Below are 117,150 nucleotides of genomic sequence, written 5' to 3'. Positions count from 1 at the left end.
TACTTATAAAAGCCCAGAACAGTGAAGATGTTCTCTCCCCTCCATCTCCTCCCACTCTCTGGGTAGACCCAGCTGCTGAGATCGTGGCTGTCCAGGAGGTGAGCATGCTACCATGAAATGTGTCTGACTCCTTCATTTTACTCTCTCTCCTCTTCTCTGTGACTTTACTATGATCTTTATATATTATAACTGTACAATTGCACCTTCGGACCCATGATATTGTCAGAGGCTGGTTACTCTTTAAAGTTCCCTGCTCTTCTCATAAATCTGTCTGTAACTGGAATGACTACTTTTAACATTGCGGTCTCATTGTCCCCCCCCCCCCCACATGTTACTTCTATACTCATGTCAACTGATAGACAACTCTGAATATAAGAATCATCCCCAAACTGATTCCTATGAGACTAAGGTTCAAATATAGCACACCTTCCCACTTGTGCATTAGTCCTGAGACCAGTTATTCTTCAGTACTCTCTCGTTGGTTTGGGAATCCATTGCAATGATCACATAGATCTCTCAGAAACACCATATGTCTGTTGTTTGTTTTTAGGATATTAAATGTAGGTGTTTGGAAAAGTTCAAGGAAAAATGAAAGATAAAGATAGGGAGGGGACATTGGTGAGTGGTTTGAACTGTCGAATGTAGATTGTGTGATCTGAAATGTAAATCCTCCTGCTTAATTCACAATAAAATTTCATTAAAGAACAATTGCATTATTCTACAAACCTTTTGAAGCCCCCTCGTATATATGTAAACAAAGATATATATGAAGAAATGTATAGATGAGGACCTAAATTGTTCTCTTCCTAAATATTAATACCTCAAGGGCATCTGCTTACTGTTCCCTGTGGAAAACAGTACCGGGAAGAGAGTGTATGTGGAAAAGTTTTCTACGTTGTTAACATTAAGGAGTCTGGGGGGCCAGGGCTCCCAGGAAGGACACCTTCAAATTTGTAGGTTGGAGATGCATTCCAGTGACCTGACCATCTCCTATGTAAAAGTTATTCCCCATGATGTCCCCCCCCCCCAATAATAATGCCAATCTTAAGGCGCTTGCAAGCACATGGTTGCTACTAAGTAGTCTTGAAGGTCAACTGAATAAAGGCTACTTGCCTGAATGTTGTCTGCCATCAAATGCAATCAGACCCTATTTTCTGCCCCACCCTAAGTAGGACCCACTTCTTTCTGCTAAGGATCATAGATTATTCCCCTGGAGAAGAGCTCGGATACAAGGTCAAGCCAGATCAGACACTTCCAAGTGTAAGCCTCCATCTTAACTGTAGAACCCACCCATCTGGTTATGTATGTACCTACCTGTCACATATATGCCCCTCCCTCCTTTTCCTATTGCATGTACACCCTCAGCTAGTCCCCCTTGTTATTCCTGTTACATCTGTGTATACATACCGTGGTTTGCCTGTCTGAGACGATAAGGTGATGTGAGAATACATTCTTTCCCTGCGTGGACCTGGTTCCTGTTGCCATGGCAGAGTGTGTTTTATGCTGCGTTTGTAGTCTCTGCTGAAGGTTGGAATCAGTGGTCTCCATCAGCGTGTGCCTCAAGCCCTCTCCGCCTTCGGATACATGGCCGTGCCATTTTCACTTCACAGGTTAAGGAGTCTCCCTCTAGTCCTGGAGTGAACGTCTTCAAACAGCCCAGCGTTCAGGTTATGTGCTCAGTACACCGAGTCAATGCAAGCCCCGTGAGAGCATGCCGGGGAAGGGGGGTAGGGGAGGATGGTGGCTGGATTAGGTCATTTCGCTGTGACTGTTGCTAGGGAACAGGGTTACTTTGGATTCTAAAAATTGTAATCAGGGGAGGAGTGATAGCTACGCAGTGGGTCAAAGTGCAATGTAAAATTGGCATGTGGATGCCTTCTCACCTCCTGACTTCACACAGGGGAAGGAGCCCAAAAGTCAACCTCAGCCCCAGGCCAGGTCCATTGAAGCAGCAATCAGACATCCCTCCACCCTCCCATAGCGTTCTCCATTCCTGTGCCAGATGGCTCCTTCATTGCATGACCACAAGAATTCACAGACAGTCCTCAACAATGATGGGGGTTTGATTAGGGTAGTTTCAAGGTTACAATTTAGGACATGGCTTCCTGGCTGTGCCCTATGAGGCATTGTTGATAAAGGATCCTGGGGGAATCCACCTGTCACGTCAGCCCCAAAGCACTCAGCTCTAGTTCTGAGAGTTTACCAACCTGCCTCCCCAGGGAATGCCCACAGGCTTCCCTCATAGTAAGCAAGTCTCTTGATGGAAGGCACACAGCTGGTTCCTTTTCCCTTGCATGGCCCAGGAATCCTGCCCCTCTGCCGTATGAGCTTGATGGTTCTGCTTTTCTGCTCGTTTTTGCCATCACAGCTCTCTGTCTTTTGCGTCAGGGTGGTCCAGCAGGCATCGATTTATATGCATTTAGTAGGGGTTATCTAACTTAGTTTCCATATTAAGTACTTTTACCGTTTGATTTGTTTACATTGTTTTTCACCAGTCCACAATTAATATTAAACAGGGTATATTATTTACATCCCTCGATATCACTAAAAATCTAACTTACGTGGATGCGTTTTTAAAAATGGCTCTGTTGGGAATCAACATGAAGGAAAGACTCATTCTCTTCTCTTCTAGAAAGCTGGAAACCCGATAATCGTTTGCTTGGATGCACACAAACAGAAAGAAGAGTGGACAGAATGGAACAGTGCTCTGACGACGATGCCTTGGAAAAGGTTCATCAACACCAAAATAATTTCCCTTTTATGGAAAATCATGGGATTTTTGACTTACATGGAAAAGCTGTGAAATCAATTTTAACTTTACCGGCAGTCAACCAGCGTAGAGGGAATGAAATAGAAGAGTCTATTGTGCTTAATGGAGGTTAGAAGACCTTTCTCTATACTGACCATGAGCGAGTTTTTACCGAAAAGAAATTCCCAGAGTATAAAAAAATCTAATGGCCTTAAATCACAATGCATTCAGCATAAGAAAAAGAAAAGCAATCCCATTGCTCATCAGCGAATTCATAGTAGAGAGAATCGCCATGTGTGCAGTTACTGTGGAAAAGGCTATCCACAGCAGAGACATCTCGTTATCCATGAGTGAATCCATACAGGTGAGAAACCATATACATGTGGTCAGTGTGATAAAGGCTTCACTAGTAGAAATAGTCTCACTGCTCATCAGCGAATTCATAGTGGAGACAAACCCCATATGTGCACTGATTGCGGAAAAGGCTTCTTCTGGAAGAGAATGCTCATTCTCCATCAGCGAACTCATACTGCTGAGAAACCCTATGTGTGCAGTGAATGTGGAAAAGCCTATACCAGAAAGAGTACTCTCCGAACTCATATGCGAATTCACAGCGGAGAGAAGCCCCATACACGTACTGATGGTGGAATAGGCTTTAGAGTGAAGAAGGAACTCACTGTACATCAGCGAACTCACATTGGCGAGAAACCAATACTATAATGAATAATGTCATTGGCCTTTTTTCCAGGCACTGAGAACGAAGTAATGCATGAGAAAAGAAGCTTGCCATGCCTTCGTACAGAGAACATGGAGTTTAAGTGGAGTCTATTTTTGTGGAACCTTGATAACCAGCTAATCTAGTGAAAGCATGATTCAGTATTTATGCCAGGTACAATAGACAAGGGGTCATTGCGCAATGCCTTTGGGATTCGGATACCAAAATATAATCACCATTGAGTTGGTTCCTAGTGCTGATGACCCGACCTGTGTGATTAGAACGCTGCACCTCGGCATTTCCAAAGGCTGAGTTTCTGGTAAGTCCTTTCCTTTCAGCCACCTCTCAGTGGACCGAAACCTCGAGCCTTTCAGGTTAGCAGCCAAACACATTCATTATTTGCTCTAACCGTGGTCACTGAGTAAGGAAGACCAAAGAGGAATCCATTCATTTGAATTGTGGTCCTGGAGGAGGTTGGAAGTACGTGGACTGCTAAAAGGACATATTGATCTATCTTGGAAGAAATAAGACCACAGGAAAGGGTGGGAAGATGTGGTTTTAAAATTTGGGCTATATTGTCAGAAGAGACCAGTCCCCTGGGGAAGGACATCGTGCTGGGTCAGGTGTAGAGGTAGTGAAAAGGAGGAAGGCCTTTCAAAGAGGTGGATTGTCGTGGTTTCTCCATTAATGGGCTGAAGCATATGAACAGTTGTAACAACGGCACAGCACTGTACAGTGCTTTGTTCTGTTGTGCAGAGTTGCCATGGGTCGTAATGAACTTGACAGGTAACAACAAATGGGAGATGGTTGTGGTTGAGATCACTGGGATGGCAGCAGACAAGCTGGCTTGAAAGTATAATGATGACACACCAGAGCCACGTGCAAGCAGAATGGTCACTAATGTGATACAGGGTCTGTAACTTTAATTGTTTAGGATCAGATCCCGCAATGGCAGAAAGTCATCAGTTGAGAGGCAGTCCAGTGGGGAGGTCTGACTAGAACAGCAGGTTTTTGTGGGATTATAAATAGACTTTTCCCCCATCTTTGTCTGCCCCCAAAACAAGCCAAACATTAGAGGCTATTTGCCAGGGTATGGTGGAAGGTCAGATGCTTAGAGACATCCTCTCTGAAGTCAGTCAGTTGCCAGACTACTGTCTGGTCCCACTACAAGAGGGGCTCACTCCCGGCTGTTATGGACAATGGGCTACTTCTCCCTACAGGCTTTCCTCCATCAGTTTGGTCCCTGTAGGTGGGGTTCATACCCTACTGATAATGGTTTCCATGGACAGCCGAGAACAGGTCAAACTTGTTCAGTGACATCCAAAGTTAGGCTGCCATCCTGAATCTAGGATCCACTATTGTCACATGCATACTCCCAATTCCTCCACTTCCTATTGCGTGTATATCCCTAGATTGTCCCCCTCTCATTGCTGTATAACCTATAGTGCAATCCCTTCCTGTGACGTATTTCTTTACATGTAATTAGGGGCTTGCAAGCCCCCCAGAGATATATAAGCTTGGGTTAGCAATAAAGAGCTCTCTCCTCTGGTCCCTTCCTCTCTCCCCTCTTCCCTGGCTCTCTACCTCACCTCCCTCTCACTCTGGTGCTTTCCAACCCCCAATCCTCTCTCCCCTATTCCTTCTCCCACTGACCCTCCTCCCTCCTGCCCTCACGGACCACACTGAGTAGACTTAGCTGTTGAGATCATGGCCATCCAGGAGGTGAGCATGCTACCATAAAATGTGTCTGACTCCATTATTTCAATCTCTCTTCCATCTCATGCTCTCTATGACTTTACTATAATCTTTGTATATATCTTAACCATATAATTGCACCTATCAAACCCGTGATGAGTTGTGGGGGGCTGGCTTTCCCCAAAAGATTCTCAGCCTGTGGGTCATGACTCCTTTGGGGATTGAAAGATCCTTTCACAGTGGTCACCTAATACCACTGGAAAATATATTTCCAAATGTTTGGGGTCACCACAACATGATGAGCTGTATTAAAGGGTTGCGGCATTAGGAAGGTTGAGATCCCCTGGACTAGAGCGTCATTTAGGCCACTTAGTAGCAGAGAAACTGATGGAAGGAATTCTGACAGCTGAGATACGCAATGTAGACAGCATCTAAGGCAGTGGTTCTCAACCTTCCTAATGACGAGACTCTTCAATACAGTTCCTCATGTTGTGACCCCAACCATAAAATTATTTTTGTTGCTGCTTTATAACTGTAATTTTGCTACTGTTAGAAATTGTAAATATCTGATATTCAGGATATATTTTCATTCTTACAAATAGAACATAATTAAAGCATAGTGATTAATCGCAAAAACAATATAGTGTGAAATATCTATTTCTAATGACAAGTGACATTTTGTCTTAAATATGGGTAACAGTCTTCACATAGGGGACTCGTATGTGGGTCTATCTGCATGTGGTCAGACTGACCCACCTGGAGACGGATAAAGGAGTGGTGTCACATTTCCTAAGACCATATTGGAAATAATGTGTTTTCCGATGGCTTTAGGCAATCCCTGTGAAAGGGTCGTTTGAACGCCTAAGGAGTCGCAACCCACAGGTTGAGAACCACTGATCTAAAGGATGAGAAATCCGCTACCCACTGCCAGTGAGGTAGGTCACATAGCAGCAGAAAGATTGATGGTGGAGAGGCCAAATGGCAGAACTTCTATACTGACCTTGAGTTAGACCAGGTAGCAGAGAGACCTCTTTGGCAGAGAGCTGTCCAAGGCACTGATCAAGAATTTTATTGTGGTAATCTGAGGGACTGGATGAGAATGAAATGCAGCTAAATTATTCATGCTCATAATTAGGGGTCTGGAAAGCCGACTGGTGAAGGAAGACTCATGGTTATATAAATAAATCTTCATGTACATTCTCATGACTGGACACAGTCTCTCCAATAATCCCCCACAAAGAAACTGTCCTATGCTGATGGTGCCCGGTTATCAAAAGATATAGCATCTGGAGTTTTAAAGGCTTGAAGGTAAACAAGCAGCCATCTAGCTCAGAAGCAACAAAGCCCACATAGAAGAAGGGCACCAGCCTGTGCGATCATGAGGTGTTGAAGCGATCAGGTATCAGGCATTATCAGAACAAAAAAAATCTTAAAATAGTGAATGTGTGGGGGAGTGTGGGGTGGAGACCCAAATCCCATTTATAGGCCACTGGACATCCCCTTGCAGTAGGGTCTCAGGGAGAAGACCAGCCAGTCAGAGTGAGATGAAGCAACGATGAAAAATCCAACTTTCCTCTAGTTCCTAAGTGCTTCTCCGCCTCCCCCCCACTATCATGATCCAAATTCTACTTTGCAAGTCTGGATAGACCAGAGGATGTACACTGGTAACAGGTAGGAGCTGGAAACACAGGGAATCCAGGGCAGATGATCCCTTCAGGGCCAGTGGTGTGAGTGGTGATACTGGGAGGGTAGAGGGAGGGTGGGTTGGAAAAGGGGAACTGAGTACAAAGATCTACATGTGACCTCCCTGGGGACGGACAACATAAAAGTGAGTGAGGGGAGACGTTGAGCAGGGCAAGATAGGACAAAACAATTTATAAATTATCAAGGGTTCATGAGGGAGGAGGGAGGGGAAAAATTAGGACCTGATGCCAGGGGCTTAGGTGGAGAGCAAATGTTTTGAGAATGATGAGGGCAATGAAAAGTAGCTACATGTGACCATAGGTATCAAAGCAAAGACAAAGTAAGACTTGTAGTTTTTGCCATGACTTGAAAGTATAATGAGAAATCTCCATCATTTCAGTTGTCCCAGGAAATGATTATTTTAAGCCACTGGCTTACCATATATATATATAAATATATATATAATATTATATATATAAATCATTTTATTGGGGGCTCCTATAGTTCTAATCACAATCCATACACCCATCCATTGTGTCAAGACCATATACAATTCTTATCACAATCCATACATCCATTGTGTCAAGAATATATATACATTTGTTGCCATCATCATTCTCTTTTTTTAAGCCATCATCATTCTCAAAACATTTGCCTTCTACTTGAGCCCTTAATATCTGCTGCTCATTTTCCCCCTCCCTCCCCACTCCCCCCTACTTCATGATTTTATATTTTTCCAGCACACATAAACATAATTTTATATGTTTTTGTAAAGTTAATGATTGCTTGAACCAATGTGATGTGATGGATTGTTTTCATTTTTTATTTTTTTATATTTTGGTGGATTCTTTTTATACGGCCTGTCTAGCCATGGTCTTGTAAATTGACACCCTAATGAATGTGCAAATAAGGTATTATCACTCCTGCCTCTCCCGCCCCTCACTTTAACACACGCATCCACAATCCCTGTGGTTCGTTTTGTACAGAAATAATTGCTCACCTACTGACACACCGATACAACACTCACACGCGCGACACCATCTTTTTCATTTATTTCGTGTAGAAACACACACACACACACACACACACACACATCCACCCACCCCCCTTTTACCTCCTTCTCCACTTTGTACGGAACTATGGCCTCCTCCAGCCAAGACAGAAAGCGCGAGAGCGGAAGTCCGTGCTTTGCGGCCCTCGTCGGCCCCCGTCGTCGCCCCAGCCCGCCCGCCGCCCGACAGGTGGCGCTCTTCAGGCTCTCCCCGGAAGTAAGTGTGAGTTTGGGGAACTTCGGGTGATTCGGGAGGAAAACAAGTGTATTTTTATCTGCGAAAGAAAGCAAGGGATGCATGGACCTGGGGTCGTGAGGATCGACGGCGTTCCCGAGGGCAGCGCCGGGCGGAGGTGCTTGAGGGGAAGCCGGGGGGAGTCGATGTTTTCGGGGTCACGCTCGGGGTGAGCGCTTTGGAGGTCGACCCCGTCCGTCCCGCCGGTTCAGGAGCCCGGTCTTTCTTGGCGCCTCACCCTGCAGGTCAGGGGCGGCGGTGGCGGTGGGGTTTTCGGCGACCGCAGGGTCTGAAGGGGCTGCGGGATTTATTGTGGGCTGGAGTGGCGATGGCGCCCCGGGACTGACCTCGTAGGGAGGGAGCGGTGTGGTCCAGGCTTCGCATCAAACGAGGGGCAGAGGGTGGCCTGGGCCTGTGGGACTGTAGATTGTGGAGGACGCAACTCCGCAACCCAGATGCCTTAGGATGCTAGAAATAAAAGCAGAAAACCCAAACGCGATGCCATCGAGTTGATTCTGAATCCTAGTGAATCTGTGAGACAGAACAGAACTGTCTTTGTGGGTTTCTGAGGCTGCCAGACTCTACGGGTGTAGAAAGCCTCCTCTCTACCTGGTGGGTCGTTGCTGTGAGTTTCAAACCACTGATCTTGCTTGCAGTCAGCAGTGCGAGCAGGAAGCGATCCTTGGAAATATGTGGTGCGGAAATAGCCTTGGGGCGTCTCTGACTTCCTCCAAATCACCAGTGGGGAGGAGAACTCAAATTAGCAGTATCCCCTGCCAACGGTGATTTCTATGAGGCGAGACCTGGCACAGTGCCAAGCTTTTTGCCAGTTCTGACACCTGCAGCTTGCCCGTGGCAATTTTGGTGGTGGAGTGTTTTTGTTTGTTTTTGGTGTTGGATTTTATAATCCGTTGCTTTGGCTGTGAACTCACAGATTTTGGGGTTTATTTGGGAAACATCAATTATTGTTGCTGAGTCTTCAACCAGGCAGCCACTTCTCAGCGGTGCCCAAAGGTATATCCAGGCCCCTGACCTTCCACTCTGCAAGGGCTAGTGTTACAAAAATCCCTTTTAGCTCCCCAGGATAAAAATGTGGAGGCAGCTATCTCCCTACAAGCCTTCTGCCTGAAGGCCCTCCGCTTTCCTGCTCCGTGGGTTGGAAAGCTTGCTAAAGCCCAAGCTCAGCCTCTCCCTGCCGCCTTAGTGCAAACAAGATACTCTTGAGACAGCCATTATTTGTGCAGGCCACCTAACAAGGGTACCAATGCGTGGTTAGCAAGCTATTCAGTGTCCCGTCCCGCCCCCCCCCCCACATGGGCTACAATCCCATCCAGTCATTTGGAGGGAGTTAAGAGGCTGTGTACTTGTTGTGGTAAACCATCCCAACCCTATTGGCTGTACTACAAACAATGCCCCTTGGAAAACATTGTATTTTTGTGGGGTTCAAATATGCACTCGTGATGGGGGATATGTACTTCTTTTTTGGGGGGAGGGGGATATGTACTTCTTCAGTTACTATTGAAAAATGTATTTGCAGTTTTCAAACTGATAGATGATACCTAAGTGTTTCCCCAGGATCTCTGGTGTTGCAAAGTGGTAGGCCTTGGGCTGTTGACTGCATTTGTACTCTGTCCTCTGTTGTTGTTCTACATCCGGTCAGTCCCGAGCCACAGCGACCCCGGGCACAACAGAACGAAACACTGCCCACCCCGCCCTATGCCATCCTGACAGTTGTTCCTCTGGCTGAGCCCGTGGGTGCAGACACTGTGTCCACCCATCTTGTAGAGGGCCTTCTGCTTTTCCACTGCCCCTCCACTTTCCCAAGCATGGTGTCCTTCTCCAGGGACTGGCCTCTCCCGATAACACGTCCTAAATATGTAAGATCATGCCTTGCCATCCTTGCCTCTGAGGAGCACCCTGGCCGTACTTCTTCCAAGAGAGATGGGTTTGCCCTTTTCTCAGTCCATGGTGCTTTTGTTATGCTTTGCCAGCACGCTATCCTATGAGGTCTCTCTATGGCAAACTGTGCTCGGTGGTGAGTTATTTTTTTCTTTTCAATCATTTTATTGGGGGCTCTTACAGCATTCCAAACACCAGTTGTATGGAGCATATTTGTACATAGGTCACCATCATCATTTCCAAAACATTTTCTGCTTGAGCCCTTGGTATCAGCTCCTCTTTTTTCCCCACCCTCCCACCCTCGTGAATCCTTGATCAATTATATATTGTTATTATTATTTTGTGTCTTATACTGTCTGTTGTCTCCTTTCACCCACATTTCTGTTATTTGTCCCTTCGGGGGTGGGGTGCTATATATATCCAATGATGGTGAGTTTTTAAGTGTTTGCTAAAGTGATTGTACCACTTTACAGATCCTCCAGTAAGATCATCTTGTTTTTCATAGTGAGTACTTTATTTAGCCCATTAAAAATGTTTCTAGACCCTTTAGTCAACATAGCATCTTCAAGGTTCTTAGATTTGTCCTTCTCCGTAGGAGTCACACCTTCCCGGGAGTGCATAGTTCTTTATGTTGTGAACTAGGAATCTTTCTTCCCCCGATCTTTCTTTTCTTTATATATATATACTTTTATTGGGACACAGTGCAGATACCATACAATCTAATAGTTCAATCAAATCAGAAAGTGTTGTACAATCACTACCACGATCAGTTTAGAACATTTTCTTCCTTCTTGTACTCCTTGTTATTAGTCCTCCATCTCTCCCAGCCTCCTTTGCTGTTTTAAAATTTTTTTTTTATTAAGGGGCTCATACAACTATTATCACAATCCATGCATATACATACATTAATTGTATAAAGCACATCTGTACATTCTTTGCCCTAATCATTTTCTTTTTTTACATTTTATTAGGGGCTCATACAACTCTTATCACAATCCACACATAGACATACATCAATTGTATAAAGCACATCCGTACATTCTTTGCCCTAATCACTCTCAAAGCGTTTGGTCTCCACTTAAGCCCTTTGCATCAGGTCCTCTTTTTTTTCCCCCTCCCTCCCTGCTCCCCCCCTCCCTCCCGACCATCTTTCTTTTCTTGCACACGGGTCTGATTGTCCAATTTCCCTTTATTGACAAAATCATCTTTTACCCATAGCACCATAAACTCTAAATCTTGGGTTTTATTGCTCATGGTATAAGTATGTTCTGAGTCACCAAAGAAAGGGACAGTCCACCCTGTTGGGGACTTTGTCTTAAGAAGAGGGACAGGCACAGTGGCAGCCTGCGGACTTACAGGTGATAACATCACTGACATCATATGCTCCCATCAGCCTACAGGTTTGCATCCCCAGCAGTAAGACAATCACCTGGAGGAGTCAAGAAGAGGTGTTTAGTCTGGGCATTTTCATTTCTGGCGTGTGCCCTGCATGAGGGACTGAACTTTTGCAACAGAAATTAGAACGTACCAAGAAAACCCAAAGACAGAACATCCCGTTGCCGGCTCTTTCCTGAAAACCAAAGAGGATGATCAACACTCAGGTGACTTTTGACCTTTTTATGCTCGTCTGTGTTTCCTAATGGGTTTAAAGAAGGCTGTATAAAGCCAGTTCATGTCTCTGGAAAGGTAGGAACTGGAGAGAAATAAAGTCTGACCCTTACTTCAGTAACAGGCTATGGAAGATCAGGAATACATCGAGCATGGGATTAACACCAAGTTATTGACATGGACCCATAATATGTCACCAGGGATTCTTTGGGGCTGCATTAGCTTTCAACTCATAATTAATGATCCCACGACCAACCGAAGAGATCCATTCTAGTGAAAAGCTGTGACTCGTTTTTAAGGAGAAAGAAAAGCAGTTCTTTGGAGGACTTCGGTGTTTGTCAGAATACATTTCTTTAGTGTTTCTTTCTGTGAGGTGTTACAGAAGATCCTGAACACCAGTTGTCTCTCGGTGCAGGTAACGGGAGACTAGTCTAGAATAGTGGTTTGAAAATGGCTGGCAGCTTCCAACCGTCTCGAACGACAGGGTTGCAGAGTGAATCACCGTTAATATCAAGCTGGGTTCCTGTGAGGTAGCGGTGACACTGACCTGCACCTTTCAATAGTTTTCTAACACCCCCCCCCCACCTGTCCCTCCCACCGCCCTCTTATTTCTCTGCGCTGTTCAGTGATTTGTTGTTGTGGCCACACAGAACTCATAGCCCAGAGTCCCCATGAGGCAGTTTCTTAGGGAAGTAACAGAGGACACAAGTTAGGATGGGGAAACACGTAGGCTAAGTCATTCTTCTTCAGCGCAGGCCAGCTCTCTGGCCCTTTTTGGATGTTTTTCTCCCTGAAGACAGGCTTCTCTCGCAGTTCCCTCAGGCTAGGCTTCCCTCAGCTCCTTGAGGACCGCCTCCTCTTGGGTCTGCCTGTCTGCCACGGCCAACTTGGCTGAAGGGCCCTTTGTGGACCTGTCACCATTGCCTCTGCCACTGGGTCTCTTGTGCACCTGTCACTATGTTCAGTGGTGGTACAGCACTTGATCCATATTACCACTTGTGTTCATCCGGGTAGACTAGAGATACAAATTCAGAGAGACACTCATATGTATATAAGAAAGAGCTTTATATACAAGAGCAATTGAATAGTGAGAAAACTGCCCAGTCCAGTCCAGATCAGCTCCCTAAGTCTGGTATTAGCCCATATGTCTTGTCCCGATCTATAAAGCCCTCTTCAGATGCACAAAACACATGCAATGATGCCGAATGCAGGAAGCTCAGAGGCCAGTGGGTGGAAAGTCTCGTGGATCCAGTGGTGTAAGCATCTCAGCGCTGGCAGGGGTGTCTCCACAGGGCTCCTCCAGCTCAGAGCGCTAGTGTAGTTCCATGTGTCTTGTCAGCAGCAATGTCTCCCAGGGAGTGAGCAGAGAGAGAGAGAATGTTTCCTGCCTCTAAGGAGGAATTCAGAGTTCCCAGAATCCTCAGAAGGCCATGCCCACACAGAGACCTTATTGGCCATGGCCTGCTTGACAGGCTAGACTCCACCCCTTCACTCTTAATTCTCTCAAATTGACAAATGATTACATAACGATCAGACGGCTCATTTAGGAAATGCCTTTTCTCCCTGCTTCTTTTCTTTCTCCTTGCTTCTTTGTGACTGGCAGATCTCTGCAGTTCATTGCTTCTATGTACAACCTGGAGCAGTTTCAGTGGATGGCCATGCCAGCGGACCTGTAAATTGACCGATCTCCTGTCTGTGGGCCACAGACATTTTTTTCTGCATTGTGGCTTGAATTAAGTTCGTTTTGAAAGACCAGCAGTTGGCTGGTTCTTTTGAGGTAGTGGTTGAAGAGAGTCCATTATTCGCTGCAATGTCTCACAAAACGGAAGAGCCACCAAGGCAGTAACTAACTCTTCAGGATGTGGAAGCTGGTGAGTCCCAAATCGATGGGTCAGGTATCCGTGTGGAGGGTTCTCCTTACACGTTGGCAATGGCTTATGGAGCCATATCATGAGGTATAGACAGCTGTCCATTGCCTCACAAGGCGAAGTTGGTGAGGCAGGTCAGATGATCGGCTGTTAAGAGGGCCTGAGGATCCCAGAATAACCAGGTTAGACAGCAGGCTGCTGGCTCACAGAGTGACAGAAACTCTCAAATCAAGTCGTCCAAGAGGCTGCTGTTTGTAGGGATATCGGGGAAATGGTTCATTGCATTTCCAGAAGCTGACAAGTCCCAAACCCATGGGTTAAGTGACATTCTGACCCAAGTAGCTGCAGCTGACAAGCCAAACCAACAGGTCAGATGACAGGCCAGTGTCTCACCGTCCTCTCAACCATACCTGTAGGCCGTTTTCTCTCTGACTTTCAATGCAATGGCTTCTTGGGCCAACCTGGCCACTTCCCTGCCCACACAAGTTGAGGAGGGTCCCAGAGGCCAAGCTAGTAGAAACAGAACCAGAAGGGGCCCAGTGGCAGAGCTGCAGGTGACAGATGGTAAGGCCAAGCGGACCTTGTAATTGGAGCTGAGCAAAGACTGTCCTAAGATGGCCAATAGGCGCTGAGTGATCTGTCTTGTACTGAAGCAGGGATCCTCGGCCTCCATGCTTTCTGATGCTGGTATTGAGTTGTAGCCTCTTGTTCTTGCCCCCCAGAGGTTACCCTGTGCCTTGATCACTTGTATGTGGCTCCAGGTTTTACCCAGTGTCTTAATCAGTTAAACCTCAAGCTGTACCCTGTTCCTTTGATCAATGACTTTTGAGGCAAAGAGTGTTGTGGGAGGGACGACTGGTATAAAAACTGAGCCAAAAAGTTGGAGAGCTGAGCTCCGTCTGACAGGGAACTCATAGGGGCCAGCCTCGCATTGATCCTGAGAGTTACCTTCATTGACGGAAGACAGGCTCTGATAATGCTGATACTGCTAGGGTTCCTAATTCCATTCCATAATGACCGCCCACTTCCCCATTCATGTAGTCACACGCTTTTGTTGTACATGTGTCCGTATATTTGATGTGAGCTATTTCTACCTCATTAGGGCAGTGTCACTGGTACACATTATAGAGAGCGTTCCAATGTCGTGTGGAGTACCCTAATGCAAAACAGTTTATTGTATTTTAAAACAAACAAGCCTTGGTGTATCGATGCAGCCTACATAGAGGAGCTGAGCAGAACACCTTCCTATGTATATCTTTAGTATCATCAAATGGGAAATCCTTCATGGAATAGCCTCTTCTTATTACAGGAGTCAGTGACGTTCAGCGACGTGGCCATAGAGTTCACCTGGGAAGAGTGGCAGCTCCTGGACCCTGCTCAGAAGACCCTCTATCAGGACGTGATGTTGGAGACCTACCGCCACCTGGTGGCCATCGGTGAGGCGCGCTCTCCCGTCATGACTTTTCCTCTCTCAGGTGCACTAATCTTCGGAGTGGCCTTGCCGCTCTCCAAGTAGCCGACTCTCATTCCACTCTCAGGCCCGAGATGAGTGGGGATCGTCTTTCCACTCCTGATAGAAAACCCTTTACTGTGTGCTTTTTGAAGGAAGCGTCTTCTCAAACCCAAGGCCAATCGGTGTGTCCAACTGTGTTAGTCTGGGGACTTTAGAGAAACAAATCCACAGAAACTCATGTAGAAGAGAGAGTTTTATATAAAGGTTAAGTGCGCATCAAGAAAACATCCCAACCCAGTGCTGCCCAAGCCCACAAGTCCAACATTAACCCATATGTCCGACACCAGTCCACAAAGTCCTCCTCCAGCTCACAAAACACACACTATGATGCCAACTGCAGGAGGAAAGCCAAATCAGTGAGCATGTAAGCATCTCAGCGCTGACAGGGGTCTCCACACGGCTGCTCCAGCACCCAGAGCTGCATTGGGGTAGGTCCATGTGGCTTCTCCTTGGGGCTGCCTTGCAGGCAGTGAGCCTTGCCTGCTAAAGCAGGGAACTGGCTTAGGCAACTTGGACCCTGGTCTGACTATCAGACAGCAAGAGACCCAAAAACTAGAAAAGCGAGGCTCAGGGAGCCATTTATCTCTCCGCCCTTCAATTAACCCCACATGTGTTTATCGGTCAGGTTGGCTCACTAAACTAACTAACTCACCAACATCCTGTGATTCTGTAATTCTCACACACAAGTCATCATGTAAGCAACCAGGATGCATCCCCTGGGTTGGCTCCAGGAGAGCGGCCTTGGTCTATATTAGAAAAAAAGCCACTGGAATTTTTTTCAGGCATGAGCAAAAATGGTAAGAAGGCATGGCTCTGGGAGTCACATTAGCCTGGGAGAGGGCCTCACATAGTTTCGAAGAGGTCCGATGCTTCTGCTTTGACTTTTTTTTACAAGATCTACCTGACACACGCCTTTCTTGATTTTAAAGTGTGCTGTTTCCCTGTATCCTGTGTAAATGACCGTCGCTTAGTCCATGTACAGGTACCTCATGCGTGTAATGAAATGTTCTAGAATTCAATGAGGTCCATACATTGCCATGAACTACATCGGCGGTTCTCAGCCTGTGGGTCTTGACCCCATTTGGGGTTGAACAACCCTTTCACAGGGGTAGCCTGATTCATAGCAGTAGCAAAATGACAGTTATGGAGTACCAACAAAAATATTTTTATGTTTGGGGTTCACCACCACACGAGGAACTGTATGAGAGGATCGCGGCATGAGGAAGGGTGAGAATCACGGATCTGCATAATCGTTGGAACACAGGTAGACATATGCCTGTATTCTTTGCTTTCAGCCAAAATCCATGTGATGTCATTAATGACAGTTTGTAGTCGACATCTTGTTCTGCATCTGGCTTGAATTTAGGCAGTACCTGTTGAGACACTGCAGCTATCGCTTTTAAGTTCTCATTGGCACAATCTTACCAGCATGCGATATCGAGGATACTGCTGGGTAAGTGCTGCGTTTTTGTTGGATTGCCTTTCTGTGGAATGTAGACAAATGGATCTCTTCCCAGTCAGTTGGCCAGGTAGTGTTCTTGCAACGCGCTTGGCTTAGAGATGAGTTGAGATGTTTTGTTGAAGCATCTCAGTTCCTGGCGCCTTATTTTTCTCCAGTGTATTCAGTGTCCTCTGAAGGTCGCCTTTCAGCGCCACAACTTGTAGATCTTTGCCAGCTCTTAAAACGCCCGAGGATAAGCCAGTTCCGTTTGCAGTGACTTTGTGGAGTCCATCCATTTTCATTTGATGCTTCCTGTGTTCACTGTTTCGCCCGTGGACTCCTTCAATATGGAAACTCAGGAGTTGCATTTCTTCACCTTGAAATACGGGGAGCCAGCTGGAAACCCGTTCTTCCCTTTGGCTTTTGTAACACCAGGTCTGCGCATTTCGTTATGACGCCTGCTTTGTCTTCTCACACTGCCCTTTGAAATGACAACTTCGGATCAGCTCTTTTCCCCTTCACTGCTCCTCTCACCGCAGGTATTCCGTGTTCAAGAGCAAGTTTCGTTTGAACGTCTCTTACCTCCATTTTCCGCTCTCTTTCTGATTTTCTGACTTTTTAATGCCCTTTAGTTTTCTTCAAGTGCGATGCCCTTGATGTCATCATACAACTCACCTAGTCTTCAGTCATTCGTGTGCAATGTCTTAAGTTTATTGTTGAGATCATCTCTAAGCTCACGCGGGCTACCCCCAAGGTCGTATTTCAGCTGTCGTGGGCTTTCCATTTTCTTCAGCTTTATTGAAGCAATGGATGGTCTGTTCCACAGTTAGCCACTGAACTTGTGTTGTTTAATGATATTGCCCTTTTCCATGATGTCTTTCCACAGTTGTGGTTGATTTGATTTCTGCTTATTCCATTCAGAAGGGCCCTATGTGTAGTTGCCGTTTGTGTTGTGTTTTTTAAAAAGGGCATTTGCTATGAATTTGTTAATGGTGTTGCCATGAGGTCTTATCTGTCATGTAGGCCATGTTTTTGAACGACTGATTCTGTTGACAACTTTTGCTTTCCAAATGTCAGCAATTATCAAGACATCCTAAACAAACAAACAACAAACTAAAAAAAGACATCCTGATTGTATTGTTGATTAATTTCAGACTGAAAAGGAGAACATTTTAATTTCTTCATGTTTGTCTTTAACAAATGGTGCAAAATTTTAAATGATACTTGAAATAACTAATAATGTGTGTGGGTATATAGATATTATCCTACATTGGTGGTATTGTACTTTAGAATAGATTTTGCAGTGTCCTTTTTGATGATGAATACGACACCATTCCTCTTGATTTTGTGAATCTCAGCCTTGTAGACCGTATGATTATTCAATTCCAAATGGCCAATCCCAATCCCATTACACCTGAAGTGCTCCTCCTCCAGTCCTGCGTCAGACAGTGGGTTCCATTGGCCAGGTTTTTCTGAAGCACATCCCCACTCCTCTCTAGTCAGCCTGAGAGTGCTACAGACACCTGCCCCGAACGGGGGACCCTGCTAGGGTTTGAAATACTGGTGCCTGAGCTACTTGCAAACCACCGCAGGATGCCACACAGACAAGGGGTGAAGACTAGCATGTAGGCTCCACAAAAATAAAGGATGTGCTTGCGTGTACCCAGCACCGTTACCACACACCTGTCAAAGTTGTTTCCCCCCAGGTGGAACAGTCGACATTTTTCACGTTCCCATCTTGGCTGTTTGTGTAGTTGTCTTCCGGTGAGGATGGACAGAATGAGTACATCTGCCCGTAACCGTCGGGATTAAGCAGCCTTACAACCTCTGTGGTCTATGGGTCGCCGTGACTTGCGTGTATTTACATTCCTTGCATATGTTTATAGGCCTTCTTTAAACATTTGCCAAAGCTGTGTCCCTTCATTATGTATTATCTAAGTGTGTCGCTACACTAACTGGTTTTACCATTCGGATTGTTTGCGTGACTGCGTTCTTCCCAGTGTGCGAGGAACACCGAGCATGGTGCTTTATTCCCCCTCATTTTAGAGGGCTGCTGCGGCAGCCCAGCCACGCCAGTGCATTCTGAGTGGCTCTGCTGTAAATCAAGGTGGTTGTTCTCTTCTTTTCTAGAAATCCTGAAAGTGGACGGTCACTTGCTTGGATACTCACACAATGAAACAATAGAACCGTGCTATGCCTGTCATGCCGTGGGAACTGTTGTTCATCAGCACAAACATCACTTTCCTTTTACGGGAAATCCTGAGGTATTTGACATACACGAGAAAGCTGTTAAATCTAATTTACCTGTCCTGGCATTAAGCCAGAGCAGGAGCGACAAAATAAAGAACTCTGTTGCACTTAATGGAAATGAGAAAACCTTTCGCCACGCTGACCATGATCGATTTTGTGCTGACACTCAATCCCCCGATTGTCAGAATTCTAATAGCATTACGCATCAGAATACTAACAAAACAGAGAAAGCACGTGTTTATAGTGAATGTGGGAAAACCTTCACCAAGGAGTCTTTTCGAATTAATCATCCGATCTTTCATAAACCAGATAAGACCTATAGTTGCAGTCTGTGTGGGAACCTTTTCCCTAAGAAATTCAAGCTCACGGAACATTACCAGACAGTGCATAAAGGACAAAAGCCACACCAATGCTCGGCCTGCGGTAAAGCGTATCTTCATAAACATCACCTCAGGGAACATCAGAAGAAAACTCACATGCCCGAGAAGCCCTTTCTATGCAGTGTGTGCGGAGAAGGCTTCATCAGGAATAGTGACCTTACTGTCCATCAGCAAATTCACAGCGGAGAGAAACCTCACGTATGCGCTTACTGTGGAAAGGGCTTCGTACGGAAGAGGCCACTCGTTAGACATCAGCAAATTCACAGCGGAGAGAAACCCTATGTATGCAGTGAATGTGGAAAAGCCTTCGCCAGGAAGAACGAGCTCACTATTCATCAGCGAATCCATACTGGAGAGAAGCCCTATGTATGCAGTGAATGTGGCAAAGGCTTCATCCAGAAAGGAAATCTCAAAATTCACCTACGAACGCACACTGGAGAGAAACCCTATGTCTGTGCGGAGTGCGGCAAAGCGTTCAGCCAGAAGTCGTGCCTCATAGCACATCAGAGATTTCACACAGGGAAGATTCCCTTCTCTTGCAGTGAATGCGGAAAATCTTATACCCAGAAGTCGAGTCTCATTCAACATCAGAAAATTCACAAGGAGAAGTATTCTCAATGCAGCGAGTGTGAGAAAGTCTTCAAAACCAAGGAAGAGCTCGTTTTCCATCAGGGATTTCACGTGGGACAGGTACCCTTCTGCTGCAGTGAGTGCGGAAAGGTTTTTGCCTGTGCGTCTAATTTTGAATCACATAAAGAGAAACACAGCAGGGAAAACCAGGTAGCTCCAGTCCAAGTGGGAGCTCGCGTCCCAGGGAGTCATGTGCTATCACAAACCGCTCGTGTCGTGCAGGAGAAAGCCCTCGATGCTATACTGACTTTGCAGATGCCTTCCGGGGCCTCTCGCACATCGGTTGACACCAGTGAGGTCCTAACCGAGAGGAATGTAGTCCTTGTGGGAAAGCCTGTTTCCAGAAGCGAGTCATCAGAAGATAATCGAGAATCTGTACAGCAGAAAAACCCCATGAATATAGTGACCGTGGCAGTGCCTCCAGTGTCCAACTACTTTTTATTTTATGTCCCGCAAAACCTATCGGACAAATTGTGAAGCATTAATTGGGCGGGAGGCTGAACAAAAGGGCTACCTCATTGTATGGCTACAGAGTGTATCCTGTAGGAAATCTTATGAATACAGAGCCTGGAAAGCCTGGTAAACTCATCCTGTGTACATTTGGACACCCTAGCCTGATTTTTTTGTTTCTCTCATTTTTTCATTTTGTTTTGCCTTTTGATTTTAACAGACTGCATACAAATTGATTGCTTTGCTATATCAAATGATTGAAAGTCTGAGTTCATGTCATGGGCAAAACAAAATTAAAAAAATTTTTTTTTTTGGTTGGGAGTTTTTGGGGTTGTTTTTATTTGATCATTTTATTGGGGGCTCATACAACTCTTATCACAATCCATACATAAATTGTGTAAAGCGCATTTGTACATTTGTTAACCTCATCATTCTCAAAACATTTGCTCTGCACTTAAGCCCCTGGCATCAGCTCCTCATTTTCCCCCTCTCTCCTTGCTCCCCCCTCCTACATGAACTCTTCATAATTTATAAATTATTATTTTGTCATATCTTACATTGTCCGACGTCTCCCTTCACCCACTTTTCTGTTGTCTGTCCCCCCAGGGAGGAGGTTATATGTAGATCCTTTTAATCGGTTCCCTCTTTCTACCCCACCCTCCCTTGATCCTCCCAGTATTGCCACTCACACCACTGGTCCTGAAGGGATCATCAGTCCTGGATTCCCTGCGTTTCCAGTTCTAATCCGTACCAGTGTACATCCTCTGGTCTAGCCATATTTGTAAGGTAGAATTGGGATCATGATTGTGGAGTGTGTGTGTATGTGTGTGTGAGCATTTAGGAACTAGAGGACAGTTGTATGTTTCATTGCTGCTACACTATACCCTGACTGTCTTGTCTCCTCTCCGCAACCCTTCCATAATGTGATGTCCAGTTGCCTACAGATGGGCTTTGGGTCCCACTCTGCACTCCCCTTCATTCGCAATGATAGGATTTTTTTGTTCTTTGATGCCTGATACCTCAACCCTTCGACACCTCGTGATCACACAGACTGGTGTGCTTCTTCCATGTGGGCTTTGTTGCTTCTGAGATAGATGGCCACTTATTTACCTTCAGACCTTTAAGACCTCAGATGCTATATCAGATGCAACATCAGCTTTCTGCACCATATTTACTTATGCACCCATTTGTCTTCAGTGATCTTATCGGGGATAAAATAAAAATGTTAAATGACCCTGAGTATCTGGAACGTTACTTCTTTTATTTTGATCTCTTTTTGGTGGGGGGAATATTCTTATTAGTCACTATCAGGTCAATTTTAAGTCATTGTGACTCCACCTGGTATAAATGACAATTAATTATGGGAGAAACCCTAAGGGGCAATATTGAATTGATGCAATTTGAGCACATATTCTTTAGTTCCTGTTTTCCAGATGACTATAAACGAACAATCAAGACCCAGAATTTCTACAAGGAATTTTAAAACTTTGGAGCAGAGGGCTCTGTGAAGCAATAGCCTTTCATTACCTGCTTAGGAATGTGAGGGATATTTGTCACGTACTGCCTTTGGACCTGGCCCTATTCCCAGGAGTTGAGGGAGAAGGCATGAATGAGAAAGCAGCGCTCCATAAAAAAAGAAAGAGAAAGAAAGAAAGGAATAGCAGTGCTCCATGCCCTCTTGGAGACACCATGATGTTTACTGGATTACATTTCAGTGGAAACTTGATGTCCCGGCTAATCTAGTCAAAGGACGGTGCAGTGTTTACGTCAGTGCGGTGTGAAGACGTGGGATCCTTGGTACAGAGGGTTTTAGAAGTTTGGAGGGTTGGAGAAACGAAATGGAGTTGCCATGGAGTTGGTTGTCAATCCTGATGATCCCAAAGGTGTGATTAGAACTCTTCTCCCCAAGGTTTTTCTTGGCTGATTGTACTTTTTTTTTTTTTTTTAAGTGCATCACCCAGTCTCCCTTTTGAGACACACTCAGGTGGATTCCATCCTTTTAGGTTAGCAGTTCGATGTGTTAGCTGTTTGTACTACCCATGATTCTTCGGGCAAGGGCTTCTTTTAATTGTACGTAACTTCTAGTGAACAAGTTTTTATTTCAATCACCTTATCGTATCACACTTAGGAGATTATGCATCCCTTGAGAGTTTGGTAGTGATATGAGTTTTTTACGGATACACCCGAGTATAAGCTGACCCGAATATCAGCCGAGGCACCTAATTTTACCACAAAAAAAAACTGCATTAAACATGTGCTGAAAAAAAACTCGGCTTATACTCGAGTATATAAGGTAGTTATGTTTTTGTCTTTAAAATTTATTTTTTTTAGAGATTTAGATTATTTTTATATTTAGATTTTTTTTTTTTTTTAGAGATTTTTCTTCCTAATCTTAGGGGAGTTACTACTTTTGCCTGGAGCTTGCTGGCAAGGCTTGTGGTGGGGTCATGCTCTCCAGTTGGTTTTCCACACCAGGAGGTTTAGAGCTTTGTCTCAGAGGATGCCTCCGGTTGATTGCTGTTTCCTGGGTAAGCTGCAAACAACTTGGTGGTTAGGTATACTTCTGCCCCTTCCCCTGGTTGGTACAAAATTGAGGCGTTTGACATCACTTGTGTAATAAGATTGCCTCCCCAGGTATTGTAAAGGAGACTCCAACTTCCTACTGATCAGAACCAGGAGATGGGAAGAATGAAATGGGAGATTTTTCTTGTTGTTGAGGCCATTTGGATGGCAGAAATGTGGCCTTGCCTTTAGTGGCCTTTCTCCTGTGCCCCATTCCAAATATATCCTAGACTTAGCCCATCAACTCTCTGGGCCTGTCTGTGATAGACGCTTTCATAGAATACCAGTTCCTCCAACCTTTTTTTCTGTGCTTAAACGTGCTTCCTGCTATCCTTTTTTCAGGTAAAAACTACTCATGGTGAAACGCCTACTGCCTTTTTCCTTTCCACTTTATCCATCCAGGAACCCACCTATACTGTACTGACTACATTTTTTCTTATTTATTTTTGTTGCGCTAAAGAATTTGGTTTTATCTTGCCAACCAGGTAGGTAAGTAAGCATAGATTTAGTTTGGTGTGAGTCTAGACTCTTCACGGTGCCTGATTTGGGGATCATCACTTAAAATAGAAATTGTAACCATATTTGTAGGTTAGTTTTCAATGCTCTTAAGTACCCAGATGTAAGCTCTTAGCATAGTGCAGGCACACAGGGATTATTAACTATTATCTATCATCTAATATTTCCTTGCGTTTTTAATGGATTCAATCTCTTCCTAAATACAATATTTTATAATGTAATGGGGTCAAAGATTCTATGAAACGATTCCATGTGAAGTACATTAAGGTATTGTTTGTCACTGGAACTTTTTTGTGTGTTGTATTAATTTCACAATATGTTGGATTAATTTTTTTAACCTTTTAAAGGAGCTTCAATAATTAATGTGAAAATGAAATAAAAGATTTGGATATTTTTCACATATCTCTTAAAGTCTTTTTTTTTAAAATGTTGCTTTTCTGACTTACTCAAAAAAAAAAAAAAAATCGAGGCTAGAGCGACCCACCAAGCGGCCCGCTTTCTGCGGGCGCCGCCGCCAAAGGCGAAATCCGCCGTGGATGCTTCCGCTAGTTTCCGGCCCTCGGCAGCCGCCGTAGTGGGGCGGGGCTTCTACCCGAGAGGCGGGGCCCCGGACGCTCCCGGAAGTAAGTGTAAGTTTTCGCAACTTCAGGTGATTCGGGAGGAGGACAAGAAGTAAGTGGGTTTCGGTCTTGGAAAGAGCGGCCCGCGTGTAGACGTGGGGTCCCGAGGGGCGCGCGCCGCGGTCCAAGGACGCGCTGTCCGGACCCGCAGGCTCGGGTCGTCACGGGCCGGGGCGGCGTTTGCCAACCAGGCGGTGTCCGGAGGGCGCGCAGGCTTTCGCGGGGGGCTGAGGGAGGGTGGGACTGGGAGGGGGGTGGACCTGGTAAGAGGGGGCTTTGGTCCCCGAGAGAAAAAAACAACGATCCTTTAGATATGAATAGACCCCCTCTACCAAGCCGGGAGAAGACAGATGCTTGTTTACCACCGCTGTCCATGCCTGGCTTTCGCGCTCTAGCACCAAGGTGAGATAACTTGGTACCAAGACGCGGCGGTGCTGATCCAACAAATGCTTACAGTGGGGAAATGGTTTTGCAGCTGACAGGCTGGAAGAGGTTTAAAGTGTCTGGTTAGTAGAAGCGTCGGGAAGGGCGGGGGGGGGGGGGAAATGAGCTGATACCAGGGGCTCAAGCGGAGAGCAAATGTTTTGAAATGATGAAGGCAACATATGTACAAATGTGCTTGACACATGGATGGATTGTGATGAGTTGTACGAGCCCCCCAATAAAATGATTAAGAAAAAAAAAAGAGGCATCGGTTTCCTTTCCAAATCAAGACTGTAGGACCTCACGGTTGAACTCTGGCCTGCGATTTATTTATGGACTGTCCTGTGATTTATTTTCGGCATGGCCAGTGCTATTTATGTGCGGATCTTCTGTTAACGAGGAAGCTATAAACAACGTGTTTATCCCAACCTAAAAATGCCTTTGCTGCTAAGTCAGATGGAGAAAATACATCAAACAGCTGTTTAAGAAGATTCTTAATGATTGGACATAATCTTGATACCACCTATACATACCTATCCAACTGTTTTTCAACCACAAACATGTGAGAATAACCTTGTTCAATAAACCATGATGATTTATTAAATTTTTTAAAAAGGCGAGCATTATGGATGCAAAAGGCATTCTAGTGAGGGCTGGGGGTCAGGTACGGAGAAAGGCCCTGTTGTCTTAGAGAATAGCAAGAAAACACTACTAGAAACAAATAAACGCACCGTCATGAGGTGATGCTGACTTAGCCACAGGGTGGAACTGTCTCTTGGAGTTTCCGACACTGGCTGTTTGTGGGGGTAGAAAGCCCCGTCCTTTCCTTGGAGCCGCTGGTGGATTTGAACAGCCTACCTTGCACATCACTGCTAGAAATGTGCACAGGAAATGTGCTTCTGGCCAGACTTTACAAGAAAATGATGACCGCGATTGGACAGTGGGGGGTGGGGGGTGCTTTTTATGCAGTGGCATCAAAGATGCCTGAACTTCTGTGGTGGAAGGTAGAGCTTGTAAGTGACGACCATGGTGGCTATCTCTAGCTGATGAGGTTCCTAAGCAAGATCGTAAGGGACTGTGTAGTTTCGCTTTGTCCCTTAGAGTGAAACAGGAGAAAAGAGGTAGACTTAAAAAAATGAAATTTGCAAAATAGACCAAAAGATGTGGTAAACTCCTTTGTACAAACCTAACATAAATGCCCCAGAATAGAATGTTGACCGTGGACAATGTGAAGAGTAGTAAGGGGATGGTATCATAGCTCCTGTACCCGTCCAATGGAGAGAGTGTAGACTTACCGTCAGCCCAATAACTTGTCCTGGGAGGTGAAGGCCAGGCACGCCCCCACCCTCCAACCTTTTTTTACCAATTCTGACACCCATCGTCCCTCCCACAGCACCCTCCACTTCTCTGCTGGGTTTGATAACTTGCTGCAGTGGCCACCCAGAGCTCACGTGCAGCACTCAGAATTATGGAATTTACTGGGTAAGTAACAGGATATAATTCAGGATCAGAAATTATTCAGAATACAGTTCTAAATACCCATTCTTGTGAACACATCCAGGGCCTGCAACCCTTTAGCTTCTGCCCGAATTGGGCAAATGTTGCAAAGTTCTTTTGGCTCTGCAGATAAATGCCTGCCCTGCCAGTAAGCCTGGACCAGAGGCGCTGAGCTCCACTGCTGTGGGTTGGCAAACCTGGTTCCCCAGATAAAAATACTCATACCACTTCACCTACTGACCTCCTGCTCAAAGACTGTCGGTTTTCATACCCCGTGGGCTGTTAGCCCCACTGCTCTGTCTCCTGCTCTTGGTTCTGCTGCCAGCATTCCTCTGCTGCTGCTTCTCCACAGCCCTTTCTCTCTAATGTGTGTCGCGATTCTCTGTGTTCTGGACTGAGGAGTTTCAATGCAAGGATCTCAGGTGCAAAGGACAGACTCAACTCCTGGCTCTTCTTTTTTGATGGTCGTGAGGTTCTATTCCCCTTTTGTTTCTGGAATGGCTCGATTAAATGTAGTAGGACAGGAAATGTGACATCTCAGGTTAGGGTTTCAAACACCTTATTTGCATGGTCCCAACCCCTAAGGGTGTCAATCCATCATTAGCAAGCTGCCCAACCCCCTTCGTGGTCTACAATTCCGCCCAATCCTTAACATCCTTCGATGGAGTTAAGAAAGGCTGTATACTTGTATAGGCAAACCACCGCACTGCACTGGGCTTCTATAAACAATGCTGCTTTGAAAATATCCCCGCGTACCTTGGGGTTGAAACAAGCACTTATGGGGTTGTATAAACTTCTTTCTGACACTGCTATGCCAATGTATATGTCATTTTCAAACTGAAAGGTAATACTTAAGAGTTTTCTAAAGAGGTAAGCAGTTGCAGGTAAGCAGTTCAAACCCACCAACTGCTCTATGGGAGAAAGATGAGGCTGTTCAACTTTTGTAAAGATTAACAGTCTCGGAAACCTCAGAGAATTTTTTAAAGTTGTATGCAGTTCCTCCAGCAGAACACTCTTCAATTTGTAATAGTGATTTATGGGACCCACTTAAAGTATGTCCCCAGACCCTTTTGTTAATAGTGTATCTTCAAGGTTCATTGATTTATCATTCTCACTGAGTCACATTTGACCATGAATGGATAGTTTTGTATGCTGTGAGGTAGGGATTGAGTTTGTTGTTATTTTTTTCTTTCACGTGTGTATATGATCGGCTGCCTTTTCCTTTTTAAAAATCTTTTATTCTTGTCTCTGCAAATTCTGAATCTTAGGTTTTATTGCCTGTGGTGTAAAAATGTTTGTGAGTCACCTAATAAAGGGACAGTCAACAGTACTGGGGACTTTGTGTTAAGAGGAGGGACATGAGCAGCAACAGCATCCGGACTTAACAGGTGATGTACCACTTACATTGAATTTTCCCTTCAGTCTAGAGGTTTTGAGTCTCCAGCAGCTAGAGAATCACTTGGATGAAGGAGAAGGAGGTACCTGACTCCAGCATTATTGTTTTTGGGATGTCCTTCATGAGAGACAGAAATTTCGGAACAGAAATTAAAGCTGACCCAGAACACACAAAGACAGAGCATCCCCGTTGCTGGCAGTGTCCTAAGAACCAAAGAAAATGATGAAGTCTCAGGTGATGTGTTTTTTTTTTAATGCTTTTCTGTAATGCATTTGTAGAAGCTCTTAAATTACCAATTCATTGAAAAGTGTACAAACCTGGGAAATCTGAAGCTGGAGAGCAATACACTTTGATGTCAGCTTCATGAGAATAACACTAAATGGTTGACATTGAACATAATGTGTCACTCCGGATTCTTGGGGTTACATTAGCTTTCCACTTATAATAATTAATATTTCTCTGACCAACCTAAGAGCATTATTACAATTAAATATTATTTCTGGTTTTTAAGGACCAGAAACATCACAACTCTGGGAAGCTTCAGTATTCCCCGAGACTGTTGTCTGAGTCAGTGTCTCCAGTGACTCTTTGTGGATGTGATGGGTTGGACAATATCCTGAGATGCGTGGGAAACGGCACTAGAATGCACCTGGCTGCACCCCTGGTCCTAGGACTGCAGCATCTTGCTGGGGGAAAAGCAATTGCAAATGATGTGGAGAAGAACCGGACAGTGGCACCAGCATCCTCCCTCCCTGTTTCTTCCCTGTCAGAAAGGCAGGACACTATCCAGTGGGGTGGTAGTGAGTGTGAGCCACCACTCTTGAAAATGTCGGAGCCGGCCCTTCATGTCTCTTCCCCCCAGGTTCAGACAGCAGATATTTCAATTGCCCATTCCAATTCTCTATCAGACCATTACACTGAGGGTGGTGTGCAATATGGTTTGTCCATTTAAGCAGACATTTCTTGTTCCACCGCGGCATCCTGTACGCTGTAAAGTATGTTCTTTGGCCTGAGGAAATCTACCTCGGTGGGCCCAAATTGAAATAATAGCTTCTGGTCTAGTCTCTTAAATGTGTGTTTGGCATCTGTATCTGTCTTGGGATAAGCAATCCCAGTCAGAGTAACTATCTGTTTCTGGGAGTACTCATCTGTACTCACCTAGTGCTACTGAGCGCTGGTGGCATAATGGTTACCCATTGGGCTGTGACTCTCAAGGTCGGTAGTTTGAAACCACCAGCTGCTCCATGGGAGAAAAACGGAGCTTCTACTCCTGTAAACAGTTAACAGTCTTGGAAACTCAGAAGGGAGAGCTACTCCTTCCTATAGGGTCACTGTGAGTCAGCATCGACTCAACGACGGTGGGTTTGGTTTGGTGTTTGGTAGTGCTAGTCTTGCCATTGGTCCATTGTAATTAACTTGCCAGCTGTGGATGTACAGGATCCAAGTCCCACGTCCACCCCCAGCCTGCCTGGATCTGCCCCATAGCCATCTGCAACCTCTCTCGTTGTTTTTCCCTCTGTACTTCTCAATCAGAAGAGAAATAGAGAGGGCTTTGGGAGGGACATCTGGTGTCAGAATTGGTAAAAAGGATGGAAAAGATTATAGTAAAGTCATAGAGGATAAGACAGATACGAGAGAATAAAATAAAGGAGTCACACCCATTTTGTGGGAGCATGCTCACCTCAGTTCCTCTTGATGGACCACGCCGAACTGGGGAAAGTGAGAGAGAACCTTTACTGTCTGCTGAACTGGGAGAAGTGAGAGAGTACCTTTACTATCTAGGGATATTTATAAGGAGCCTTAAGACATGCATATTCAGTAGCTACATGCTTCACAAGGTGGGTGGCATCTACATAAAGTTCCTGAGCTCACAGGTGAGGAAACCTAATGCCTGCATTGGGGGAGGGTACAGGGGGGGTGGATGTCAAGGCAGGAAGAGAGAGCAAAAGGATCCTGTCTGCTTCTGTAGGGAGATCGACGCAACCATATGCTCACTTAAAGGCAGCATAGCTGTTCGGGGAAGAATCTGTGGGAATGAGATATATATATATATAATATATAAGTATATATCATATAAAAATTTATATATATAACTAAATACTTTTATTGGGGACTCTTACATCTCATCACAATCTATACATTCACCCAGCATGTCAAGCACATTTGCACATATGCTGCCATCATCATTTTCAAAGCATTCTCTTCCCACTTGAGCCCCTGATATCATCTCTCCATTTCTTTTTTATTATTATTATTATTATTTTTTTTAACAAAATCATTTTATTGGGGCCTCATACAATTTTTATCACAATCCACACATACATCCATTGTGTCAAGCACATATGTACATTTGTTGCCATCATCAGTCTCAAAAATTTTCTTTCTGCTTGAGCCCTTTATATCGGCTGCTCATTTCCCCGCTTCCTCCTGAACCAAATACGTAAAAAAAAAAAAGATAAATTGGGAAATTAGAAAAGTTTCAGGAATACGTCTTTACTCCGATTACTCAGCTTTTTTTTTTTTCAAATTTATTAACCTTTTTATTTATTTATTTTTTTAAAAAATTTTTTTATTTTAACAATTTATTGGGGCTGATACAATTCTTTTCACAGTTCATACATATACATACATCAATTGTATAAAGCACATCTGTACAGTCTTTGCCCTAATCATTTTTTTCTCTTTTCTTCTTTTACATTTTATTAGGGACTCAAACAACTCTTACCACAATCCATACATATACATACATCAATTGTATAAAGCACATCCATACATTCCCTGCCCCAATCATTCTCAAGGCATTTGCTCTCCACTTAAGCCCCTTGCATCAGGTCCTCTTTTTTTTTCCCCCCCTCCCTCCCCTTTCCCCCCCTCCCTCCCCTTTCCCCCCTCCCTCATATGCCCTTGGTAATTTATACATCATTATTTTGTCATATCTTGCCCTATCCGGAGTCTCCCTTCCCCCCTTCTCTGCTGTCCCTCTCCCAGGGAAGAGGTCACATGTGGATCCTTGTAATCAGTTCCCCCTTTCCAACCCACTCACCCTCCACTCTCCCAGCATCGTCCCTCACACCCTTGGTCCTGAAGGTATCATCCACCCTGGATTCCCTGTACCTCCAACCCTCATATGTACCAGTGTACAGCCTCTGTCCTATCCAGCCCTGCAAGGTAGAATTCGGATCATGGTAGTTGCGGGAAGGAAGCATCCAGGATCCGGGGGAAAGCTGTGTTCTTCATCGATACTACCTCACACCCTAATTAACCCATCTCCTCTCCTAAACCCCTCTATGAGGGGATCTCCATTGGCCGACATTGGGCCTTGGGTCTCCACTCTGCACTTCCCCCTTCATTTAATATGATATATATATACACATACATATATACATATACACATATATACACATACATACACACACTTGTATCTTTTTTTTTTTTGCATGATGCCTTATATCTGGTCCCTTGGGCACCTCGTGATCGCACTGGCCGGTGTGCTTCTTCCATGTGGGCTTTTTTGCTTCTGAGCTAGATGGCCGCTTGTTCACCTTCAAGCCTTTAAGACCCCAGACACTATCTCTTTTGATAGCCGGGCACCATCAGCTTTCTTCACCACATTTGCTTGTGCACCCATTTGTCTTCAGCGATCCTATCATGGAGGTGTGTAGTCATTGATATGATTTTTTGTTCTTTGATGCCTGGTAACTGATCCCTTTGGGACCACTCGATCACACAGGCTGGTGTGTTCTTCCATGTGGACTTTGTTGCTTATTATTATTTTTAATCATTTTATTAGGGGCTCATATAACTCTTATCACAATCCATACACACATCAATTGTGTAAAGCACATTTGAACATTTGTTGCCCTCATCATTCTCAACATTTACTCTCCACTTAAGCACCTGGCATCAACTGCTCATTTTTCCCCCTCCCTACCCACTCCTTCCTCCCTCATGAACCCTTGTAATTTATAAATTATTATTTTTGTCATATCTTACACTGTCCAACGTCTTCCTTCACCCACTTTTCTGTTGTCCATCACCCAGGAAGGAGGTTATATGTAGATCGCTGTAATCAGTTCCCCCTTTCCACCTCACTCTCCCTCCACCCTCCCAGTATCGCCACTCTCACCACTGGTCCTGAAGGGATCATCTGCCCTGGATTCCTTGTGTTTCCAGTTGCTATCTGTACCAGTGTACATCCTCTGGGCTAGCCAGATTTGTAAGGTAGAATTGGGAGCATGATAGTGGGGAGGGGTGGGAGGAAGCATTTAGGAACTAGAGGACAGTTGTATGTTTCATCGTTGCTACACTACACCCTGGCTGGCTCGTCTCCTCCCCGCGACCCTTCCGGAAGGGGATGTCCAGTTGCCTACAGATGGGCTTTGGGTCTCCACTCTGCACTCACCCTCATTCACAGTGATATGTTTTTTTTGTTCCTTGATGCCTGATACCTGATCCCTCTGATACCTTGTGATCACACAGGCTAGTGTACTTCTTCCATGTGGGCTTTGTTGCTTCTGAGCTAGATGGTCACTTGTTTACTTCAAGCCTTTAATACCCCAGATGCTATATCTATTTATAGCCGGGCACCATCAGCTTTCTTCACCACATTTGCTTAGTCACCCGCTTTGTCTTCAGCTATTGTGTTGGGAAGGTGCAGCTCCCCCATTTCTTCCCCTCCCTCTCCCACCTGCCCTCCCTTATGAACCCTTGATAAATTATAGATTATTATTTTCATATCTTACATCGTCCTCCATCGCCCTTCCCCCACTTTCCCATTGCTCGTCCCCAGAGAGGGGGTTATATGTTGATCCTTGTGACCGATTCCTGGGAATGATCTTTAAAGCATGATAATGTTCTTGGCCTTTACCTCTAACTGACCAAAGTGGAGGCTTTCCTTCCGTGGAATACCAGCTTTCCAGAGTCCCTCTGTGATAAATTAAGGAATATAGTCCTCATCATATTTCCTTCAGTGTTAGTTTCCCATGTTTATATACACATGAATTTGTACAGTGTGCGTGTGTGGGAATGTGAGCTGTTTTAACTTAGGAAGATGAGAAAATTCTAATTTTATTGGTGGTTTTTGGGTGCAAATTCAGATGTTTATTGCAATTTTGGCTTTTTTATCAGCTTAAAGAAACTCTAGGGATATGAGTGTGTGGCAGCCTAGATGCAGGAAACGAACAAAAGAACACCCCTCGGGCCTCTCGCATGTCATCCTCTGAGAAACACGTCGTCATTGAATAAAATCCTTTCACGACAGGAATTGCTGACATTCGGTGACGTGGTTGTAGAGTTCACCTGGGAGGAGTGGCAGCTGCTGGACCCGGCTCAGAGGGACCTGTACCAGGATGTGATGTTGGAGAACTATCGCAACCTGCTGTCCGTGGGTGAGGCCAGCCCTCCTGTCCCTGGTCCTGTCCTGGCCCTGTCCTTTCTTGGCTGTTGAATTCTTTGGAGTGTCTGCGATGCTCCAAAGTGGCAGAGGCTCAGTCCACTCTCGGGCTCGAAATAAATGGGCGTATCCTCCCTACTCCTGTCAGAATGACCTTGAGTCTGTATGTTTCAGCACTACCCCTCCCACCCCCGCACCACCCCGAAACACAACATGCATTCTTTGCAAACCCAAGGCCACTTTGCTGTCTCTTATCCCCTGTGTTTTCCCACCAACAGGGTATCAAGGTCACAAACAAGATACACTCTCTAGGTGGGCCCCAGGGGAACCACCGTGGACTGTGTCAGGTGAAAGCCGTCACCGGGGCATGTCTTCAGGCGAGAGCATGAGAAGAGGTGAGTGCAAACAGCTGCGGAACTCAGTTGAGGGAAGGAAGGTGCCATATCTGTGAGGGTTTCACATTTGAGAGTCTGTAAAGCAGGGGTCCTCAAACTTTTTAAATGGGGCCCAGTTCACTGTCCCTCAGATCCGTTGGGGGGCCGGACTATAGTTTAAAAAAAAAATACTACGAACAAATTCCTATGCACACTGCACATATCTTATTTTGAAGTAAAAAACCAAAACGGGCCAAAAACAGCCAGCGGGCCAGATAAACATCCTCAGCGGGCCGCATGTAGCCCGCGGGCGGTAGTTTGAGGACCCCCTGCAAAGTGTCTCTAATTGAGATGTCTTTTTCCTTCTAGTTTGTTCTTATAACAAGTTAGTGCTTCCTTCATTCTAAGGAGCTGATATTCTTTTGTCCTGGAGAACACTGTCAAAATTGATGTCTCCCTTGAAATGGAGATTTCAATGTAAGATAGGTTTTCTTGTATATGTTTTATTCACATTGACGGAGCTTCCCTATGACTTCTTGTTGAGTAACCAGCCTCTGACAACATTGGGGCGGGTTCTGTAGGAGCAATTGTATGGCGATAATTTGTAAAGATCATAGTAAAGTCATAGAAGATAGGAGAGGTAGGAGAGACGATCAGGAGTCAGACACGTTTTACGGTAGCATGCTTACCATTTTGAGGCCTTTTGGCTGAGATGCGGTGATGTAAAGCTGTCTCAGCTCTGCCTAGGTGTACTCAGAGGCCCCTCACTCTACCTGTAAGATGCCTTTTTGAAGCCAGTCCACCGTCTTGCTCTGTAGGTCAACGCTCCCAGTGAAGCCTCCTTGCTTACTCAGCGGCCTGGCTCGGCTGCGGCCACTTGTCTCCTGCTGGTGCCTGCCAGGCTTCTGCAGCTTCTCTGTCTCTGGTGTGAGAGACGCTCTTTCTGTCTCCTGGGTAGGGAAGTTCTCGGCACAGGGACCCATGTCTAAAAGACATGCCCCACTCCTGGCTCTTCTTGGTGGCAGTGGAGGCTTCTCACTGTCCTGCGATTAGCTGTTTTCAAGCCCAGGGGGATGACGGAACAGACCAGTCCTCCACAAGTGTTCCATCCACCCTACCTACGTGACCGCCACACCGCATGGGGTCCATGCACCTTAGCCGCAAGTGCTCCACTCTCCTTGCTGTGCCTCTGGTACCTTGTTTGCCTCGTCCCACCCAGTCCGTGTATAGCACTCACAGAGAGGACCATATTAAGTAATTCACTGCACCCGCAAGTGTATGATTTATTAGGCAATACCATGGGATCGGGGTCAACTTGGAAGTCGCAGGATACAACACCGAAGACGCAGTACAGTTCTACGACCAGTTAGACCTCGACAGCCTCTCTCGGAAAGCTCTTGGGCAGGTGGCCTTTTCCTTAGTTGTGCCCACTGCTCAGTTCCACCGGGCTCCTGCCTGACTGGGAAAGTGCTACAGCAGTTATCACCCCCTTACGGAGAGCCTGGCGTCTCCCCACTCCACCAGCCAGCCCCCTGGGCTCGGGCACTCAACTCTGTCGCACGTGCACTGCGGCGGTCTTGAGCCTTCAGCACCACCGTTGGTGTTAACAGCGTTTGACTTCGTGACACCTGTTTGGGGAGGTTCCCTTCTTCCCCGCTCTTTCCTTCTCTCTTGCTGTGGTGCTTTTATTGGCAAGCCCTGCAGGCCTGGTGGGTGGCTCTACCTGCCTGTTTGCGTAGTAGCCCCTGCGATTGTGACCCAGCCAGTCATCATCAAGGATGAACTCGGGGCCATGTGCAACAGCAAACTACTGGGTGGCAGCCGTGTAAAGGGACCTGTGGCGCCTCTCTACTTGAGTCCTTTGTGTATTCACTAACTGTGCAGGCCGCGCTGGAAGGAGGGAAGTGACCATTTCTTGCCTTCTTTGGGAACTATGTGGTACGGATCTGCACGAAACCGGATTCTCACTCGCCGTATCTCCTGGTTACTGGCCACTCATGTGGCACTTTCTTCTCCCTGGCAACCTGAAACCAAATCCTTTCCCCGGTGACTGCCAGGACACAGGTACTCTCCTCCCAGAATTCTCTGTGCTGATCATCCCGAGCCAGGTCAAAACGTACAAGTCAGAAAGACGGAGCTGCCTGGTCAACCCCTCTCTGAGTTAACCGCCCGAGCTGTGTCAGAGTCTCCCAGTTAGAATGACTCTCTCCTGACGTCCACAAGGGCAGGCCACAGCCCTGCAAGCCCTTCAACCTGCTCTGGGATCATTCATTCTTTAGAAAGCCCAAGAGAATTCACAGAATTCACTCCCTATACTTAGTTGCCAACCAAACCAACCCCGTTGCTCCCAGTGCCTCTAACTCCTAGTAATCTCGTGGGACAGAGTAGCATGGCCCCCTAGGGCTTCCAAGGGTGTGTAAGTCTTTTTGAAAGCAGTCTGCCCATGGTTGCCTAGCACAGCGATGGTGATTTCAAGGCTCTATCCTTTTCTGCTAAGTCGCCAAGTCACCCCTGCTCCTATAAAGGGTCCTCCGATTGAGACTGACCTATTATTACCAGAGAGCAGGTAGACGAAGAGACTCCTCAGGCGTGGTCTTCCATTGTTTCCAGGCGCATGCCCCTTCTCTATGCATGGGTGTCCTCAGTAGTCCAGGAAGCTCAGACTTCCTTTTTCAGTGTCTTTGACGGTCTGTGTTTTACACTCATGATTGTGGCCTCACGTGTAGGCATCATTAACTGAAAAAAAAAGAAAAATTAATCCACACAATTGATTGCATCAGACCCTCCTTGCGTTGCCACCCCCATTCCCACCCACCCCACCCCCAATCCTGGGCACACATTTAAAGTACTGTTTCAAAAACCAAGAGTACTTTGGTTGTTGGGAAATTCAAAGGACTTTTCCCGGGGAGGAGCCCTGGTGGGGTATGGTAGTTCGGCACTCAGCTATGGCCCAAAAGGTCTGTGGCTTGAAACCAGCAGTTGCTGAGTGACCGAGGATCTGGCAGTCCACCTTAGTAAATGGTGCAGCCTCTGGAACCCTGCGGGGCCATCCCACCTAGTCCTGTAGGTCCAGATGCGTCAGTCAGAATAGATTCAAGGACAGTGGGTTTGGTTTTTCAGAAGTCTTTCACGGGATCGAATAAAAGTCAAACTGAGCTCTTAGGGCAACACCAATTCTAATTTTCCCCCTTAGTTCTTTGTCTATAGGAGCACTGTGTGCATTTCTGCCCCGCAGTAGACTTTTCCCATTCCACGGCTCTGAACGTTAGCACAATTAAGTTTGATGTTCATTTCCTTGCAGTGTTTGATATTTTATTTGCCTGGTGTCTGTTCTCTATTCTCAAATCACACTTAAAAAAATCATTAGGGGCTTGCAAAACTCTTATCACAACCCATCCATCCATCCATTGTGTCAAGCACATTTGTACATTGGTTGCCCTCATCATTCTCAAAACATTTGCTTTCTACTTGAGCCCTTGGTATCAACTCCTCATTTTTCCCTCCCTCCCCACCTGCCCCTATCATGAACCCTTGATAAGTTATGAATGATTATTTTGTCATGTCTTACACTGTCTCCCTTTACCCACTTTTCTGTTGTCCATCATCCATGGAGGGGGTTATATCTAGATCCTTGTATGAGGTTCCCCCTTTCTACCTCACCTTCCCTCCACCCTCAGGGTGTCGCCACTCCCACCATTGGCCCTGAAGGGTTCATCTGTTGTGGATTCCATGCTTTTCGAGTTCCTATTTGTACCAGTGTACATCCTCTGGTCTAGCCAGATGTATAAGGTAGAATTGGAATAATGATAGTGGGGGAGAGGAAGCATTTAAGAACTAGAGGAAAGTTGTATGTTTCATGGTTGCTACACTGCACCCTGACTGCCTCGTCTCCTCCCAGAGACATTTCTGTAATGGGATGGCCAGTTGCCTATAGATGGGCTTTGGGTCTCCACTCCGCACTCGTCATTCACAATGACATGATTTTTTTGTACTTTGATGCCTGATACCCGATCCCTTCGACACCTGTGATCACACAGGCTGATGTGCTTCTTCCATGTAGGCTTTGTTGCTTATGAGTTAGATGGATGCTTGTTTACCTTCAAACCTTTAAGACCCCAGATGCCTCTAAATAGACTTCTATAAATGCCCTATGCCTCCTAGTTCTTTCCTCTATTTCCTTTTACTTTACTCTTGTTCCACTATCATGCTCAGCCTTCATTTGGGTTTCAGTAATTCCTCTTGGTTACATTGCCCTTGATCAAGTCCCACCAGGCCACCTACACTCTCCTCGCCACTAATTTTGGATCACTTGTTGTTCCCTTGTCCCTGGGTTGTTTACCACCACCCACTTCCTTTCCCCCACCTCCTTCTCTCCCATGTCCCATGGAACCATTGGTCCAATTGTGGTTTCTCCTCCAGACTGTTAATGCAGCCTGTCTTACCTATATAGACCTGCAGAGATAATAATATGCACAAAAACAAGACCGAGCAAAACAAAAAGAAAAAACAACAGCAACAAAAACCAATGACAAAGAAAAGAAAAGCCTGTAAATAGTTCAAGGTCTGTTTGTTGACCGTTAGGAGTGTTTTCTAGTCGAGTCTGATGGGGTGCCAAGTCCTGGCCCCAAAGTCTATTTTTGGTATTCCCTTGGGACTTCCTTGCTCTGCTCCCCTTTCTGTTCTGTTGCACGCCCCCAGTGTTTTGCCTGGGTATGGTGGGATCAGATCAGGCACAATTCCCACACTGTGTCTCCAGTGTTGTCTCTCGTAAGGCTATGGGTCAGTGAGGGATGTCGTGTTGTGTAGTGGGGCCAGCTATTTGGTCCTCTATTCATTGCCTGCTCTGAGCAGGTATATCGTCCTCAAGGCTTGGTGGGCCAGGTGTGTTCCACTCTCTGTATGCTAAGATTTTCCAAATTATTATCTCCAGTGGAGGTTCATCCATCCAGATCTATTCACTTCTGTTCTTGGATATGTAATATCCATTTTGGAATTGATAAGGTTCATAGTGTTCTCATGAACTTTCAATACATGAATGATAATGCTCATCTGCATCTCATTAAAACACACGATTATACCAGGGCTGTAGTGAAATCCTTTGCGGCCGTCCTTTACTCCCTACTTTCTCCACCACACCCCAGCAACAGTGAATTTATTGGGGAGCTTCCCTCAAAATGTATCCTCATTGTCTCCCTCCCTTCCTAACTCACTTATGAAAACCAATTTTCACATTCTATAGCTACTTCCTGCAATAAACAACCATGGAAGCCATGTCTGACCTCCTCTGGCTTTTTGGTTGCCAGGAGGCAGGGCTCAGACAGCCTCCATGCTTCCTCCTGCTTTACCTATTTTGACACCAACTGTACCTCCCACGCCACGACACATCACATCCGTGCTGGGTTCGATAATTTGTTTCAATGGCCACATAGAATTCACAGACGATACTTAAGATTAAGGGGGTTGATTAGGGAAGTCAATGGGTTACCACAAATCAGGGTCAACAAACAGTAAGGATAAAGTCATTGGTTTCCTTACCAGCAACCAAGTCTCTCTCATCAATTCTCAGCCTCTCAGCTACATAGGAGCCATTCACCTGTTCTCTGTCGTTCACCTACGCGGTCTCTTGGCCTTGCCTCCATGGGCCAGGAGGTAAAGTGACAGCCCACTTGTCACTTAGCTCCACAGTTCCATAGTCTGGGACCAGACGAGGAGAAGATGCCTCATAGTGTCAGTGCTGCTGCTCGGCGTCTCGGTGGCTGCCCCCGCTTCAGACAGATCTTGAACATGCTTTTCCAAAATGGTTCTAGGGTTTCTCTACTTCTGCTTCAAAGATGGCTCATCCTGATCACTGAGGAAGGTAGTGGTAATCCAGTGTGGAGGGAACGCAGCCCCTCACACTATCATCATGGGCCTCGTAGGTGCAACTGCACAGCTATAACGTATAAAGATTATAGTAAAGTCATAGAGAATAAGAGAGGAGAGAATACAGTGAAGGAGTCAGACACATTTCATGGTAGCAGCCCTGCTTGGTGGTCCATGTGGGAATGCGGAATAGGGGAAGGGCAGGAGAGGGAGTGGAGAAGGAGGACCGGAGGGAAGGGGACAGGGCTGGAGAGAGGACCAGTGGAGAGAGCAATTTATTTCTAACCAAGGCTGATATATTTTTGGGCATGCAAGCCCCCTGATTACAGGTAAAGACATATGTCACAGGAAGGAGTTGTATTATAGGTAATACATTAATGGAAGGGGGACCATATAGGGGCATACACGAAATAGGAAGGGGAGGGATTGGGGATACACATGTGATAAGGTGAACGGATCCCAGATTCAGGACAGCAGCCTAATTTGACCTGTTGTAACCTCTCCAGCAGAAAAAAAATCACTATCCCATCAATAGGGGGTGAGCCCCACCTACAGTGGACCAGACAGTTTTCTGCTCTGGATGGCTGGATACCTTGAGGGAGATAACTTGACAATCATTTCCCATTAGTTGCAAGCAGTGTCTTAGTTCTGACATATATTTGGGGGAGATGAGCTGGGGACCAGCCTTTTAAAATCCCACAATACAAACTGGCCAATCGCTTCCACTAGTATTACCCACCCCCTGATTGATAGTCCTACCCAGTCATTTGGAAGCAGTTACAGAGACTTAGGTGGAACAGCCATATTAAGATATTTCATTTCCACCACTCTTCCTTTCTGTCTTCCCTTGTTTTATGTGTTTGTTTAGACTTTTCCCCCCATAATACTGTATCCAACTAGATTACAGGCTCCATAAACATAAGGTGCATGTTGGCATATCACCAGCAACAGTGCTAGGCACATATAGGAAATGTTTTCTCTTAAAAGTAACATTCTGGGGTGGTGGAGCCCCTCTCCTCAACCAGTGCAAAAGAAAATTATTAAAATTTAAAAAAAGAAAAAAAAGTAACATTCTGCATTCTTCACATACCCAACCTTTCCTGGTGTATAGTTACCTTTCCTTCAGGATTTGTTTTGGGGTATGAGCCCCCATAACCGTCCAAGGGGCGGTTGTGTCACTGAGGGGTAAAATAAAGAAAGACAAGATAAGGCTTGCAAGTGCTCACCTACGGGACCACCATGACTTCTAGAGCCAGGTCCACGCAGAGAGAGACTATATTTCCAACCAAGGCTTATATATAGTCTAGGGGTATGCAAGCCCTCCTAATTACAGGTAACTACATACTTAACAGTGGGCTGTACCCTAACCTTAAAGGTCCCTTAAAGGTTGTAGATTGGAATAACCTAACACCAGTGCTGGGACAGGTAAGGGGGCGTGGCTGTCTTCAGAGCCTAGAGAGCAATAACACAGGTCTGCTCCTGTAGTTAAAGCTGCCGGCTAGATAGCAATCAGCCACGTGCTTCTACGAGGTAACACTATTATGGGAAGCTAAAGTGAGGAACAATATTAATTATGTAAATGTGATTGGGACTCATCTCCAGCTAACAAGGTTGAAGGCCTTCCTCCACCCCAGAAACCCAGCCTGCCAGGCTTCTTAACATAGGAGAATAAAAGATTCATCTGTATACCCTCTCTTCCCGTTTTCTGCTCCTCACAATTTGTGTGCTGAATGATCTCTGTGAGGAGGAGTCCTCTGAACTTCTGGTCAGGGAACGATAGAGACTTGCTTGTATTTTACATCCTCAGCATATTTTCCATGGCCTTACTTAAGAAACACCTGTGTCTTTCGCTGCTCAACATGTGTTATCTAACCTTGTTTCTACACTAAGTGCTTTGGTCATTTGCGTTGTTGATAATACTGTGTTTTTATCTGTGTGCAAGGAACAGTAAGGTGTCTTATTGATCCTCCTATCAGAAGGTTTACAATAAAGAGCAACCTGCCAACAGGGCATTTTACAAATTCGCTTCATTCCAAATCAAGCTGACGGAAGGCTTCATTGTTCTCCTTTTTCCTAGAAAACCAGAAGATTGATAATCATCTGCTTGGGCACTCCCAAAACGCAAGGCGTCTGGACAAACAGGAACAATGCCGCGACACTAACGCATTGGAAAATATTCTTCAGTGGCACAAAACTCATTTTCCTTTAAGGGAAACTTGTGATATATTTGACCTGTATGAAAAAGCTGTGAAATCAAGTTTAACTTTACCAGCAGTCAACCAGTACAGAAATGAAATAGAAAACTCTGGTGAACCTCATGGGGATGAGAACACCTTTCTCCATGTGGACCGTGAGCAACGTACACGAATGACACTGCCTGATAGTCAGAAATCCAATGGCACTCATTCCTCTCACAGTAGCCATCAGGCAACTCACAAAGTTGACACGGTGCATGTAGGTGACGTAGCTGGGAAAGCCTTCATCAGTACGTCTTTCCCCACTGGTGGTCAGAACATTCATGCTGGGGAGAAACGCTATAAATGCAGCCTGTGTGGTGAAATCTTCTTTAAAAAGTTCAAGCTCATGGAGCATCATCACACCACTCACGAAGGACAAAAACCATTTAAATGCTCCGAATGTGGCAAAGCCTATCTCCATAAATCACACCTCAGTACACATCAGAAAACTCATAAGGCGGAGAAACCCTATAAATGCAGTGAATGTGGGAAAGGCTTCATCCAGAAGACAGATCTCACTATTCATCAGCGAACTCATACTGGAGAGAAGCCCTATATTTGCGGTGAATGTGGGAAAGGCTTCATCCAGAACACACATCTCACCCTTCATCAGCGAATTCATACTGGTGAGAAACCTTACATGTGTAGTGAATGCGGGAAAAGCTTCAAGCGTAAAGGAAGTCTCATTATTCACCAGCGAACTCACACTGGAGAGAAACCCTATGTTTGCAATGTGTGTGGGAAAGGCTGTAATCATAAGGGAAATCTCATTATTCATCAGCGAACACATACTGGAGAAAAGCCCTATGTGTGCGGTGAATGTGGTAAAGCTTTCAGCCAGAAGTCATGCCTCATAGCACATCAGAGATTTCACACTGGAAAGAATCCCTTTTCCTGCAATGAATGTGGAAAATCTTATACCCAGCAGGCAACTCTCATTAGCCATAGGAAAATTCACACGGGAGAGAAACCCTTTCAGTGCAGTGAGTGCTGGAAAGCCTTCAATACAAAGCCAAAGCTTGTCGTACATCAGCGGTCTCATACAGGAGAGACACCGTTTAGCTGCAATGTGTGCGGACAGACTTTTGGCTATGCTTCCAGCTGTAATGCGCATAAAAGAAAACACAAGAGAGAGAGACAAGGAGATTCAATAAAGGTAGAACCTTCCCCGACACATCCCAGCTCATCACATCCAAGTACTAGGATGCAGGAGAAAAGCCCTGTTAACACTCTGATGATGCAAGTGTCCTCTAGGACAGCTCAGACAGAGAACGTCAGTGGCCTCTTGACAAATGGAAACGTCGTCCTTGTGGGACAGCCTGTTGCTACATACAACCCCTCAAGTGATAACACGGAATTTTTACAGCGGAGAAACCCTGTGAACACTGTGAATGTGGTATTGCCGATGAATACAGTGAATTCAACAGGGCCTTCAGTGACCAATTACGTCTTATTTTATGTTCCACAAAACCTATAGGATAAACTCAGATACATGCACTGCAGATGAGGGCTGACGAGGGCTCATTTTATAGCTACCAAGAGTCTCCTGAGGGAACTCATTTGCAGAGACTGGAGAAGCCCAGTAAACTCATTCTGTGCAAATACATGCTCTGATATTGAGATAGTCTGTGTTGACATGGAAATATACACCGTCATTCTGTTGTGTTAGAAGTACTGTGAATTTTTCAAACAAGATCATCAATATCTGGAATGTTGCTTTCAATGAAAATCCACTAAGGAAATGAGGTGGAAGGGGCAGTGCTGGGTTGACGGGATGTGAGGTGCATATATATATATGTATACTTATATATATAATTTGAGTATTCCTAGATTTGTGTGAATGACCGAGAACTAGATTGTATAAAGCCATTTTGGGAATTCCACAATAGGATTGCATGGACTCTGCATCTGGCCCACAAGGGAATTGGCCACAGTGCTAAGAGTGCAAAGAAGAGTGGAACCTCTGCGAGTAATTTTGTCATGTCATTGAGTTGCTCCCAGGTCATAGCAGCCCGTGTGCAGCAGACAGAACACTCAGCCGTGCACGGTTCTGTTTGAGCCCATTGTAGCCACTGTGTCAGTTGGTCCTTGCTGGTGATCTTACTCTTTTTCTCATCTTTCCTACCAAGCATGTTCTCCTTCTTGAGAGCGATCCCCTCAGGAGAATGTGTCCAAAGTATGAGATGAAGTGTTACCACCACTTCTAAACTGTGTTCTGGCGGTACTTCTTCCCTGAGAGTTTTGTGTATTCTTTAAGTGGTCCGTGTTATATTCAGTGTTCCTCACGCACACCACAATTTAATGCATCAGTAATCTGCCTTATTCATAGTCCAGATTTCATGTATACATGAGCTGAATGAAAATACCATGCCTTGGGTCAGGCACGCTAAAATTGGTGTGGAAGTGTCAGGGAACTCGGCATCCCAACAACTGAAGGGCCGGTAGGTGCAGTTGTATGGTGATAATATAGAAAGATGATAGTAAAGTCATAGGATCGGAAAGGGGAGAGACTACAATAAGAGTCAGGCATTTTATGGTAGCATACTTACCTCAGCCCCTCTTGATGGGCCATGTGGAACTGGGAGAAGAGAGAGCCCCTTTACTATGTTGGGACATTTATAGGTGGCCATCAGACATGCATATCCAGTAGTTACAAGCGTCACAAGGTGGATGGTGACTAAGGTCCCTGAGCTCCCAGGTGAGGAAACCTAATGCCTGCATTGGAGGAAGGTGTGAGGGGGGCTGGGTGGCGTGGCAGGAGGTGATAAAAGGATGTCTCCTTTTAGAGGAAGATAGATTCAACCTTGTGCTCACTTTAAGGGAGCATAGCTGTTAGGGGGAGAATCTGTGAGAATGATATTTTAAAACAGGATAAATACTTGGACTTTAACTTACTGAAGTGGAGGTTTTCCCACCGTGGAATACTAGCTTTCCAGATTCCCTTTGTTATAAGTTAGGGAATGTAGTCCTCACTATATTTCCCTCAGTGTTAGTTTCCCGCATGGAAGCATTGCCCTCATTTTAAAGCGACAAAGGGTGTAACTTCAAGGGAGAGAGAGAATCAACAACAATCTGCTTGATTTCTGTGCGGAAGAGGTTAAACCCCAACTTGACACCAGCCATCCCTCCCCCCAACACCCTACTTCTCTGTGGGAATCAGTATGTTGTAATGGCTGCACAAAATGTAAGAGATTGTACTATTGTTGCGTAAATTAACCAGAATAAACAGGCTACAACTGGAGAGCAGGCTCTAGCAGTTTAAAGACAAAGTGTGTGTTCTTTAGCGCTGGACAGCTCTCTGACTTCTGCCAGCCATTCAAGGCTCTTGGGAAAAGTTGGAGGGTGGAGGTTTTGTAGCCGAGCTCCACCTCATAGAGATCAGCCTTGCGCTGGTCATCGGCTCCCTGGCACCCTCAGGCTTGACATTGTTGCTTCTGCTGCTGCAACTCTTAGTCCTGACATTACCTTGGCCTCCATGAGCTGCGGGGGCCTCATACATTGTGCTCACCTCCTCTCCAGTTGAATTGTGATGAACTAATTCGCCTCTTCTGTTTTCCCTTAAAAGGAATTAATGCAAAAAAAGAGGAATTAATGCTATTAGTTGGAATGACCGAAGGACAAAACATGAACTAAATTTACAACAAGTACATGAAAAAACTTTAATTTATCAAAACTGATTCAAACTACTGAATTGGGTTTAAGAGTTATCGAAAAGTTTATGATTTCAATATGGCTCATTTCGATATGGTTTTCTGGAGTTTGGAGAGTTAAGATAGGTAAGTTGTATGTGGCACGAAACCAGGCTTTTTACTGTGCTAGGTAGGTGATATGTCCCTAGGCCAGCTTGGAGAATCTATAGAAAGAAATGTCAGCTCATGTGCCATGCTCATGAGAGATTATTATAAAATCTCTCTTGGAGGATATAGAGTGTACTGCCCGCACGCCTCTTATCTGTACTTTATGGAATAAAGCCAACCGTAGCAGAACATGAATATGTTAATCCTTACGAACCCCCCACATCTTGTTATTGCTTAAACCTGAAATACTTTATTCACACTGTTACCGTGTATACTCGAGTATAAGCCAACCAGAATATCAGCCAAGGCAGCTAATTTTACCACAAAAACTGCATTTTAAAATGTGTTGAAAAACTCGCCTTGTATACGAGTATGCATGGTAATTCTAAAATTGTCTGTGTCCCAACTCATCAAACAGCTGCACTTAGGAATTAATCGAATCCCAAGGGCACATGTAGTTTGGCTATCCCATGACAAGTCCTGAGAAATGACAAGAAAAAATGTTCCGTCCTGTCTCCATGGTGTGGGGAAGATGTGACGGTTATTAGCTGATGAGCATGTGACAAAGATCCTACGTTGTTTACATTCTGTGTCAGTCTGGGTAGACTAGAGAAACATTCACAGACACTCAGGTGTATCAGAAAGATTTATATCAAGGAGCAATTGAGAAAACACCCCAGCCCAGTCCAGATCAAGTCCGTAAGTCTGATACTAGTCCATAAATTCCTCTTTAGACTCATGAAGCACATGATGCCAAATGTAGGAAGATCAGGCTAGTGTGTAGGAGGTCTTGTGGATCCAGTGGCAGTGGAAGCATCTCAGCACTGGCTCAGGTTTCCATGTGGCTTCTCCAGCTCTCTCTCAGTGTCTTCACAGCAGGAAAGGGAAGGCAAAGAAATTGTGTGTCCCACCTCCAGGGAGGAAGACGAGTTCCCAGAATCCTCAGGAGAAGGCCAGGCCCACACAGAGGTCTCATTGGCTGTGACATGATTGGCAGGCTGGACTCCACCCCTTTGCTCAAGTTGATAGGAGATTATGTAACTGCCACGCATTTCTTTCCCAAGATACATTTTTGTCTCCATATTAAAAGCCCGTTTCCCCCTTCAGGTTAACTTCTATATCATCACTTCCCTGCTGAATACTGATAATGTGATTTCCTCTGTCTTCATTATTCCTCTTCCCTTTGCTGGGAAAGGGGCTTTGGGCCTTTGTTTCTCTATTATTTGCTCCTCAATCCATGTACTAAATTACAATGAGTCTTGCTGTTTACAAAAAATGGTGTGGCAGCAGCATCTGACCTCTTCTAAATACCTGATTAGGAGAGAGGATCACCATCTGCACCTACAGCCCAAAGCTCCTTTGCAGTTAAGATCAAACACCTCTCTCGACTTTTTTTTTTAAAACAATTTATTAGGGGCTCATACAGCTCTTATCACTGTCTATACATATACATACATCAATTGTATAAAGCACATCTGTACATTCTTTGCCCTAATCATTTTCTTTTTTTTCTCCTCTTTTTTTATATTTTATTAGGGACTCATACAACTCTTATCACAATCCATACATATACATACATCAGTTGTATAAATCACATCCATACATTCCCTGCCCCAATCATTCTCAAAGCATTTGCTCTCCACTTAAGCCCTTTGCATCAGGTCCTCTTTTTTTTTCTCCTCCCTCCCCGCTCCCCCCTCCCTCATATGCCCTTGGTAATTTATACATTGTTATTTTGTCATATCTTGCCCTATTCGGAGTCTCCCTCCCCCCCTTCTCTGCCGTCCCTCTCCCAGTGAGGAGGTCACATGTGGATCCTTGTAATCAGTTCCCCCTTTCCAACCCACTCACCCTCCACTCTCCCAGCATCGCCCCTCACACCCTTGGTCCTGAAGGTATCATCCACCCTGGATTCCCTGTGCCTCCAGCTCCCATATGTACCAGTGTACAACCTCTGCCCTATCCAGCCCTGCAAGGTAGAATTCAGATCATGGTAGTTGGGGGGAGGAAGCATCCAGGATCTGGGGGAAAGCTGTGTTCTTCATCGGTACTACCTCGCACCTCATTGACCCATCTCCTCTCCTGAACCCCTCTGTTAGGGGATCTCCAGTGGCCGACACTTGGGCCTTGGGTCTCCACTCTGCACTTCCCCCTTCATTCATCTCTCAACTTTTATGGAAACTAGGACACCAACGGTCCCTCCCATGACACTCTCCCACTGGGATCAGTTTGTTGCAAGGCCCACACTGAACTCAGACCATACTCAGTTCTGAGATGGGTTGGGGGAGGCATTAGGTTACTATATGGGATCAGGAATGACTCAGGATACAGGTCTTCAATTAGGACAGCCTATTCTCCAATTACTCCTTAGCACGCCTTTCTCTAACAGTCTCTTGCCCTGGCCACTTCTCTCCTGAACAAAGCTTACATCTCTTTATCGCACCTAGCACACATCCTAGGAGAACCCATTCCACCACTGTGCTTCACATACAAGGGACTCAACTCATGGTCCATGGATCAGTGAACCTTGCTTTGTCAAGTACACAGTGGCACCCTGCTCTGGAAGCAAGCTCAGCCATAGATGCTCAGCTGCCTCGATATGGTGATTCCTCCCCCCACCCCATCCCACCTTCAGGAAGGTAGAGGAAACCAAATGTGCCACCCCATGTGACACAGCACAGTAATCCCGTGGAGCCCTTGTGGTGTAGAAAGTTTCGTGTTGTTGCTAAGTGGAAGGTCGGCAGTTGGGAACCACCTGGTACTCTTTGTCAGAGGAGTCTAGGAAACCCACAGTGCACCTCTGTGACCAATAGGGTCACTGTGAGTCCAAATCAACTTCCTGGCAATGAGTTTGGGTTTTTTTTGGTTGGTCCAATCCCCTTAGGGGGTTGTGGGCACCTTATTTGCATAGTCCCATCAATCATATGAGCGTCATAAAGACTTGCTTTCAAGGCCAAGTTAAAGAATTCACTCCACTGTATAGGTACCACCAACAGTAAGTGGTACCAAGTATGAGGATGACACATGGGTCGTCTCACCTTTTCTCATGAATCTCTAATGACCGCATTCCAGGTTAAAAAACAACCCCCAGTCCCTCCAGAATTACCTTGATTCCAAGTCCCAACAACTGTGTAGGGTAGCACAGAACTGCTTCCTAGGGTTTCTGAGGTTGGAAATGTTTCCAAGAGCCCACAGTCTCACCCTTTGTGGGGGGACACCAGCCCCTAACAACATCACGGGTTCGTAGGCACAACTGTATGGTTAAGATATATAAAGCTTATAGTAAAGCCATGGAAGACAGGAAAGCGAGTAAAATGAAGGAGTCAGACACATTTCATGGTAGCATGCTCACCTCCTGGACCGCCATGATCTCACCAGCCAGGTCCTCACACAGCACGGGTGGAGAAGAGGGGAGAAGAGAGCAGGAGTGGGGAAGGAGGACCAGAGGAGGAGAGAGTGTCTTTACTGTTTTGGGGCTATTTGTAGGTAGCCATATGATATGTATATTCAGTAACATGCTTCACAAGGTGGGTGCTAATCACATAAAGTCCCTGAGCTCACAGGTGAGGAAACCTAATACCTGCATTGGGGGAAGACATGCGGGGGGATGGGCCCCACAGTGGGAACAACAGTAGGGAGACAGAATCAACTATGTGCTGACTTTAAGGCAGCATAACTATTAGGGGAGAATCTGTGGGAATGATATTTGTTAGTTTCCCACGGCCCTAAACCTCACGGAGTTGCCCGTGGTTTTGAACGACTCACCTGGTGACTGACAGTCCAGTCTAGTGCATAACCACCGTACCACCATACCGCCGTATTTCCAGATAATCCCCCAAAGATCATCTCTTAATTGGCTTGTCTGATATTGCTGGCTGAGAAATGGAATGGAGGAGAAGTCAGTCGCTCGCCGTGGGTGTTGACTCCGTGAGAAATGCCTTGCCTGTGTGTAGAACCAGGCTTCTATTCCTGGGCCCTGCAGCTCACCGCAGGTACCGTGGAGACCTGCTGAATAGGCCTTAGCGGAGCTTCCTTAAAGAAGGGCCTGGCACACTTGTCTTTAACTGGCCTCCCCCAACTCCCTTGCAAACATCTGTTCGGTTTACCCCGCAGCCCTTTTGCCCGGTGTGTGATGGACGCTCTCCTGTATGACTGACTAGTTTCCCCTAAACGTGTTTCTGTCCTTCAACTGCTTTCTGCCAGCCCCTTTCAGCCAGAAGCTATTCGTGTTGTCTGCTTGCCAGCTTTTCCTCATTTCCCTTTATTCTTCCCAGGAACACGTCTGCTGTACAGACCCTTGGCCTCCCAGTGGTCTGTTTTCAAGTTACCTGTTTGTTTTATTTGATTTTTTTTTAAAAACTTTAAAGAAAGCTGCCGAGGTCCCTGGGAATCAGGCAGTTGCATGATTTTCTCATCTTCTCAGCCTTCCCGGCTACTGTCGTTCGATGCCGACTCAGAACGAAGCACTGCCTAGTCCTGTGACACCCTCACCTTGACGGTCAAGTTCTATCCCCTGTGACTCAAGCAGCCCCAGCCTGGCTACCTGCGGCACAAGGCGCCCACACCCGCCTGTACGGAAGGTTTGCAAATATGGCCGCCTCCGTTAGCAAACACCACGGCTGGGCGCAGACATTGCCGCTCGGGACACACCGGAAGAGCCATACTCCGCGCTCATCCGAACGCTCTTGGCCCGCTTCGCGTCCCGTAGCGGGTTCGGGAGCCCGCACCGGGGGTGGCAGAGCCCAAGTATTTTCGCGGAAGTAACTTCCAACTTTTCGGAACTTCTGGTGGTTCCGGAGAAAAACAGCCCAGTAGGTCTATTCGTTCTTTGAACGGGACGGGGGCCGTGGGGCCGTGGGGTCGCGAGGAGCCATGGGATTCCTGAGGGCAGCGCTGGGCGGAGGTGCTGGAGGGGAAGCAGGTGCGGGGAGTCGGTGCCTTTGGGGTCCGACCCGGGGGCGAGCGAGCGCCTTTGTCAAGCGACCCGGCGGTCCCGACCCCCTGGGTGCCGGAGTGGGGTGGGGCGTGGCGTTTCGGTGAAGGCGTGGTCTGGACCGGGTACGGGACGCAATGTGGGGCTGAGTGAGGGTGAACCCGGGGATGGTGTCGGTCTAGGCAGGGGGTGGTGAGGACAAAGCGCAGGAAACCCAGGCCCCCTTGAACCTGGATTGTGGAGACAGGTGGCCTGTTCTCCGGAGAGTTGTGTAAAAGCCGTGGTTTAGACCAGCGTATGTACCATTTCCCCCGCGCCGCCCATCGCTCACTGGGGCTGCCTTCAGGCTGCAGAAGTCGAGGAGACGAGTGTGGTCGGGGAGACCTGCTGGTCCGCGAAGCCTCACTTACATTTTCTGCTGTGCTGTTTTGCATTGAAATGGTTTGGGAGGTGGGTATTGGTTGGAAGTTAAAGACCCACTATGGGAATCGTCTTGATGGCAGTGGGATTTTAGTAGATAGGAGACGGTTGGTTGGTAGAAGTAGAGATGCCACTGGCAGTTCTGATGAGGACTGAGAAGGAAATGGAAGTGAAATATAGGGGGAAATATCTCTGCTGTATTGGAGAATACAGAGGGCACCAGCGGCAGAACGTTGCTAGCGATGGGGACGCTAAGTGTGTTTCTGGCGAGGCTTTAAAAGACAGTGATGAAATGTGACCGGACATTGAAGGAAGGGTGATGCTTTTTATGCAGTGGCAAATAACTTCTCTGAATTATGCTCAAATGTCTGGTGGAAGATAGAACTCGTAATTGATGAGCTTGGGGAGCCGGCTGATGAGATTTCTAAGTAAGGTGTTGGAGGGGCTGAATCGTGCCCCCTTTCCACTTATAATAAAATTCAGTATAAACTAGATGAAGTCAGGCGGGGGGAGTGGGAGGGAGGGGGAAAACGAGGAGCTGATGCCAGGGGCTTACGTGGAGAGCAAATGTTTTGAGAATGATGAGGGTAACGAATGTACAAATGTGCTTCACACAATTGATGGATGCATGGATTATGATAAGAGTTGTCTGAGCCCCTAATAAGATGATTAAAAGTAAGTAAAGATGTTACTTTGAAGGCTAAAAAATAATAATAACTAGATGAACGTCAAAGTGAACTGTGCAAAATCAAGACAGCATTAAAAAGATTTCGAGAATCCCGTTGGCCAAACTAAGGGTGCGTACCCTGGAATGTTTCCCAAAGACTTAGTTGCACAATCTTTTGTTAAAGGGATTGAGTCTGTCACCGTTGGACCCAACCAAGCACCATGGCGAAGCATACTGGTTTAGACTGAAGAGCCTACAAAAATAACTAGAGGAGCAAGAATGTTGTCTGCCTCTTGGAAGTCTTTAGGCGGAAACAGACTAAAGGAGCCGCATCTACTCTCCAGGAAGAGGAAGGGACCCTCCTTGGAGCATTTTGGAGATGAACAGAACTATTAAAGGTGCACAGGAACTGTGGCCTCCTTGGCTACCCTCAGAGGTGTTACGGAAGTGGATCTTGGCCACATGGTTCCAGATTGTTGGGCTGCCATTAAGGGATATGGCTGCCATGCCCACAGGTCCGAAGAATGGAACCTTCTAGGGCTGAGTGGGTGGAGTGGACACTCAGATGGAGACTGGGTCAATAAAATCCAAGGTAGTGGAGTTGAAATCCCACTGGTCCTGGAAGATGGAGCTAAAGCCCAGGGCCACAGGAAGTCCCTATAATATCCAGAGGGCATGGCTAAGACCCAGAATTGAAAGTATGGGACCCTGATGTAGATGTTTCCAAAGACTGTGACAGTTCATTATTGCCTGGCAAAGGTGACCTGTCTCCCACTTTCATAGTTACTCCTTGTACAGTTTCTGAAGATAATATTGGGAATGGCATGCAAAAGAATTTAGATGTGCTTTGTAATTCTATCAAGCTCTGTGTGTAAACGTGTTTGTGGTAGTCACCTAATCTGGTGTCAATTTGAGGATTAAGAGTGTAGGGGTGGAATCTACGCTGTCAATCTGGAGACAGCCAATGAGACTTCTGTGTGGGCATGGCCTTCTGAGAATTCTGGGAAATCTGGGACTTCCTCCTTGGAGGCGGAAGACACCTCTCTCTCTGCAACTCCCTGCGAGACATTGCAGAAGACAAAGCCACATAGACACAATCAGACCTCGGAAGCCAGAGAAGCCACAGAGAGACCCCTGCCAGTGCTAAGATGCTTACAACGCCACTGGACCCAAAGACTTTCTACCCACTGGCCTGTGATATTCTGCATTCAGCATCATTGCATGTGTTTTGTGAATCTGAAGAGGACTTTTTAGATTGATATTGGAAATATGGGCTAATATTGGACTTATGGACTTGATCTGGACTGGGCTGGGATTTTTTCTCCATGTTCAATTGCTCTTGCATATAAATCTCTTTCTTATACACATGTGTGTCCATGGATTTGTTTCTCTAGTCCATCCATTCTAACACACTGTTTTACTACAAGATGCCGGTTTTATAAGGGTCGTTGTTTTTCTCCCTATGAACTCCTTCTCTTTGTGTGTCACGGCTTTCCCTTCATCCATCTCATTAAGGATGTGTGTTTTATTGGTCTTAGCCAAGAATGAATTTTAGATCTGTCGGGCACTTACTTCACTTTGATTTGGCATTTTTGGATTTCCATCATTCCCCTTTTTATTATTTTTTTCCTAAATTAATCTTCCTTTTAAAAATGTAGACTTAACTAGTATAAGATCAATATATGCATAATTTCCCACTACCAGGCAAAAAGGGAGCCCTATCGGCACAGTAGCTTAGGCATGGGACTGTAAACCTAAGGATTTATCGTCATGGAAACCCCCTGTGGGATCACTGGGAGTTGGATTCATCTTAATGGCAATGGGTTTATTGAATTTATTTTTGGGGGTGGGTGGGTGGGTGGGGGTTGGTCAGGCAAGAAATAGAATTTTCATAGCATTTAACCAGTTACAGTAAGTTTTACCATGCAGTTAATTACTCCTAATACTATTTGATGTAGTTTTGCTTATTTTTCACCATGTAAAAGATTGGTCCCATCAATATAGTTGAGTCATTCATGTTGCTACATGCAGGTGTATTTACTTCGCATCAGGAGTTGGGAAGTTTAGTCTGTGAATGATTACATTACTTAGCAAATATTTTAGGGTTTGTAGGCCAAATAAGGCCTCGGACATAAAATTTCTCACCTTCAGTCTATGTTGTCAACAATGCTTTACTTGTGTACATCAATGTACAAGGTATTCTAGGCTCTTCAGAAAGACTTGCTCTGTATCATTCCATTGTTTGAGTATAATAGCTTTTTCTAATGATTAATACACAGTTTTGTTGCTTGAAGTTCAGGTGTAAAAATGGTGTGGCATCAGAGCGACTGACGTCTCTGTTTAACATCACAATGGGGGAAAAGAATAAAAGCCAATAGTCCAAGTCCTGTGAGGTAGATGTGAAAATGGCATGGGGGCAGCGACTGACCTCTTCTGCCTTATTAAGGAAGGAAAGTTAAACAGCATCAGCCCAAGGTTGATATTTCGGAAGTGGAGGTCAGAAAAACCATGTCTTCATTCTCTCCGTTTCTCTACCAATTCTGACACTCACTGTCTCTTCTAAGGCACTCTTTACTTCTCTACTGGGTTTATAATGTGTAGCCATGGCTACACAGAACTCACAGCCAATGCTCATGATTATGGGGCTTCTTAGGGGAGCTAACAGGTTATAATTCAGGATCAGAAATGCTCAGGATACAGTTACTCGGTCAGGATTGCCTTTTCTCAGCCCCGCCCACAAGCATGCCTTTCTCTGGTCCTCAGCCCGTCAGCCATACAGCCCTTTGGCCTCTACCTGGCTGAGGCAACTTTGCAAAGCTCCTTTAGCTCTGCCAATAAATACCCAACAGGCTCTCCACTCCTCCGTAAGCCTCAGCCACATACACTTAGCCATCTCTCTGTGGGTCAGCAGAGAAAGCTCCCACAATTAATGGGGACATGTAGAACTCACAGGCAGTACGAGGGATTATTGGGTGTACAAGGGAAGTACTGGGTTATAGTTCAGAATCTGGAATGTTCTTTCTTAGGACAGCTTTGAGGCCATGTGTGCTATCAGGTTTTTGCCTGCTCCTTGTCCACGTGGCCCTTTACCCCTCCGACCCGTGAACATCTGACCTGACCCCTGCCCTGGCCACTAATGGGTGGCCAGAGGCACTCTTGCTCCTCGGGCTGGTTTCTGTAACGTTTCACACACGTCTCCTGATGCTGTTGCTGCTGTTTCCCTGCCTCGGCTTCTCACCATTTAGGGCCATGTCTGGTGTTCATGCTTCTCCTCTTGTCTCCAGGGTCTGAGGTTCTCAGCTCATGGACCTCAAGTTCAAAGTACATACTCTGCTCCTGTCTTTTCTTCTTGCTAATTGGTTACACTGTTGGGTTAATACATGGAACATTGCTTTGAAAACCCTGATACATAGTTTATGTTTCCAATGTACACTTCTTTTAAAAAATTTTTTAAATTTTGAGTTGCATTTTAATTAATTAATTTTTAAATAATTTATTAGGGGCTCATACAACTCTTATCACAGTCCATACATATACATACATCAATTGTATAAAGCACATCCATACATTCCCTGCCCCAATCATTCTCAAAGCATTTGCTCTCCACTTAAGCCCTTTGCATCAGGTCCTCTTTTTTTTTCCCCCAATGTATACTTCTTATGGGGGCATGTGTATTTCAAAATTTATAATTTCAACCTACTTGATGATGCATACCTGATTTTTAAAAAAATCATTTTATTGGTGGCTCATACAATTCTTATCACAATCCATCCTCACATCCATCCATTGTGTCAAGCACATTTGTACATTTGTTGCCATCATCATTCTCAAAACATTTGCTTTCTACTTGAGTCCTTAATATGAGCTCCTCATTTTTCCTCCTCCCTCCCTTCATAATTCATACATTATTATTATTTTGCCATGCCTACCTGATTTCTAAAGTGATTGTACAGTTTTAGTTTCTACAGCAGAATCAGTCATCAGTTTATCGTTACTGTTTAAATTCTATTTCCAGAACGTAATGGAAGAGCAAGCGGAAGTGATCATGGCTCAGGTGACTCTGGTTTTGTACTTTACTTGTTCTTCTAATGGATTTACAGAGACCTGTTAAGCATCAGTTTGGTTCATCTGAAAAGCATAAATTGGGAAAGTAGGATCTGGGAGAACAGCTATCTTTGACCCTGACTTCTACATCGGACAGGACCAGGCATATATTGCTTATGGGATTAACATTCTGAAAGCTTATGGAGAGTCACACTTGACCATAGATGGCTAGTTGCGCATATTGTGAGGTACGGACAAAACTCTCTTCTTCTTTTACCTTTCACACCTGTCCATGATGGTCCAAGCACTGTTTTGGAGAAAGACACCTTTTACCCCGTCTTTGAATAGTATATGTTGTTGCCCAGGGTTGTCAAGTGTCCCAAGTCACCAGATGAAGAGACATTTAACAGGAGTGGGGGCCTGGTCTTAAGAAGGGTCTCCCTCTCTCCCGAGAAGAATTTGTTTCAAAGGACATTGATTCTGCAGCTCCGGGAGATGGACATGTCTGATCAGAGCACACGGGAGCAGATGAAGGGGCAGGAGGAGAGAGTGGAGCACAGCCTGGCCCACCAGGCCGTGAGGATGATGTTCCTGAGTAGAGCAGCCAGTCCACAGAGGGAACAACATGGCTGGCCCCACTATGAGACATGATGCCCCTCAGTGACTAAGGGCGATACAGGGGACAGCACCGGAGACACAGTGTGGGAATTGCACCTGACCTGATCCCACCACACCGAGGCAAAGTACTGGGGGAGTGCAGCGGAACAGCAAGGGAATGGAGTGGCAAGGTCCCCAGGGAATGCTGAAAGTGGACTTTGGGGTCGGGGCGTGGTGCCCCAACAGACTGGACTGGAAAACACTCCTAAGGGCCAACAAACGATCCTTGAACTAAAAAAAACAAAAACGGATCTCAGGAGCATCTGAGTCCAGAGGGAATGTCCCACTGACATTGATTCCCCTGCTGCCTACAGGTCCCGACTCGCCAGCAGCGAGAGAATTAATTACTTGAAGCAGGAGGCTGCAGGATTTTGGTGTCATCGTTTCGGGAGCCTGAAAATATCAAAGCTGAACTAGAACCAGCAAAGACGGAGCCAGCCCAGTCGTTGGCAGTGCCCCAAGAGCCAACGAAGATGACCGGAGCTCAGGTGACTGTTTTTATATACTCCTTGTTCTTCTAGAGGATTTGTAGAGAGCTGCTAAGTATCACTTTGGTTCATTTGAAAAGTTTAAATTGGGAAAGTAGAATCTGGAGAAAAGTTACCTTTGACTCCGACTCCCAACATCCGTAGGATGAAGAATAGAGCGTTAGTGGAATTGACGTCGAATCAGTGAGCCTCACATGTGACTGGGGATTCTTTGGGTTACATTAGATGCTAACTTGCATTTTATATTTCTCTCGCCACCCCAAGAGAGTTGTTGTAATTTAAATGTTATACTTTAAATTGTTGAGGCAAAGATCAGGTCCTTGGGGGGAACGTCAGCATTTTCTGAGACTTTTGTCTGATTAAGTTTCTTTGCTGTTTGAGCAGCATTCTCATAGACGCATGTAGAAATGGGACTAGTTAACAATATAAGAATCGCAGGTGGCTTCCAGCCCCTTCTGACTTCCGGGGAAAGTGAGAAATTCACCATAAAAATCAACCTAAGCCTGATTTCTTACCCACTGGGTGTCAAACATCCCTTCACCATCCAGCTGTTGTATCATTTCTAGCCACAGCTGTTTCTCCCACGAACGCCCCACTTTTCTTCTGGTTCAACATTGTATTGCAGTGACCTTGCTGCACTTAGAGACCCTGCCCACAGTGAAGGGGTTTGCTGTGGAAGGATAACCGGCCATCACGGCATCATGATCCATAGGGCGCAGTGTAACCAGGAACAACAGCCTGTAACTTGGGATCAAGTTTCTGGGCCTGCCTGCCCTGCTCTTCTTTCTCTCTGAGCCCTCAGCCCTCAGCGCTGCCCCGTGACGGTTTCCTGGTTCTGGTGTTGCTGCTTTTCTGCCATCATAGGCGGCAGTGGTTGCCGCTGCTTCTCTCTGCCTCGCACCCGCTTCAGTGTTACACCCCTTTGTCTCACGGGTCTAGGAGGTGCTCAGCACGGGGACCCCAGGTCTAAAGGACATTCTCTGCTCCCAGCTCTTATTGGTCGTGAAGTCTTTTCTTTCACTTCCAGGATGAGCTCATTAGAAGCCACGTGAATAGCACAACCAACCAATCCCCTCACGAGGGTTCTATGACCACCTTTGCATGGTCCTACCTTAATTTGTGTACCTTATTTGAATAGACCCACCCACTTATCGTGTGAGAATCACAAAGACTGTGACTAGAAGGGTCATGTGAAGGAGTTCACTGCACCACAAGTAGCAGCATCTGAACCGGCCCAACTTCAAGGGGAATAATGACCGGCATCAGCCCAAGGTTGATCTCTATGAGGTCTGGTCAGACTCACCTCCACCCTTTGTGCCTTTTGTGATTTCTGACACGAGCTCTTCCGTCCACGGCACTCTCCACTTCTCTTTTGAGTTTCTTATGGGCTGCACTGGCCACACAGTTCTCACAGATTAGACTGTCTTCAGAAACGCTGCCCCACTCGACTGTGGACTCATTAGAAAGCCAAAGTTTCCCACTCTCATAAGGAGCATCGGTCTAGGAATGCCACAGGCCCCGTCCTAGCCTGTCCTGACCTTGGGTCCCGGTGAGTCGGAGTTGACTCGGCAGCAGTGAACTTGAGTACTTGGCTGTGGGCATAAGTGACCCTTCCCGAGGGCCTCACTTCTTCGCTTCATTTGCGTGACACACTGCCCGGTAACTGCAAGGTGCAGCCCAGGAGCGGACAGAAAGTGTGGAGCCCAGGCCTTTACAAGTTACCCAGGAAATGCCACAAACCTTCTGGCACAGAGACCTAGGTCTAAAAGTAACTGCTTCAGCCTCATGAGAAAACCTCAAACGTTTGCTTCCAAAGAACCAAGACAAAAGACCACACAAAGGAATCATGTTGCCACAGGTAAACACTCTCCTCTCCATGTTTATTAACCTGCTCCATTTTGTGTGATTTCTTCAGTTCTATATGACTGCCCTCTTGTGCCCGGATGAGATCAATTAACCCCACACAACTTCAATTAAAGTTGTTAAGCCATTATTGACCGGAGGTTGAGCAGTGGCTAGAGCCTATGTCCCCCACAACCCGAATGCTTAAAAAGGGGAGTTTCCATACTGGGGAATAAACAAGGCGTAAAGGCAGGTGGAGTCATGATAAACGGAAAACTGAGAACTTACGTAAAACTAAAACAGGAGTTTACAAGCAACATCAGCAATTTCAAAAATAGGTACCAAGGGCTCAAGTAGAAATCAGGTGTTTTGAGAGTGATGATGGCAACATATGTACGAATGTGCTGGACACAAATGATGTATGTATGCATTGTGATAAGAGTTGTATGAGCCCCTAATAAAATGATTTTTTTTAAAAGTAAATAATGAATGAATGAATGACTGGCAATGGGTCAGCAGTTACAAAAAGAATCACAGTCATTACAAAGGGGTCACACTGGGCAATGCAACACGAATGTAGATTCAGGCTGATTAATGCAGGCTGGTTACACTGCTCGCTGGCTGCATCTATGCTAACTACTACATTATGGTCACAATGGGTTAATTAGTGCACTGGACGCAGGTAGAGAAATGAGCTTCCTTAGGTCGCCTCTGGCTTGGTTCTTTGGGAAAAAGCAGCTTGAGGGAGAGTCCTGCCCGGGACCACCAAGTTACCTTTCCCTGGTTTTTTACCCTAGAGTGGGTGCTTTTGAAACAAACTTGATTTGCCACTTTCTGCCTAATGCCCAGTCATTTGCACCTTGCGGAGATTGTTCAATAGTTTATGTAAATGAGGTGAGTTGTAGCCCAGCCACATCTGTTATGCAAATTACAGTACCTGAGGCCTATCAAGAGGGGACTGGTCAGTTTCTAGCCAGCCCTTGAAGTTGACCAGTTTGTAGCCATCGGCAACCAGCCTCATGGAGATTTGCCAGACAGAAAAGATGTGGGAAGCAGGAAAGGAGAGAGAAGGGGCGGCAAGACCGAGAAACTCCTGAAAGAGCTGTCATACCAGGCAAGTGCAGTCACACAGCAAGACAACCCAGCAGGGTCCAGGGACAAAGTATTTGGTGACAGAGGGCCAAGAGGAGCTGAGAGAGCTGCCCTACATTGAAGAAGGGACCCTGTTCACACGCTTCTTTATCCTGAGGTGCACCCTGCTCCTTTATAGACCATTTAGGCAGGCTTGGGTTGATGTGTGCCCATTAGATTAGATCATGGAGACCCGAGAACTAGAAAGCTAGGCTCAGGGAGCCATTTGTCTCTCCACCCTTCAGTTAACCCCACATGTGGTTATCAGCCAGGTTGGCACAATAAACTTTAACTAACTCAGCTTGTATGTATATAGATGCATACTCTAGATAGAGGAAGTGAGCAGAACACAGTCTCTCTACATTTCATTCCCCTCCAATGGAAACTACTATATTAAGCAGACTCATCTTAATTTAGGAATCGCTGACATTCGATGACGTGGCTATGGAGTTCACCTGGGAGGAGTGGCAGCTCCTGGACCCGGCTCAGAAGGATCTGTACTGGGATGTGATGTTGGAGACCTACCGCAGCCTGCTGTCCGTGGGTGAGGACAACTCACCTGTAGTTGGTCTTCCCTTCGACAACTATTAACATATTTGGAGTATCTGTGGGCAGGTTCTCTGTCAGTTCCCTAGCTCTAGATCAGGGGTCCTCAAACTACGGCCCGAGGGCCACATGTGGCCCACTGATGACATTTATCCAGCACGCTGGGTGTTTTTGCCCCGTTTGTTTTTTTATTTCAAAATAAGATATGTGCAGTGTACATAGGAATTTGTTCATAGTTCGTTTTTTTAAAACTATAGTCCGGCCTTCCAACGGTCTGAGGGACAGTGAACTGGCCCCCTGTTAAAAAAAACATTTGAAGGCCCCTTCTCTAGATGAAAGGGTTTGTTCTTTCGAGAAATTACTCTGTGCCCTTGAAAAGGTTTGTTTTCCCAAATAGAACACTCTGCCGTCTTCACAAGCCCAAGGTCCATTCAATGTGTCTGAAATTCTGTGCTTTCCCACGAACAGGGTGTCAAGTTAGCAAGCCTGATGCACTCTCCCGGCTAGTACAAGGAGAGCAACCCTGGTCTCGCTTCCATGGAAGCTACAGTGGAATCTTCTCAGGTGAGCGAGTGGAGAGCACTGGTAATGGGGGAAGGCCGTCAAAGTCTCACTCCAGTCAGAGAAGGTGTTGGATCCATGAACCCCAAGATTGATGACCCTCTAGGTGACAGCAAGTGGAATAAGGGTTTCTGGGATGGTGGGGGGCGGGGGTGGTAAAAGGCAGCCCATGTCAAGGAGTCCAGGAAGGAAGAGAATGTGTGGAAACTGACCGTGGTGGCAGTTGTCCAACACTGCTTGATGCGACTGACCTGTGGAATGATACACATGTCAAATCCCAATAAAAAAATCAAAATAGCAAAGGAAAGGACTATGTGAGGAGACATAAGAATTCCTTCATAGATTCCCCTCCCCGTGTAGTAAGTACCTTTTTTTTCTTTCCAGGACTGTAGAGAAAGGCGTTTTTCTCTCTCCCTCCTGAGATTGAATTACTGCTTATTTGATCTGCATCTCGATGTTTTCTAGGATTTTTTTTCTTCTTCTAGGATTTTCAAATCTAGAATGTTTTCCAGCTCCCTTTGCTCTGGAATTCCAACATTCAGGCCTCTCTCCCCAATTTTAAGTGGGGAATTTAAAATTCATTACTTTTCTGAGTCTGACACCTTTCCCCGCCCTGGGAAAGACTAGGTGTATCCGTCACACGCAGCCCACCTTGAGCGTTGCTCCTTCATAACAAACTGGTCCTTGTGCCACTGCTTTCTCTCGCTCTCCTTTGCTTCCATGCCGGCCTCCTCCAAAGGATCTGATTTCCCTTTCCTCCTTTCATGGTCTGGCCCTTTGCAGTTTCTCTCAGTCTGATGAATTAAGCTCCTTCGACTTCCTAGAGCACGCTGTCAAATCAAGACCTTCCCTGGTAATATCTAACATCTTTTTCTATGCATTTTGCTCTTCTTAGGAAAAGTCTCAATGTTTCCCCAGAAGTTAGAGAAGGGGCTGGGGCTATCTTCCAGCGAGAAAGCACCTACCGGCTTAGGTGAACCTTAAGTGCTCTGCACCTGCAATCCCATCCATCTGGTAGTTTCTGTGAATGTTCACTGTGTACAGGGCTCGCTTCTAGGAAGCTCTCGCCATTCCTGCTGGTTTTCCCCCTAGGAAAAAACATTTGACGTCTTGTGTTCTCAGTTCTATTGTCAGCCAGACTGTGACTCTTTGTCTACTGAAATGGCCTTTGAGCTTGAGAATCAACTCAAGGCTGGTTCCTGTGAGACAATGGAGATCAAATAAGCCCCAACGTTCCCACTTGTGCATCACTTCTGAAACCACCGGTTCTTCTTCTGCACGTCTTTTCTTGTTGAGCTTGGTAATCCATCTCAGAGATCACTTAGTCTGCCGAAACACCATGTGTGCAATGACAGCGTGTAACGTACCGTACCACAGAATTCCATAAAGAAAGAATATCAAGGAAGAGATGCATGGGCTTAGGTATGCAGGGGTACCCTCTGTGAAAGCCCCGCACCTCAACGACCGGCTCATTTTCATCAACTAAGACACCGTTTAAGCCAACGTTGGGCGGTGAGGTCACTCATGCCGCTCCACTGGGTACTGCTCTCCTCAGCTGGCTTCCAGGTTTTCCTGTCTCCCTCCAGGATAGTTCTTGGGTGGTTTCCGTCCTTGGGTAGTCAGAGGGTTCGACCAGCTACAGAAAGCTTCTCTTGGTGTAGAATTCCTTTGGAGGTGACCCTCTCTCGTGGCCCCCTGCTTGGTGTACGCTCTTCCTTGAGTGTCGTTTGGTTGTGGCTCAGCCCTTACACTCTGCTGCCACCATCCACATCAGGCTGTTTCTGTAGCTTGTCCCGCCCGTCACAGGCAGCTCCTCCATCGCAGTAATAGCTCCAAGTATGTTACAGCTGCCTTAGTTCTGGAAGGACAGCGCCCCTGCATGGTCATAGGATGAACTCACTGCCCCCTGTGGACTCCCATTGCTTATGAGGCCCCTTGCAAAATCAACAGTGCTTTCCCTTCATTTAGGACAATCCTCGTGACAGGGCAGGACTCCCCAGGCAATCCAGGCAAAACTCAGGCTGGCCGTTCCTCCGTCCAGTCCCAATCAAGGATAAACCATGTGGCAATCCCCAGGGACTCCAGGTAAGGTCAGTGTGGCGATGCAGTTTGTGAAGCCTATTGTTTTCTTCCAGTGTCAGACCTTGTCTGAATCTAAGAGTAGGGCTAAAATCAGGATCAGCACAAGGTTGATTCCTACAAGGTGGAGATCAGATGTGCCTCCATTCTCCAAGTTTTCCACCGTTGACACCGCCAGCCACCAGCACTCTCAGCTTCTGTGCTGTGTTTGCTAATTCATTGTGCTGGCCACAAAGAACCATGCCACCACATAGAACTCTTAGACCTGTTTGGCACCTTTTTTCTCCTTGGCAACCTATAACCAGATCAGGTATACTGCCTCAAGCTTCTTGGTCTAGTTCAGTGGTTCTCAACCTGTGGGTCGTGTCTCCTTAGGGGTTCAAATGACCCTTTCACAGGGGTCGTCTGATTAATAACAGAAGCAAAGTGACAGTTATGAAGGAGCGACAAAAATAAATTTATGTTGCACACCAACGTGTGTGATCATGAAGGGCCGAGGGGACCAGGTTTCAAGCACCAAAGATGGCAGGGGGTGGGGTGGGGGTGGAAATCATATCATCGTGAATGAGGGGAGTGCATGAAGGGGACCCAATACCCATCTGTAGACAGCTGGACATCCCTTGCAGAGAGGTATTGGGGAGGAGATGAGTCACTCAGGGTTCAGTGTAGCAATAATGAAACTCACAACTTTCCTCTAGTTCTTAAATGATTCCTCCCCCCAACTATCATGATCCCAATTCTACCTTGCAAACCTGGTTAGACCAGAGGATGCACAGCAGTACAGATGGGAACTGGAAACACAGGGAATCCAGGACAGATGAACCCCTCAGGAGCAACGGTGAGAGTAGCGATACAGGGAGGGAAGAGGGGGGTAGAAAGGGAGAACAGATTACGGGGATCTACATATAACCTCCTTTCTGGGGGATGGGCAACAGGAAAGTGGGTGAGGGGAGACTCCGGACATTATAAGATAGGATAGAGTAATAATTTATAAATTGTTAATGGTTCATGAGGGAGGGGAGAGCTGGGAGGGAGGGGGACGGAAAAAAGGAAAATGAGTTGATTCCAGGAACTCAAGCAGAAGGCGACTTTTGAGAATGATGAGGGCAACGAATGTATTAAGTGTGCTTTACTCAATTGATGTATGTATGGATTGTAATAAGAGTTGTATGAGCCCCAATAAAATGATTTTAAAAAATAATGTTATGTTTGGGGGTCACCACAACATAAGAAACTGTATTAAAGGGTCGAGGCATTGGGAAGGTTGAGAACCGCTGGTCTAGGTCCTCTGCGCAGTGAGTCTCGTCTGATGAGAGGTGACTGACTCAAGTCCTAAGAGCCTAAAGTCAGGTGAAAATCAACTGCAGGCTCCGAGCAAGAGAAAGAACTTGCCCCGTTCATTCCTATATATGGGGTGCAGGCCACCCCTAGTAGGGTGGCAACTTAAAACACATCCTGCTTCATTCACACAACAGACAGCTCCCTTCAAAACGACTGTCACCCCAGGCACAGAGGCTACTGTTCATAATGTCTCACAAAATAGAGGACAGCTTGAGAGTAGTATGGGGGAGAGAGTTGGCAGTGGAACTGGTTCAAAGATTGCAGGGTGAAGGCTTGTCTGTCCTCCACCTCACAGGAATCAGTCTCCTGCTGATTCTCGTTCCCCTTCATGAAGTTAGAGATGGTCAGATAGCACGCACGCACCTGTGTTTGTAGTTTCTCTGAACTGGCAACTCAGAGCTGCGTCAGAGCTTAAAAATCAGAGTGACTTTTCCCGACTCAGATAGGCAGACCCAGGCCCGCTTGATCATTGACCCCTTTGGGTTCATTCATTCTCGAGAAGACCTCACGTAATTCAGGGAAACGACTACCTATGGTCACAGCCACCTGGCACAACCAGAAAATGTATCAATGTGGTCTGGGAGCAGTCCCAGGAGGAGACGTCCTTTGTGTCTCCATGGATGCCCACCCTCACTCCTGCAGGGATGCTCTCAGAGTCTGGGGAGCCCAGCGCTTCCTTTTCAATAGTGTTTTGTTAGCTTTCTGTTAGACTCATGGTTAGGCCTCATTTCATTGGCTGGCAGCATTGATTTAAAAAACAAATATGTAGGATTGATTATGTTCTGCCCCCTCACTTCTTGGGGTGAGTTTCCAGATATATTTGTGTAACCCGTGCTAAATTTTCCACTTTTTAAACTGTTGCCTGTTTTGAAAGCAGAGGCAGCCTGGTTGCTTGAAAATGCCAAGGATGGTCTTTCAAAGGACCAAAGACAAAAGCCAAATGCAGTTGTTAGTCTCTGCACTAATTCTAATTTTTCGTTTAGTTTATTGTGTTACTATTGTAGTCACTTCATTTTCCCAGTGAACTTCTCCAATTCAAAGCTCTAATCGCTGGAATAATTAAAACTTTGGTGTGTGAATGATTTACTTAGAAGAATAGGAAAAAAAAGAAAAGAAAAATAAGCACAAGGCTGGTCCCTGTGAAGCAGAAGTTAAACATGTCTCAAATGTCCACTTTTGTCAAAGTATGGTATCACTTCATCATTTCTAACCTTAACTACTTCTCTTTCCTTCAATATTATCCATCATGTATTTGGGCTGTTTAATCCACTCGGTAACTGAATATTTCACAGAACTCCTGAACAACCAAAGAAATGGCTCACACAGCTGTGGAGGCTGGCAAATCCCAAATTCATAGGCCAGACATCAGGAGGATTCTTCTCATGTGGTTGCAGGAGTTGATGACCCCAGATCAGCAGATCACACAACAGACTCATGACTCATAAGGTTGTGGAAGTGGGCAAATCGGGTCTGAGCAGATAGGCTGCTGGCTCAAGTTGCAGGATCAGAGAATAGCAAGCCAGGTGTAGGACTTACAGCAAGAGAGAGAACTTTGCAAGAGCATTCGTATATATTGGCTGGCTGCAGATCATACGGTCAAGGAGATTAAGGTGGTGAATTGAGTCGCAACCTTTCTTAAGACAGTGACTCAAGATCTTACCCTAATCCGGCCTCATTAACATTATAGAGAACTCACTCCAAAATAGGTCCATAGCAACAGGCATACAGAGGCTGCAGTTTTAATGTAGCACAGAAAGGAAGCCAGTAGCTGGATGGGGTCAGGCACTGGGCCATCACACCTGCCCCTTAGGAGAAAGATGAGGCTGTCTGCTTTCTGTAAAGACGGACAGTGTTGGAACCCTGTGCAGTGTCCCTGTGGCTCAACATTAACTCGATGGTGGTGAGTTTATAGCTAAAAGAGCCGTGCTAAGTAATTCACTACCTCTTGGGTGGTCATCTTCTTTCAAGACACATCTTCACTTAACATGACTATAGTCTGTTCTCCTTAAATTGTCACTTACTAAAAGTTGCTGAATTTTTACCTCCAGTCAAGACTTACTAGGATTTATACTTCTTTTCCCCCCTCTTCATTTCTGTACGTGGCTATGTATTAGCATCTTGACGTTCATACACCTCAAAAGGTTTCCTTGAACAGCCTAACCATCAGTAATTCTCTTCATCTCATCGAAAGCCACTGCTACGCTGGCTCACTGGAAATACTTAGCAGAAACTCTGTTCTGATTCTTGACTTTTTTTTAATCCCACCCTTGCAACAAAGGAACTCATCAGTGAACCTTCTATTTCTTCAAAACACACCCACATTTCCCCCACGTTCCCCAGCCCTCGGGATGCAGCTGTTTTCTGTTTGACATCCCTTGCTGTTATTTATTTATGTTTTTTTCCCAGTAGTTTACTGTACTAGAACATAGGTTCTTGTAAACATTAGGAAAATTTTCTATGTGAAAAATCTTTTCTTTCAAATGTAACTTCCTACACATTCTTCACATAAACAACTATACCATCAGAAGTGCTTACAGCCTCTTTGATATGTAGGTCCTAGTAAGTGTCTTGTATTTTGCATCCTGTGCTTGTGAGGCCTGTTGGAGAAGCAACTATTTATGTATTCATCATGTATTACCTAACCTTATGTTCACATCCAGTATTTTTACCACTTGGGTTGTTTATATAACTGTAATTTTATCAATGCAAGGAGCAGCAGACCTGATGTTTTATTTACACTCTCTCGGAGGTTGGTCACTAAAGGTCTCCATTCATCAGTGCATTTTTTTTAAGGACTCAGCAAATCAAGATGATGAAAGGTTTCCTTGTTCTCTTTTCTCCTAGAAACCCGGAAGGTTGAAGATCACCTGCTCAGACATTCACAAATTGAAAGCTGTGTAGAAAAAGTGGGGCCATGCTGCGGACATAACACACTGGAAAATACTGTGCATAGACCCCCAAATAATTTTCATTTAGGGGAAAATCATGGTATATTTTACTTAGGTGAAAAAAATTTTAAGTCAAATTTAAGTTTATCTACAGGCAATCAGAGACAAAATGATAAAAGAACAAATTCAGCTGAGCTTAATGGGGATGAGCGAACCTTTCTCCGTGCTGGCCATGACCAATTTTGTACTGAAAAGAAATTTCCTGAGAGTCGGAAATCCAACAGCACCAAGTCCCAACTCATTAAGCATCAGAAAACTCATCAAACAGAGAAGCCACATGTATGTAGTGAATGTGGCAAAGCCTTCATCAAGAAGTCTTTCCTCACTAATCATCAGATTATTCATACAGGTGAGAAACCACATAGGTGCAGTCTGTGTGGGAAAGCCTTTCCTAAAAAATTCAACCTCACTGAACATTATCAGACAACTCATAAAGGACAGAAACCATACAAATGCCCAGAATGTGGCAAATCCTATCTTTATGAATCAGGGCTCATTAAACATCAGAAAACTCATAAGGGAGAGAAACCTTATATGTGTAATGAATGTGGGAAAAGCTTCTTTGAGAAGGCAGATCTCATCATTCATCAGCGAATCCATACTGGAGAGAAACCCTATATATGTAGCGAATGTGGGAAAGGCTTCATCCAGAAGGGAAATCTCATTATTCATCAGCGAACGCACACTGGAGAGAAACCCTATGTCTGTGGCGAATGTGGGAAAGGCTTCAGCCAAAAGTCATGTCTCATAGGCCATCAGAGATTTCACACAGGAAAGAGTCCCTTCGTTTGCAGTGAATGTGGAAAACCTTATTCCCAGAAGTCAGGTCTCATTAGTCATCAGAAGATTCACACAGGAGTGAAGCCCTTTCAATGCACTGACTGTGGGAAAGCCTTTAACACGAAACCAAAGCTTCGTGTACATCAGAGATCTCATACAGGAGAGATGCCGTATGGCTGCAAGGAATGCGGAGAAACCTTTGCTTATACTTCATCTTTATATTTACATAAGAGAAAACACACGAGCGAGAAGCATGTGGATTCAATCAAGGTAGAAGGATCACTCAGGTTGGAAGACCGTGCCACAGGGAATCTTGTGCCATCACATAGCAGTGACCTCATGCCCGAGAAAGGCCCAGTTACGACAGTGACTGGAAAAATGCCTTCTGCGGGAGCTCAGCAGTCAGTAAGCACGAATGGGCTTCTGTCAGATAGGAATGTGGTCCTTGTGGGTCCGCCTGTTGCCAGCAATGACCCATCAGGAGGGAACAGAGAATTTGCACAGCAGAGAGTCCTTATGAATGCCGTGAATGTGGTCATGCCTATGAATGCAGTGAATGTGGCAGTGCCTTCAATGCTTAATTATGTCCTCTTTTATGCCACACAAAGCCCATAAGGTAAACGCAGATGGATTGGCTGAAGAATAAGGGCGGTCGAAAGTGTCTACCTCTTTGTATGGCCGCAGAACGTGTCCTGAGGAAACTCATGAATTCAGATCCTGGACAAGCACGATGACCTCATTTTAGATAGATGTGTGCATTGGTAGCAAGAAAAAGAAAACTCGACTTTAACCTAATCTACACACATCGTTTATTATGCTAATTGAATGAGGCAAAGTCCGTGTCTGCAGACCAAGGAAGTGGCCTGGAGCTTTAAAACGGAAAAGGTGGTCAGTATCCGGAAGGTTACTTGTTGCTGTTGACTCCATTCCGAACACGTGTGGATCCCAAGTGTTATAAACGAGAAACAAAACAAACACATAGGATGTAGTTGGTAGATGAAGGGCAACGTTAGACCGGTGGGGCTTGGGCACACAGACATACCGGTTTGTTCCGATGAGTGTGAAGGGTCCGTTGAAAGCCAGAACCGCCCACCATCAATCTCAGGCGTATGTATGTGGTACTTGCAAAACAGTAGACCTGTGCTGAGTCCTTTCGCGAATGTCAGGAATGTTTGTCACACACTGCCTTTGCCCCTGGCCTTCGGCTCAGTTGCTGAGAGGGCACTGGTGCACAAAACGGAAGGGTGTGTGCCCACTTTAGTTGGTTAACATTCAGTAGAGTCGTGGCCCCCAGCTCACCTAGTCAAAGGATGATGCATTATCTGTTAGATGAGAGAGAAGTGGAGTAATTGGAACATAGTGTTTAGTTAGAAGTTTTGTGCGCTAGAAATCCTACAAACTGCTTATGACAATTACCTGTCAAAGCTAGTTGCCATTGAGCTGATCCCCACTCATGGCGACATGAAGAGCGTAAGAACTCTGGTCCCTTCAGATCCCTCGGCTGGTGTTTCAGAGCTCTGTGGCCAGGCCTGGCGTTCTAGTCATGTCTAGGTAGCCTCAAACCTCCAATCATTTGGGTCAGCAGCCGAATGCATTCATCGTTTGCACTACCCACGGATTCTTGGGGTAAGGATTCCTCTTAATGGTACTTATCGTAGGGAATGAGGCATTTATTTTAATGCCTGTCTTATTTCAGCGAGATTATAACTTCCTTGATTTTTAACGACTTGTAGTGAAACAAGTTCCTTTAACTGGATTTCAGCCTTGGTTGGTTGGTTGAGAAGATATTACCTTTATCCAGGTTTTTTTTTTTGAGAAGCATGGTTGGGCAGTGGGTCTCCTAGGTTGTTTCCCACCTGGTGGGGGTGTCTTTTGCCAGGGGATTCCCTTTGTTGATTGACATGTCCAAGGTCAGCTGGGCACAGTTTGATGACGTGATACTTTGTCCTGTGTATCTGGAGCGACATGAGTAATTGAGGATTGTTAAGCTCTGGTCTGTTGACGGAGAGTCTGCCTTGCAACTGATGAGAATCAAGATATAGAAACGATTGAGTAAGAGATTTAGGGCATGCGTTCTAGATGACAGAATAGGTGCTATCTAAAAGCTAGAAAAAATTAAAACCTAGAAGATGAGCCATGTAGGAGCTGAGTGATTACAAAGCTGCCACACTGGCTGTGAGCTTGGGGGGACCAGCTCATGGCAGAAATGGCCAACGATGGGAAGCATGACAGCAGAGAAGCCTGACAACCGAGCAGATGAGAGCCGAGCACGCTGCTATGTTGGCTGTGATAGGAACTGGGCCAGTTTAAGCACAGCAGAGAGGCAGTGTGGCTGAGAAGCTCCATGTAGAGCTGAGCTAAGTGGTACACTAGCTGTCAGCTACATCAGTTAGCAACGGAGAGGCTGACAAAGGACATTCCAGTGGCAGCTGGGTCATTTAGCTGTGGATAGGCTGATGGTGCAGAGCCAGAGAGGAAACACCCAGACAGCTCTGAGGCCACTGCAGCAGAGAGGTCCTGACAGCAAAAAACTGCCCAAGGTCTTTATGTAGACAGCGTCCGAACCAAACTCGCTACCATTGAGTCAATATTGACTCATAGCGACCCCCTGTGGGGTTCTGCGACTAACTTCATGGGAGTAGAAAACCCAGTCTTTCTCCCTGCTACCATCTCCCAGGTCCCTCGGTCAGAAGGCCCTTCCTCGGGGAACCATGAGTTACACTTTTCCACTACTTGTAAAAATCCTTCCATCTTTTTTGCTTATTACTACTACAATTGTTTTTTAGTAAGTGGGTGAGACTAATACAGTAAGTTTTAGGATTACTTTCACCTTGCCTCATTCCATTTAAATATTTAATAATCCCTCAACTGAACTTTTACTCTAAGGTAATTTCCCTGGAAAAAAATAATTTCCCTGATTCACCCTACTAGCTAGTGAGGTTATACAACCTCACCAGGGCAGATTATTCCTCCTATATGAGGCCTTCTTGGTCCCTCTTCCGGGGCACCACATCCGGGTGGGTCCTAAGGGGTGGCTGTGTAGTTGAAGGTAATAGAGAGGCAGACCAAAGTTTTGGGTGCTCACCTCCATGATGCCAGGGCCAAGCAGTGGGGAGAGTGTGTGAATGTATTCTTTAACAAACTTATATAGTCTCAGGGCATGCAATAATCCCCCCCCCCTACATACACCTACATCTGTAACAAGGTGGGCAATATGTTAACCCTAGAGGTCTCTGAGCTCCTGGGGGGAATAACCTAACTGGTGCTGGGAGCAGGTAAGGAAAGTCACTGTCCCCTGAGCAGAGAACAATAGCAGTGTATCTGTTTCTAAAGATGAAGTTGCCAGCCAGATAACAATCAGTCATGTGCTTGTAAAGGGTAGGAGGATATTGTGGGGATGGTTGTTTTTTTTATTTTATTGGTTCATACAACTCATCACAATCCATGCATACATCAACTGTGTAAAACACATTTATACATTCGTTATCCTCATTATTCTCAAAACATTTGCTCTCCACTTTAGCCCTTGGTATCAGCTCCTCATTTTCCCCCCTCCCCATTCCCCCCTTCCTCATGGACCCTTGATAATTTCTAAATTATTATTTTGTCATCTCACACTGTCTGACGTCTCTCTTCACCCACCTTTTCTGTTGTCTGTCCCCCAGGGAGGAGGTTATATGTAGATCCTTGTAATGGGTTCCCCCTTTCCAACCCTCCCTCCCGGTATCACCACTCACTCTCTTCACTGGCCCTGAAGGGATCATCTGTCTTGGATTCCATGTGTTTCCAGTTCCCATCTGTACCAGTGTAGTGGGAATGGTTTTTATTAGGAGAATGTGACTGGGGCTCTTCTCCAACTCACAAATGTGAAGGCCTCCCTCCACTCAGTTCTGGCCTCCCAGGCTTCTTAATTATGAGTAAAGAGAATTTGTCCACATACACTCTCTGCCAAGACCTCAGTTTCCCACCGCTGACCAGGCAGAGGGCAGGCCAGTGGGTAACCACTACACTACCAGGGCTCCACAGCGGGGAGCATTTTGCTCCTAGGGGTTATTCTGTGAGAGAGCTGTCCTGATCAACCAATTGAATCCTGGTTGAATCCTGTTACGTTTCAGTTGGTCCTGATTTTGAATTGTAACCTGTTACCTCTGTAATAAATCACATAGCTGTGGTCATGGTCTGAGAGCGCTGTGTTGCCATTGCAACAATTTAAGAATGCAAGCAGAGAAATACCATGGTGGGACTTCAGGCGTAAGCAATGGTGAAAAATAAAAATGGAAGGCAGGGGGTCCGTCATAGGAACCAGCTTATGCTGATCATGATTCTTATTCCTTAAAGCAAAGTCCTTTTCTTGCACTCAACTCTTCCCTCAAGGTATTTCTTTTAAATACCTTTTTAGTGTGAGTATGTATACTCAAGTAGATTGTCAGTAACTTGATAGCAATAATTTCTGGCTATTTTTTAAATTCAATTCCTTCGTTGCACTACCCTCATCTCACGTATTCAGTAGCCATGTGTGACTATAATCTACCTTGGACAGCACAATGAGAAAGACTCTATGTCTGTCAGGATTCCAACGTTTGTATCATCCCACATGATTATTTTGGAGCGCATTTGCGTATATGACTGTTTCTCACAGTACACAGAAAACTAAATATGTTTGGAAAGTAAGTGAATGAAAGCCCCTCACAAAACATTCTAATATAGCTTTTAAGATACCCAACAACTGCTGCAGCCAATTAAGCCGACCGTCCTCCTCCTTGTGGGGGCCGGTGTGCAATGGCTGCAAGCAGCAAGCCCCCTCGGTAGTGTATGCAGCCGATTGGTACGTATAGGCTGCCCTAGGGACCTTGGAGACAACCTTTTGCTGCTTTTCGATGCCTCTGGCCTGGCTAATTTCTGCTCTCCCTAAACTGGGCTTCAAACTGGGATGTGAGGTGCTTTTGGGAAACCTCAAGGCACTGTGGCTAGAGTCCACATTGGCCAGGTTATCGTGTCCATCCGCACCAAGCTTCAAAACAAGGAGCATGTGATTGAGGCCTTACGCAGGGCCAAATTCAAGTTCCCTGGGCGCCAGAAGGTCCACATCTCTAAGAAGTGGGGCTTCACCAAGTTTAATGCTGATGAGTTTGAGGATATGGTGGCTGAGAAGCGCCTCATCCCGGATGGCTGTGGAGTCAAATACATCCCTAACCATGGCCCCTTGGACAAGTGGCGGGCCCTGGATTCATGAAGGCCTTGGTAGACCTGTGCTACCTCTCATACCCACCAAATAAAAATTGAACTTCCTGATAAAAAAAAATAGAGGAAAATACTTGTGCTTGATCTGTTTTATTAATCAGTCGGCTTTCACTTGGAGCACTGATAATTTGGTTTTATTTCCTTTTGTTTTCTTCTTATTTTACAATTAGATTAGTATTTTGATTCTGTGTTTTCTTTAAAGCCCTGGGCAGCTCTTTTTTGAAAAATGGTTTCTTCTCCTTAAAGTGTTTTTTAGATGATAATACTCAAAATATATGGGGAAACAATATCTCCAGAGCTATAGTTGTGAATGTAAGTGTGTATTTTTAAGTAAAAAGAAAAAAAAATAAGATACCCAACAACTGATTATAGACAAGAGCAGAAAAGAGGAAGGATGCTCAGAATAAGAATAAAGCACAAAGTAATAACCTTAGTTTCTAAGTGGATATTATTGTTGTTAGTTACTGTCACGTCCATTCCAGCACATGGCGAGACTGTATACAAAGAACTGCTAGGGTCCTTAGTACTGTGTCCTTTTAGAAGCAGATTGCCAACTCTCGTGAGGCACCTGAGGGTTGATTTGAACCACCAGCCTTACTGCTAGCATCCCAATGCTTAGCTGTGTGCTCCACCCAAGGACTCCCGACCACGAAGTAAAGGAGCTGGGTCCTTTTGAGGGTGTGTTGGAGTTGAAACTATAAACCTCGAAATTTACACCATTTCAACGATGCGACACTTTCTGTAATTGGCTGAATTGAGACAAGTTTGATGTTCATCACTTCACACTTTGCTAAGCAGGAGCCTCCTAGCCAGTCTTCTCAACCAAGTTTCTTTAATTTCCATATACTCTTACTCCGAGTCTTGCCCATGAGAAGAGATGGAAATTTGCCTGGATGTGGTTGCTGTCTCAGAACTCAATCAGAAAATCCTGGGTCCTTCAGAAATATTCTAAAGCACCATCACTGTACAAGGCACCCGTTTTATACTGAAGATTCATTGAGCAAAAAAACCCAGGAACCTTTATGGAGCGGTGAATAAAAGATCAGAAAATGTCAGGGTACCAGTCCCCAGTAGTCGAACGGATCCTTAGAAAAATAAGACAGGGCCCCGGCCCAGTTCCTTGTTCCTATGTCAGGATCAAAAGAGCTAATGTATATTCCAATGAGTGTATATAATCATGGGGCTTACAAATCTTTTGATAGGCACAGGTAATATAGTGCACAAGTGGGTGTAACCTTGTATGTCCTTGAGTCCTCCGAAGGGAAACAATCTATGATTTGTATCAGAAGGAGACACCAAAAAGGATTTTGCTACACTTTTGGGTGGGATAGGCAATATAATCGGATTGTTCTTAACTATAGATAACCTCTGGGTGTATTGTGAACAGCCAGTTGCATCCATTCTGACATCTCTGCAGGACTATAGTAGGCGCTGTATCCCGTCATGTGAATGTGCATTAAGAGTTATTTTATCTCATAACCGTGAACCTTCACCCCCTGGAGTTGGCCTTCCAGACCTGGTGATTATGAACACAGGGAATTTGGCCATTCACATTCATCCAGTCCCTCAGTTTACCACAAGGAAGCAATAATAGCTATTTAGTCTATTCAGTGTAGCAATTGTAATGGAGAAACTGCTAAGGATTTTTTTAAGGGAGGATTTCTAGACAATTCAAACCAAAGGTTTGTGTTCCTGAGCAGCACCAACAACCATCACTATTTGAAAATACAAAACCACAGGGCTGAGGTGGTGGTGGTGGTGAGTTCTTGATGGGATTCTCTCAGATGCCTCCATAAAGAATGCATGGTGCCAGGCCTGTGGGTTTTTAATGTGTTCTGCTGTGTGCTTAAGTCTTTAAATTTGGCGATGAAAATAAAACATTTGCCAGTACAATCAACATCCACCACCCTCCCTCCGACTTACGGTAAAGATGAGTAACCTTAGGTTTTATATGTTTGCTCAGTTCCTGTAAGTGAGATCATACAGTAGTCTGTGTGTGTGACTGGAAGATTTCACCGAGCAGGTTTTCAAGGTTCAGCTATGTACAGGAAGTGTGCTTCAGCCCTTAGTTATTCTTCAACAACCACACACTACATAGCATCATGGGTTCATGACGGCTACTTCTCGAGCAATGAATCAGAACCCACGAATCACACACTTCCATCCCTACAATCTGCATGTGTAGAAATCTCAGGATCCCATGATCATGACATTAGCAATAAAAATAAAAAAACATCCAAATAGGCATTTTTGTAAATAAAGTTTTATTGGGACATAATCAAATTAACTAGTTCAATCATCAAGAAGTGTTGTACAATTGGTACAACAGTTAATTTTAGAACATTTTTTCTTGTACTCTAACAATTCATTAAATACTTTCATGGGGGGGGGGGGTTCTTACAGCCCTCATCACAATCCATACATTCATCCACGTGTCAAGCATATTTGTATATATGTTGCCCTCATTTTCAAAGCATTTTTTCTACTTGAGCCCTTTATATCAGTTCTTCACTTTTTTCCTTCCCTCATGAACCCTTGATAAGTTATAAATTATTTTCAAATCTTACATCGTCATACTTGGTTATTAGTGCCTCTAATCTGCCTGCTCTTCCCTGCCACATCGAGAGAAACTGCCTTTTCCATTGGTGTTCCTTTTTAACACCGTCCCCCCATTCATCACTTCCGTCTTGTGACTAACCGCTCAGAGCTAGGTCAGATTTCATTCACTGAAAGAACACCATTGAGCCCAACACTTCAGGTGCCCCCAGGCTCCTCTCATTTTTGACCTGTTACCTGAAGATTTGAAGCATTGGACTCTTTCAAGACAAGCCTGCAGACCTCCACTGTGCGGTCCAACCCCACAAGTCCAATGGGCTCAAGGAGCTATGCATGCAATTAAGACACAAAACGGGGACTCAAGTCCATTCTCGGGAGAAGTGAAAAGAGGGAGAAGAGCCAAGAGTGTATGCACCAATGGGTTTTTGTAGCTCTTGAGGCTTGCAGGTGTCAGGGGAAGCCAGCCCCTAACACATCATTACGGGTCCGGTAGGCGCAATTGTACAGCGATAATAAGTAAAGATCATAGTAAAGTTATAGAGAGCATGAGAGATAGAAGTATAGAGATAAGTGGGAGTCAGTCACAATTCATGGTAGCATGCTCACCTCAGCTCCACTCGATGGTCCACGTGGAGGGAGAGAGTGAGCGAGTTTAATGGTAGCCCTGGCCCCTTTTATATTCTCTGGGGACGTACAAGCCCCCTAATTACAGGTGAGGACATACATCACAGGGAGGGGTTGTGCCATAGGTAATACAGAAATGAGAGGGGGTGGTCTAGGGACATACATGCAACAGTAAGAGGAGGAACTGAGGGTATACATTTGATAAGATGGGCGGATAACTTAACTTTGGATGTCACAGTCAGTTTGGCCTGTTCCCTGACTCAGTTGATAGAGATCATTATTGGTAGGGTGAGAACACTTGGCCACAGGCCTCCAGGAGGAACAGTTTATTGTCCCCAGTAGCAGGGAGTGAGGCCTGCCATATAGTCTGATTGACTAGCTGCCCGAGAGGCCTACCCTGCAGTCTGGTGACTTAACTACCTTGGGGAGGATGTCTGTGAGCGTTTGACCTCTCCCCACATGCAGGCCTCTTGTGAATCATATACATCAAACAAACGGGCAATGTACTAGTCTTGACCTTCCGAGTATTCCGAGCGAGTACAAAGCATACAAGAGGAGCTAACATTCTTGAAGATAGGCATGCTTTATCCATGTGTGTGGATTCCATTTTATTTTGATGCCATCCAATTTTCCTAGAAATTCATACCCCACATTTCAATTACTAATGGATATTTGCATTTTGTCTCATTTTGAGTTGTGCTTGATCAACAAATGAAGATCCTCAAAGCTTGCTTTCATGCACCATCATTGTGGTCAAAGCTGCTTAGAGGTCTCTTCCTAGTCTCTTTTTTGAGTGCCGTCGAATTTCAGGGCCTCATCTTCTGGCATGATATCTAACAGAATTTCCCTACTATTCACAAAGATTTTCAGCTTCCTTGGTTACATGTTGGCCTGTTAACCACAAAGCCAGCAGTTCTAAACCACTAGCCACTCTTCTTTCTTTGGGTGAAAGACGAGACTTTCTACTCCCTAACGATTTACGAGTTCCATTGTATACCAGCAGTTCCTTCCTGCGAAGTGGGCAGTGGAACTGTTTTTTCGTAGTCTGCGCTTAGTCTGGAAACCCCACTGAAACGTGTTCACTTTGGGTGACTCCGCTGGCATTTGAAATACCAGTGACATCGCTTCCAGCATCACAGCAACACACAAGCCGCCAGTGTAAGAAACCCATGTGCACGTGAGGGTTAGACATTGAGTAAGGAAGACCGAAGAACAGATGCATTTGAATTGTGATTCTGGAGAAGAATATGGAAAGTACCATAGAGACATATGTGCAAATGTGCTCGACAGGGTGGACGGATGGATGGTAAGAGCTGCAAGAGCCCCCAATGAAAGGATTTAAAAATAATTCCACAATAAATGAATAAATTATCAAAATAAAAAAGAGCCACAGGGTGCAAAAGAGAAAAATTTATCTTGAAAGAAGTACAATGTATGAAACCTTAATAAAATGATTTTTTATGGCTCTTTTCAGTTTATTGCATGAAGGAGTTACACTAGTCCAAGTTAAAAGTGGACCCCAAATGGTTACATCATACAAGCTGTGAGGTTTTAAACTTGTGACAAGGGACAGAGGGAATTTTTCTACTCATCGCAAGGAAATCCTCACTTAAGCTTCTGTGAGCCACAAGCACTTAAAACCCATGAACCTTCAGCTGGTCGTCCTTAGCCAGTCCAATCTCTACAAGGAACTGGCATATGTTCTTGCGCTGGTCACCCTGGAGCTGAATCACTTCTCCATATTCTGGATGCTCAATCACAGTACCATTGCAGGCAAATTTCTTCTTAAAGGCCTTCACTAGCTTCTTTTTGTCGTAGTCATCAGCGATCCCTTGGACAGTGGTCAGGGTCTTCCTGCCGTTGCGCTGTTGAATTCTTATGTGGATATAATCCTCTGTCCCCGCAGGCAGCAGGTCATCACCCTTACTTGCATCAGCAAAGGGGTCGAAAGAGTGGAGGTTCTGGATAGCGGACATACAATACGATTCCTTTTCCTCTGTGGAAACGGCCTGCGGAAGGCGGCGGCTGGAGAAGGCGGGCAGGGGGGACAGAGCGTCTGGAAGTGAGGGGGCTCGAGGGGGAGGCTGCTGAGTCCTCGGCGGCGGCTCAGTGACTGGGCAATAAAATGATTTTTTAAGTACAAAAAAATTTTTTTAACTTAAAATTAAAAAGAAAGGTACAGCCAGAGTGCTCCTTGGAGACAAGGATGGTGAGACTTCACCGTACATAGTTTGGACATGCTGCCTTGAGAGACCAGACTCTGGAGAAGGAAGGACATCATGGTTGATAAAGTGTAGGGCGGCGGACAAGAGGAAGGCCCTTCAGGAGATGGATTGATACAGAGCCTGCAACCACGGGCTCAGGCATAGGAACCATTGTCTGGATGGCGCAAGGCCAGGCAGTGTTTCCTTCTGTTGTGCATTGATGGGGTCGGAATCAACTGCATGCACCCAACAACAAAGATTTACAGTCCAGGAAACCCACAGGGGCTGCTCTCCTCTGTCCTATTGGGTTGCTACAGTCAGAATCAGCTCAACGGCAGTGATGTGGGTGGTTTTTTTTTGGGGGGGGGGGGAGAAAGGAGGGAGGTAATGCCTCATAAGTGGGCAGCCTTATTCCCTCTTCTAACCTCTTGTTAGGCTGCTAGCTCCTCTGGAATCTGCTCACTTTGGGGTCACCAGCTCGCATTTAAAATCCCAGTGACAGCTTCCAGCATCACGCCGCGCAGGCCACCACAGCAGTACAAACAGAGAGACAAGCTAGTCACAGCTTCAGAAACACTGTCTGGTTCTGTACGTCTGGCCTTCAAATATGGCCGCCTCCATAAAGACACGCCCCTAAGCCATTGCCGTACGACTGCGCGAGCGGAAACCGGAAACGCGGCCGTCGGCGGGCCCTCTGACCTTGCTGGCGCTCGCCGGCCGCCGTAGTCCGGCCCGGCTTCCGCGCCGGAGGTCCGGACGTGGAAGCCGTCCACGAAAGAAAGTGCAAGTTTTCAGAAGCGCCTTGTGATTGCAGAGGAAGTCAGGTCCGTGTGGGCTTCGCTCTGTAAACAGGGCGACCGATGGGCGACCCCAGGGCAGCGCCGGGCGGAGGGGCTTGAGGAGAAGCAGGTGGGAGTCGGTGCCTTTGGGGTCAGAGCGCCTTGGTACAGCGACCCAGGCTGTCCGGACCGTCAGGGTTCGGGGTCTTCGTGCCTCACCCCGCTTTTCATGGTGTGTGTGTGTGTCTACGATGGGGCAGTGTCTGGACTGCATGCGGGATTTAATGTGGGCCTCGGTGAGGGTGATCTTTGTAATGGACCTGGATCATAGGTGTGTGTGTGTGTGTGTCTGTGTCTGTCTCCAGGGTTCACGTTCATGTGGGCGGGACGGTGGCCCTTGTCTGTGGTCTAGGACGGTGGTTCTCAGCCTTCCTAATACCACGACCCTTTCACACAGTTCCTCACCCCCAGTCATAATATATAATGACATAGTGTTTTTGTGATTCATCGCTACACTTTAATGATGCTCAATGTGTACCAATAAAAATACATCCTAACGGTCGCAAAATGACATTGCTGAAAATGATTTTGTTAGGAATCGTCATGTAAAATATCTGGTAGGCAGGATGTATTTTCATAGAAGAGCGGTGTCTTGGGAATATGTGTTTTCTGATGGTCTTAGGCGACCCCTGTGAAAGGGTCGTTCGACCCCCAAAGGTGTCACAACCCCCAAGTTGGAAACGGCTGCTCTAGGAGATTGTGAGGACAAAGAAAGGGCCCCTTGAACCTTGATTGCGTGGACAGGTCTTGTCTTCCCCGGAAGCCGTGGTTTAGACAAGTGAATGTGTTTTCCCCTGTAACCCAGAAACCATCCAACTCCTGTGCGAGGGAATAACCCACCGCTGCCTGTCGCTCTGGGGCTGTTTTAGGAGTAGATTTGCAGCCTGGCGTTAAACCCTATGCAGGATTGCTTTGTACTGGAACAGACTCGGTGGCAATGTGTGAGAAACTAACACTGAGGGAAACATGCCTGGGATTTATTCCCTGACTAGTCCAGAGGGACTCTGGAAAGCTAGCGTTCCACCGTAGGAAAGCCACCACTCTGGTAAGTTGGAGATAGAGTCCAAGAACATTTTCCTGCATTAACTATCATTTCCACAGTTTCTCCCCTTAAAGTTATGCTGCGTTAAAGTGAGCACATGGTTGATTCTGTCTGCTTACAGAAGCAGACATTCCTAATTGCTCTATCTCTTCCAGCCGGGACATCCAACCCCTCTCATACCTTCCCCCAAGATTAGATGGGTATAGGAGGGCTTTATCCCCTAACCCTGGATTTGAAATGCTTGTCTTAAGCCCGAGTTTTGGGCTTGGCTACATTAATTTGGTTATTAAATTTGCCTTGACGGCTTTCAATGTTAGAAAAAGAGTCCCTGTGGCTCTTGAATTTTATATATAAAACAAAAGGGGGAATTGTGGGATATAAAAAACTGTTCCCCAGTTCAGCTCCCCCAAATATATGTCAGTCCTAGGACACTGCTTGCCACTAATGGTAAATTATTGACAAGTTATCTCCCTGAAGGTATCAGCCATCCAGAGCAGTCAGACTACTGTCTGGTCCACACCCTACTATAAGAAGAGCAGTTGTTTCCATGGAGAGCCAGAGAAGTAGTCAAACCTGCTCAGTGACGTCCGAAGTTAGGCTGCTATCCTGAATCTAGGATCTGCCCATCTTCTCACATGTACCCCCAATCCTTCCCCTTCCTATTGTGTGTATACCCCTATATCATCCCCCTCCCATTACTATATTACCTATAGTACAACCCCTTCCTGTGATGTATGTCTTTACCTTTAACTAGGGGGCTTGCTCACCCCAAAAGAAATAAATCACTTCCTCTCTTCTTCCCTCTCCCCTACCTGCACTGGCTGGTGAGATCATGGCTGTCCAGGAGGTGAGCGTGCTACCATGAAATGTGTCTGACTCCTTTATTTTACCTTCTCTTCCATTTCTCTTCTCTACGACTTTACTATAATCGTTATATATCATAGCCGTACAATTGCACCTATCAGACCCGTGATATCGTTGTGAGGGGCTGGTTTCCCCCACAGCATTTGATGGGCCATTTGACTCATTATTATGCTGTCGCTAGGTTTCTGAATCCTGGAGAGAACAATACTCTGGGGCAGCAAACAGAAGGACAGTAACCAGTAGGAGGGATGTAGTGTTCAGGGGCCTTGGTGACATATAGTGGGTTATTCACTGGGCTGCTCTATCCCCATAGTCTGCAGTTTGAAATCACCAGCCATTCCACATGAGAAAGCTGAGACTTGCTACTCCCAGGAAGATTGACAGCGTAGGAAACCCACAAGGGGAGTTAGACTCTGTGCTGTCGGGTCGCTATGAGTCGGAATCAACTTGGTGGCACCAAGCGACGCTATGGAGCACAGCATCTAGCCCCAGGGTGAATGTACTACTGACATGGACTTTTTCCTTCAGCCCACAGGTCCAGTCCGCAGCAGCTTGACAATCACATGAAGGAAGGAGGAAGAGGTGACTCAAGTTGGGGATTGTCGTTTCTGGGGGACACCCTTTATGGAAGTCGAGTTTCTCAACAGAAATTAGAGCGGATTCATGAAACAGAAAGACAGCATCCCAGTTGCCGACCAAGTCCCAAGGAAAAAGAAAATGATCGAGGCTCAGGTGATTTTTTTTTGGTGTGTTGTACGTTTTCCTTTGACGGAATGTGCTTAGAGGCCTGTCAAATATCAGTTCGGGTCGTCTGAAAAGGATGCATTTGGAACTGCAGGTATTGGGGAGAGAGAAACTCAGACGCAGACGTCAGCAACCGGCAACATAGGAGCAAGAGTGTAAATCATTTTGTAGGACTAACACTCGGCTCCTCTGTCGGCCGTGACCTCTGTTCTTCACGGTCTGGTGGACAGAGGGAGCCCTCAAGTGCTTGCCTAGTTGCCTTCCCCAGTATGGCAACTGACTTCATGAAAGCCAGCACGGTAGGAGCCACGTGTGGCAAGTATGCAGTATCATCCTAGAAGGGCAGTCCGTCACCTTTGCTATAATCTGTTAGAGCAGCGGCTCTCGCTCTGTGGGTCACGACCCCTTTAGGGGCCCAACGACCCTGTCACGGGTCGCCCGATTCATCACAGTAGCAAAATGACAGTGATGAAGTAGCAACGAAAATCATATTATGGTTTGGGGGTCACCACCACATGAGGACCTGTATGAAAGGGTCGCGGCATTAGGAAGGTTGAGAACCGCTGGGTTAGAGCAAGCCACCGTGGAGCCAGTCAGTCCTCACGGGGAAGGGGCTCTGCGATGGAGTCGGTGTCATCACGGGACTGCTTAGAATCCACCTGCTCCAAGCATTTCCTTCCGTCAAAATGGCAGTCACGGGCAGGGGGAGGTCATTGGCTCTAGCTTTGACTTACCGTGTTCTCTCTTTCCGAAGTAATGTGTAGCCCCTTCTGAGACAAGGTGGTTCTTTCCCTGTTTTCGAACCTCTGTCAGGCATTCGCATCCCCTTCTTGCTCCCTTCGGCATCATTTCTTCAACTGCATGTTGCGATCGGAAGAGCGCTGCTGGGGTTCTCAGACAGAGTTGATTGTGGCCGACGTCATTAGGTTAAAATGCAATGTCATTTGCTCTCCCTTTTGATCCATTCTAAAGCTGTTTCAGATTTTTTGTTTTGAAAGGAAGGGGAAATACCCGTGGATTAAGCCTCTAAGCACCCATCCCCTTTGACCACAGGTCAGGTGTGACAGCTAGGTTTGTTGTGAATAGCCGTATTACGATGCGTATACATTATTGCAAGCGCAGGTAGGTTAAACGCTAGCACTGTGTCATTTGATCTCCCTTTTGACCCATTGTAAAATTGTTCTCGTTTTTAGTATTTTCTGCTTTCTTTTTGATTGAGGTTTTTCACTGTTTTACTGTTTTCTTTTTCTTCTTTTTGGGGGGGGAGGTATGTTTTTCTGTACGTGAGATACAGGATAGGTAAATCTGTAGAGGCAGCATCTAGATTTATGATCGTTGGTGGTATGGCAGGGGAGGTTGGGGAAACTGGGGAGCTAATAGCAGTAAGCACAAGAAAGAAAATGCTCTAAAATTGATTGTGATGATAATTGTACAGCATTTCTTAATTGGTTAAATAATTTTTTAATTAAACTATTGAATTGTGTGATACATGAGTGATATGCCAATAAACCTGTTTTTAAAAAGAGTGAGCATTGGTTTAGATGTTTTTTGATAGTTTCTTTTACTTTTTACTACATATTATGCACATTTATTCAATATGTGAAGGACCTGGTTTTGAAGTAGGTACAAGTTGGGCTTCTAAGCTCAAGGTCAGCAGTTCGAGACCACCAACTATTCTGTGGGAGAGAGACTAGGTTTTCCACTCCTGTAGAGAGTTAGGCTTGGAAACCCACAGGGACAGTTCTACCCTGTCCTATAGGTTTGCTACAAGTTGGAATTGACTCGATGGCAGAGTTTGGTTTGGTTTTATTCAGGGTGTAATTTTTTGTTGTTGTTGCTATTCTGACATCTTGCATGCTTTTACCATAGATTCAGACACTGGCTCTGAAGACTCACATTGATTGTAGGAATCTATTTTACTCTCAATATTGCCAGCATTTATCTCTTAACAAATAGACGGTTATACACATACTTTTGTGCACACATTTATACATATGCACAAGTACATCCTCATGTGTACAGATATATAGACACGGGTTGTGTGTAAGAGAGAGAAAGTTTCTAACTTAGAGAATTTCACTGCTACTTTTTTTTTTCACAAGTGAAAACAACTTTATTATCATTGCCGGGTGGACTTCATTGCTACATTTTCTAGAAACAGCTAGCTTGATGAAAGGATGCATGATTGAGATGAAACACCGAAGAGATGAAATGGCTGAGCTACTCTACGTAGAGTCAGAAGCGAATCACTTCACTAAATAGGACCCTGTTGTAACAGGTATCACCGGCATTCCATGACGTGGCTGTGGAGTTCACCCGGGAGGAGTGGCAGCTCCTGGGCCCCGCTCAGAAGGACCTGTACCGGGATGTGATGCTGGAGACCTTTAGCCACCTGGTGTCCTTAGGTGAGGCAGCTTCCCAGTGTCTTTCAGAATGTCCTCTGATTAACCTTTTCTTTCTTGGTTGTCAAAACCTTTGGAGTGTTTTCAGGCTTCTGATGCAGTGGATTCTTGCTCTAGACTCTGGCCTAACACCAGGGGGTATCCAGAAAAAATTTTTTTTTCAAAGCTATGTATTTAAATTTTGATAAAAAACAACTTTATCAGCTTCAAAGTACTCTCCATTACATACTACATTTGTCAAATCTGAGATTCTTTTCTTGGAAACATTTTTCAAACTCATCTGTTTTTTTTAAACGTTTTATTAGGGGCTCATACAACTCTTATCACAATCCATACATACACATACATCAATTGTATAAAGCACATCTGTACATTCTTTGCCCTAATCATTTTCTTTTTTTCTCTTCTTTTCTTTTTTTACATTTTATCAGGGGCTCATACAACTCTTACCATAATCCATACATATACACACATCAATTGTATAAAGCACATCCGCACATTCCCTGCCCCAATCATTCTCAAAGCATTTGCTCTCCACTTAAGCTCTTTTCATCAGGTGCTCTTTTTTTTCCCCCTCCCTCCCCGCTGCCCCCTCCCTCATGTGCCCTTGGTAATTTATACATTGTTATTTTGTCATATCTTGTCCTATCCAGAGTCTCCCTTACCCCCCTTCTCTGCTGTCCATCTCCCAGGGAGGAGGTTACATGTGGATCCTTGTAATCAGTTCCCCCTTTGCAACCCACTCACCCTCCACTCTCTCAGCATCGCCCCTCACAACCTTGGTCCTGAAGATATCATCCACCCTGGATTCCCTGTGCCTCCAGCCCTCATATGTAGCAGTGTACAACCTCTGCCCTATCCAGTCCTGCAAGGTAGAATTCAGATCATGGTAGTTGGGGGGAGGAAGCATCCAGGGTCTGGGGGAAAGCTGTGTTCTTCATCGGTACTACCTCGCACCCTGGCTGACCCATCTCCTCTCTTAAACCCCTCTATAAGGGGATCTCCAGTGGCCGACACTTGGACCTTGGGTCTCCACTCTGCACTTCCCCCTTCATTCAATATGGTATATATTGATACCATATATTGGGTATATATATATATATCCCCAAACATATATTCTTTTTTTTTTTTTTGCATGATGCCTTATACCTGGTCCCTTGGGCACCTCATGATCGCACTGGCTGGTGTGCTTCTTCCATGTGGGCTTTTTTGCTTCTGAGCTAGATGGCTGCTTGTTCACCTTCAAGCCTTTAGGACCCCAGACACTATCTCTTTTAAAGCTGGGCACCATCCGCTTTCTTCGCCACATTTGCTTAAGCACCCATTTGTCTTCAGCGATCCTATCATGGAGGTGTGCAGCCAATGATATGATGATTTTTTTGTTCTTTGATGCCTGATAACTGATCCCTTTGGGACCACTCGATCACTCAGGCTGGTGTGTTCTTCCAATTGGGCTTTGTTGCTTCTGAGCTAGATGGCCGCTTGTTTATCTTCAAGCCTTTAAGACCCCAGTCACTATCTCTTTTGATAGCCGGGCACCATCAGCTTTCTTCACCACATTTACTTGTTCACCCACTTTGGCTTCAGCAGTTGTGTCGGGAAAGTGAGCATCATAGAGTTCCAATTTAATAAAAGAAAGTATTCATGCATTGAGGGAGTGCATGAGTAGAGGCCCAAGGTCCTTCAGCCACCTTAATATTAAACCTATAAATGTAGACACTAAGATCTATTTCCCCATCCTCATATATATGTTTGCATGTACGTGTCTTTGTCTAGACCTCCATAAATGCCCCTTGACCCCCAGCTCCTTCCTCCCTCTCCCTTGACTTTCCTCCTGCCTCCTTCATTTTTTTCTTTACCTCTTCTACATTGTCAGATTGCTGTCCTTCCTTCATTTAAGGAAACCAAAAGAAGTTGCACAGAGCGAGGTCAGGTGAGAGGTGCAAGAGAGGCATGTTGTTTTTTGCCAAAAACTAGTGCACTGAGATGGCTGCATGTGCAGGTGTATTGTCATGGTGACAAATTGGCCTTTTTAGTGGCAATGGTTACACTATCGTGAACACAACTTATAAATAGAAAGCTTGATTAACGGTCTGACCCAGTGGAACAAACGTTTTGGTCCATTTGGAAAGTTGACATTTTCGTCTGTTTGGGAAGTTGATGGATGTCCAGAACAAGGTTTGTCATCAATCGACATTTCACCGTTTTTGAAATGAGAAAGCTACTCGTACACTTGAGTTTTTCCCATAGCCCTGTCCTTGTAAGCAGTGTTCAACATCACAACAGCTTCTGTGGCATTTTTTCCTGAGCAGGAAACAAAATTTCACACTGTTCTCTTAAATCGGCCATCACACACAAAAAAAACAAGGCTCAAGTGAAACTGCTTTCACGAAATAATTCATTGTGATCCAAGAGAACCTTCCCAGGCGATGCCACTGGGCGCCCTAACTCAGAATGAATTGCTTGATGTTCACCTAGCTTGAAAAATGCATACAACGAAAGCTTTGCTGAGCGGAGCTATTTTCCAGTTGTTTTTTTTTGGGGGGGGTACCTCCTCATATACTCCCCAGTCCTTAGAGAAAAACCTTGATTGTGTACAGATTGTTTTGTCCCCAAAGTAACTCTCTCCAGCCTTCCAAGCCCATGACCTATTGGGTCTATGTGGTTTCCTATGAACAGGGTGTGAAGTTACCAAACCCGATGCACTCTCCAGGTTGGAAGGAGCAGAAATGCCATGCCAGCCATCGGGTGAAGTCCATGGTCCAGACCTTTCAGGTGAGCAACCAAAATCCCTCCAGGCAGATGACCCGGAAAGTCGTGTGCTAGTCAGAGAAGACCTCACATTTAGCAAGCCCCTGGTATTGTTCTCGGCATCCTCCGACTAACATTACCTCTGGGTAGCCTTTACGCCTTAGAAACCTTGTTTGCTTTGCAGGCGTTTAGAGGACAATACCAGGGCCTTGCAAAAATGCTCATGGTCAAATGGAATTCAATATAGAAACATGGAAAATGCAAACGTTCTCTCTGAACTTAAGCCCTAACAAGGTAGACGCTTTTGGTGGCAATGGTACCTGCCATTTGATCTGTCCCTGAAAACCTGATGGTCCTCAGGATGTAACCAGGTGCTGTAGTCTTTTCTAGGTTGCTTCCTGAGGACATTTGAAGGCCCTTTACAGATTTTTTAAGAGTAGGAAATAAATCAGAAAGAACCCAAATATACCTGGTACCTAGTTGTCATTCAGTGAGAACTTGTGGAATCAAGATGTCCATCTGTCGGTAGTTTGGATCAGGTGTCCCTCTAGTCCCTGTGGTCTGCTTTTTACTTGTTTGTATCTCACGTTCCCTCAGTATTCTGCCAGCAACCAAATTTGTCTTCATTCATTAAATGTTTTCTGTTCTTATGTCTGTGCTCTTTGCTTTTTGTGTTTGGATTGTTGATGTTTCTGTGCTTTCACCAGCCTTTATGGAACATTAACTTTGATTGTTTACATTCACATCATCGGGTTCGTACTAAAGAGCACTTCACATCAAAGCATTGTGAAATCCACTTTTATTACTAATCGAAATGATGGAAGGATTTTTTTTTTCCTGGTAGAAATCTGTAAAGTTGATGATCATCTGCCTGAGCATGTGCGAAATGAAAGCCGGGTGAATGGAGTGGAGCTAGGAGATGAACATAACACCTGTGAAATTATTTCTTCTTGGTACAAAAGTCAGCTTCCGCTAAGGCAAAAGCTTAATGTACACGCCTTCCATGAAAAACCTTTGAAATCAAATTTCACTTTAAGCAGTAAGAACAGAAGCAATGAAGTAGTGAACTCTGTTACATTTAATAGAGATGAGAAAACCTTTCTCCATGCTAACCATGATCCATTTCAAACGGAAATAAAAATCCCCCCAAGTGGGAAATGCACTAGCACCAAATCTCAACCCACCAAGCATCAGAACACTCACAAAATAAAGAAACCACACGTCTGCAGTGAGTGTGGGAAAGCCTTCACCAGGAAGTCTTGGCTCCTTAAGCACCTGAGCATGCACAAAGGCGAGACGCCTCACCGATGTTCTCTCTGTGGGGAAGCCTTCTCCAGACAGTTTATGCTCGCTCATCATCTTCGGACAACACACCCAGGGGAAAAACCCTTTCGGTGCCCAGAGTGCGGCAAAGCCTTTCTCCTGAAATCACAACTCAAAAAACATCAGCCTGTTCATTCTGGAGAAAAGCCCCACATCTGCCCTGAATGTGGAAAAGCCTTCTCCAGGAAGAGAAATCTCACGACTCATCGGAAAATTCACACTGGGGAGAAACCCTATGTGTGCAGTCACTGTGGAAAGGGCTTCATTCAGAAGGGAAATCTCGTTATTCATCAGCGAATTCACACTGGAGAGAGACCCTATGTGTGCAGCGAGTGTGGAAAGGGTTTCATTCACAAGGGAAATTTTTTTATTCACCAGCAAACACATACTGGGGAGAGACCCCACATATGTGGCGAATGCGGTAAAGCTTTCCGGAAAAAATCTCACCTCAAAGTACATGGGAATGTGCACGCAGGACAGTGCCCCTTTGTTTGCATTATCTGTGGACAGTCATATTCCCACAAGTCAAGTTTTATTAACCATCAAAAAACTCACATAGGCAAGGAACCCCTTCACTGCAGTGAATGTGGGAAAGCCTTCCTCACCAAGCAGACCCTCCTTGCGCAGCAAAGATCTCACATAGGACAGAGACCGTATCGCTGCAGTGGGTGTGGAAATAAATTTCTGTACTTGTACACCCCTGTTACACATCACACAGTACCCACAGGAGAGAAAGGTGCACATTCCAGCATAGTGAAAGACCCTTCCGCAGGGACTCACAGCTCATCACACACCCGCAATCTGCAGCAGAAAAACCCTGCCAATCCAGTCACTATACAAATCCCTTCGGTGGCATCGCAGACTTTAGTAAACAGCAGTGGGATCCTATCAAATCGGAACTCGGTACTTGTGGGACAGCCTGTTCCCAGAAGTGAGCCATCAGGAGAAAACACATTTGTGCAGCAGAGAAATCTTATGAATACAGCGAATGTGGCATTGCCTGTAAATGCAGTAAATATGGTAGTGCCTTCAGTGACCAATTATGTCTTCTTTTATATCCCACAAAACTCATAAGATAGAGCCAGGTACTGTTACTGGGGCGAATGATTAGCATACGTGTCTATTTTATTATATAAGCACAAAGTGTATCCTGAGGGACATTTCACTTTGGAACTGGGAAATCCTGGTGCATAAAAATGCATCATTATCGAGACAGACTCTGATGTTACACCAAGTGCACTCACATTGATTGCTGTTGTGTCAAACAAAAGTCTATATCAGTGGATAAAATACTGTGACTTTTGGAAAACAGTAAAGATGATCAGTCTCTGGGATGTTGCTTTTTGACTATATTATTTTTTTGTCCAGTGCATTCTCATTCATGGGGACACAATGTATGCAACAAATGAAAAATGTAGGGGAGAAATCATAAGGGGCACTATTGGATAGGTGGGATTTGGGGCACATATTTATCAGTTCAATGTCCCCTGGTCAATGTGAATGATCATTGGAAGTGAGATTGCCTAGCATACATTTTAGAACTTTCAAAGGCACTGATGAAATAATGGCCTCTCATTTAATCTGTTCCTTAATGTTAAGACAATTGGTTATGTGCTGCTTTGTATTTGGTCCTCAGGAGCTCAGGATAAAAAAATCCAAATGAAAAAGTCCATGCCCTCTTGGAGAGAGCGTTGATTAGTCAGTTTATATTTAAGTGGAATCCTGACATTCCAGCTTACCTCGTCAAAGGATGATGGAATATATATTAAATGACATCGGCATAGAATGGATGGCACAAGGAAGTTTCAGGAGTTAAAAACCTTAACACTTATAAAGTAAAATTTCTTGTCAAAATCTAGTAGCTACTGAGTTAATTCCCACTCCTTGGCCTCCTGTGTCACAGTGAACTCTGATGATAGGTTAAAAGCTGTCAAAGAAAGTCATTGCTTTCTTATCACTTGGGTTCTCCAATTAGGGATAACTGAAGGAAACTTTTTTCCAAGCATAGGTACACAAGGATGAATTGAGAAGCTAACACACTCAGGAAACCACACCACGCTATCACGGCCACAAAATTCAGAAAGTATTAAGCTGCGGCTAGCAAAATCCAGTGGAAACCTAGTTACCTTGCTGTCCCAATTAAGTTTAGCTTCCTCTACAAGCGACCCTCCTGCCTAAAGGCGCTCAGCTGTACTTGCTCCAAGTGTTGACTCTTCTTTAGCACTCTTCCTACCTTCCTAGGATTGTGTTTGCTGTACAGGCTCTTGGCCATTGCCAAGCTTTTTCCTTTTTTAAAACATCTTAACATAGTTTTTAAAAAGTGGTACAACCATATTACTTATCTGCCCCACTTGTGGAGAGGAATTTGTTCCCTGTGTAAAAAAATAAAACACCCAAATTGGAACAGAGAATTAATTCTGAGCAGTTGTTCTTCATACACATATCTTAGAAAAATATACAGCGTCCAGTAGTTCTAACCCATAGTGATGCTACACTGGGTCTCCCAGGTTCTGGTGCTGTGGTTATGTGTTGGGGCACGATCAGCAGTTTGAAACCATGAGCAGCTCCTAGGGAGAAAGTCTGAGCTTCTCCTGTAAATAGTTACAGCCTTGGAAACCCACAGGGGTCACTATGAGTCAGCATTGACTGGAAGGCAGTGGGTTTGGAGAGTTTAACTCTACTTAAGCAGATAACCTCATGGCCTACCTTGCAAGTACTAGCCCCACTTTTAACCCAGCATCACTTACAGGGCTCCTATACACCCATAGGGGGACCATGGTGATTTCAGTAAAAGTAAAGCCCAAAGAGACTAGATGTAATTATTATAAAGAGGGGGCGGGGGGAGGGATAGAAGTCTAATCATTAGGTCATCTAGAATTGATTGATTGAATCCTACCCTCTAAGGAGCCTTAGTGGCACTGTCAGTAAGCATTGGACTGCTAACCACAGGTTGTTGTTTGAAAGCCACCAGGGGATCCCCGGGAATAAGTTGAGGCTTATCTGCTCCCATAAAGATTTATAGCTTTGGGAACCCTACATAGGGTTACTATGAGTCAAAATGGGCTCAATAGCAGTGGGCTGCTACATGCCCACCCCACACCCACTTTTACTGAGTTTACTTTGAACCTAGCTGCTAATAATTTGGCCATCTACCCACCGGGAAGCATGAGGCGGTGTGTTAATCTGCTTTGACTAGAGAAACAAATTCATAGCCGTGTGTAAGGAAGAGCTTACGACAAAAACAATTGAATATTGAGAAAGCAGCCCGGCCCGGCCCAGGCCAAGCCCATCAGTCCAATATTAGCCCAAGTGTCAGATACCAGTCAGTAAAGTCCTCTTCAGACTCATGAAACACATGCAATGATGCCAACTGCAGGAAGATCACAGGCCAGTGGGTGGAAGGTCTTGTGGATCCAGTGGTGGTGGAAGCACCTCAGCGCTGGCGTGGGTCTCTACGAGGCTCCTTCAGCTCCAAGGCTCTAGCATAGCTCCAGGTGTCTTGTCATCAGGAATACCAAGCAGAGCGTGCGTGTCCCACCTCCACCTATTTATCTCCATAGCACCTCCAAAGGAGGCCATCAAACATCAATCGGATGGAAAAGGCTACACTCCACCCCTTCATTCTTAATATTGTCTCAAGTTGCCACCATGATTATGCCACTACCACAGGCGGTTTTGGCTTTCACATAGGAGGTAGTGGATAAAACACATTTACATTGCTATAGAGCAGTTTCTGGCAGGTGTTTGCATTTTGGGTCAGGTTTTTTTTTTTTTTTCCAAAACCATTTTATTGGGAGTTAATGTAGATATCATTTTTCAAAACCATTTTATTGGGAGTTAATGTAGATATCATTCCATTGCTACATCTTTTAAAACCATCTTTTTCTTTCCTGAACTTCACATCACCCCACCACCCCTGTACCCCCCAGAAATTCTTATGCTGCTTGCTGTCCCTATAGGCTCATCAATCCTGTGTTTCTTATACTGAAAAACAAAAACCTAAGAAAAATTCATGGGTCATGATGCTCTTTTGATGTATGACTAATATTTGGATTTGTGGAAGAGATAAAGCTTAAAATCAAAAGCAAGATGCCTGGTGTTCGTTTTCCTATTCGCGTCACTTGCTGTTTTTCCTTGTGACGCTCAAGCCACTGGATAGCTGTCATTTTTTCTACAAGCCAAGAAATCATATAGTTCGGGGAGCAGTCGCAGGCTGTTGTTGGTGACACCGAGTGAATTTTCAACTCCTGACGACCCCATGTGACAGAGTAGAATGACCCCATTTGGTTTTCTAAGTTTCAGAAACCTTTCTGAGTACAGTTACCAAATCTTTCTTCCATGGGGTTCAAACTCATTAAAACTCAAACTGCCATAGAGTCAATTCTGACAGTGACCCAATACGGACGGCTTTTGGCGGGACGGGCCTGATTTTTAACAATTTCTTCCCGCGGCGTTTTAAAAAAGTCCCGATTTTTGGAAAGAATGCACGACAAGCTAGGGAATACGGTTTTTGGCTGCCATGTGGCTATTTCACCAGGATAGTTTTATCAATGGTGTCCCGCTTTACCAATGTTAAATTCTGGTCACCTTAAATTATAGGACAGGGTAGAGCTGCCCCTGTGGGTTTCCAAGAGGTCGTCCTTAACTGTTACGCCTGAATTTTTAATTTCAGGAAAAATATGTTTTTTTTTAAATTTTATATTAAAAACCTATTTATGTTTACTTCCATTATTATCAATGTATATATTAATGTATACATTTAAATTAAATGTTACGAAAACGCCTCGCTGGGCCTTACAGGGTTATGAGTGTAGAAAACTAGGGCTCCCCACGTGGCACGTGGTGCTCTGTACGGCATTCTTCCCCGAATATGGCGGCGCGCAGGGCGGCGCCGCAGCCCCGTTTCCATAGGAGCGAGTGCCGGAAGTGCTGTCGCCGGCGCGCCCGCGCCAGGCCCTGCCCTCGCCGGCTTCCGTAGGCCGGAAGCGCCTTTGCGCCCGCGGTTGGAAAGTCGAAAGCAGTTCGCGGGACAAAGTGTCACTTGTCGGAGACGTCTGTGCTTCCGAAGAGACACAGGTCGATGTGTTTTCTGCCCGTGGAGCAGCGCGAGGTAGGTGGGGGGTCCCCGGGTCCCCCGAGGGCAGGCGCTTGCAGGGCAGCAGGTGGAAGTCGGTGCCTTTGGGGTCAGACCCGGGCGAGCGCAGGGTCCCCCGGGGTGTTTGCGCCTCACCTCCTCGGCTCGTCAGGCAAAGGCGGTGTCCGGGTGCGGGAATTTACATTTTTATTTTATTTTATCACATTCTTTACCTTTTCTAAACTGCCCAGCATTGAGTTCAGTGTGATGTTGCTTATTATGCTGTAACGAAGGAAGCTATTTGAACGCTTTTCCATATCGAAGACTTTCCATGGGATATAAGTATCCCGATCTTTTTAATGCAGGAAGAATGGAAGTGGGACAGATTTCGTGAATAGTATTTACTTCATATCTACCCAAGGATTTCAAGGGCAAATATTTTCTCAAAAGTGGGTTTTGGTTGCTTTCTTGCTTTATACTTCCATGAAACTTACAGATTTTTTTGTAATATGGAGGCACATAGGATTTCTCAAGAATAACTATCCATCTTCAGTGGGTAGTTTTTCTGCTATAGCTAGGTGGGGGGTGGACCTCAATCATGGGCGGGGTGGAGGGAAGGTCGGGAGCGTGGTCTGTGTGTCGCACAGGGGATTGCAAGGACGCAGCTTTGGAAACCCAGCATCCTAGGGTTTTCTAAATGCACTCGAAGGCGGTGTGTTCCCCAACTCCGTTGCATCCAAGAGATGAGTTCCTTGGTAGCTTTTGGCACATCTTAATTTTCTTTTCCACTTGAAGACAAAAACAGGAAAACACTTTCCAGCAAGCTGATACCATAAAATCATAAATCCATCCAGGAACTACCAGTTTGATGACACAATCACATTTATAGTTGTCTTTCAAGATTAGAATTTTTTTTTCCACAAATTATCTTATTGAGGGCTCTTACAGCTCTTATAACAATCCATACATCAATTGTATGTTGCCTTCGTTATTTCCTAAATGTTTACATTCTATTTGAATCCTTGGTATCAGCTCCTCTTTTTACCGTCCCTCCCTGCCTCATCACCCCTTGATAAATTATAAATTATTATTTTCATAGCTTAACTAACTGCTGTCTCCCTTCCCCTTCCACCTCTCCCCACCTTCTCCCTACCCTCCTGGTATCACTTCGCCCATTTCTGTTCCTGGGGGCTTTATCTGACCTGGGTTCCTGTGTGTCCTGAGCTCTTGTCTATACCTGTGTACATGGTCAATCCTAGCCTGCAGTGAAAGGCAGGATTGGGGTCATGATCGAGGGAGGTGAGGAAACCTCAGAGAACCAAAAGAATATTGTGTTTCATCAGTGCTGTACTACTACACCCTGGTTGACCCATCCCTTCCTGCCACCCTTCTGTGAGGGGATGTCACATTATCTATCTACAGATGGGCTTGCGGTCTATGCTCTGACCTCCCTCTTTCTCAACAATGTTTTTTTGTTTGTTTTGGGTCTTCTGATGCCTGTTACCTGATCCCATGGATACCTCATGATCCCGTTCATTTTTAAATGCTTAATTTGTGCCACATCTCTTCGTCTTTTGGCCCATTTTACCCTTTTTTTTGTTGTTTGTTTAAACAAACTGTTTTTGTTGGTTGGCCTTTCTGGGCTCTTTGTTTTGTTTTTGGTATCCTTGGGCTCTCCCAGACATTTAATTCATTTAAAGTATAACGCATGTTTAACTGAGCGAGTAGCAATACCTCACCCATGTAACCAGTCACCTTCAAACCTCAAACCCTCTTAGCACCTAGTCTCAGGCCTTTCTTTGTGTGATTTTGGTTTTGTTAGGTAATATCAAGTCCGTTCCCACTCATAGTGACCCCCTGTAAAACCCCCTGTAAGGGGTACTGCTTAGCCCTGCTCCATCCTCACCTTTGTTTTATTTAAACCGATTGCTACAACCACGATGTCAGCCCATCCCTTTGAATGTTTTCCTTTTTTTCAGTGACCCTCTACCAAGCAGGATGTCATTTTCCAGGGGCCGATTTCTCCTGCTCGTCTTTTAAGACAGATGTGTGTGTTCACAGGATTTCAGTATTCATTGCCAGCCCATAATTCAAAGGCATCAATTCCTCTCCAGTCTTCCTTATTCATTGTCCAGCTTTCACACGCAAAAGAGGTGATCGAAAATACTGTGGTTTGAGTCAGGCACATCTTGATCCTCAAAATGACAGCCTTGATCTTCACCACTATTCTTGTGGTTAGCAACACAGAATTCCTCTGTTTGTTTGCTTTTTCAATCATTTTATTGGGGGCTCTCAGAGCTCTTAGAACACTCCATGCATATTTTTACATATATTGCCATGATCATTTTCTAAACATTTACTTTCTATTTGAGCCCTTGGTATCAGCTCCTCTTTATTCCCTTCCTCCCAGCCACGCCCCCACCTATTGTTTTGTTTTGTAATCAACCCTGTAAATAACATTCATAGGCCACTGTGAGTCAGAATGGACCCAATTGATGGTGAGTTTGGGTTTTAAGTAAGGTAGGCTTGCTATGCATTAGAAGTGGCTGGATGGCAGGGAGCTTGGCTTTTGGTTTTTAAAATAATATCCAAGGTCATATTAGCTTGCAAGTTGGCCAAATAATTTAGTTGCTCTATAGTATGCCATTATTTGAACATGGAGAGATTTTTTCTATTATTGGTATCTATTTGGGTTACTTGAGTTTAAAGTCCTACAAATAATGCTCCTTTGAAGATACCAGTGCATGTGTTGTGGTGCAAACATGTAGTCATTATGGGAACATATATACCTAGGTGTATGCATCAGAAAAAGTATCCCTGCTTACGCAGTGAGTTAAATCATCTGCTGCTCATGAAGGGTTGGTGGTTTGAATATGCGAGTTTTGTGGGAGCCTGATGTGCCAGTCAGCTTCTGTAAAGATTACAAAGTTGGGGTGCGGTTCCTACTTGCTGTGCACGGGGCGTGATGCCAGAGAAGCGCCACACTCTGAGCAGTGTGTAGTTGGCCCGCCCGGCCGTGCCTCCTCCCCGAGACTCTTTGAACGTCTTCAGCTCAAAAAAAGGGCCAACCTGACTTAAGCTCTCCCGAGATGGCCAAGCAGCCAGACTACGACCTGGAGAAAATTGAGAACAAAGCAGAACCCACTGTAGACATGCTTCCCAATCACCTGCAAGCTTTCGAGAAAGCCGGTGGAAGAGCAGACCAACAAAGAAACCAGCAGCAAGAAAAAGCCCCCCTGATGACGCCAAACAAATCTGAAAATAAATGGAAGTTTCCCACAAACTTTTTGAGGCCCCCTTGTATGTCCATCTCACAACTTTTGCCTGTTCAGTTACTTACAGGTTTAAGCCTTATTGACAGCAGTTACAAGAATCTGTTTGCAAGCTAACATTCCACAATCCTTGTAGTTTTTCCATCACCCCTGCCCTCCACCCCCCACTCTGCATACTGACCCTAGTAACCACTAATAAACTTTGAGATCTATGAAAGTTTTTTTAAGTTTACAAATTTGGAAACCCTATGGAAGTATCCTTAGTGTGCCTCAATCAGAGTTCACTCAGCAGCAATGACTTTTGACTTTATACCTTAGACTCAAATCGTCATTTTAAAGTCTCTAACTCCAACTTAATAGTTGATGCATACGTATTTTTTTCAAGTGGCAATTCCAATTAGCAGTGAAAACTCTAGTCTTCACTCATTAGTTAGTGGTTTATGTGGTATGTGTATGGGGGGGTACCCCCCAAATTGGAAAACTGCTGGGCGGAGCTTTTGTAGTACGCGTTTCCCCCCCTGCTAGGCGAGCACCCAGCAGCTCATACTGAGTTAGTGCACCCAGTGGCGCCACCTGGGAAGGTTCTCTCGGATCACGGTGGATTTTTTGGTAAAATCAGTTTCGCTCACACCTTATTTTTGTGGTGGCTCGTTTAAGAGAACAGCATGTCGCTATGGAATTTTATTTCTTATTCTGGGAAAATGCTACAGAAACGGATGTGATGTTGAACACAGCTTACAAGGACAGCGCCATGGGAAACACTGCAGCGTACAGATGGTCTTCTTGTTTAAAAAAAGCTGAAATGTCGATTGATGACAAACCTCCCACTGGATGTCCATCAACTTCTTGAACGGATGAAAATGTCGACTTGTAGTGCTTTCAGAGGTGCTTCCACCAGGTCAGACTGTTAATCAAGCTTTGTATTTAGAGCTTCTGAAAAGATTGAGTAACAGCATGCAACAAAAAAGGTCTGATTTATGGCAGCCAGGGGATTGGTTTTGCTGCCACCACAATGCATCTGCACAAGCAGTCATCTCAATGTGCCAGTTTTGAGCCCCAAACAGCATGTGTCTCTTGCTGACTCACCTGACCTTGCTCTGTGTGACTTCTTTCTGTTTCCAGGAAACAAGGGGGACATGAAAGGACAGCGATTTGACAACGTAGAAGAAGAGGTGAAGAAAAAAACCGAGGAAGGTGCTGTCAGTCATCCAAACAGATGAATTTGAAAAATGTTTCCAAGAATGGAATAGCAGATTTGACAAATGTATGAAGTGCAATGGAGGGTACACTAAAGGTGGTTTTGTAAAAAATTGAAATACCTAGCTTTGAAAAAAAATTCCGTCAGAGTAGAGACCCAAAGCCCATCTGTAGACAATTGGTCATCCCCTCACAGAAGGGTCACAAAGAAGGGATGAGCCAACCGGGGTGCAGTATAGCACTGACAAAACACAACATTTCTCTAGTTTTTTAATGCTTCCTACCCCCCATTATCATGGCCTCAGTTCTACCTTACAAATCCTGGTAGAGTAGAGCATGTGCATTGGTACATTTAAGAGCTCTTAACACACTGAATCCAGGACAGATAAACCCCTCAGGAATAGTAATGGGAGTAGTGACACCATGAGGGTCGGGGAAGGAAGAAAGGGACAACCTGTCAGGGGAGCCAGCCCCTAACTAATCATCACAGGCCCGGCAGGCGCAATTATACAGCGATAATGTGTAAAGATTATAGTAAAGTCATAGAGAATAAGAGAGAGAGGAGAAAGAGTAAAATAAAGGAGTCAGACACATTTCATGGTAGCATGCTCACCTCCTGGACGGTCATGATCTCACCAGCCAGGTCCGCGCACGGCACAGGCAGAGGAGAGGGAGAGAGGAGAGAGAACAGGGCTAGAGAGGGGGACTGGAGGAGAGGGGACGGGAGAGAGCATCTTTATTGTTTGGGGGCTGTTTGTAGGTAGCTGTAAGACTTGCATATTCAGTCGTTACACATGTCACAGGGTGGGTGGTAATCAGTAAAGTCTCTGAGCTCACAGGTGAGGAAACCCAATACCAGCATTGGGGGGAGACATGAAGGGGGATGGGTGCTTCCATGGGAGGAGATAATCCAAGAATGTCTGCCTCTACAGGGAGACAGGATCAACCACGTGCTTACTTTAAGGCTGTTAGGAGAGAATCTGTGGGAATGACATTAGTTAGTTTCCCACAGAAACATCACAATGATGTATCCACGCCCCTTTGACAAACAACAGAAACTTGGGTGAAGGGAGACAGTGGATGGTATAAGATAAGACAATATTAATCATTCATCATTTATCAAGGATCCATAGAGAGGGAGAGTGGGGGAAAAAAGCTGATACCAAGGGCTCAATTAGAAAGAAAATGTTTTTGAAAACGATTATGGCAATATGTGTACAAATGTGCTTGATACAATTGATGTATGGATTTGTTATAAGAGATGTGAGAGCCCCAGTAAAATGATTTATTAGAAAAAAGAAAATTCTGGGTGGTTTGGGGTACCCACGCAATGTTCTGGAACAGAAATCCAAGCACAGTTGGCTGTATTTAGGACCTTGTGTTAGGAGGAGTACAGACCACAGAACGACACCTCCTCCCATTGAATTTTCCCTTCAGCCTCCAGGTCCTGCCTGTCCAGCAGCCGGGGAGTCACTTGAAGGGAGAGAACCGTGACACTAAAGATGGCAAGACGCAGTCACAGAAAAGCAGTCGCAGCAGAACCGGCGAATGAAAGAGCGGTAGGTTTTTTGGCGCACAGACTGAGCACCTTCCAGCAGAAGGCGTACTGGCTGAGGGTTGTGCCCTTGAGCATCTGTTTGGGGACTTAGATTTGCCAAGCTGTAGTTTAGAGCAGAACACCTTTGCGCCAAAGCTTTTTGGAGGTGGGGGTGAGTTTGAGCATGTAATTGTCCAAACCAAAAGAGACCGAGTGCTAAAAGAACTTTGTGACATCTGCCTGAGAAGGGCAGGGGCCGAGTGGCTAAGAGGCCTGTGGGCAAGGCTGAAAAGATGCTGTTCCAGTTGAAGAACTGTGTTGAACATTTCTAATCCTGAATTGTAACTTGCTAACCTCTTTAATAAATCTCATGATCGTGAACATTGCCTCTGAGATCTCTCGTGTCCATTGCAATAAATGATTGAACCCAGCAGAGAAATTAAAAGTGCCATGGAAGAGATGGTTGGTATCAAAAATGGTTAAAAAGGTTGGTAAGGCATGCCTGACCACTGCTTCATAAGAATTCACCTTGGACAAATCCTCTTCCTTGGGGGATTTGGAAGTCAGGTGCTGCTCACATACTCATGTTGCAGTTAGACATTCTCATTCTGTTTTTAGTAAAGGCTCCTGTGCCCTTTGGTACATCTTGCACAATTTTAAAAAAACTATACTTTGCTACTGAAGCATGATCTCCTTGGTGTCTTTGACATGCTGTTACCTTTTGACGCGTATGTAGTATCTTTTTGTGTCTATTACTTCTTTCCCCCAGTGTTGCCTTATCATCTTGTATCTTTATTAAAATTGTTTTCATTTTTGTTTGTCTTTTAAAAATTTTGTTATTTTTGTGTCTTGTTTTTTTAGACATATTTTAATAATTTCTTGCATTCTGTTCCACATACTGTATGAGAGGGGCCTCCAAAAGTTCATGGAAAACTTCATTGATTTAAAAAAAAATCATTTTGTTGGGGGCTCATACAGCTCTTATCACAATTCATAGATACATCAATTGTGTTGATCTTTTAATTCCATATGTCCCTGAGCTTTTATCACAATTCATAGACACATCAATTGTGTTGATCTTTTAATTCCATATGTCCCTGAGCTTTTATCACAATTCATAGATACATCAATTGTGTTGATCTTTTAATTCCATATGTCCCTGAGCTTTTAATGCCCCCCTCTCACACACTTATTCAAAATGTAGTTTCTTGTCATTCTGACATCTGGCATCTTTTTTTCCAATCATTTTATTGGGGGCTTGTACAGCTTTTATCACAATCCATCCATCCATCCACTGTGTCAAGCACATTTTACATTTGTTGCCATCGTCATTTTAAAAACATTTTTTTATAAATCATTTTATTGGGGGCTTGCACAACTCATCACAATCCATCCATCCACTGTGTCCAGCACATTGGTACATTTGTTGCCCTCATCATCCTCAAAACATTTGCTTTCTACTTGAGCTCTTGGTATCAGCTCTTCATTTCCCCCCCTCATCTCCTCCCTCCCTCCCAAACCCTTGATAATTTATATATATATATATATATATATATATATATATATATATATATATATATATATTTATTTATGTTTTACACTGATGTCTCCTATCACCCACTTTTCTGTTGTCTGTCCCCCAGGGAGGGGGTTATATGTAGATAATTGTGATCAGTTCCCCCTTTCTCCTCCCACCTTTCTCTTACCCTCGTGGTATCACTACTCTCATTGTTGGTCTTGAGGGGTTTATCTGTCCTGGATTCCCTGTGTTTCCAGCTCTTATCTGTACCAGTGTTGCTCCTCAGTTCTAGCCAGATTTGTAAGGTAGAATTGGGGTCATGATAGTGGGGGCTGGGGTTGGGAGGAAGCATTAAAGAACTAGAGGAAAGTTGTATATTTCATTGGTGGTATACTGCACCATGACTGGCTCATCTCCAGAAGACCCTTCTGTGCAGCAGCTTTGTTCAGCTCTCCTAGCTCCCTGATAGCAGTTTTCTGCTGTCACCAACTGTGCCTCTAGGCCCCTTCCTATCCTGTTGCCTCCAAGTTGTCTCTTACAACCCTCTCACTTATTTTTGCTTCTGCCTTTCCTTTCTGAAAACTGTGGCCATCTACATCTATGAGTAAACTTGCCATGGCCTTCCCCTCAGGGCCACCAACTGGCCAGTCTCCTCAGTGTACCACACCCACTTCATTTGCATAGTCTTTGGTCATTTCACTTGTCTGTAGTATATTAACTAATCTCTGCAGGGTGCATAAAATTGACCAATCACAGCATGGCTTCAATCCAGTGTCCGACAATCAAATTGTTTACTGCTTATCCTGGAAATGTCAATCTGGTCCAAAGTGATGAACTTCATAGAAACTAATTCATGTCCAAAGCTCTAAATGGGTAAATGATTAAAAGCTTTGGTGTTCACCTTATTTTAATGCACATTTTATCGGAACACGGATTTGTTCTGTACCATGGCCATAAATCATACATTTGCATGCCCATTGATTACCTCCAGTAAAAACTTTTTGCAAGATATGGATGGCATTCTAAAGTCTTCATTTCTGTAGTTGGATATATATATATCATAACCACTCTAAAGCCGATATGCTAAAAAGTGTTTGCTGCAACATTTTATACTTCAGTAGTATTCCTCACATCATTAAAAGACAATACTTGCCCATGGCTAAGTCCAGTTACTTCCTGGAAACATTAACTTTTATTAACTAATGCTGACTCTATAACCTAGCAACTGCAAACCTGTCAAGGAGCCGTCCCTTCAAGTGATATCCTCATTTTCTCCTCCTCTCCCCACCATCTTTTTCAAACCACGTTTCACAGCTCCCCCAAGCTTTTCTTTCTTGTGGGAATATATACGAGAAAACATCTAGCACAAGGTGAAAATTTGGTGCCTTGCTATTTGTGACTTTGATTGCGTTCTTCATTTTGTACCACCATTTCTCATGTCTTTTCTCAAATCAGCCCACCACCAAGACCATGCAATGGTAACGACTAATAACTTTGATTACTTAATGCAAGTAAGATCTGATTGTATTTGCCTTTTGCCAGACCCACTGCTATCACGTTGAGTCCATGTAATAGAGACTCTATAAAGGGTTTGTGAGGCTTTGTAAATCTCTGTGGGAGCAGAGACCCTCATCTTTGTCCGGTGGAGCCACTGGTGGGTTTGAACTGCCAGCCCTGCAGGTAGTAGTCAAAATCAGACAGGAAATTGCCACCAGTGCTCCTCAAGTTTGCTCTTTAGTGACCGCTCTGTTTCATTTTACACAGTTTTCTAAGTTCATCCTTGCTGTGACACACGTTAGGTTATCATTGTGCAGTTACTTTATGTCTTTCTGTGATTATTATCTATCCTTGTCTCTACTATCTACTTTTACTTTTTGGATTGTTTATTGTACAGTGTTGTTTTTTTTTTTAACCAACATTAAGGTTGGATTTTTAACTTACACTTATATCATAGGTTTATCACTAAAAAGCCATCGTACATCAAAGCATTTTAAAATCGCTTTTATTGCTGTCGGAGATGCCGGAAGGATCTAGTAGTCTCTTCTTTTGTAGAAATCCAGAACGTTGTTGAGCATCTGCGTAGGCACGAGCAATGTGAAAGCAGAGTGAACCTAATGGAACAATTCATTGAACATAAAGTCTGTGAAAACATTTCTTCTCAGTACAAAAGTCATTTCCCTTTGAGGCAGAACCTTGATATATTTGACTTAGATGAAAAATCGATGAAAACAAATTTAACTTTAATTAATGAGAACAGAAGCTACGAAGTAAAGAACTCTGCTGAGTTTAATAGAGATGAGAAAACCTTTCTTCATACTAATCCCGATCCATTTCGTACTGAAATAAAATTCCTCGAGAGTGGAAAATCCAGTAGCACTCAATCTCAACTTGTTAAGCATCACAACATTCACAAAATAAAGAAACCACATGTGTGCAGTGAGTGTGGGAAAGCCTTCACCAGGAAGTCTTGGCTCATGAATCACCAGATCATTCATACAGGAGTGAAACCTCATAGATGTTCTTTGTGTGGGGAAGCCTTCTCGAGACAGTTTCAGCTCAACATATTCGGAGGACACATAGAGGGGAAAAACCTTTTCAATGCACAGAATGTGGGAAAGCCTTTCTCAAGAAATCACGGCTCAGTATGCATCAGCGAACTCATACTGGAGAAAAACCCTACAAATGTAGTGAATGTGGAAAAGGCTTCATCCACAAAGGAAACCTCATTACTCACCAGCGAAGTCATACTGGAGAAAAACCCTACATATGCATTGAGTGTGAAAAAGGCTTCATAAAGAAGGGAGATTTCATCATTCATCAGCAGAGTCATACTGGAGAGAAGCCCTTTGTATGTCGTGAATATGGAAAAGGCTTCAGTCAGAAAGGGAATCTTATTATTCATCAACGAATTCATATAGGAGAGAAACCCTATTCGTGCAGTGAATGTGGAATAGGTTTTATCCGGAAGCAGTATCTCCTTATTCATCAGTGAATTCATAGTAGAGAGAAGCCTCACATATGCGCTGAATGTGGAAAAGGCTTCCTACAAAAGAGAGATTACGTTATTCACCAGCGAACGCATACTGGAGAGAAACTCCACATATGCAATGAATGTGGCAAAGCTTTCACCAGGAAGAGAAACCTCACTATTCATCAGCAGATTCACACTGGAGAGAAACCCTATGAATGTGGTGAATGCAGGAAAAGCTTCATCCAGAAGGGGAGTCTCATTATTCACCAGCGAATTCATACTGGAGAGAGAAACCCTACATATGTAGCGAGTGTGGCAAAGATTTCATCCATAAAGGAAATCTTCTTATTCATCAACGAACTCATGCCGGGGAGAAGTCAAATATATGTGGTGAGTGTGGGAAAGGCTTAAAAAAAAAGTCATATCTCCTAGCACATGAGAGATTTCACATAGGGATGACTCCCTTTGCCTGCAATGTCTGTGGACAATCTTACTCCCTGAGGTCACGTCTCATTGAACACCAGAAAAGTCACGCAGAAGGAAAAGTCTTTCAAAGCAATGATTGTGAAAAGACATTCCCTTGTATGGTTAGGCTTGTTTCACAAAACACAAAAGATAAATGTGTAGATGCAAGTACAGTGAAAGATTCATCCACCGTGAATCACAGGTCATCAAATACTAGTGATCTCAAGCAGGTCAAAAATACCGTTAATACGGTAACTATGCAAGTCCCTTCTGTGGTAGCTCAAACTTCAGTGAACATGCATAGGCTTTTACCAAATAGGAACATGCTCCTTAGGGGACAGCCCATTGCCAAAAGTGAGCCATCGGGAGAGAACAGAGAAATACAACAGAGGAATCCTATGAATACAGTGAATGTGGTATTGCCTATGAATGCAGTAAATGTGGTAGTGCCTTCAGGGGCCAATTACGTCTTCTTTTATGTGCCACAAAACCTATAAGATGAACTTAGATACATTCACAGGGCTAGTGATTCAACCAACTTTCATTGTGTAACTACAAAGTATTATATCAGTAACCACATAAAGGAACTGAGAATGTCTGGTATGCTTATTGTACATATGTGCATTGATATTGTGATATAGCCTGATGTTAAACCAAATGCATACATATTGATTGCTCCTTTGTATCAATTAAGTGAATGAAAATCTGAGTTCATGACAGTGGTTGAAATAAGTACTTTGAATTTTCAGAACACAAAAGACCAGTATCAGGAATGTGGCTGTTTGATACTTCTGTCCAGTTGGTTCCCACATCCTCCAAATAAAATATCACAAGAGAGAAATTTAATGGGAAAAGTTGAATTGCTGCATTTGGGATCATGTACTTATTAGTTTTCTTCCCCCAGATCAGAAAAAAAAAGGAATCTATAGATAATAAGAATGTCTAATATAAAACTTTAGAAGTTTATATTAGGTAGAGGGATCTATGAAACAAGTAAATACCATTGCATTAAATCTATTCAATATTGTAACAAAAATCTGTCACATGCTGCCTTAGTACTTGGCTCTCTGCAGGAAATGATACAGTGATTAATGGAAAAGAAAAAGTCCATACCTTCTTGGAGAGGGTATTACTTTTGTTGAATTGTATTTAAGTGGATCGTGGTAGTCCAGCTAATCTAGTCAAATGAAGCAATTTTTACATTAGGTGAAGTAGGCATGGAGTAATTGGTACAGTGAGTTTAATTAGGATATTTAAGTTTAAAATGTTAGACATTGTTTAACAGTGTTAGACAATGTTTCTAAGGAATTTTTATGACTTGATTTTTTTGGAAGTCCATCACCAGATGTATGTTTTGAAGTGCCCTTCACTCGGGTCGTGCTTTCTAGTTTTCGTGATTAACAGGTAAGTTGATTAACCATTTGCAACATGCAACATTCTTGGGGTAAGTACTACTTTTAGTAGTATTTAAAACAGAAATCCTCTCGCAATGATGAAACATACAACTTTCCTCTTAAATGCTTCCTTTCCCAACCCCACTATCATGAACCCAATTCTGCCTTACAAACCTGGTTAGACCAGAGGATGCACACGGGTGCAGATAGGAACTGGAAACAGGGAATCCAGAACAGATGATCTCTTCAGGACCAGTGCTGAAAGTGGAGATACTGAGATGGTGGAGAGGGTGTGGTGGAAAGGGGGAACCAATTACAAGAATCTACATATAACTTCCTCCCTGGGAGATGGACAACAGAAAGGTGGGTGAAGGGAGACATTGGACAGTGTAAGATTGACAAAATAATTATAAATTATCAAGGGTTCATGGGGTTGAGGAGCAGGGAGGGAGGGGGGAAATAAGCTGATGCCAGGGGCTTGGGTGGAGAGTACGTGTTTTGAGAATGATGAGGGCAATGAATGTACTGATGTGCTTTACACAATTGATGTATGTATGGATTGTGATGTTGTAAGAGCCCCCAATAAAGTGATTAAAAAAACAAAACAAAATCCTCACACTGGCCCAATAGGTAACATCATGACAGAGAAAAGATTGAAGTTCCTAAGGATTTTATCTTGCTTGGCTCCAAAATCAGTTCTCTTGAAAGCAGTAGTGAAGAGATGAAAGGTTGTGTTGCAGTTGGTAAATCTGTACGTGACCTCTTTATTTTTTATTTATTGATTGATTAATTTTAACATGACCTCTTTAAAAGTGTTGGAAAACAAGGATTTAGATGAGTCCCAATCACAATTACTCCTCCATTGGACTTGGACTTTTAGGGTTAGGGTACAATGTACTTTGTTACATATGTGGTTACCTGTCTTTAGGGGGGCTTGCATCGCCCTCGAATATAAAAGCCTCTTTTGGAAATATATTTTCCCTGTGTGTGGACCTGGCTCCTGAAGTCATGACTTCAAAAGTGGCCCCTTGCAAACCCCCCTAGTTAACAGTAAAGTGGGCAGTACCTTAACCCTAAAGGTCCCTGAGTTTATTAGAGGAGAACCTTAACTACCAGTGACGGGAGCAGGTAAGGAAGAAGGATTGACTTTCTCCAGAGCCTAGAGAGCAATAGCACATGTCTGCTCCTTTAGTTAAAGCTTCAGGCTAGAGAGCAATCAGCCATGTGTTTGTAAGAGGTAACTCTAAGGCAGCACTATTACGGGACATATAGTGTTGAACGAAATTAATTATGAGTACGTGATTGGCATCATTTCCAACTCACAAAGGTGAAGGCCTCTCTTCACCCCAGAAACCCACCCTGCCAGGCTTCTTAATATACGAGAATGAAGGATTCACCCATCTATACTCTTGCTGTTCTTGGTTTCCCATAATTCCCCCTTTTGTTTTATGTGTAAAATTCAAAAAGCCATTGAGGTGACTTGATTTTCTTTTATATGCCTTAGTTTGCTATAGAAGCAGCATATGACTGCAAGGACAAAAATTATGATAAGCAAAAGAATTAATCTAGAACTGAAACTATGTGAAATACTTGGACCCAAGCACGTGGGTCAACCTTTTACCAATTGTTTAATTACATAAGATCTAGGGGATGGCTGCCCTTGGGTCCGTGGGGTTGTGGCTGGCACCCGGACACAGCAATCATGATGAATTTAATTCAGATGGTGCGTGACCACTGGGTCCATATCCTGGTCCCTGTGGGATTTGTCGTTGGATGTTATCTGGACAGAAAGAATGATGAGAAACTGACTGCCTTCCAGAATAAGAGTTTATTATTTAAAAGGGAGTTGAGACCCAATGAGGAAGCTACCTGGAAGTGAACACGGTGGCTGATTACAGAACGCGCGCATTCCAAAACCAGGCAAAAAAATAAAGCCATGTTTATTGTTAAAAAAAAAAAGAAAAATATCTAGGGGATGACTTTTAGCCCATCCCTGAGTATACTGACAATTTCCCTTTTTAGCTGAATAATATGTAGAGAAAAGTTTCCCTTAAAATCCTGAAAGCGCTTTCTAAGCAAAACCCAATTAAGTAAGGTTACATTGTCCAAATAGGGGGCTATACAGAATTTGCAGTGTTCCAGTCCATATTAACTGTTAAGGAATGTTAATCATAATTTCGATCTTCTAGCAAATGAAGTCTGTTGTAATAGTCTACACTGTCATATAGGATCATTATGAGTCAGCACTGTCTAAATGGCAGTGAGTTAACCCTTTTTAAAAGAATTCTCTGATTTACATCAGTATAACTATTTCAGCATTTTCAAAGGGACTCAGATCTGTTTTTGTTTTTTAATATTTAGAGTTTGGGGACCAAAAAAAAGTATGGTAAAAGGAGTTAGATTTTCCATTAAAATTCTTTCGGTCAGTTCTTGCTACCCTCAAAGAGTAAGTAAGTGTAGTGTGATTAAAAAAACAAACAAAACTACACACGCATACATTTCCTGCCCTTTTTCTCGCTGAGGAAGTTTTAAAATTTCTTAAAACTTCCTAAAATGCCCTCATGGTCATCTTGTGACCCTGGAGAATATCTATCAAGATTAGCCCTTGAGAATCTCAAAAAGCAGTTCCTATAAACTTGATTTGACCTCTACCTTGAATATAAGTGGTGTAGTAGATGTGTCGGAAGCCAGTGTTTTGATTGGAAGTGTAGAGGAAACCAGCCTCTAACATCCGGAGGGTCAGTAGGTGCAATTGTATGGTTATAATATATACTGTGAAGTCATGGTGGATAAGAAGGATAGGAGAGAGTACAATAAAGGTGTCAGACACGTTTTATGGTAGCATGCTTCCCTCAGCCCCTCTTGATGGTCCATGTGGAACTGGAAGAAGAGAACCTTTACTATCTTGGGACATTTATAGGTAGCCTTAAGACATGCATATTCAGTAGTTAAGGTGCTTCACAAGTGGGTGGTGACTACTTTAAGGTCCTTGAGCTCACAGGTGAGGAAACTTCATACCTGCATTGTGTCACAGTGGGAAGAGATAGCAATAAGATGTCTGCTTTTGTAGGGAGATAAAATCAACCATGTGCTCACTTAAAGGCAGCATGGCTGTTAGGACAATCTGTGGGAATGCTATTTAAAGCAGGATCATGTACTTGGACTTTATTTCTAACTTACCAAAGTGGTGAGTTTCCTACCATGGACTACTAGCTTTCCAGATCCCCTCTGTGATGCGTTAGGGAATATAGTCCTCATCATATTTCCCTCAGTGTTAGTTTCCCACATGGAAGTATATTACTTAGAGAACTTGTCTGTAGATATACCTGGATCTACAGATAAATTTTTAAACATGTTTAGGTATTAACAAGTCATGCACACGAGCTGGAATGCTATTTTTACTGTTCCTTGTAAATTCAATATTTCAAATTAATACTGTAATTTTAAAACACAAATTCTTATATTTAACTTGTCCAGTTTTCACATATGTATGAAGCTGTTGAAATCCATGACTTGAGTCAGGTGAAACAGCTCTCTGCCTTTTATCACTGTAGAAAGATCTTTTGAAGCAGATTTGCCTATATAAGACCTATTATGAGAAAAAAAAAGTATGGGATACAAAAAGACTTTTCCCCAGCTTTGTCTCCCCAAAGATATGCCAAACATTAGAGGCTGTTGGCCAGCACATGGTGGGAGGTCAGATGCTCAGAGATATTCTCCCTGAAGGCATTCAGCCATCAGGCTACTGTGTGGTCCACTGTAGGTGGGGCTCATATCCTACTGCTGAGGATAGTAATTGTTTCCATGGAGAACAGGTCAAACCTGTTCAGTGACATTCAAAGTTAGGCTGCCATCCTGATCTGCCCATCTTGTCACATGTGTATCCCCAATCCCCTCTCATTACTGTATTACCTATAGTACACCCCCTTCCTATGACGTAGGTCTTTATCTGTAATTAGAGGGCTTGGTTAGTAAGCCTTGGTTAGTAATCACACTCTCACCTGTCCCCTCTTCCCCTGTCCTCCTTCCCCACTCCCTCTCCCTTGACATTCCCACCTTCCACATTCCCATGTGGACCACCAAGCAGGGCTCAGGTGAGCATGCTACCATGAAATGTGTTTGACGCCTTCATTTCATTCTTCTCTCTCTCATGCTCTCTATGGCTTTACTGTAATCTTTACTTATTGCTGTACAATTGCGCCTGCTGGGCCTGTGATGATTTGTTAGGGGCTGGCTCCCCTGATCCCTCCCCGCCCCCCCCCCCCCCCTTATAAAGACCTATTATGATTTCTTGACTAACTTTTCCAAGTCTGTTTCTTACAATGTTGTATACTGGTTCAATTGTGAAGCTATTGTTTTATTTATATTGTCTTGCTTTCCATGCTTGAACCTTTATTAGAAAATGCATTACATCTTTGTTTTAATAAGCTATTTTGTGTCATCTACGGATTGTACATTGTTAATGAGTCGTCCTCCAATTTTAACGCAGTCTGCTTCCTATTGCTCAGCTTCTCAGATTTTATGCTCAGCATACAGATCGAATAGGTGTAATGAAAGGGATACAACTTTGGCCATTCCTGATTTAAATCAACCCTTGCTCTGTTTGAATGATTGCCTCTTGGTATACGTACAGGTTCCACATGAGCCCCTTGAAATGTTTTTGGAATTCCTATCGTCACAGTTTTATACATACTTTGTTGTGATCCACACAACGGAATTCCTTTGCATAGTAAATGAAACACATTTTTCGTATTTTCCACTTTCAGCCAAGATCCATTTGGCATCCCTTATCAATGTATTGCTGCAATCAGTTTGAATCATCTTCACCAAAATTTTACTGGCATGTAATATTAAAGATATTGTTTGATAGTGTTGTTGGAAAACCTTGTTTGGGATGGGCACAAATATAGATCTCTTCCAGTCTGTTGTCTGGTAACGTCCAAGTTTCTTAACATAGACTGAGCATTCCAGCATTGCATCTATTTATTGAAACATCTCAATGAGTATTCTCTTAATTCCTGGAGCCTAGTTTCTCACAAATGCTTTCCATGGAGTTTGTACTTTTTCGGTACCATTAATACTTCTACTTATTAAGCAAAATATATATTTCAGTCAAACTCTATAGTTTTTTCTTTTTGCCTAAAGACTTTATTATCATCAATTCTTGATCACACAATAACTCCCGAAATAGTTCTAAGTATGTCAAGCATCTACAAAATTGGACAGCATAAAGAGAGATTTTCTACTTAATCACATTCCTAGAAAGTCTATACTGAGAGAAATTACTGTTTCTTCCATACAGAAGTATAGCGGAGAGCATTGGTTTGCCTGATGTAAAATTTGCTAACAAACAAAGTCATTTTATATTGATTTGGAATTTGAATGAATAAGCTGATGAAGAAATCAAAGAATATTTTTGCCTTTGAAATGCATGGGCCATTGAAAAGCAGTTGAAAGAATGGAATTTCATTCCTATAATGTAGTGTGAAGGAGCTCCTTCCTAGAAGTCTCACACTGCACAATGGAAGCAGTGTGAAGGAAGAACATGCCCAGCATCTCTTACTGAAAAACAAAACAAACCCAAAGAGCCCCATCTACACCCCCCCACAAAGAAACTTCCAAACAAAACCAAACTCCGAAGAAAGAATTTAAGCCTCCAGCTGCAATACTGAAAGATTCTTTGGGCAAAATATTGAATGCCACACAAAAAAAAATCAAGAGGTGGGAAGGATACATACAGTCACTAACTAAAATAATAACATCCCACCATTTCAGGGCGTAGCATATGAGCAAGAACCAATGGTAATGAAGGAAGAAGTCCATGCTGTACCAGCCAAAATAACAGTCCAAGGGTTTACAGAATACCAATTACAATGTTTCCACGGTTAATGAAGCCCTGGAAGCACATCTATGCCAAGAAATTTGGAAGACAGCTACCTGGCCAACCAATGGGAAGGGTCCCATATTTCTGCCCATTCCAAAGAAAGGTGACCTAACAATGTGTCAATTATCAAATAATATCACTAATACTCATGCAAGTAAAATTGTGCTGGACATAATCCAAAAAGTGGTCGCTGCAGTACATTGACAGGGAGCCGTCAGCAGTTCAGACTAGACTCAGAAGAGGATGTGGAACAAGAGATAGCATTGCTGATGTCAGATGAATCTTGGCTGAAAGCAGAAGATACCAGAAAGAGGTTTACTTGTGCTTTATTGACTATGCAGAGGCATTCAACGGCGTGGAATTCCAAAGCACTTAAGGTGCTCATACAAAAGCTATACATGGGTCAAGAGACAGCTGTGTGAATAGAACAAGGGAATGCGGCATGGTTTAGAAGCAGGGAAGCTGCATCAGAATTGAATCCTTTCATCATACTTACTCAATCTGTAGGCCAAGAAAACATGTAGGGGAAAGACCAGCTCCCCACAACTAATTGCGGGTTTGATGAGCACAATTGTATGGTTAAGATACATAAAGATTATAATAAGGTCATAGAGAGCATGAGAGAGAGTTAAATAAAGAAGTCAGACACATTTCATGGTAACATGCTCACCTCTTGGATGGTCATGATCTTACCAGCCAGGTCTGCACACAGCGTGGGCTGAGGCGAGGTGGGGCGAGGAGGGGCGGAGACCCCATTTATATCTACTTAGGGGGGCGTGATTACAGGTAACCACACATCACAGGAAGGGGCAGTACAATAGGCATACACATCACAGGAAGGGGATGTACACTAGCCATAAGTGTCACAGGAAGGGGATGAGCTGGGGTGTACACATGATAGGAAGGAGAGGGACTAGAGGTATACATATGACAAGAGGGGCGGACCCTAGATTCAATATAGTGGCCTAACCTTCGTTACCTGTGAGTGGGCTTTAACTCCCTGGGCTCTCCTACAAGGAAACAGTCAACTACTATCCTTATCAGAAGGAAATGGGTCCTACTTGTGGGATAAAGTGGTGACTGCTTGCTCTGGATGGCTGATAACCCTTAGGAAGAATAACCCCTGGTCTCTAAGTGTATAGTCATCTGCCACGTGTAGCAAGCAGCTAAGTTTGGCATATATTTGGGGGAGACAACTTGGGAGAAAGCTTTCTGTTTCCCCCCAAAACACTCTGAAAAGCCGGACTACATGAAAAAGGAGCCCTGCTTTGGCCTGATAATAGAAAAGCCAGCAGTTTCAAACTACCAGGACCTTTGGGGGAACAAGATGAAACTTTCTACTCCCGTGAAGAGTTACAGCCATGTAAAGCCAGAGGGACAGTTCTACCCTGTCTGATAGGGTCAGAATTGACTCAGGGGCAGTGAATTTTGGTTGATCAACATTGAGGTAAAGCTTATTAACAATCTGCCATATGCAGATGGCTTAACCTTGCTTGCTGAAAGTGAAGCTAAATTTAAGCAGTTGCTGATGAAAAAGTCTGCAGTCTTCAGTGTGAATTGCAACTCAGTGTAACAAAAAAACAAAATCATTTTTTAAAAAGCATCCTGAAAACTAGACTCATAGACCACATCGTGCTAAAAGGAGAAACCATTGAAGTTGTCAAGATTTCTTTTTTACTTGGACCCACAATTGATGCTCATGAAGGTACCAGTCAAGAAAGCGAACAACACTTTGCGCAAATCTGCCTCACAAGATCTCTTCCAAGGATTGAAGTTAAATGTATCACTTTGAGGCATAAGGTGCACCAGACGCAGGCCACGGTATCTTCAAGTGCCTCTTAGGCCTATGAAAGTTGGTGCAAAAATTGAAAGTGCCACGGCTTGGATGAGGCATACCATGATGCTCACAGTAATATCCTTGCTTATCAGAGTTCCCTGATGCAAGGAGTTGTTTGATTTTGTCTGTCAGTTTGTCATACTGTGATGGCTGGTGTGTTGCTGGAAGCTTTATCACTGGTATTTCAACAAGGGGGTAGTTGGCCAAATAAATTTGGGAATCTATGAGATTGAGACCAGTGAGACACCACATACACACACAGACACCTGGCAGGATTATGGCTTTTAGCTACCTTTTAGCATGAACTCACTCCATGACTTAGTTTTCAGCTGTGGGATGCAAAAGGGTTGTCCCCCAGGTTGTCTCCTCTAAATATATGCCAAACCTAAGACGCTGCTTGCTACACATGGTAAATGACTATACACTTGGAGGTCAACACAAGTGGCTTAGAGGTTATTCTCCCTGAGGGTTATCAGCCATCTAGGGCAACCAGACACTATAGTCTGTCCCACCCTAAGTAGGGCCCACTCGCTTCTGATAAGCATAGTGGATTGTTTCCATGAAGGAGAGCCCAGAGACAAGGTCGAGCCCACTCAAGGATGACCAAGGTTAGGCGACCATCTTGAGTCTAGGGTCCACCCATCTTGTCACATGTGTACTCTTAGTACCATCCCTTCCTATTGCATGGACACCCCTAGCTCATCCCCTTCCTGTGACGCATATGCCTATTGTATAGCCCTTTCCTGTGACACGTGTGGTTACCTGTAATGCCCCTAAGTATGTATAAAATTTGGTCAGAAATAAAGAGAGATGCGCTCTCCTCCCTCCCTGTCTTCCTGCTCTCTGCTCAGGCCCGGCTGCTGAGAACATGGCTGTCCCAAAGATGAGCATGCTATCGTCAAATGTGTCTGATTCCTTTATTTCACTCTTTCTCCTATCTTCCATAGCTGTACTATAAAGTCTATATAACTGTACAATTGCTCCTAAAGATCCCCTATGAATGTTAGAGGCTGGCTTACTCTTAACATTCAGTCAAGCAACTGACAGACCTGTAAGGGAACTGAATTACTAGTGAGGTATGCACCTAAGAATAATCAACCATTTGAGATTTTTTAAAAAGACAGGTTTTATCCAACGGACAAATTCAGAAGGGTTATGAAAGAATGTCAGATGGAAACAGGATTCATAGGGAGGAAACGGCATAAGTGAAAATACATTGCTGTCAGAGGAAGCCAGTCTCCAACACCTGAAGGGCCAATAGGCACAATTGTATGGTTATAATATATAAAGATCATAGTAAAGTCATAGAGGATAAGAAAGTAGAGAGTAAAATAAAGGAGTCAGACATTTTATGGTAGAATGCTCACCTCAGCCCCTCTGGATGGTCCACGTGGAACTGGGAGAAGAGAGAGAACCTTTACTAACTTGGGACATTTATAGGTAGCCATATGATATGCAAACATCACAAGGTGGTTATAATCTACAGTAAGGTCCCTGAGCTCACAGGTGAGGAAAACTAATACCTGCATTGTAAGAAACTATGAGGGGGGCTGGGTGACACAGTGGGAAGACATAGGAACAGGATGTCTGCTTCTATAGGGAGATAAAGTCAACCATGTGCTCACTTTAAGGCAGCATCTCTGTTAGGAGAGTATCTATGGGGATATTTAAAGCATGATAGTATACTTGGACTTTATCTCTAACTTGTCAAAGTGGAGGCTTTCCCACCTTGGAATACCAGCTTTCCAGATTCCTTCTGTTATAAGGTCGGGGCTATAGAACTTGTCCTATTTCCCTCAGTGTTTGTTTCCCACACATTATAGGGATTGCAATCGAGATGAAACACCATGTAAGAATTGTTGAATGGAAAGCTGAGGCGCTCTGTAAACCTTTATCCAGTTCACAATGAAAAGTAAAAAACAAACAAAAAAAAAACCAGCCACTACAAAATCACTGTGTGACCACAAGCTGTCGAAGGGATCAGGTATCAAGCATCAAGAAACAAACAAATCATATCATTGTAAATGAGGGTGAGTGCAGAGTGGAGACTCAAAGCCCATTGGTAGCCAACTGGACACCCCTTACTGAAGGGTTGTGGGGAGGTGATGAGCCAGTCAGGGTGCAGGGTAGCAATGATGAAACATACAACTTTCCTCTAGTTCTTAAATGTTCTCCCCCCCCCCCCCCCCCGCCCCACTATCATGATCCCAATTCTACCTTTCAAATCTGGCTAGATCAGAGGAAGTACATAGGTACAGATAGCAACTGAAACACAGGGAATCCAGGACAGAGGACTCCTTCAGGGCCAGTGGTGATAGTGGAGATGCCTGGAGGGTGGAGAGAATGTGGGGTAGAAAGAGGGAACTGATTACAAGAATCTATGTATAGCCTCCTCCCTGGGGGATGGACAGCAGAGAAGAAGGCGGGGGGAGACGTTGGACAGTGAAACATATGACAAAACAATAATTTATGAATGATGAAGGGTTCATGAGGTAGGGGGAGTGGGTAGGGAGAGGGAAAATGAGCAGCAGATATTAAGGACTCAAGTAGAAGATAAATGTTTAGAGAATGATAATGGCAACAAATGTACATATGTTCTTGACACAATGGATGTATGTATGGATTGTGATAAGAATTGTACAAGCCCCCAATAAAAAGATTTTTTAAAAATCACTGAAATTGGAAGATAGGTTTATTCTGAGCATAAAATATATGTATAGGACGCAAAACTAAGCTCATGACAGCCCAGCCCATTCGGAATCACAGTGACGCGATAGGACAGAGTAGACATGCCTCTGAGGGTTTCCCAGACGTTTCGAACTGCTGACCTGAACGTTAGCAGGTCAACATGCAGCCCGCGATACTACCAAGGCTCCTTTCTATACACGTACAGAGAGACTTATGATTCTAGAAAAACCACTTGACTCAAAGAAGTAGATATCATAAGCCCCGTATAGGAGAGGGGAAAATACAGCAGGCCAATCCCTGGGTCATCTGAAATTGGTTGATTAAACCTGGCCTTTCTTCCTTTACTGAGAGCAACTAATACCACGTTACCTCTGGCCTGGCTGCTACTCAGTTGGACCTCCACCCACCTGCAACCGCGGGGGCTGTTTCAGATTTCAGTTAGGAGGGCATAGGTAAGACAAATTTACATGGTAATACAGCCTTTTGCTGTTTGAGTCATGATTTTTTTAAACGTTTATTAGAGGCTCATACAACTCTTATCACAATCCATACATATACATATGTCAATTGTATAAAGCACATCTGTACATTCTTTGCCCTAATCATTTTCAAAGCATTTGCTCTCCACTTAAGCCCTTTGCATCAGGTCCCTTTTCCCCCCTCCCTCCCCGGTCTCCTCTACCTCATTAGCCCTTGATAATTTATAAATTATGATTTTGTCATATCTTGCCCTGTCCGACGTCTCCCTTCACCCCCTGTTGTCCGTCCCCCAGGGAGGAGGTCACATGTAGATCCTTGTAATTGGTTTCCTCTTTCCAACTCCCTCTCCCTCTACCCTCCCAGTATCTCCCCTCACACCCCTGGTCCTTAAGGTATCATCCGCCCTGGATTCCCTGTGCCTCCAGCTCCTATCTGCACCAGTGTACATCCTCTGCTCTATCCAGACTTGCAAGGTAGAATTCGGATCATGATACTGGGCGGTAGGGGAGGGGGGGAAGCCGGGGGGAGGAAGCATTTAGGAACTGGAGGAAAGATGTATTCTTCCTTGGTGCTACATCGCACCCTGACTGTTGAGTCAGGATTTTGATGTTTGCTGTTGATATTTGGAGTTACGGATGGGAAAAACCTTTCAATCAAAGTGGGATATCTGCTGTTAATTTTCCTATTCAATATCTGCCACGTGTTCCTCATGTTCAACCCACTGAAAAAAAGCTCTCCTTTTTCTACATAAAAGGCAATGAGACATACAATTGATGTATGTATATGTATGGATTGTGATAAGAGTTGTATGAGTCCCTAATAAAATATAAAAAAAGAAAAGGGGAAAAAAAAAAGAAAGAAAGAAAAGAAAATGATTAGGGCAAAGAATGTACAGATGTGCTTTATACAATTGATGTATGTATATGTATGGACTGTGATAAGAGTTGTATGAGCCCCTAATA

The 117,150-nt window shown here is 44.7% G+C and overlaps 4 protein-coding genes, 1 non-coding gene and 1 pseudogene across 6 annotated transcripts; 5 read left to right on the top strand and 1 right to left on the bottom strand.

The window, feature by feature from the left end:
• The first annotated feature begins 7,926 nt into the window (after window positions 1–7,926).
• Window positions 7,927–23,626, top strand: LOC142432281 (uncharacterized). 2 transcript variants are annotated; one of them, XM_075537414.1, is made up of 4 exons: window positions 7,927–8,110; window positions 11,421–11,628; window positions 14,813–14,939; window positions 18,588–23,626. In XM_075537414.1, the coding sequence occupies exons 2-4, from the start codon at window positions 11,614–11,616 to the stop codon at window positions 20,192–20,194; spliced, it is 1,749 nt and encodes a 582-aa protein (XP_075393529.1). In that variant the 5' UTR covers window positions 7,927–8,110; window positions 11,421–11,613; the 3' UTR covers window positions 20,195–23,626. The 2 variants fall into 2 exon arrangements, with proteins under 2 accessions (XP_075393529.1, XP_075393528.1); XM_075537413.1 differs by lacking the exon at window positions 7,927–8,110 and adding an exon at window positions 8,111–8,246.
• A 229-nt stretch (window positions 23,627–23,855) lies between these two features.
• On the top strand, window positions 23,856–72,358 carry LOC142432629 (uncharacterized). The gene is made up of 10 exons (XM_075537851.1): window positions 23,856–23,917; window positions 25,682–25,770; window positions 27,208–27,415; window positions 32,442–32,568; window positions 32,852–32,968; window positions 40,887–42,520; window positions 55,912–56,052; window positions 59,443–59,569; window positions 60,040–60,135; window positions 66,397–72,358. Exons 3-10 carry the CDS (start codon window positions 27,401–27,403, stop codon window positions 67,893–67,895), a joined length of 3,756 nt encoding a protein of 1,251 aa, XP_075393966.1. The 5' UTR covers window positions 23,856–23,917; window positions 25,682–25,770; window positions 27,208–27,400; the 3' UTR covers window positions 67,896–72,358.
• Window positions 72,010–72,142, top strand: LOC142432900 (small nucleolar RNA SNORA70). Its single transcript, XR_012780994.1, has one exon. It is a non-coding gene; the product is annotated as a small nucleolar RNA SNORA70 (small nucleolar RNA).
• A 4,809-nt stretch (window positions 72,359–77,167) lies between the features above and the next one.
• On the bottom strand, window positions 77,168–77,692 carry LOC142432287 (eukaryotic translation initiation factor 1). Its single transcript, XM_075537423.1, has one exon. The coding sequence runs from the start codon at window positions 77,675–77,677 to the stop codon at window positions 77,336–77,338; it is 342 nt and encodes a 113-aa protein (XP_075393538.1). The 5' UTR covers window positions 77,678–77,692; the 3' UTR covers window positions 77,168–77,335.
• Window positions 77,693–78,620: 928 nt separating this feature from the next.
• On the top strand, window positions 78,621–104,572 carry LOC142432291 (uncharacterized). The gene is given in 7 exon segments (XM_075537424.1): window positions 78,621–78,729; window positions 81,179–81,382; window positions 83,673–83,799; window positions 86,476–86,571; window positions 87,392–88,323; window positions 103,099–103,734; window positions 103,737–104,572. Coding segments are annotated over 6 exon segments (2,526 nt in total). The 5' UTR covers window positions 78,621–78,729; window positions 81,179–81,313; the 3' UTR covers window positions 104,403–104,572.
• A 2,410-nt stretch (window positions 104,573–106,982) lies between these two features.
• Window positions 106,983–107,400, top strand: LOC142432290 (NADH dehydrogenase [ubiquinone] 1 beta subcomplex subunit 1 pseudogene; annotated as a pseudogene).
• The last annotated feature ends 9,750 nt before the right edge of the window (window positions 107,401–117,150 follow it).

This window comes from Tenrec ecaudatus, chromosome 18 (assembly GCF_050624435.1).
Source record: "Tenrec ecaudatus isolate mTenEca1 chromosome 18, mTenEca1.hap1, whole genome shotgun sequence".
Classification (NCBI taxonomy): Eukaryota; Metazoa; Chordata; class Mammalia; order Afrosoricida; family Tenrecidae; genus Tenrec; species Tenrec ecaudatus.
The sequence above is the reverse complement of the archived record's forward strand: the minus strand, read 5'-3'. Positions and strand labels throughout refer to the sequence as shown.

Bases quoted from the DNA above. Each gene is read 5' to 3' on its own strand.
- LOC142432281 (XM_075537414.1), top strand. The intron at 14,940-18,587 runs GTGAGGCGCGCT...CTTCTTTTCTAG, and splicing joins CCGCCACCTGGTGGCCATCG to AAATCCTGAAAGTGGACGGT.
- LOC142432629 (XM_075537851.1), top strand. The intron at 32,969-40,886 runs GTGAGTGCAAAC...CCTTTTTCCTAG, and splicing joins AGGCGAGAGCATGAGAAGAG to AAAACCAGAAGATTGATAAT. The intron at 56,053-59,442 runs GTGACTGTTTTT...ATCTTAATTTAG, and splicing joins CGAAGATGACCGGAGCTCAG to GAATCGCTGACATTCGATGA.
- LOC142432287 (XM_075537423.1), bottom strand. From the start codon at position 77,677: ATGTCCGCTATCCAGAACCTCCACTCTTTCGACCCCTTTGCTGATGCA.